The sequence below is a fragment of the Amblyraja radiata genome, chromosome 14, assembly GCF_010909765.2.
Source record: "Amblyraja radiata isolate CabotCenter1 chromosome 14, sAmbRad1.1.pri, whole genome shotgun sequence".
Classification (NCBI taxonomy): domain Eukaryota; kingdom Metazoa; phylum Chordata; class Chondrichthyes; order Rajiformes; family Rajidae; genus Amblyraja; species Amblyraja radiata.
Window position 1 is genome coordinate 32,920,538 of NC_045969.1, and position 121,896 is coordinate 33,042,433.

Sequence of the window (121,896 nt, forward strand, 5' to 3'; positions counted from 1 at the left end):
CGGCCCGAAACGTTGCCTAATCCTTCGCTCCATAGATGCTGCTGCACCCGCTGAGTTTCTCCAGCATGTTTGTGTATCTTCTTCTGCTAACTTACAAAATTCTTAAGGGGTTGGACAGGCTAGATGCAGGAAGATTGCTCCCGATGTTGGGGAAGTCCAGCACAAGGGGTCACAGCTTAAGGATAAGGGGGAAATCCTTTAAAACCGAGATGAGAGGAACTTTTTTCACACAGAGAGTGGTGAATCTCTGGAACTCTCTGCCACAGAGGGTAGTCGAGGCCAGTTCATTGGCTATATTTAAGAGGGAGTTAGATGTGGCCCTTGTGGCTAAGGGGATCAGAGGGTATGGAGAGAAGGCAGGTACAGGATACTGAGTTGGATGATCAGCCATGATCATATTGAATGGCGGTGCAGGCTCGAAGGGCCGAATGGCCTACTCCTGCACCTAATTTCTATGTTTCTATGTTTCTAAAGCTTCCCTATCCCATTACCCCAGGATGCCTCTTCACACGTTTCCAATTACCAGCAAAAAAATCTCCTTCAGTATTAAACTGGCGAACCTCCAAGGAAATCAATCAACTGTGCGATCATTGTAGTGTTGGCATTGATGGGATATTTAACTGATGATGAGGATAATATGTAGACATACAAGACACTACAAATCGTGCACAAAACACAACGTGTTGGATTAGCTCAGGGGGTCAGGCAACATCCGGAGAACATGGATAGGCGATGTTTCAGGACACTTCTTCACCTATCTGTGTTCTCCGGAGATGTTGCCTGATCAGCAGATGTTCTGGATGTCTTGATAAAAAAAGTCCTGTCCACTAAAATGTACATGGAAGACCTGGGTACGGCCAAGAATCTGATGCTGGAATTGGCATCTGATACTTGCGTGGATATACACAAATGAAGCAAAATAAAGACACTGCTGGCGTGTTTTTTTGCTCCAGATTCCAGCATCTGCAGTCTCCCTTGCCTTGCGTAAGACGACGAATACGTGTGGGGCACTGTCCATCAGTAAGGAATTTGACCCAAATCCAAGTTCGGGGACAGAAATGTCACGATGCTTCTCTAAAATCTTGGAGTATTTGCAAACAAGCTGTGCATTTTTAACACCTTTCCGACCGAGACCCGGACAGGGGTCCCACAGTTGCAAAAAAAAAAATGCATCAGAGTTTGGCGATGAAGACGACGACAGTGGTGGGTGGGGGTGGTGAGGCGGAGCTGAGGTCAGAGCGTCGGTGCCAAGGCGGAGCTGCACCAAGTGGAAGGCCGACGGTGCCGGGGCGGAGCTCCGCCGAGGGACCACAGTGCCAGGACGGAGCACTGCAGTGGGACCATTCAGTGGGCGGTAGACAACGCCGGGGCGGAGCTCTGCCGAGGGACCACTCCGTGGAAGGCGGAGCTGCAGGCTGAGGACGGCGTGACGGTGCCGGGGCGGACCTCCGCCGAGGAGCCACTCGGCTGAGTGTTGACACCGAGAGCGAAGCTCAGGCTTCGGCGGCGACAAGATGACAAGCAACAGATGTGATGTGATTGTCATCGGCGGCGGCATCTCAGGTCAGCCTTAAAGTTCAGTTGAAATGCCTTGTAAAAAGCGGCGAGGTGGAATGAGGTAACAATGTGTGGCAACGTGCGGTGTGCATGTACCACTCTCGGCAGCTGTGGTTACCCGGGTGCTGGTCACAACGAGAGGTTTAGTGGCCAGGGTGAGATTAAGGTCAGTGCTGAGTTGTTGATAGCCTTGCATTCCTCCTTGGACTGAAAAATAGTACCGTTGCTGGTATCAAAATAGCTTTACCACTTCAGCGTTTGATTTTGCCTCCCCGCAATGTTAATTAACTTAAGGCCACTTACAGAACCACAATTTAACAAAAAACTAACGGATTGCAACGTTTTGCACAAACATCCACCAACGTGCAGTCACTAATGCTCCTTGGAGTGTGATATTTTTTTAATCCACTGTTCGGAAACGTTGTTTCCTGTACATTAGCATTGTGTCTCGTTCCCACTGTTTGCGGTTTTAACTCGGCATTCTGCAATAATAACCAAAAATAAAGTAGTGCATTAATATGTTTCATTCGTACACCCTTGACATTGGCGTTCGTGATTGCCACATTCTACCAACAGGCAGGGGAGATGAAGGCGAGGTGGTTGAGGGAAGGGTGGGGAGGAGAGGGTGGGGGGTTGTGGAGTAACAGGGATCAATGCTGAGGTGCTTTATTTTAATCCAGTTATATTGCTGTTGGTTTCACCTGCAGAGTTAGAGTCAACTGCAGTGATCAACAGGTTCTGGAATACAGCCATTTAGATAATGTTAACAGCAGAACCTGTTCAATCATTAATTTAGTATTTCATATAAACAAGCAATGCAAGAACATTTTATCATCTTTGTGAGGATCTGATATAAGAATCTATATAGAATACAATAATACTTTATTAGCCAAGTATGTTTTGGATTTTTGAGGAAACTCAGTCAATGAGGTTATGTGTTAAGAACAGCAACAATTTACATTTATTTAAACATTTTTAAATGTAGTAGATTACTTCAAGGCACTTTTTGGGGGTGCGATAAAATAAAATGTGTCATGGGTCACAGGACAATTGTCCAAAAACTAGCTAATAGGTCGGTTTTGGAGAGCGTTGTAAAGGAGAAAGAAAAAAAAAATAGAGAGTCAAAGAATTTGACTACACGTATTCAAATAGCATGACTGTTTAGCAGCATGTAGACAAGGAAGAGCAGGAAGATCAACTGTTGGGCGGGTGCAGTGACAAGTTGCTGAAATCATATCAGCAATCCATCTTGAAAATGCTTTGGCCACAAGCTGAGTGGAACCAAATGAAATGCATCCAGTACAGTCCACTGGCACAGTCAACTGTTTCAAGAGTTGTCCTCAGGCCAAAAGGACAAGGAGGAGTCACATACCACCACCCTGTTCGGCATCTGTTATTTTGAGTCTTTTCAGTAATGTGGAAAAGACAAGAATCTGGTTTAGGGTTGCCTCTTGATTTGGGTAAATGATGGATGGGGGGGGGGGGGGGTGACAGGATCATGAATAATATAGTTGAGAAAACAGATGATGGATGAACAAAGAGGGAAGAGGAAAGAAGGTACAGTATCTCTCCTACATATAAATCCCACCAAGCCTCTGACTAGAGATAGATGCAGGTTCAAGATTCTGGCAATGGCTGGCCTCGAAATAAATTTGAGTTGCTTGTCATGGTGAAGGATATAAAAACATGTTGTAGAACCATTAGTCATGTGGTCTAACCCATAATGAAAGGTTGGTGAGCTTTACTTGGATATCTCTCAAGAGCCCAGTTTCAGAAACATCAGTACAACTAATGGAACCAATACATTGAGTTAATTCTACTGTTTTTTTTCTTAATTTTGATTGAAAATAGCCTCCCCCCCTCCCCCTCCCTCCCTGACCTGTATCCACACATCACTTCCAGGCTTTGTCCTGCCCCCACCTCTTGTTTGTAACTTTCTCCCCCCTACTACTTTTATTTGTTTTTAAATCTTTAAATGGTCTCGCCCCGCCTTACCTCTCTGAGCTGCTTCATCCCTACGCTCCTGCCCGGTGCCTCAGGTCAGCTGATCAGCTGCTCCTGGAGGTACTGAGGTCTAAGCGGAAGCTCAGAGGGGATAGAGCCTTCTCTGTTGCTGCTCCGACATTATGGAACACTCTGCCGTTGCACATCAGACAGGCCCCCTCACTGTCCATCTTCAAAACCAGTCTTAAAACCCTTTTCTATTCCTTGGCTTTTGACCCTGCATGAGACTTTGCTCCTGTTTTAGTGTTTTTAATGTTTTTTATTGTTTTTACTCTCTTTTTTAATGTTTTTATTGTCTTGTAATAATTTTTTGTTCATGATTAGTCATGTACAGCACTTTGTTGCAACAGTGGTTGTTTTTAAAGTGCTTTATAAATAAAGTTATTATTATTCTATTCAGTTTGAATAAGGAACCCAACCCAAAACATCACCCACCCATGTCCTCCACAGATGCTGCCCGACCCACTGGGTTATTCCAGCACTTTGTGGGTGTTTTTGTACACCGGCATGAACTAAAACTCAACATTCCCACTTATTGAGACTGTTCTTTCTCTCTAACCCTAAAGGCAGCTGATTTGGAGCCAAGAGAAATGCAAATCCATGCTACATCAGAAAATGATACCAAAATGATCTTTTGACTTTGGATGCTCTCCCAGGCTTCATTGTGAACTGACAGAATACAGGTTTCAGATCAAGCCCTTAACATTTTGAAATCCCAGATATGAGAACGTGAGTCACATTGCTGGTATATTAATCCACGTCAAATTCAGCAACCATTGCACATGCTAAATTATAGGACTGGGATTTCAAATTGAAATACAATGCACACGATTTTTGAAAATAATCTGGTGTTCAATACTTAAATAATTTTAAAGTACAACTTTCAGAATGTAGGACGATGAATAAATACACAGGTACCTGATTGGAATAAACAAGATCGTTGGCACCGTGTAGAGCTGCTGCCTCACAGCGCCAGAGACCCAGGTTTGATTCAGACATCGGGTGCTGTCCATGTGGAGTTTACACGTTCTCCCCGTGACTACGTGGGTTTGGCGAGGTGCCACTGGGTGTAAATTAAGTTCAAGTTCAAGTTCAAGTTAGTTTATTGTCATGTGTCCCTGTATAGGACAATGAAATTCTTGCTTTGCTTAAGCACACAGAAAATAGTAGGCATTTACTACAAAACAGATAAATGTGTCCATATACCATGATATAAATATATACACACATGAATAAATAAACTGATAGTGCAAATAACAGAAAGTGGTTGGTAATAATCAGAGTTTTGTCCGAGCCAGGTTTAATAGCCTGATGGCTGAGGGGAAGTAACTATTCCTGAACCTGGTTGTTGCAGTCTTCAGGCTCCTGTACCTTCTACCTGAAGGTAGCATGGAGATGAGTGTGTGGCCAGGATGGTGTGGGTCTTTGATGATACTGCCAGCCTTTTTGAGGCAGCGACTGCGATAAATCCCCTCGATGGAAGGAAGGTCAGAGCCGATGATGGACTGGGCAGTGTTTACTACTTTTTGTAGTCTTTTCCTTTCCAGGGCGCTCAAATTGCCGAACCAAGCCACGATGCAACCGGTCAGCATGCTCTCGACTGTGCACCTGTAGAAGTTAGAGAGAGTCTTCCTTGACAATCCGACTCTCCGTAATCTTCTCAGGAAGTAGAGGCGCTGATGTGCTTTTTTGATGATTGCATTAGTGTTCTCGGACCAGGAAAGATCTTCAGAGATGTGCACGCCCAGGAATTTGAAGCTCTTGACCCTTTCAACCATCGACCCGTTGATATAAATGGGGCTGTGGGTCCCCCTCCTACTCCTTCCAAAGTCCACAATCAGTTCCTTGGTTTTGCTGGTGTTGAGGGCCAGGTTCCCAATATCATAATGGAAATGAGGCGTGCCACAACAGAATTTGTATGAAACATATCGGTGCTAGAAATTAATGGAGTTGACAACTAGGCTAATTGATACTCTTGCTAATTATCATACAAAACCTCTTCATGACCATTTTTAATTTCTTTGGCAGTTTGCCCATCAAATGTTTTGAAGATGATTCGTGAATAATAAGCCTGGGCATTTGAAAACAGTGCAGCAATCTTGAAGCAGCTTAACCGAGTTGAGGGAACATTCATTATAAATACTGACAGCCAAATTTCTTGCAGCCAAGTCCTGAAAAAACACATTGAAAAATTGAAGGGCAGTGATGTAAGTAAGAATAGAATGTGCATGAAGAATGAAGAGAGTTTTCCTGAAGTGTTGTGTTTTAATTCTCTTGTGGGATATAGGGTTTCTGGAAAGGTCAGCATTCGATTCTCAAGATAACTGTCCTGGCAAATGATGAGGAAACAGCACCTTAACACATTGGGGTTAAAATGCACCACACTTACACAAGTTGGCTGTGGAGTTGCAGGAATTGTGTGCCAATGATGATGAGGTGTGTTTATACATCCATGTCAGATCAATGTATAACATGGAGGAGAATGAACTGCTGGCAGAATGTGAACACAAGCCTGTCCTCATCAACAGAGATAGATAGAATTAGATAGAATTTATTTGCCACACAACCAGGGTCGGTGGAATTTGGGTTGTCTGCAGCGGTACAATAATAAAGAACACACAACCACAATAAAAATGTAACACACCATTCACCACAGCATTCATCACTGTGGTGGAAGGCACAAAATTTGGCCAGTCCTCCTCCATTTCCCCCCCCCCCCCCCCCGTGGACAGGACCAGAGTCCAGAGTCAGTCCAGGATCGGCTCTTCCTCACTGGAGACCGCGGCTTTAAGTTGGTGTAGGCCGCAGGCCGGCGGTCGAGATTTAAAGTCTCCGCCGCAGCCAGAAGCACCGCAGACCGCAGGGCTGCTGGTTGAGAGCTTCAAGTTCCTAGTCCACATCACCAGTTCCCTTCGCACTGATGGAATGATCAAGAAAGCGCACCAGTGAATTACTTCTTTTGGTGTCTGAGAAGATTTGATATGCCCATGGAGGTTTTGTCGAACTTCTCCTGATGCACTATGGAAAGTACTCTGATGGGATACATCTCAGCCTGGTACGGCAACTGCTACGACCACCTGGTGAACATCGCAGACTTGTCACTTCCTTCCATCCAGTCCATCTTCATGTAGTGTTACAAGGGGAAGGCAGGAAGTATCATCATAAATGAATATCTCTGCTAGCTGATCCGAGCGGGTCCCGAGGAAGCAGACAGGGATGCTATCCAGAGTAGTAGTGTTTTGTTTGGTGCTATTTTAGTTTGCACAGCGATCTTTGCATAATCCTGCTGTTCTTGCACTCATTGTTGTACTTGCCGTGTAACACTGTGTGTACTGTTTACCCTATGAGCTTTATGTGAACAAGCTATTTCATTGCACCCTGGTGTATATATCAGTAAACTAATCTGAATCTGATCTTGGGCTGGCTGTAGTACTGCCATTGAAGAATGACAAGTCGAAAAGGTTAACAGAGCATGAAAACAAAGTAGTCAACCACTTGCATCTCTACAAGGCCATGAGTGTCAACTCTGACATGCAGACAGTGTTAAATGACTAATTAGAACCTCATGTTCAGTTGACCTGATATAATAAGATGTATGAAATGACTCGGTAAACACATGTTCGATTCTGACTATGGGTGATATCTGTACGGAGTTTATACGTTCTCTCCATGATCATGTGGGTTTTCTCCGGGTGCTCCGGTTTCCTCCCACGCTGCAAAGACGTACAGGTTTGTAGGTTAATTGGCTTCGGTAAAAAAATAGGAAATTGGTTCTAGTGGGAAGAATAGTGCTGGCTTGCGGAGATTGCTGGTGGGCCGAAAAGTTGAGCTGAAAAGTTCAGAGTGTTTTTGCCAGTGTTCCTGTTTTGCAACTTTGTATCGAAGTGTGTGGAAGCTGTGGGGAATGATTTTAACAGGAAAAAACATTTTAAATTCAAAGCATTTTAAAATATTTTCATTGATAAATCGAGAAATAAAGCCTGGTATTTTCAGATAACTAGATTTTGGGAAAAATCTCTACTGGAATATGTAAAAATGTTACCATTACCGCGTTGTTTTTTCATGAAGATGTGATTACACACGAACCAACAAATACACACACACACACACACACACACACGCACACACACACACACACACACACACACACACCCCCCCCACCCCAAGATCAGACTTTTAATGGGTACTAGACCAAGTGGGACCCGTTGGGTCCCGTCCGCTCAACGCGAGGGTAAGGGGCGGCCTGCGGCATCGCACACACACAATAACCAACCCCCGACATACATACACACTCTAACCAACCCCCCCCCCCCCTCCCGCCACACACAGTGCCGGATTTACGTATAAGCTAAACAAGCTATAGCTTACGGCCCCCACTTTCTAGGGGGGCCCCCCGAAAAAATTGATGGGCCTCGAGGTCTAGGGGGGCCTCCGGCCAAGGCAGAACACCTACCGTTCAACTCTGGGCTGCCCCCCTCTCTATCTCTCTCTCTCCATCTCCCCCCGCTATCCGTGTCCGGGCCGCCGGGCTCCACTCGCTCCTCATCCGCCGGCACGGCAGGCCGCCTTGCACATGCGCACAACCACAGCCAGCACATCATCGGCCGCCCTGCGCATGCGCACTGCAGCGGCAACTGGTCGGCGCTGGGCACTTTCTCCCTCGCTTTGAATTGTGGGAGATTTGGCCGCCATGGCTGTCCAGTCATTGGGGGCCTCACAAGTGGAACAGCTTAGGTCCTCTCTTCATCTAAATCCGGCACTGGCCACACACACACACACACACACACACACACACACACACACACACACACACACACACAACCCACGCTGAACGTATAAACTCTATACAGGCAGAACTTGTAGTCAGGATCAAACCTGGGTCTTTGGCACTGAGAGGTTGCAACTCTACCGCTGCGTCACTGTGCCGCACAATCTTTGGTTGAGAGCGCGGATAGGACAATTAATTCAGTGTGATGATTCTAAGCATGAGGACAGCCTAACTTTGAGACCTCTGCTGAACAGGGGGCCACGTTTAAGCTTGGATATCATCAAGTGTAACAATAATAATGCAAGGAGAAGAGCAGCATAGACTGGAATCATCATGGAGATGATAGATGATTGCAAGCTGGTAACCAAGATGTGCTTGATGCGAAAATATCCCGAGGTGACGGCTGTATCTAAGAACAATGATGCTTAAGTGTGTTGATCCTACAGTCTGGAATAACAGTTTAAAAAGAGTATTATCTACAGCCAACAAAAAACATAGCCACACATCTACATGGTACCAGTACAATGCTATATGGTACATGCTATATGTTTGAAATGGATTTTGGCAAGAAACGAGGAACTACAGCTTCTGGTTTACACAAAAGGACACAAAGTGCTGGAGTACCTCAGTGGGTCAAGCAGCATCCTTGGAGAATATGGATAGATGACGTTTTGTGTCGAGACCCCTTTTCAGACTGATTGTAGGAGGCGAGATAGGGTTGCAAAGCTACAGGGAGGAAAGTGACAGGAGGGAGGAGACGAAAAATAGGTGGGAGTCTAGGTGGAGCAGATGGGAAAGAAACAGGGGGGAAGAAAAGGGAGGGGTGTGGGAGAGAAAGGGGAGAGGGTTTTAGGGGGATTTAGTAGGAGGTTACCTAAAATGGGAGAATTGAATGTTCATCCAATGCGTTGTAACCTAGCCAAGTGGAATATGAAGTGTTGTTCCTCCAGTTTGCATGTGGCCTCACTCTGGCAATGGAGGAGGCCCAAAACACAAAGGGAATGGGAGTTAAATGGTTAGCATCCGGGGAAGTGGAAGTAGAGGAAGTGCACATGAACCCCTGTCTCACCTGGAAGGACTGCTGAGGTCCCTGGATGGAGGCAAGGGAGTAGGTGTAGTTGTCACATTTAACAAATCTTTTGGGAACTATCTCTGGATGTGAGTTCCATTTGGGGGTCGGGTCTGTGTTGGAAGTTTGATAGAAAAATACATTAATTGACGTGAGGATGATATACCATAGCACTGTAGCTACTCATGGTTCAATGTTTCACTTCAGTGAACTTGAGATAGATCTCTGGTTTCATATAAATGGTACAGTGAGAAAAGTGCTGTAGGTTTGGGTTGGAAATCCCAGTGTCTCCGGCACTGCTTGGCATCTGTGGGCTGCAGAATCAAACCAGTGAGGTTTCTTGTGGTCCACCAAGGCTCTCCTGGGGATGGGTCCGTGTCCCCGACCCAGAGTTTTGATGTTTGCTTAATGTCTCTGTATTTCATTCATGTGGGCTAGCATGGATCATCAGCTGCAAGAGGTGGGGTTTTCAGTATAAATACAAGACCCCAGTGCCCTTAATACCCCTTTGGATAATTAAGGGCAAGAAACCATAAAGCCCAGACTTCATAAAAGGATTGCCTCCAGATTCAAACTAAATGGCAGTAACTGCACATCACAAACTGTGACAGAAAGCTCTATGAAAGACATTAGATATAAGCAGCATTTGGAAAAGAAGCCATTCACAACATTGAGTTTTTATTCCATCCATAAATAGACCTTGTATAGGAAGGAACTGCAGATGCTGGTTTACACCAAAGGTAGACGCACAATGGTGGAGTAACTCTGCGGAACAGGCAGCATCTCTGGATAGAAGGAATGGGTGACGTTTCAGGTCGAGACGCGAAATGTCACCCATTCCTTCTATCCAGAGATGCTGCCTGTTCCGCTGAGTTACTCCAGCGTAAATAGACCTTGATGATTTGAATTTTATGACAGCTGAGTTCATTGTACAGTCACTGAGGGAGTAATGACCTCTGTACTTTAATGGCAATGTTAAACTTTTATTTTAAATGCAGTGAATGATTTACTAAAGTAACAGCTAGTGGAATCTTCGTAGAAGCACAGGAAAGATTTTGTAATTACACCATCATAGTTATTCTTAGCCTTTGATTAAACTATTAACATGTTAGCATAGTTAATGTTTGCTGCCTGTTGAAGATAGTGTTGATTTGATAACTAAAGCAATGCCAACAATCTCTGTAAATACACAGTTTCCTTCTCTTATTGTAATTAGTTGTTGCAAAGAAATGTATAGGTGTTTCATCCAATTTTGATGCATAATTCCTCAGTACTAAAAATTCTTTAATATATTGGTTAAATGTGGGGGAAAGATTTAATAGGAACCTGAGCGGCAACCATTTTACACAGAGGGTGGTGGGTGTGTGGAACAAGCTGCCATAGGTGGTAGGTGAGGCAGGTACTATCACAGTGTTTAAGAAACATTTAGACAGGTACATGGATAGGATAGATTTAGAGGGATAGGGGCCAGACTGGGACTAGTGTAGGTTGTTGGGCCTGCATTAAGTTGGGCCTGCACTATGACTATATATTCAGAAGCCGCCTGATCTGCTGAGTATTTACAGTATTTTCTCTCTTTCCCCCTCCCCCCACCTGGACTCGCACCCATTCCACTCCACCCTCTCCCCCCACCTGGACTCGCACCCATTCCACTCCACCCTCTCCTTCCACCTACATTCCTTCCTCTGGCTTCACAATTTGCAACTCTTCAATCTTTTTGTCTCACACTTTTTTTTCATCTCCAGCCTTTGTCCAACCATTTGCCTATCGAGAAATGTTGTCCTGCCCCTCCTCTCTTCCAGCTTTCTTCTCCCCTCCCCTCCACAATTGGTCTGAAAAAGGGTCCCAAACTGAAACATCATCAAACCATGTTTTCCAGTACGAGGTGTCTTTTTTTAGTTTATTTTATTATTGTTGGGTGTACCAAAGTACGGTGAAAAGCGTTTTAGTTGCATGCTATCTAGTCACCGAGAAGACTATATATGACTACTATCAAGCCGTCCATAATGTACATTTATAGAATAAAAGGAATAGCCTTTAGTACAGGATTACGTTACAGCAAAGTTTGATTTAAAGATAGTTTGGGGGTCTCCAATGGAATAAATGTCTCTTGGTATGTTTTTCCAGTCACTTACCTTGACAGAGGTGCGATTTTTCTCCTTGTCGCATCTCTATCCCTCCCCCCCCCCCCCCCCCCCCCGAGGCCTACAACGTGGAGTATGCGGCCTCTCATGGAGCAGCCCGGAGCATCAAGCCATGGGTGCGGAGGGAACTTACCATCGCAGAGCCTGAGATCTTTTGCCGAGGATCGCCAGTGTTGGAGCTCCAACCGCGGGGCCTGTGGACTTTAACACCGCAAAGTAGCGGTCTCCGGTAAGAAGCGGCCGACTCGGGAGCTCCATGTTCTGATCCATCCCGACACCAGAGTTTAGATCATGCCGACGCGAGGGCTTAAACAGCGGACCGTCGGCAATGGCCCCGTTCAAAGGCCCCGACCACGGGTGAACAAAGGAGGAAGATGACTGAACTTTATTGCTTTCCATCACAGTGAGGAATGTTGATTCCACTGTGGTGGATGTTTGTGTTAAAATTTATTTTATGTGGTGTGTGTAATTTTGCCTTTTTACTTTGTATGGCTGTATGGTAACTCAAATTTCACTGGACCTTAATTGGTACATGTGACAATTAAATTGAATCTTGAATCTTGGGAGGTGCGCTCGAGTATAGATGTAGAGGATGAGAAAGTGGGATAACGCAGTAGTATGAATGGGTGATCAATGGTCAGCATGGATCTGGTGGGCTGAACTTTGGGCAGTCTCTAGGGAAATCATCACACTACCCAGACGAGGGCCATGATGTCAGCGTAATGTCCATGTAAATATACAAAAAGGAAGCAGAGTGCACTTCTAGTTGTACTGTGACTGTTCAACCCCCGCTGTAGTTTGCATATAAAGGTTCAAGCTAGTAAGGGCAGAAATGGAAGCTGTAGAAGTGGAGTGATCTCGAGGAGTGTGACCAATGCGAGTAAAACCACAGACATATCAATAAGAATTGTGCAAAGAAGTTTGAGTTTCAATTTCACAATGGTCACGTCCAATTTTAGGTTTCTGCTTTTTAAACCTGTTAACTTGCACTGATTCCTACTTAATATTCCACATCATGTGAAGCGTTGGGCTGATATCCTCCACCACCCCCTTCCATCTTCATGGTTAGGTTTTCCAAACATTACTAATGCAATTCTGAGTTGTGTTCAAAGTTGGACAGCTTTACCTGGCAATGTAGACATTTACTCAGGGAATGGGGCCTTTTGGGATAAACTATGAACAGGATTTTAGCTCATTCACAAGAACTTTGAATTTTGAACTTTAGGTGTCCATCTGTCTCTGCAATATGTAATCTAATTTATGTCATTTTAGGGTATGATATAAATGTAAATTGTTATAGGGTTTAATATTTGGCAATGGCTTCCCATAGGACAATGACATTCGGCCTGCCAAACAACAACCGTGCTTTTAAAACATAAGACTGTGCCCTTTAGAATTGCTTCCTTGTTTGATTTCTTCATGCTTGCACAGCTATTTCAAGTTTATACAGTATATCAAGAAGGCATCAATAATTTACCAAACAGTTTGCAAAGAGATATGCAAGCAAAAAGTATGTAGAAAGGAACTATAGATGCTGGTATACACTGAAGGTGGACACAAAATGCTGGAGTAACTCAGCAGGTCTGGCAGCATTTCTGGAGAAAAAGAATAGGTGATGTTTTTGGTAAAGATCCTTCTTCAGACTGAGGGTCAGGGGAGAGGAAACGAGAGGTATGAAACGGTACAGAACAAATCAGAGCCGGCACTGATGGCCAAGGAGCCCACAATGGTCCACTGTTGGCTGTGGAAGAGGTGATAACGAAGGGATACGAACAGAGAAACTAACAGGAACACTAAGTTGTAAATTTCCTGATGATCAACTTAGTGTCTTCTGAAGCTTGAATGCAAAAATAGTTAAATATATACAATTAGTCACATTCAAATTGGTCATGTGAATTTCCAGTCCAGTATGACCTGTTACAGTGCACACAGAACTGTTGATGTCATGGAAGAGTAGAGCACGGGAGGAACTAATTGCACTCATCAATTCCGTGGCAATGTTTTCAGGAAGTAATGCAGGTAATCCCACTCTCTGCCTCTGTCTGCTCTGGGTGGTCATAACTAACCTGAACTTGTTGCCCGTGAACCCTCCACCTGCTCGGGTTCTCTGGAATCACATCTACAATATCAATACTCATGACTTTATGAAGCTTTATCATATTTTTTCATTAATCCATATGCAAAGAACATACCCATCTTTTCCAGTCTAACAATAAATACAGCTGGAATCATTTATTCATGAATCATTGTAAAAATATCTTCTTTGTACCTTCCCAAAGCCTTAGCTTCCTTTATGATTTATGGATCAATAAGGTAAATCCTTCTACAGCACTCCTCTGAAGCCTCAACATCCTTTATGAATAACGGATTAATAATAAGATAAATGCTCCTTCAGGGTATAAAGTAGGAAGGCATCTTGTGGAAGGAACAAGGAAGAAGGACTAAATTGCTTTTCCTTGTTTTACCTTTTATAGTCCCTTAAATAAAGCTGCAGGTTCAAATGATTAAACGTGTAAATGAAAAGAAAGCAAAGAAAGAATCACATAAACACAGAATATGACCTCAGTATGCCAAAATATTTTGCAACCAATTAAATAGTTTTGAAATGAATTTTCTGTTTCTAATGTGTCCTGATTCCTAATCCTAAAAGTAATTAAACAAAACTTTAGACAGTCCAGTCAAGAGTGTGTAATTGTCATATGTACCAACAGCAAGAATAATTACATTTTTACTTGCAGCAGCATAACAAGCTAGTAAACACAATGCACCTAGATAATATATAATAAACAAAAATTCAATAAATTAATAACCCCGATATTAGTGCAACAATGCAACCAAAGACAGTCCGTAGAAGTTGATAGTCAAGGTGAGTGTTATATGGTGTTCATAAGTCTAAAGTTGTTGCAAATTTCTTTTTTGCTTTCAGCTGACTGGTTAACAACCAACAAAAGCTTTTCACTGTACCTTGATACACATGACAACAAAACCAAACTAAACAATAATTCAATCTCAAAGTCTGTTCTGCTAAATAGTGACTATTTGTACCGTACAAGTGCCAGGCAGTGACTGAAAGAGTGTCAGGATACCCAACTAATGTGTCTGTGATCAAACGTCCTGTGGGCAGGGTGGGGGACCAGGATTGAGTGGTGATACAATTGCTGAGCTAGTTGGAGGATGTCAGAGGTGATGCCTCCTTCATTTAATACCTCAGCTACTGGTATTTCAAAGCTTCCCTGTTGATGTTTGTAGCTCTGGAATTTTACCCCCTGAAGGTAAGGTTTAGCAGTTAGATCCCTTTCAGGATAAAGCAGCCCTCTTAATTGATGCCCATCCACAATCATAAACATTGACTCTTTCCAACTCCAGACTGATGTGTTTGGTGTCAACACTGGACCATCATCATATGTTCCAAAAATAAAGAAATATGACTGAGATCATAATTTTCATGTTTAAATGGATGCAGAAAGCCATCCTGTAAAAGCCAAGTTTCTGGTTTACAAAAAAGGGTCACAAGTTGTAAGATTTTTAATGGAGGGTCTGTAGTTCAACCTGACTGAGTTTGAACAGTTATAGTCATTGGCAGTCATAGTCTTCCAGCATTCCTTTCTGTTGTGTCATCCATTTCCTGGAGACCAAGTTGTACCCTAAACACACATACTACAGTGTAACACAAGATTCAGTTCCTCAAACTATAACGTGTGGAGAGATGTTCATACATATTCTCTAATTGGAACTAAAAATATAATCCTAAATTTTCTTTAATCAGCAGATTTTTTTTTGTTTGAACTAATGCTAAAAAAGTCTGTTGCAACTATCAAACTCTGTTAATGGAACATGAGAATGGGTCAAAGATCTTGTGTATAGTCTGACTAAAGTTTAACCTTCTATATTCATGTATTATAGATTATTTTATTAGTTGCCTTCTGACAGAGGGTTAAATTCCTTTATTAGCCTTTAAGGAACTGTAAAGAGTAATTTTCTTTGTAACTCTGAACTTTGTTTACTTTGTAGCATTTTTCAATTTCTGTCAGAATAGAGCAATTCCATTCTAAGCTTTAAGTGGGGTTAAAAGTTTTTGTGCAGTTTCTGAGCTCGTGGTATAAAGCCAATAGCTAAGGAATGTCTCAGCAAAAGGAAATTCTTGAGTGGGAAGGTTAAATCGGTGTGTTATGGTCCATGTTAGAACAAATATCTTCAGGAATCAGCAGCAATATTTAGAAGTGGGATCTCAAGAATAGAAATCCCTGGATTACTGCAAGAGTACAATGTTGTTTATTCCCTTTAACCATGGCTGCAATTCAAGTTTGCTGTGAGGTTGCAATGCCTGGTAATTTTGGAAAAAATCATCAGTGCCCCTGTAACCTTATGCCCCTGTAACTGATGGTTTCAATTGCATGAGAATTTCCAGATACACATTAGATTGAAAAGGTGTGGCAGCAGTTAATATGGTGGTGTTATACTGTATGTTAACATTAGAGGAAGCAGACACCCATCAGAATAGAACGTGCACATGTGCATTAGTGATAAAAGATCAAGTGAAATAATGGATGCCTCCAGTTAGGAATTATGCAACAAAATTATCTAAAATAAAGAAATAGAGATTAACATGGGGAATTTGGACTTCCTGAAAATTGAGTAGGCCTGAAGGATGAGTAAACAAGATAATGAATGTATTGCCGACAGCGTAATCAGTCTACTTTCGCACATGGTCTGTACAAAGTCCAAGAAAGGATCCTTTGTTGGATCAGGTGATAGGAAATGTATCGGCCCAAATAAGAGAAGTAAAAGTGGTCTTTTGCAGATTGTGGTTATCAGTGTTCAATTGACACGGAAATCGGTATCAAAACATGGAGGGGACAGGGGGGACACAATTCCTTTGGCCGCCGCGCCCGCATGCGCACACTCACTCACTCACTCACACACACACACGAGGCTTCGGAGGCTTCAGCCGTGGGCTCTATGGACGGTAATTAGTGACTGGTGACGGCAGTCGTCGAAAACATTGCGCAAGGCCCACAGCCAGCACGGAGAAGCAGCGCTAAATGCAGCTCAACTGCCTGTCTGGCTGGGTTAACCTACAGCCCTGCCTGGACTGACGGGATACCAGTCGGGCTGACGAGAGTTTTTTGTTTGACCTGAGCATGCAAATCAAGTTCCGCTCTGACATTTGCCCCACGGACATCTCCCTCCTCCAGTCCCAACCCTCCTACTTCCGCCTCTGACCGACACTTGCCTCCTCCAATCATCACTCTGAATTATCATGGTCCCGCCTCCATTGCCTGCTGACCGACGTCTCTCATCCAATCGGCGCCCTCGATCAGCAGTCCCACTCCCACTGTCTCACGGAAAGCGGAGATTTCACCGGGTTTTAAAGTCCGGTTTACAAAAAATGGGGGGGGGGGGGGGGGTCGTCCCCCACCTCAGAAAACGCGGGGGGGGGGGGGGGGCGTGTCCCCCCTACTCTCAAGTAAGGGGGAACATGCCCTTGGTGTTCAAGCAACATTTATTTGCCATCCTGAACATGAACAACTGTGATCATTTTATAATAATATAGTTTGGGATCATGGAGCATAGCACAGTACAGCACAAAGGACAGATCCAATTTCGATCCCCTCTATTTTACCTAATTCCAGAGCGCATGAATTTTGTTCGCCAAATCCCACCACCGTTTCCAACCCTCCACCTCTTTCTCCCATCCCATTGCCCCTTCCATCCATATCCCTTTCCTTTGGCTACATTTCACCTTCTTTCATATATCTGACACCCTTTTGTCTCCTTTTCACTCTCAGGCTCTGTCACTATCTCCACACATCTGCCAATCACCCCCTGCTCGCCCGTGTCCATCTATCACTTGCCAGGCCTAGCCTCTCTCCAACTTCTCTTTTCCTGCTTTCTCACCCCTACTCCATGGGGTCAAGGAAAGAGCGTTCACGTCGTGGCCCTGTTTTCACCAATCTTTCCACCACCACCCACAAGAAGCGCAAGACAGACACCATTGTATGCAGATGCCGAGAAGAGTGCTCAGCTCTGGCCGAACAACTTCTAATCTTGTGTGTGGACTCGATTAGAAGAAGACCCCTACTCCATCAAACTGAACAAGGGTCTTGACCCAAAAACTTATCTGTTCATTTCCCTCCACAGATACTGCCTGGCACACTGTACATGATGTAATTGTGTTCAAAATAAGGAGAAGAAATATTAAATATTAATTGGTGTAAAAGAACAATACTGCCTCAAATTGCTTGTACCAGGACATTTTGAAAATTAAAGAAACAGACAGAAGAGACCCAATAGTTACAGGTGTTCAGTCAAAGTATTAGTACCAGTCTTTAACTTAGGAAGGATTTAGAACGCATCATTAGAACCAAAGATACTAGAGGAGCTCCTCTAGTATCTTTGATTAGAACTATGTATCAGTCAGCGATACATGTTGATATTAAAAAGAATGGCAACATATTAAAAGGTCCAAAAAAATAGAAGACTCACCAACAACTGATATTTTAATCGTTTGGTCTTTGAAGAAATGTTGACATTTGTCTATGTAATTGACAATTTTCTGCTTTAATATATAAGGCAGATAGAGATTTTAAATCCCAAAATTTGGTAGACTTTTTGCGGTTGTTTTTTGGGTGTGTTGCCGAATACACCTGTAGAAGTGCAATAGTGCATGGTAGAGAGCATAGTGACTTGTTGCATCTCGGCCTGATTTGGTAACTCGAACAACCAGGAACGAAGGAGGCTGCAGAAAGTGGTGGACATTGCCCAGTCCATCACTGTTTTTGACTTCCCCACCATCAAAGTGATCCACAGGAAGCATTACCTCAAAACGATGCACCTCACTGCAGTTCTCCTCTGAAAGAGATTCAGAGCCATCGTTTAGGCCATTTGCCAGGTTAGGGCTGCCTGAGGCATGGTTGCTCCACCTCACTGGACACAGTGGCTGTAGGATCTGGAAGTTGTGTGTGACCATGAAAACAGTGTGGAGGGTGCACCTGAGACAAGGGCTACATCAAGCACAGGGTGGCCCATCATTGTTGAGGATGTCGATGTTTCTCTTCTCCTGTAGATGCTGCTTGATGGGTCGAGTGTTTATAACATTTCCTGGTGCTGAGGTTACTTACTGTGGTTACTTACTGCATACTGCAGACTTGGCTAAAAAAAATTGTTGTCATAGTTTAGCACAATTTCTGCCATCTTAGGTTTTTGCAGCATGACATCAGGTCCTTTGGCCCAACTCGTTCATGCTGACCGAAGATATTTATTTGAACCTTTCTAATCCAAATGTTTTGTGCCTCCCACATCTTCTCTGGCAGTTCTTTCCATATGCCCACAATAGACAATAGGTGCTGGAGTAGGCCATTCGGCTCCTCGAGCCAGCACCGCCATTCAATGTGATCATGGCTGATCATCCCCAATCAGTACCCCGTTCCTGCCTTCTCCCCATATCCCCTGACTCCGCTATTTTTAAGAGCCCTATCTAGCTCTCTCTTGAAAGCATCTAGAAATCCCACCTCCACTGCCCTCTAAGGCAGAGAATTCCACAGACTCACCACTCTCTGTGGGGGAAAAAGTGTTTCCTCGTCTCCGTTCTAAATGGCTTACTCATTCTTAAACTGTGGCCCCTAGTTCTGGACTCGCCCAATATCGGGAACATGGTTCCTGCCTCATTTGTATCCAAACCCTTAACAATCTTATATGTTTCAATGAGATTCCTCTCATCCTTCTAAACTCCAGAGTGTACAAGCCCAGCTGTTCCATTCTCTCAGCATATGACAGCTCCGCCATCCCGGGAATTAACCTTGTAAACCTACGCTGCATTCCCTCAATAGCAAGAATGTCCTTCCTCAAATTAGGGGACCAAAACTGCACACAATACTCCAGGTGTGGTCTCACCAGGGCTCTGTACAACTGCAGAAGGACCTCTTTGCTCCTATATTCGATTCATCTTGTTATAAAGGCCAACATGCCATTTGCTTTCTTCACTGCCCGCTGTACCTGCATGCTTAATTTCATAGACTGATGTACAAGGACCCCCAGATCCCGTTGTCCTTCCCTTTTTCCCAACTTGACACCATTTAGATAGTAATCTGCCTTCCTGATTTTGCTACCAAAGTGGATGACCTCACATTTATCCGCATTAAACTTCATCTGCCATGCATCTGCCCACTCCCCCAACCTGTCCAAGTCACCCTGCATTCTCATAGCATCCTCCTCACAGTTCACACTGCCACCCAGCTTTGTGTCATCTGAAAATTTGCTAATGTTACTTTGAATCCCTTCATCCAAATCATTGATGCATATTGTAAATAGTTGTGGTCCCAGCACCGAGCTTGCGTTACCCCACTAGTCACTGCCTGCCATTCTGAAAGGGACCCGTTAATCCCTACTCTTTGTTCCCTGTCTGCCAACCACTTCTCTATCCATGTCAGCACTCTACCCCCAATACCATGTGCCCTAATTTTGCCCACTAATCTCCTATGTGGGACCTTATCAAATGCTTTCTGAAAGTCCAGGTACACTACATCCACGGGCTCTTGTATGTTTTAATCTTATATGTTTTAATAAGATACCCTCTCATCCTTCTAAATTCTAGAGTATACAAGCCCAGCTGCTCCATTCTATCGACATATGACAGTCCCGCCATCCCGGGAATTAACCTGGTGAACCTACGCTGCACTCCCTCAATAGCAAGAATGTCTTTCCTCAAATTTGGAGACCAAAACTGCATACAATACTCCAGGTGTGGTCTCAGTAGGGCCATGTACAACTGCGGAAGGATCTCTTTGCTCCTATACTCAACTCTTCATGTTATGAAGGCCAACATACCATTAGCTTTCTTCACTGGCTGCTGCACTTGCATGCTTACTTTCAGTGACTGATGCACAAGGACCCCCAGATCTCGTTGTACTTCCCCTTTTCCCAAATTGACACCATTCAGATAATAATCTGTCTTCCTGTTTTTGCCACCAAAGTGGATAACCTCACATTTATCCACATTAAACTGCAACTGCCATGCATCTGCCCATCCACCCAACCTGTCCAAGTCTCCCTGCATCCTCATAGCATCCTCCTCACAGTTCACACTGCCACCCAGCTTTGTGTCATCTGTAAATTTGCTAATGTTACTTTTAATCCCTTCATCTAAATCATTAATGTATATTGTAAATAGTTGCGGTCCCAGCACTCACTGCCTGCCATTCTGGAAGGGACCCGTTGATCCCTACTCGTTGTTTCCTGTCTGCCAACCAATTTTTATGTCTATGTCAGCACTATCCCCAATACCATGTGCTCTAATTTTGCACACTAATCTCCTATGTGGGACCTTATCAAATGCTTTCTGAAAATGCAGATACATTATATCCACTGGCTCTCCCTTGTCCATTTTCCTAGTTACATCCTCAACAAATTCCAGACCGCCGTCTTTGTGGGAAAAACTGTCCCTCGAATCCCTTTTTAAATCCAGCCTCACTCTTGTATCAGACTTCCCTACTCTTGGAAAAAGACTGTAACTGTCTATGCTCCTCATAATTATATAAACCTATTTAAGGTCACACTTCAATCTGCTTCACCTCAGAGAAAACTTTCCTATCCTATGAAATCTCTCATAGCTCTAGCCCTCCAGTCCAGGCGACATCCTTGTGAATCTTGTCTTGTTTAATTTTCTCCAGCTTCATCACACGCTTCTCTGTGCGCAACAATTGAGTTAAATGTTTTAGTTATTTATTGCAGAGGGTTCTGAATGCATTGTTAAGTGGCATTGAGTATATTTTGATGCTTTTATGTACTTGGGATAAGATGGTGTTGTGGTATAATCCATCTTCCGGAATAGAAAAGATAATATGGTGAACAATGCTCATAATCTTGACCTTCTAATCTCTATACTTATAAAACTCTGATCTTGGATGTGTGTGTATGTGTGTGATGTTCGTTTTAACATTTCCTCGAAAACACGATGCGCAAACGGTGAAATCTTTACATATCAGTAGGGGGCGCTGCACTGGCAGCAGCCTGTCGGCAGCGTGTCCGTCTTTTTTCAACTTTTTAATTTTTTTTTAGTATGTTTAAAAGTCTGTTTTTAATGTTTCTTTGTGTGTTAAGTGTGGGGGGTGGTGTGGGGGGGTAAGGGGGAAACCGTTTCGGCCGCCTCTTCCATGGAGAGGCGACTTTTTCAGGTCGCCTCCCCCGTGGCCTAACAGCATGGATCGGCGCCGACTTTCCCGGAGACGCGCCCGGAGCTTCAGCGGTGGGCGCAGCGTGGACTCTCGGCACGGAGCGGGTGAGACCTCGCTGGAGGGGAGCGCTCCATTACGCTGGCCCGCGGCAGCCGGCAGCCTGAAGCCGCGGTCTGCAGAACTCCAGCTGGTGCGGCGTCTACAGCCCGGGATCTCACGTTGGGGTCCCGGGTGGAAGAAGAAGCTTTCACTGCCGGCCCGCGGCCATCTTCTACCGCGGGCGCGGTATGGACTTAACATCACCCCAGGAGGGGAGCTTCGACCGCCGGCCCTGCAGACTGCGGTGCTTCCGGCTGCGGCACGGCAGGTACTTTAAAACTTTGACCGCCGGCCTGCGGCCTACACCAGCCTGAAGCCGCGGTCTCTGGTTGGGAAGAGCCGATCCTGGACTCACCTTGACTTTGACTTTGTCCCTTACCATCTGGACGCCCGCAGCAACGGCTGTGGAGGGTGGTGGTCCCGACCACGGGGGAAAATGGAGGAGGACTGGCCAAGCTCTGTTCCTTCCACCACAGTGATGAATGCTGTGGTGGATGTTTGTGTACAATTTTTATTGTGGTTGTGTTCTTTATTATTGTACCGCTGCTGGCAACCCAAATACCACCGACCTTGGTTGTGTGGCAATTAAATTATTTCTTTCTTTCTTTCTTTCATATTCTGATTGAGATTTACGCCACGGTGAAAAAATCACCGTATATGAAAATTTCATGCATTATTTCTCGAGTTATTTATGAAAATGTTCACAAATCTCAAATAACTTAGAAAATAAACGAGATTGTCTCGCTGATGACGTCACAATGGATCTGACTGCCTGCCACTGCTCGCGCTGTGAGTGACATCACCCCTGTTCTGTCTTATGTACTTCTTGGCTTCTTAACTTTTACTTTTTAAAATTCGTCACTTAGTGTTTTTAAACTGCTGCTCAGATCGTGCTGCGCGCTCCACTGGGTTCCTTAGTTTTAGAACATGGCGGCAGCGGTCGTTATCGCCACGCGGGTGAGGGTGCGGGGCAGCGAGATGGGAAGGTGGCCGTGGCGGCCATTACTCCCTCTAGGAGAGGCCGTCTATGGAGACCTGCGATTCCTCCATCGATTGCAGGGACTCGGGGAATCGTGACTCTTTTTCCTCGATGGTGATCCCGATCCCACCTGCCGATATCTGGCCTTCACGGGGAACGACCTCCTCTCTGTCTCCCCCGCCCAATTGTATGTCACGCAGTTGGGTGGGCTTCCCCTCGCGGAAGCCACGATCGGCCGGCCCTCCGCTGCTTTTGATCGTCCTCAGATCGCGCCCGCCCGCGGCCTTCCTCGAATCTGCCGCCCGCTCACCATGGGCCTCGTAGCCCGCTCGCTGTGGGCACCGCCCCCAGCTCGCTCGCAGCCCGCTCGCCCACCTGCCTGGCTCCCCCCCTGCTCTCCCCCCCCCTCCTCCTCTCCCCCCTCCTCCTCTCCCCCCTCCTCCTCTCCCCCCTCCTCCTCTCCCCCCTCCTCCTCCCCCCCCTCCTCCTCTCCCCCCCCCCCCCCTCCCCCCTCCTCCCCTCCCCCCTCCTCTCCCTCCCCCCCTCCTCTCCCCCCCCCTCCTCTCCCCCCCTGCTCCTCCTCCTCCCCCCCTCCTCCTCCTCCTCCCCCCCTCCTCCTCTTCTCCCCCCCCTCCTCCTCTTCTCCCCCCCTCCTCCTCTCCCCCCCCCCTCCTCCTCTCCCCCCCCTCCTCCTCCTTTCCCCCCCCTCCACCTGTGTGTGTGGGGGTGGTTGGTGTGTGTGATGCCGCAGGCTGCCCCCCCCCCCCCCCCACCTCCCCCACCTGCAACTGTGCGTTGAGGGGATGGGACCCAACGGGTCCTACTTGGTCTAGTTACCTTTAAAATCGGGACTAGCTCTCCCATTCACATCATGAGTTATTTCTGGTTGAGGTTTTCAGGAGATTAATTAACAAAAATTGTCCTTTCTTCCCATGAATCTTAGGTAGGAGTATTTGATAAGAGAGTTGTGACTAGCTGATTTCTCTATTGGGTGGATTTAACATCATTGACTACTCTGAAGGCCATGCAACTTCTTCACAACTTTCTTTAAAGTTGCTGTCAATTCAAGTTGTTCTTGAATCTATGGAGCACCTTTTTCTGCTGGAGACTGCTCACTGCTCCATTCCACTCTGTCATGCTTTATTTTGAGTGCACATGACAGACAGCCTCATCTCAGTATTCAGTATTTCTTTAATATTATTTTCACTGAGTACTTGCATACACAGAGGAAACGAAAAAACGTTACTCGATCAGTTTCCATTCAGTGTAGTTAATAAAAAAGGATAAATACATAGAGCTTTAAAAACAAATTAAAATTGCCATGTCTAAAAACAGAAAGTAGGCCTAAAATTTACAATAGAATAAAAACAGACATTCCGACCGACAGTGGCTTTACTTTGACAGGTGCCTAGCTGTCAAAGTATGGACGAGGTTGAATGTGTTGGTGAACGATATTTGGGTAGGGGACAAAGTCCGTTAATCAGTCTTATTGCCTGTGGGAAAAAGCTGTGGAGCATCCTGCTGGTTTTGCAGCTGATGCTCCTGTACCTCTTCCCAGATGGCAGAATGGAGAAGATGTGGTGTGATGGGTGGTAGGGGTCCTGGATGATGGAGATGGCTCTACTGATGCTCCGCTTCTTGTATATCTCCAACAGGAAAGGGAGTGGGGCACCAATGATCCTGCTGGCGGTCTTCACTATCCTGTTGAGTTGATATTGTTCGTAAGCCTTGCAGCTCCCGAACCAGGAAGTGATGCCGTAGGTCATTATACTTTCGATTGTGCCCCTGTAGAAGGTTCTTAGATGAGCAGTAGGGAGACCTGCTTTCCTTAGTCTCCGGAGAGGGTGGAGCCGTTGCTGGGCTCTTTTGACCACTGCTGTGGTGTTGGTCGTAGAGGTCAGGTCATCCGCCAGGTGGAGACCTAGGAACTTCACACTGCTGACCCTCTCCACAGCAGCTCCATCAATATACAGCGGAGTGTGATGTTGTTTTCCTGCCCTCCTGAAGTCGATCACCATCTCCTTAGTTTTTTCCACATTAAGAGTGAGGTTGTGGGATCTGCACCATCCTGTGAGCAGCTCCACCTCCATCCTGTACGCCGACTCATTATTGTCGCTGATGAGACCTACCACATCTCCATGCAGAACATCCAATGTCAGGCGATCCCAACCTGAATTTTGATAAACATGCTGGTCATCATGTTTAAATGGTAAATGAGCTTGTTTTTCGCTGTGTTGTGGAAAATAATATAGATGCTTGGTTATTTAAAGCTGGAGAGCAGTTAAGATCCGATCCAGACTGACAGCCCAGAAGAATTAATAAATAATGATGAGAGGGTCAGTCCTGTCAGGATTAATTTTTCAATTTTGAGAAGCTAATGACATTTTCTTTTACTGCAACAATAAATGCAATAACAAATCTGTTAGTGGTTAGTGATTACCAGGCTCTTAATGTAATTTGCAGTTATTGATGGTTTTGGAGAAAGATGGGAGAAAAGATAAGGCTTTGACATGCAAGGCCATGTTTTTTTAAATAAAAAAATTGCTCCTAAAATGTTGCTGCCATTATTAAAAGAATGATAAGAGTTCAGAATATTTGCCGCATCATTTTGACTGTTTTGTTGCATGATCAATGCTGTACAACACACAATACTCAGCCCTTTTAACTTGAATCTTGAAGCTAAGTATTAATTAACTAACCTATAATATTTAAAAAGATTCTGCCTGCAGTTTACATTCTCCTTGCCTTTGACTTTCAATATCATGCTTTTACTACACTTGAGCATAATCTAGGATTGCTTTAGAAACAGTGGTACATCAACTGTTTGTAAAACGAGCCTCGTCAGAGAAAAATAATTGATGAATAGAGGAAATGGCATCAGCATGTCCCAATAAAAGCTGGTAATTTCTCCAGAAAAATGCAGTGAATGAAGCATAGACATGTAGAAATGTAGTACATAACATCAATCCTAGTCATTTGTGGTAGCATGATTATTCAATATGATTGACAGTGAACTGACACATTTTGCAAAAAAACTAATTTATTGCTGCAGATTGTCTGATTATTGATTTTCTGAACTGGTACACCTCCACATGTTAAGTGGTGTGGCGATGTATTCAAAGAATCTCCCCGTTTACTTCTATCAACTCTCCTGTCACTGATTACCCTAGGAATACAATCCTAGAGCTATTCAGCATGAAAACAAGCCCTTCAGCCCAACTTGCCCATGCCGACCAAGATGTTCCATCTACATAAGACCCACCTGACAGTGTTGGGGCCCATATCCCTCAAACCTTTCCTAACCATTTTTAGTTTTTTTAAATGTTGATTTTTTTTGATGATGTTACAGTTTGTAGAAATCTTTCCACATTGGTTTTACTGCTGACTCCCTCTCTGAATTAAGGCTTCACTTCACTGCCTCCGTTGGTTCCTGATTTCACTTTATTGGTTTCCCCACATGAAGAAGTTTGGCCTAACCTGCCCATGCCAACCAACATTTCCATCTAGGCTAGTCCCATCTGTCCATGCTTGGCCCATGTCCCTCTAAACCTATTCTATCCATGTACTTGTCCAAGTGTCTTTAAAATGTTGTTATGGCAACTGCCTCAACTACCTCCTCTGGCAGCTCATTCCATATACCCACCACCAGAGAGTTGTGAATTTGTGGAATTCTCTGCCTCAGAAGGCAGTGGAGGCCGATTCACTGGATGCATTCAAAAGAGAGTTAGATAGAGCTCTTGGGGCTAGCGGAATCGAGCGATATGTTGAGAAGGCATGAACGGGGTACTGATTGTGGATGATCAGCCATGATCACATTGAATGGTGGTGCTGGCTCGAAAGGCCGAATGGCCTACCCCTGCACCTATTGTCTATGTATCTATGTTGCCATTAAACCCCCCCCACCCTCACCTTAAACCTATGTCCTCTGGTTCTTGATTTCCCCTACTCTGTGCATTCACCCTACCTATTCTCCTCATGATTTTATACACTGCTCACATATGCTCCGAGTGAATTCAGTTGGGTAAGAGAATGGGAAAGTCAATGTTATTACATGTTGCCAACCTTTTGTCATTGACCCACGAGGTGGGCTGAATTTCCTATATTCTTTCTCCCTCCTTCAATGTTAGAATTACATATGTTACTTTGGGATAGACACAGAATGCTGGAGTAACTCAGCGGGTCAGGCGGCATCTTTGGAGAAAAGGAATAGGTGACGTTTTGGGTTGAGACCCTTCTTCAGACTTTGGGATGTTACATTTACAGGGCTGCCAACTCTCACGCATTGAGCGTGAGAGTCACACATTTCACAAAATTCTCACGCTCTCACGCTGATCACAAATTTCTCACGCTCAAAAATCTGCAGGTGCTGGAAGCTCAAAATAAAGCAAAAATAGTATTAGAGGTGATTAGAAACCATGAGGGGAATATATAAGGTGAATGCATAGTCTTTTTCCCGGGATATGTGATTCAAGAACTAGAGGGCATTTGGTTTAAAGCAGGGCTGTCAAACTACCGGCCCGCGGGATGATTTGGGGGTTAAAAAAAGTAGTTTAGTTTCTCCCGTGCAGATGGTGTGATAAGTGAGACATGGCGGTGGTCCCAGCACCGACCCCCCCCCAACCACCCCGAGGCACTGCTCACACCTCCCTCCCTCACCTCAGCCGCCCTGTCTACACCCCATGGAGTTTTAACCCCGGCCCGGGGCCAGGAGCGGACCAGGTGAGTGGGGGCGTCGATGCCGCCTCCGGAGCCGCAGGGATGAATCTCGGGCTAAGGCTCCGTTCAGATGCCCGACTCCCGAGTCACTGACCCTCACCTCCCCCGGACCCCAGCTGGACAGAGCACCTGGGTCGGCCCGCCTTCCCGGGAGAGGGGGGGGGGGAGAGGGAAATGGTCCCCGGGCATCGCCAAGTCTCACTCACTCCGGATGTGTCGCAGCTTCACTTACACACACTCACATATCCACACTGGCACACACAAGGTTTAAAGGGATATGGGCCAAATGTGGATAAATGGGACTAGTTTAGAAGGGGCATCTTGATCTGCATGAACAATTTGGGATGAAGGGCCTGTTTCCATGCTGTAAGACTATGACACATTGTAGAAAGGGTGCAATTGCTCTGGGGAGGATCCAGGGGCGATTTATGAAGATGTTGGCAGGGCTGGAATTCTTTTTTCACTTTGAAGAAAGATTTGATAACTGGGATTGTATTCTCTGCAGCAACGTAGGTGAAGAGAAAAACTTAGTTGAGGTGAATAATATTATGAGAATAGGCATGTTTCGCTTAACAAAGAGTGTAGGAAGGAACTGCAGATGCTGGTTTAAACTGATGATAGACGCTAAAAACTAGAAAAACTCAGCAGGACAGGCAGCATCTCTGGAGAGAAAGAATGGGTGATGTTTCGGGTCGAGACCTTCAGACTGAAGAGGTTGAAAACCAGCCATAAAATACAATGACTGGAGATGTGTGTTATCCAACTAAGGGCAGGAATCAGAATCATGTGTTCATCTTTATTGACGTGACACCATAATAAATATATTACAGAAAAAATAATTTAATGGGGTGGCACGGTGGCGCAGCGGTAGAGTTGCTGCCTTACTACCTCATGGGTTTTCTCTGGATATTCTGGTTCCTCCCACATCCGAAAGAAGTGCAGGTTTGTAGGTTAATTGGCTTCTGTAAATTGTCCCTGGCGTGTAGGATGGAACTGGTGTATGATAGATTGCTGGTTGGTGGGGTGAAGGGCCTGTTTCCATATATATGTTTTACATATATATCTTAATTTCATTGAACCATATACGATTGGATACGTGGCATTATTTTCGCCTTGTATCTATAGTCAAAGAGTAAGGTTGATTGATTTATTTGTGCAGAACAGTGATGGAAGTCCAACTCTTGCCTTGTTTCTCTGTTTTTTTTCTCTATATATATGTATAACAGCATGAATTATAATCTGATTTCCATACATGAACATAGTCATTCATGTGCTGCACCTGTTGATCAGAACCTGGCTCTACTGTGGAATGTAATTAGGAATGTAATTTAGCAAAACCTTATTCATACCTAATCCAATTTAAAGCATAAATGTTGCATTCAAGTGTAAGTTAAAAGACTCGCTACAGTGTGCACCAGATTGCACAATTTCAAGCTGAAAATGCGAAAGCTCCCTACTGTGGGAGTGGGGGGGGGGCATCTCCCTCCCACACCCTCCCCTCTCGGTCACTACGCTCCCTCGCAATTTCTCACTCTCAATGCTCACCCAATGTTGCCAGCCATGCATTTACCCATTCTGGATAGGACTGGAGATTTTTTTTTAAATCACTAAAGGCCCTCTGCTGGTTGTGAATGCCCAAATTATGGTCTAGCCCAGTGGTTCCCAACCTTTTTTAGCTCATGGCACTCTTGTGCTCTTTAATTTTCCTGTGCCCCCCCCTCCCCGACATTATTAGCGGAAAAAAGTGGCCCCCTTCATTGAACCTGTGGCCCCCTAAATCCCCAAATGTTTCTGTGGCCCCCCCTGAGATTTGCCATGCCCCCCCCCAGGTTGGGAGTCACTGGTCTAGCCTATATTTAGGAATGTGGCTACATCTTGAACACACGATGTAGTGGATGAAGTCAAGGGATATGCTGTGGCCAGTTTTTATTCTGGTCTTGTACTTGCTTTGCCCCACCCCTACTTGGGACCAGAGCAAGAGTTACAATGTCTTGCTGTGTGAATCTTGGGCTTGTACACGTGGACTGCTTTGTATTCAGGAAAGGAAACAAGCTCTCAGTAGCTACAGAATAAAATGTAAAGATCGGCTTCACTGTTGTCTCTTGCCTTCAGGCAATTTGCCGCTGGATTATTTGAACTGCTGTTTGATCCCTGTACTTAAAACAAATTGAATAAATAATACTGCACGATCCTGGAACCTAGCAGGAGACTGCTTGGCTGGTAATTATTATTTTGAGCCTTGTTATTGTTATTTTGCAACAGAACATTAATCTAGATACTCTGAAAGTGTGTATTTTGTAGCCTCTACATATAAAGGTGAGAGCCATTTCAATTTTGCCCAACTATCTGCACGGTAATTGTAACCATAGAAACAGCCGGAGATTCCATGCTTCATTATTACATATCCAACCTGGCCTAATAACTGACATGTAATTGTCAGCATAAACACAAGCTCCTTCTTTTATTTGCTGTAGATTGTCTTGTTATTTTCATTGTTCAATCTGTAGTTATCATAATGCTCCTTGTGAAAAACCACAATAGACCAAGTACTGTAATTCCTTCATCTTTTTCAAATACCATTATATTCCTGATACAGTGCAATTAATTGCGAAGTAATCCATGATTCAGAGCTGGATTGCAAATTCTTAGCACCCTGGGCACAACACACAAGAAAATAGCACAATATAATTTGTAGGTTAATTTGGCTTCGGTAAAAATTGTAAATAAGTGAGTTCGGTATTCCGAAAAACATAAGGAATCATGGGATTTGTCAAAGGTCGTAAACTATAACGGTAAATAGATCTCAGCGCTATAGATACAGTGAGTATGGTCCATTTTTTGTCTTTTTTTAAGCCTCTATTTGTCATGGCTGATTCAAAGTACCAAGATATGAAGCTGGAAGATTTTATGCCAGGAAAGTTGATGCTTTGAAGATTATTTTAGCGGAGAGGGGGTTAAAAAAAACGGGATGAAAAGCTGAACTTGCAGCTCTTGCTGTAGCTTCAGTAGCCATGAGGAAGCCTGTGACGCCAAATGCAGGTGAAGAAAAAAAGGAGCAATTTAAATCAGTACAAATAACTCCTTAAAGTCTATTGCAAGTTATAGAAATCATACATTTACAACAGAGTAGGCCATTCGGCCCTTTGAGCCAGCACCGCCATACAATATGATCATGGCTGATCATCCCCAATCAGTACCCCGTTCCTGCCTTCTCCCCATATCCCCTGACTCCGCTATCTTTAAGAGCCCTATCTAGCTCTCTTGAAAGTATCCAGAGAACTGGCCTCCACCGCCCTCTGAGGCAGAGAATTCCAGACTCACAACTCTCTGTGTGAAAAAGTGAAAAATGTAATTTCATTCCCAATAAAAACGAGGAAAACATCGCAGCTTTGTACAAAGGCAAAATAAATGCAACTAATTCATATTTTTTAAACAGTATTGTGGCGTCAGGTGATAGTCGGACTACTCACGGTCGAACCCTCGTTAGTGGTTATGAGGGCTGTCACATGACGGCGTGGGTTAAGGGGGAGTGTCCTACGACAAAAGTAGATCTCACCTGGAGATCATCAGTCAACAGGTAGCTGCAGCAGCAGCAATGACAATATGTTAGAGGTTCCCAGTTATCAAATCTTGATAATTGAACCTAAAGCAACAGTTTATTCACCACGTAGGTGCCGCTGCAGTATTTCCTTACCTAGAATAATGAAAGATTGAAAATACGGAGGAAATAAAGCCCTGTTTACACAAATCAGCTCAGCGCCGCTCAAGAGACATGGGGGGGGGGGGAGGGGAAGACCTGGCCGGGGGTGGGGGACGACTGGACTGGCTCACATCCGCGGAACCGCGCCTCATGTGCAGCCAGGATCCGACCCGTGTTCCTGCTGTTGCATGCGTTGCCGAACCGCCACTGGACCGTTCCCGGTTCTTCCCCCCCCCACCCCCCCACTCGAGTGTCCCATCCCCGCCCAGGGGGTGGAGACGTCCAGACCGACGGGACACCAGCCCCCAGGTCCACCTTCAGCACGAACCCACAGCCAGCGCCAACTCCAGCCCAACTCCGCTCCAACTCCAGAGGAACCCGCTCCCCGATGGGCCGCTACGGCACCAAGTGCCAGTTCGCCCACGGCCTGGCTGAGCTGTGCTCTGCCCCTATGGTACCCGCTGTCACTTCATCCAGCCGGTGGCTGCCCATTTCAGCAGAATCTCGGTGACAGACTGAGAGGAGCGGCGTGGAGGTAGAGGGTTGCCGGCCAACCCGGTGGAGCAGAGCTGGAGCCAGCAGCTGCAAGTCCGGGACCACCCCGGACACCTCCGGACAGGGACTGGACACCGGGGAGGGGACGGGGATGGCCCAGCAGCAACAAGTGCACCCCGACCACGGACGAAACGCAAGCCTTTATAGCTAGTGACTTATGACCTGGGCATGCGCAGTCGGAATACCAAACTCGCTTATTGTCCCTATTGTGTAGGATAGTATTAGTGTTTGGGGATATCTGGATGGTGCGGACTCAGTGGCCTATAGGGTCTGTTTACGCGCTGTATCTCTAAACTAAACTAAAAAGGTATTAGCCACAAGGAGAGGTTGGATGAACTTGGATTATCTCTAGGATGCCAGAGGTTGAGGGGAGAACAGATAGAAGTATATATAATTGAGAGACATAAATTGTTAGATATTCAGAACCTTTTTCCCTGATGGAAACATCAAAGACAAGAGGGCATAGCTTTAAGGTGAGAGAAATTTTAAAGGAATTACGTGGGACGCAGAGAATGCTTGGTGGCTGGAACGCGCTGCCAGGGGTGGTGGTGGAGACAGATCCAATAGTGGCATTTAAGAGGCTTTTAGATAGGCACATGGATGTGAGATTGAGTGTGAATTTAATTTATTGTCACGTAACCGGGGTACAGTGAAAAGCTTTTCTTGCATGCTAACCAGTCAGCGGAAAGACAATGCAAGATTACAGTCGAGTCACCCACAGTGTACAGATGCATGATAAATGGTATAACGTGAATAACATTTAGTTCAAGATAAAGGCCGATCAAAGATAGTTGGAGGGTCTCCAATCAGGAGGATAATACCTCAGGACTTCTCTCTAGTTGTTGGTAGGATGAATCAGTTGCCTGATAACATTCTGGGAAGTGTCCCTGAATCTGGAGATGCGTGATTTCATTTGCCCGATGGGAGAGGAGAGAAGAGGGTGTGGCCTTGATTATGCTGGTGGCCTTGCCGAGGCAGCATAAGGTGTAAATGGAGGGCATGGAGGGATGTGAATCATGTGCAGGCATATCTTGGCATTGTGTTGGGCACAGTCAGTGTGAGCAGAAACACAATACAATACAATACAATACAACAATACAATTCAATTTATTGTCATTTGGACCCCTTGAGGTCCAAACGAAATGTCGTTTCTGCAGCCATACATTACAAACAAATAGACCCAAGACACAACATAATTTACATAAACATCCATCACATTGCTGTGATGGAAGGCCAAAAAAACTTATCTCTCCACTGCACTCTCCCCCCCGATGTCAGAGTCAAAGTCAAAGTCAAAGCCCCCGGCGGGCGATGGCGAATTGTCCCGCAGCCATTAAAGCCACGCCGGGTGATGCAAGGTCGCACACCGGGTTCTTGATGTTAGAGCCCCCGGCGCGCGCTCGCAGTCCCGCAGCCATTCCAAGCCGCGCGGGGCGGTGCTGTAAGGCCCCGCTCCAGGAGCTCTTCAACCCCGCAACTCGGGCGGGAGAAGTCGCCGTTGCGGGAGCCCTGAAAAGCGGTCTCCCTCCAGGGACCCGCGGGCTCCCGGTGCCGTCCGCCAAACCTGCAGTTGCAGCCACCGAATCTCCGGGGGTCGGGTCGCAGCAGCGTCCACCACAGCTCCACCCGCTCTGGACTTGGCCAGCTCCGCGACGGTGAGGTGAGTAGTCGGCACCACAGCCCCCGGTCTTCCTGTTGGAGGCCGCTCCTCGTTGCAGCCCCAACGACAACGGAGACCCGACAAAGAAAAGGTCGGGTCTCCCGTGCAGGGAGAGATTTAAAAGTTACCCCCACCCCCCCACACACATACCCCAACAAAAATAACAAAAACTACATAAAAACATAAGACATAAAATAATAAAAACGCAGACGGACTGCAGAGGCCGCTGCTGACGATAGTCGCGCCGCCCACCAAATAAAAATCTTAGTGTTAGGAGTAAAATCAAGCCCCCTTTTATTTGATGCAGTCATTGTTTACCGTGAAGGTTGGAGAGAAGCAGCAGCCAGAAGCAGCGAGAGCGAGTATTGGCTGGAAGTAGGTGAGTCAGAAGGAAAGAAGATTTAAAAAGAACGTCAAAGGCCCAGGTTCGAGTAATTTACAAATTAGCCCTATAGTTGATTAGGTAACAGATAAAGAAGTGCAGCTGTAGCGGAGCGGCCTTGGTGAGTAAAGTGTGAGTCTTGGGCTCGAGAGTCTTCGACGAGGAGGCAAGCAAGGAGGCTACACTTGATTCGAAATTTGTGATTTTTTTTTGTCCACTGAAGAAATGGCAGGGAGGTTGGTACAGAGTGTTTGCTGCAGGATGTGGGAAGTCAGGGACACCGCTGGTGCTTCTGGAAATGGCACCTGCAGAAATTGTGTCCTGGGGCAGCTCCTGAATAAACAGGAACCGGAGCAGCAATTGGATGACCTCAGGGCTATCCGGGAAAACAAGAGTTTCCTGGACAAGACCTACAGTGAGGTTATCACACCAAGGATAAAGGAAGAGTCGAGGTGGGTGATGTGAGAAAGAGGAGTAAACGTGGAATGCAGGAGACCCTAGTGGGTGTACCGACTGAAAACCGGTACACACTCTTGGGAGCGGACGACACAACAAGATTGAGTGGTAGCCAGGGCTGTGATTCCAACCATGGTGCCGAGGCTCAATGGGGAAGAGAGACGTCAGGCAGAGCCATAGTGGTGGGAGACTCCATCGTCAGAGGTGGGGACAGGAGATTCTGCGGCAGCAGATGAGACTCCAGGATGGTGTGTTATCTCTGGTGCCTGGGTCCAGGAGGTCTCGGGGCGGTTGCAAGGCATCCTCAAGAGTGAGGGGGAGCAGCCGGAGGTTGTTGTGAATGCTGGCACAAATGTTATAGATCAGAAGAGGAAGGAGCTTCTGCAACAAGAATTTACAGAATTGGGCAGAAGACTGAAAAGCAGGACCTGCAGGGTCGTGATCTCAGGATTGTTTCCAGTACCTCATGCTAGTGACGGTAAAAATAGGAAACTAATGGAAATGAATGTGTGACTGAGGGGTTGATGCAGGGGGCAGGGATTCAGATTTCTTGGATAATTGGGATCTTTTCTGGGGTAGGGGTGACCTGTATAAAAGGAACATCCTAGCGTGAAGGTTTGCTAATGCCACATGGGAGGGTTTAAATAGATTTGCAGGAGGGTGGGATCTTGTGCACAACAGAGGCACGTGTGAGGCTAGAAGTTGGTATGGAGGGTGAGGTGGGAAAGGTTAGTGGACAGAATAAGCCGGTGAAAGGAAGGTTGGTTTAAACTGAACGTATTTTAATGCAAGGGGCCTGACGGGTAATGCAGATGAGCTTAGGGCGTGGATAGGTACGAGCGACTGGGACATTGTAGCCATGACTGAAACCTGGTTAAGGGAGGTTGCAGGACTGGCAGCTCAATGTTCCCGGGGTACAGGAGCTTCAGGAGAGACAGGGGTGAGGGAAAAAGAGGAGGGGGGTTTGCTTTGTTGGCTAAGGAGGATGTCATGGCTGTGTTCAGAGGTGACATTACGGACGGTTCGTTTAGTGAGGCTATATGGGTGCAGCTGAGGAACAAGAAAGGGATGCTCACCTTGTTGGGGGTGTACTACAGACCCCCGAATAGTCAACGGGAATTAGAAGAACAAATGTGCCGAAGATTGCAGACAGCTAGATTTTAACAGTCGGGGATTTAAACTTTTGCAATATAGACTGGCAAAATCATAGCGTGAAGGGTTTAGTTGGGGTGCAATGTGTTCAGGGAAGCAACCACAAGCCTCGATGATTATACAGACACTATCATCATATGTCAGCTTTTGTGAGGACAGTTGCATTCCAACTAGGACCCGGACCTGGTTCAACAACGCCATGCCCTGGTTTACTGCAGAACATGGACAGCTCCGACAGTCATCAGGAGCGGGGATGCAGACATATATAGGCAAGCAAAGTACAAGCTGAGAAGAGGAATCGGAAGTGCCAAGGAAAGGTGGGTTGGGGGAGGGGGGGGGGGGGGCGAGCGACCTGGAGGGGGGGGTGGGGCATCCTGTAGCGGGGGATGGGGATGGCTTCAGGCGGGGCTGTCGGGGGCCAGTGGAGGGGGGTAGGAAGAGCTGTCATGTCCTACCGCTACCGTAGGCTGCCGCTGCCGCTCCCCACTGGCTTCAGGAGGGGGCCAGTGGGGAGCATCCTACAGTTGGGGCAGGGACGGCTTCAGGCGGTGGGGGGTGGGGGAGTGTCCTGTAGCTGGGGGAGAGGGACGGCTTCAGGAGGGGGCTAGTGGGGGGTGCGCCTGCAGCCGCGGGAGGGGGCTGGTTTCAGGCAGGGGTTGGTAGGGGGGGGGGGGTAGGACTTCAGGTGAGGGCCAGAGTGGGGAGCTTTCTGGAGGGCTAGTACAGGTGTTGTGGGTCATAGCGACTGGTTTCCAGTGGGCTAGTATGGCATTGTGGGCTGAATGGAGTTTTCTTGGGCTAGTCGTGCAGCTGGGGAAGGGGAGGGGGACGGCAGGAGTGTTCTGTAGCTGGGGAATGGGGATGGCTTCAGGCAGGGGCCGATGGGGGGGAGCAGGGAGAGGGACGGCCTCAGGCAGCGGCCAGTGGGGAGGGGAGCACTGCCGTGGCCTGCCACTGCCGTGACCTACCGGTGGGAGGGATGTGCGAGGGGAGGGTAATGCTGGGGTGCATGCGGGAGGGGATGTGTAGGCGGGGGTGGTGTGCCCGGCCCCGCCAGCGCCCAGCCCCCTCAATCCCCTGACACTCACTCATCATTTCCCCAGGATCACGTGGTTGCAGCAGTCGTCATCGCAGTCGGCCAAGCCCTGGGCCACTCCGCAATCAGGACTGCTCCGCGCTTCGGGGCTCCCTGACTCGGGGCGGCTTCGGGGCTCACTGACTCGGGGGCGGCTTCGGGGCTCACTGACTCGGGGGCGGCTTCGGGGCTCACTGACTCGGGGGCGGCTTCGGGATGGCTTGGGGGCACAGCGTGGCTCACGGACTCAGCCCGGCCTCCGGGGCTTTATTTTCCTCACCCGTAGCGCGATCGGGTACTGTTTTTGTGCAAATGTAAATACAACCAAACCGGAAGAGGACAAGATGAGAGTTTTAGTTAAGTACTGGACTATGTTCACATGGGAGGGCTGGTCCCCCAACGCAATATTCCACCTCCCCACCAATTCCAATATTGGTGGCCAGTGGGGGGTGGGGGGGCTTTCTGGAGCGCTAGTATTAGGTATGTTGCAAAGCCTACCTGAAGCGTCGCTGAAAATCTGTCCCAGCCCGTGTGTGCGATTTTGGCGCCGTTTAGAGGGGGGCGGGTTTAAAACGCGATTTTCCCTAGGCTGTTCAAATCGAGGATGTTCAGCCTAGTTAATTATTAACGAAAAATCGCTGGAAGATTCCGTCGCTTTAGCTATTATTACTTTTAAGGGCTTTATCTAATTGTTATAGTAGTTTAAAAATTAACCTCTAAACCCGCGACCGCTGGCAATCGGCCGGGTCTCATACAGGGGACAACAGAAGGTAGGCTGTTTATTTTTACATTAAAAAGGGCTTCTTAAGATCCCTTTATACAAAGTTTAATGTTGCGAGTAGCTATTTTGGGCCCCATTATATCCCGCAGTTTTTCTGGGGATTTGAGGGCACAAATCTACCGCAATGTGAACGTTCTAAACCAGCGTGTTCACAGGATCCCACTAGAAAGCTGATTTAAATGGACTTTAATTTACAGCAATTGAACACTAAATTCCTTCCATTTGGCCTATAAATTAATGTAAATGAGATTTAAAAATCATGTTTTATTGTGAATTATTTGTGAATATTATTTGGACACTTAGGCTATTTAAAAATGTTAATCATTTATTAAGAAATGGATAGATGTTTAGATCTAGTAATTGAAGTAACTAACTAATTATATGCGTTCATTTCAGGTCATCCAAGTAAGATTATTTTATATTTGTTTCAGAATGCTTCAATCTATGATAACTGAAAATTTCATTCAGTTCTCTTAATTTTTAAGAAAGTTATGGGCTTTTGACTGTCCACGATCACAGCTTTTTTGTTATGTCCATAGAAAATCAATAGGGAACAAGATGCTAATTTCCGAGTATGAAAATGGCCATAACTTTTTAAATACTTGAGATATGAAAGTGAATTAGGTGTCAAATTAAACTTTTTTTTATGCTTTATCTGATGGGATAAATTGCAGACTTGATTTTTAAAATCTCAAAATTTTGTAACATTGCTACTAGTATGGGTGTTGTGGGCTATGGACATTGTGGGACAAATGGATTCTTGGCCTGGCAGCTCATTCAAGCCTGGTGTGCTGGCAGCTGACTCACTCACGACTGGTGGGCTGGCTGTTGACTCACAGCTATTCCTTGAAATACCATTTCAAGCAGGGTGCAAGGCCACCAAATTCAAGTGCAGTTTCCTACCATTTCAAGCAGGGTGCAAGGCCACCAAATTCAAGTGCAGTTTCATACCATTTCAAGCAGGGTGCAAGACAAGGCCACCAAATTCAACAGCAGTTTCATACCATTTCAAGCAGGGTGCAGGTCTCCAACTTCAAATGCAGTTTCATACCATTTCAAGCAGGGTGCAAGGCCACCAAATTCAAATGCATAACACCACACAAAGCAACACAAGGCAACACAAAACAACACAAAACACAAAACAATAAAACCACATAAAAACCACCCTCACAGTTCAGTAGACATTCAGTTTTCAGTTGATTCACAGCACAGACTGAGAGCCATGACCACTCCCTCCCTCATCTTGCAGAGCTAGGTCCACACTTCTTGGTTTTATAGTCCCTCCCCCCCCCCCCCCCCCCCCCCCACCAGAAGGGACGTGGCCTCCATAGCAGTGATTGACAGGAGAGAGAATCTCAACATTTTTCAAACACTAAACTCTTTTATTTTTCATCGATGGGAAAAATCCTCTTGTCCTGCGCAGCGGAGGGGGACTCTTGAGTAAGATGGGTAAAAATCACAGCCATAAGTGGTAGCGTTTTTTCTAAAATCAATGTACAGTGCAAACAGAAAGTGATCAAGATTAGACTTTTAATTATATAGATGTATAGATAGTAGAATCTATCCTGTCTTTAACTTTATGATAAATTAAAGTTTTGAGATTTCCCTTCAATGTAACAGAATTAACTAATCATTGTCAAAACATGGCGTTAAATGTGGTATAATCCTGGTGTGCAGCATTTTTTCTTTTCCTCCCTTTTACTCAACTTTCTTTGCTCCAGTTTTTTCATTTTGGATTTCCCCTGAAGTCTCTCAAAATTTCTGACTATACCAGGTTTGAACAGAAAGAACATGGGTGCTGTTTCCAGTATTCCTGTCGTCTTCTCTCCCATCTTTTCTATCTCAGGAAGAAATGCCTCGGGATGGCTGTTGTTTTAAACAGCGTTAGAGTGCAGTAGCCACCACATAACGAGGTCCCTGCGATGTGGGAAGAGTTCATGTTGTGCTACGACCCACACAGTAAATATTTAGAGGCACAAGAGAGACTGCAGATGCTGGAACCTTAGGCAAAACATGGAGGAACTCAGTGAGTCAGGTAGCAACTGCGTGAGGAAGGGCCCTGACCCAAAACATTGCTAATTCATGTCCTCCAGAGATCCTGCCTGATCTGTTGACTTACTCCAGAACATTTGCGTTTTTTTGGAAGTCAGCATCCGCAGTTCCTTGTATTAGCATCTGGGGAGGGAAGGGACAGGCAGCATTTCGGGTCTGTGGACCCTTCTATAATGGTAGTCTTTACGACATTCTCAAAGTCCAACTTCGATAGCCATTACTCCTCGGGGATGGTTAGGAGGTATATTTTACGCATTCACGACACACGCAATATAGTAAAAACTGAACTTCCAAACGTTGTTTCTTGATTAATTGGTCTTTATTGAAGTAGTACATAGCAAAGAAATAATCCGTCATTTTCCATTCTTAATCACTGTTCCATTCATGTCATATAAATCATACGAAAGATTCTTCTTATAAAAGTATGTTGTCTCATTAACTTGTGGGTGTGTGAATGAATGGTAAAAACTGTTCTCTCACCATCCTTCCGAGACCCAACTGACTTCCTAATCTATGAGTCTGCGTTAGTCTACTCTAGAAATAGACACACTGCTTCTATGTATCAAATCCCACCTACAAAATACAGACAGATAACGACTAAAATATTAAAAATGTTAGACATGGCTATAATATACTGACAAGCTTAATGACTCCTTCACCTTTTTCAGATTGAATTTTTATGAATATTTAACACTGTGTGATGATATTTACTTGCTAAGTGCAAACTACTGGTTATCTTGAAGTTGCCATCATGCATAAAATCCAGATGTTGCTCTTTTGACAATTGATCCATGTTTGGGTGGTAGCAGCAGCAAAGGTTTCCAGCTGTCAGCTACACTTGTCTGTGGATCAGTAGTTGGCATCAATAAATTCAGTTGGAAGTGATGACTGTTGACATACCTTGTATGCTTTTATTTTAATTCACGTTTACCGCTTGTTTCTGTAGTTCAAAATCTATTAAAAAATTTTAACTCCTTAGGTCTTTCAGCAGCCAAACTGCTGACAGAATCTGGGCAGAAGGTGGTGGTATTGGAGGCGCGTGACCGAGTTGGAGGCCGGACTTTCACAACCAGAGTGAGTAGGAAAGATTGTAAAACAAGGCAGCAATCTTGTTTTAAATTGTAATGTTTATTTTCCACTATAGAAAATGTAATGGCATAATGGTGTGAGTTAAGCAATAAGGCAGAATTTATGTACACCAAGGGTGATGGTTTGTTTGCAGTGCAGAACAGTTAACCTGTATACGTGTTCAGTCTTGAAGCTATGGAATGACTACCATTGTTGTCAAGCATGCATATAGAACAAGTCTGAAGAAGGGTCCCGTCCTGAAACATCTATCCAAATGGATAGGACAGGTTTATAGGGATGTGGACCAAATGCTGGCAGGTGGGATTAGTGTAGCTGGGACATGTTGGCCGGTGTGGGCAAGTTGAGCTGAAGGGCCTGTTTCCACACTGTATCACTCTATATCTCTATGACTCTACTAGACCAAGTGAGGACCCGTTGGCCCCGGTCCCCCAAAACAATATTCCACCACTCACCCATAGCCCCCAACTGCGCAGGCACAGCTGATAGGTCCCCATTGTGACGTCAGAGATCCCCGTTGTGACGCGAGTCACGGCAACCCTCCACAACTGCGCAGGCGCGGCCGGCAAGAGGGAGCGCGACTGCGAGGTTTTTAAAATTTTAAATGGCAAAAACTTGTAAAATATAAGATCAATGTGAACGCATCTCACTCACCCTCTTCAGTCCCCTATTCCCCTCCTCCATTATCCTCCCTCTTCCCACCCTCTACCAACTCTCCTCTGCTTCCACCGATCACCCCCTCCCTCCCCTCCTCTCTCTTCCCCCTCTCCTCTTCCATTACCTCGCCATCCCTCTTCCTGTCCTTGTCCTCCTGCATTCCCCCTCGGCACACGCGCGCGCACACACACACACACACACAACACACACAACACACACAGCACACACACGCACACACATCCAAGATCAGAGTTTTATAGTTATACTAGACAAAGTGGGACCCTTTGGGTCTCGTCCCCTCAACACGCGGTTGCGGAGGGGGCGGCCTGCGGTGTCACACACACACTAACCAACCCCTCTCACACACACACACACACACACATTAACCACCCCCCACACACACAGTAACCACCCCCATTGATATTATATTAATATTATTAATTCACTCCTTTTACCCCATCCCCTGCCCTATCCACTCACATATGGCCCCTAACTCGCAGGTGCGGCTATAGAAGGAGGGGGTAGAGAGAGAGGGGTAACTGCCAGTGCAAGTGATTTTTGTCAAACTGGATTTTGTAAAGTTTAAAATGTGAATAACTTGTAAAAAAACACATCAATCTAAACGGAACTTGATACAGCACACCACAGGACAATGGTGAGTAAGGTGAGTCAAACATTGTTGCGCTATCATGTACTGTTTTTGCATAATTTCCAGACATCACAGACAGACAGACATAGAAACAGTCAAGATGAGAGTTTTAGTAATATACACTAGACCAAGTGGGACCTGTTGGGTCCCTGTCACACGAGGGCTGGTCCCCGAATGCAATATTCCACCACTCACCCATAGCCCCCAACTGCGCAGGTGCAACTGACGGGTTCCCGTTGTGAAGCCAGAGATCCCCATTGTGACGCGTCATGGCAGTCCTCCCCAAGTGTATCTTGCCATCCCTCTTCTTACGCCCATCCTCCTCCATTCTCCCTCATCTCCAACACTTCCTCCCCCCTCTTCACCCTCCCTCTTATTTTCCCTCTCCTCCTCCCCTCCCCACTCCCTCCCTCACCTTTCTCTCCCTCTCCTTTCCCATACCCACAGTCTCTCCCCTCCCTACCCCCCCTTGACGTTATTGTGAGGTGGAAGCTGCTGTGTTTTTGAAAACAGTTTTTTTTAATGTAAATGAGATCCTATTGTGGTGTGGAACACTGCTGATGGGCATTTTTTTTTAATGATTTTTTTTCTTGAAATGTAAATTTGATCCCATTATGATGTCATTGTTGGGTGGAACACTGCTGACGGGCAGTTTACGTAAATGAGATCCCATTGTGACATCATATGCTGCTAACTGCCAGTGCAGATGGAAGACATTTTTGGCAAACTGGGGTTTTGTAAAGTTTAAAATGTTAATAACTTGTAAAATATACCATAAATCTGAAAGCAACTTGATATAACACACCACAGGACAATAGTGAGTAAGGTGGTCCACAATTGTAGCACTATCGTGTACCGTTTTGGTATAATTTCAGGCAATCACAGACAGACAGACATAAAAACAAGATGAGATAGATAGATAGATAGATAGATAGATAGATAGATAGATAGATAGATAGATAGATAGATAGATAGATAGATAGATAGATAGATAGATAGATAGATAGATAGATAGATAGATAGATAGATAGATAGATAGATAGATAGATAGATAGATAGATAGATAGATAGATAGATAGATAGATAGATAGATAGATAGATAGATAGATAGATAGATGAGTTACTCCAGCACTATCCCTTTTTTTGTAAAACAGAATCTGCAGTTTCTTGTGTCTACGTTGTACTGCGTGAGTTTCCTGTCTAAGAGAATCACAATATACCCTAATGTACAGATACAAAAAATCTAATATATTTATGCAAATAGATGCACTGTACTTTCAATTAAATTAACCTATAGAGGTTCATTTTTTGAGGACAATGTTTTGCCTTTTCATGTTTTAGGGAACCTTTCATTGGGCTTGCTACTCATATTTGTACTGCCAAGCCTACTACTTTATTTACAGAAACCAGGTGTGACTTTTTTAATAGAATAGAATTGAATAAAGACAATTGTTTTGTTATGACAAAACACATGTTTTAGACCAAGTCTATTGAAAGTCTAAAAGTGCTGGACTAACTCAACGGTTCAGGCAGCATCTCAGGAAAAACTCTGCCTGACCTGCGAGTTATTCCAGCACTTTGTCTTTTTTTGCAAACCAGCATCGGCATTTCCTTGTTTCTATTGTAAATATAGTTTATAAAACTATTCTCTAAGCCTGCACTTCCTGTCTATATAACCCTCCACTTCTGATTATGCTCATTGGTACACCCCTCCTTCCTATTCCATCAAAGTAACCATAGGTTACTTTTCCTTGTTGTCTCCAGTAGGGTTCCCATTCACCAACGAGAACATGGCAGCAGTTCCCACTCACCTCAACTTTGGTGGGGAAGGAGTGGATGGTGTTTTCATTTGCATGGAAATCCCACAGTTGCTCAGAATTACCGAGGGAAATATTGGTAAATGTGCAAGGAATGCATTTGTTCCTTAAAGTCAGGGACAAATATTTGAACTGGCTGCCTGACTGGATATTTTTGGATATCATCTCATGCCTGCCAGTTTTCATTTTGAACACAGTGGCTCTCTGTGTGTTGCTAATGTTTTTTTTTTCAAACTGAAATCTAGGGTATTTTACGAAGTTAGTGTAGGAGATGTTTCAAAGATGTGCTGCTAGGTTATTTTTAGTATTTCCTATGGCACTGAGATGTTGCTGTGCAAATATTGACAATCATGGATGAATCTTAAATAAAAGCAGTAATTAAATGAATCATTTGGGTTTGTTTCTCTCAGAAGTAAGGCACAAGTATAATTTTCACCAAATTTGGTGCTGCTGTGTGTTCACTTCAGATGCATTGTAAATTGTTTCAATGTGACAGGGAATCTTCAGATAGCACTCAACTCCCTGCAATGTTAACAAATGCCGACAGTGATTTAAGACTTGCGAGCAGTGGCATGCTCATGAAAATGCTAATTGTCTCTTGAGCTGAATTCTAATTGTCTTGCTCTTAATTTTGCACAGAATAATAAAGTGAAATATGTGGACCTGGGTGGAGCATATGTGGGTCCAACTCAAAACCGAATCCTTCGTCTGTCAAAAGAAATGGGCCTGGAGACCTACAAAGTCAATGAGGTTGAGCATTTAATTTACTATGTGAAGGTAAGTGTAAAGGAGTGATTGCTGACACACTGTAACCTTTACTGGTAGTTTATTATAGCACATGGCACACACGTCCCAGCACTGACTGCACCCAGCCTTCAGGCGTACTGGGACCTAGTGGGAGGAACAAAGGGAGGATACTACAGTTATACTAATATGATGGGGCGTGTTTAGTGGTGATGAGGTAACTACATTATAGGTTGCATGCATAACCCATCTACATCCTTTCCCTTACAATTCGAACAAGTTACTACAGTAGCAGGTTTATTATACAGTACCTGCAAAGCTAAGCATATTCTCCGTAGCGAGCCGGAGGTTTTACAATCCGACCCGAGCGAGTGCGCACAGCACCTTCACCCTCCCCGCCCGAAAGAATAGGAGGAGGGACAGGAGCAGAAACAGGAGGGGGAGAGAAGATGGGTGGGGAACCCAGCTTGAAGGGGGAACGGAGAGGCACAGGAGAGCCAGGTGAGAATGAAGGGGTAGAACGAGCTGAAGTTGGAGAGAGAGAAGACCTTGCAGGGGACAACAGAGCCTGGGGAGCAAAACCGGGAGGAGCAGGGGGGGCTATCCGAGGCAAAAGGACCGACCGTGGCGTGCAGGGAGCAGATGGTACGTTAGTGGAGGAAGGCTCGACACGCGATGGAGGGGTATACGGAACCGCAGGAGGTGGTTTGGGCTCGTTAACCGCCAACAGGTGCTGGCGGCTGCGTCGGTATACAGTCCCTTCGAAATCCACGAGGTAGGACCGTGGCGCGCTGTCAAACCCGACGACGGTGGCAAGTCGGGAATAGCCGGTGGGCGTCTGCAAACGGACGACCTGTCCAGGCATCAGTGGAGAAAGAGGGCGGCAGGATTTATCATGCGATCGTCGCTGGATCTCGTGCTTCTGGGCAATACGTTTCTGGACATCAGCAGGCTGCAGGACTTTAGGCATCAGGGACTGCTGGGCAATAGGCATCGGAGGGCGGACAACTCGGGACATGAGTCGCTGGGCAGGGGATCCCATGGTACTGTCTCTGGAAATGTTGCGAAGGTTCAGGAGACCCTGATAGAAATCCCCGTTCGAGAGGCGGGTTTGTTCAAGCAGGTGCTTAGCGCTGCGGACCGCCCGTTCAGCTAGACCATTGCTCTGCGGGTACTCCGGGCTGCTAGTGAAATGATTAAAGTTCCACTTTGTGGCAAATGCTCGAAACTCGGCGCTGGTGAACTGGCGACCGTTGTCTGTCTGCAGCCGGACAGGGGAACCAAACGTGGCAAAGTGGCGGCGAAGCTTGCTGATCACCATCTCGGAGGTGATGGCAGGGAGGAGGTCCACCTCGAACCAATTCGAGTAAGAGTCTACTAGCACAAGGTATTGCCTCCCACGCCAGTCGAAGATATCGGCCGCCAGAGAAGACCAGGGCATGTCAGGGGCAGGCTGCTGCAAAAGTGGCTGTCTTTGCTGATGCGGGGCAAGCGAGTGACAGTCCGGACAGGAATCCACCCTGGCCTGGATGTATTTAGCCATGGCCGGCCAGTAGTACTGTTCCTGGGCATGTGAGATGGTGGCATCAGCCCCGGGATGACCCATGTGGGCGGCATCAAAATACAAGCCACGCAGCGATTCCGGGATGACAACTTTGTGTCCTTTGATAATAATACCGTCACGGAGGACTAACTCATCGCGGACCAAAAAATAGGGGTGGACGCTGGCAGGCAACGAATTCCGTTTGGTGGGCCACCCGCGCTTGATGACAGCAGCAAGCTGCTGCAGGTCGGGGTCGTTTGCGGTGTGTTCAACCAAGCACTGCAGCTGGTGAGAAGGGACGAAGTTGACGTTCAGTACCTGTAAGTCCGACTGCTCGAAGGGGTGCTGGTCGCAGGAGGCACGGGGGGCCCGGGACAGTGCATCAGCCACATGCATCTCGGTGCCCCTCTTATATACGATTTTAAAGTCAAAGTGCTGTAGCTGCAGCATCATCCGCTGTAGCCTGGCAGGAGTGCAGTGTATTGGTTTGTTAAGTATCGTTACCAGTGGCTGGTGATCCGTCTCAACGGTGAACCTGGTGCCAAATAAGAAGTCCTTAAACTTCGAACACGCGAAAACCACCGCCAGCAGCTCCTTCTCTATCTGGGCATAGCGCTGCTCTGTGTCCGTCATGGTCCTGGAGGCATAGGAGATGGGCAGCAGCGAGTCACCAGCGTGGGGTTGCAGGCAGGCAGCACCCAGACCAAATTCGAGAGGCATCGCAAGTGACGCAGCAGATCAAAAAACTTCAGTGTAGGTGTGCTGACCAGCCTCGTCTTTAGCAGATCAAATGCCTGCTGGTGGTGCGGAAACCATGCCCAGGCAATGTCCTTCTTTGTGAGCTGTCTCAGGGGTGCGCTCAACTCGCTGAGGTCGGGGATAAACTTCCCCAGGTAATTCACCATACCCAGGAAGCGCTGCAGACTGACAGCGTCTGTCGGGGCGGGCAGCTCAGAGATTGCGCTGGTCTTTTGCGGGTCTGGCTTCAACCCTTGGGCCGTGACAACGTGGCCGACATATGTGACCTCAGGCACCCGGAACTTGCACTTTGACCGATTGAGCTTCAAATTAATCTGCCGAGCACGGTCCAAAATCCGCCGGAGGTTGTGGTCATGTTCGGCCACATCCCTCCCATAGACCAGAATGTCATCCACAATAATCGCGCAGGGCAGACCTGCGAATAATTGTTCCATAGAACGCTGAAATACCTCGCTGGCAGAGTTGATGCCGAACGGCATCCGTAAAAACTTAAACCTGCCGAAGGGCGTGCTGAACGTGGTCAGGTCCGTGGAGCGTTTGTCCAGTGGTATCTGCCAAAACGAACTTCTTGCATCGAGGACGGAGAACACAGTAGCTTGTCCCACCTGGGCGGCAACATCTTCGACAGTCCTCATGGGGTAGTGGGGCCGTTTAATCGCCATATTTAAGTCCTTAGGGTTGATGCATACCCGTATCTCATTTTTTCCTTTCTTCAATGTGGCGACCATGATGGAGACCCATACGGTTGGATCGCTGACAGCCTCCAGCACTCCCATGTTGACCATGTCCTTCAGCATATTCTCCACCTTGCCCTTCATGGCAAAAGACACTCTGTGGGGTGGACGGATCACGGGCTCCACAGATGGGTCAGTCGCGATCTTGTACACCACCGGCAGCTTCCCCAACTTGTCGTCAAACAGGTCTGGGTACTCACATAGTGGATCCATCACAGGTTGCACCTCGTGGACCGTACGGTCAAACGACACCAGCCCAAGATCCTGGCAGGCCTGGTTGCTAAGCAACGTCACACAGTCACTGTCCAGAATGAAGAAAGACAGGTCCTGGGAAGATTTCTGCAGCACGCAGTGGAAAGTTGCCCTCCCCACAGGTGTTAGTTCCTCTCCCCCATAGGCACGCAAAACAGAGGGGTCTGCAATCAGCAGCTCATTATTCCTTATCTGGTGGAACAGCTTTGTTGACATTACGTTCACTTTCGCCCCCGTGTCAAGTTTAGCAGAGAAAGACTTATTGTTTACAGTTATGTTCACAGAAGGATCGGGGAGGCGAGATCGGCTGTGGAGGAGAGTGTAAATACTTACATCTCCCGTGGAAAAGCTGAGCTCAGAGTCGGGGGCAGCGTCAACAGAGGGCTGAGAGTCCATCTCGCTATCAACTTGCAGAAGGTTGTTTAGGAGTTGTTTGGGAGCTGAGGGCACTTTCCCACGGGATCGGCAGGCAGCTGCAAAATGGTTTCTTCTCCCGCAGAAATTGCAGGTCTTCCCAAGGGCTGGGCACTGTGATTCTGAGGAGTGCACGTAGTTGCAGTTAGGACACTTTTTAGATCTTGGGTCCCGGGGTGTACGAACGGGCCGCGGTGGAGGGCGAAAGTTGTCCTTCATCCGTCGTTGTCCAGCAACACCAGTTAAGTTTATGGCTCGGTTGTCAGACCCCCTCTGTCCATGAGGAGGGGTGACCACTTCGGCAATGCGGCACGCATGCATTGCCTGAGTCAGGGTTAGGTCAGGCCGTTGCAGCAGGTCGGCGCGCAGCTTCTGATCGATCATACCGGTAACGAGAATGTCTCTGGTAAGCTGGTCGCGCATGGTTTCGAATCGGCACCGCTGGGCAAGGTGCCGCAGGTCGGCAATGAAGCATTCAACAGGTTCATCCGGCTGTTGCTTGCGTGAGAAGAACCTGGCCCGCTCCAGTATACGGTTGGAGGGCAGGTCACATATCTCCGCGAATTTACGCAAAACACATACCGGGTCGTCGGCCGATTCAGCTGGCTCGACCGGTTGGTCGTTGTCATCCAGGACCGCTGGTTCGTAGACAAAGGCTTGAGCTCTCTTCATTGCGTCGGGACCGGCCAGGTTGAGCAGGAGTGATGCTTTGACCGCGGCTGGGTCGTTCCGGTTCGCAATATTGACGTAGTGAGTGTAGTCCATCACAAAAGTCGACCATCGTTCCGCAATGTCAGCGTCGAAGACAAGGGGAGATGGCTTTCGGCATGAGGATGCCATGTCAAGGGAAACCCAAAACTGGGCACTAACGGGGACAAAATAAATGAAAACCGGTAAACGGGAAACGCGAGTTTTAAACTTCTGACGCCATGTAAAGGAGTGATTGCTGACACACTGTAACCTTTACTGGTAGTTTATTATAGCACATGGCACACACGTCCCAGCACTGACTGCACCCAGCCTTCAGGCGTACTGGGACCTAGTGGGAGGAACAAAGGGAGGATACTACAGTTATACTAATATGATGGGGCGTGGTTAGTGGTGATGAGGTAACTACATTATAGGTTGCATGCATAACCCATCTACAGTAAGGGTTTATTACACTGAACTATCTGCACAGCATTTGATTATTGGGGAGAGAGGATGATTGAGATTTGGAGGCCACCTTTCAAGACTTTATTTTTTGAAGTCAGATCAAGTCGAGAGAGTTTTATTGTCATATACAGTATGTCCCAAAACAGAACAATGAAATTCTTACTTGAATTGCAGTAGCACTCTGCAAGCATCATAATAAATAACAAAAAAGTTCAGTATATATACAATCAATGCCCCCAAGTCTATGTTGTTTGGAACTTATTTGGAGGTTGTAGTGTTTAATAATCTGATGATTGTAGGGAAGAAACTGCACCTGAGCTGGATGTTACCATTTTCAAGCTCCTATACCTTATTTCCAATGGTATGAAAGAAACGAGAGTGTGGCCAGGGTGGTGTGTGTCTCCGACGATGATGACTGCCTTTTTGAGTCAACAACTCCTGAGCATACCTTCAATGGTGGGGAGGTCATACCTGTGTTGGAATGGGCAGTGTTCATCATGCAACCACAAACATAATCTGGAAAAGGTCTTCAAAGAACTTGACAGAACTCTAGGAAGAAAATTCACAATGAGCTGCATGGCCTTGGACCTCTGAGTCCAGCCTACACTATTCTGATAAAGCACAACACAAGTTTTAGAACCAGCACCTCGGTTTCTGTTTGGGCACACTGTGGCCCTCAGGAATCTGTACTGAATTCAAGAATTTCAGATAACCTTTTTTCCTGTTGCTGAACAAGCCAATTCTGATGTAGAGTCATCTATAGAAACTGCCTGAATCCAAACCTACTGAGCATTTCTAGCATTCCCTTTTATTTCAGATTCTCAGCAACTGCTGTGACAGTACCTCTCAGTTCCAGCATGTTTTCTCTCTACTGCTCTTATTTTCCTTCCTCTATTTGCACTGCTCGTGATGTATCAGCAGTGGCATCATAGAGTCATACAGCATGGAAATAGGCCCTTCGGCCCTACTCGTCCATGCTGATGGCGGTGCTGGCTCGAAGGGCAGAATGGCCTATTCCTGCACCTATTGTCTATTGTCTATTGACCAAGGTGCCCTTCCAACCTAGTCCATTTGCCTGCATTTGACCCGTATCTCTCTAAACCTTTCCTTTCCATATACGTCCAAATGTCTTAAATCCTCAATGTGAAAAAGCTGCCCCTCAGTTTCCTTTTAAATCTTTTTCTCTCACCGTAAGCCTACAGCCTCTAGTTCTTGATTCCTCTACCCTGAGAAAAAGACATTCATCCTATCTATTCCCCTCATGGTTTTGTGCACATCGATAAGACCAGCAAACCCACCCTCTGTTAAATTGTACCTCATTATGTGCATCATCTGGACAATCTTGACGGAAATTCACACAAATCCCCTTTTCTGCTTTTTACTCCTTCCTGTATTCAGCTTAATGCATATTTGTTTTCTCATTTTCCTAGTTGTGATGTTCATTAATCTGAAACATTAACTCAGTTTCTTTCCCCAATGAAGTGGTTGCACCTGCTAACTGTTTTCAGCGTTTTCTGTTTCTATTTCTATTCCTATGTAGTTTTCGCTTTTTGGTTACAGTTTTCAGGTTGAACTGATTGAGTCTTTGTGTCAGCATGACATACTGACCCTTTTACTTAGAGTAAATGGTGAAAATGTCAAATAACTTATTGCACGCAACAGATGAAATAGCCTCATTACAAATTTACTCCATTCAGTGCTTTTTTTGGGATTGTACGGGAATGTTAATTTATGCTTGTTAGTTATTAGTTTATTAAATTAAAAATTGATTGGAGGGGAGAAGGAAGAGGGACTGTGTTGAATACTTTTGTAACTTTGTTAGTGCCCTTTACGTGGCGACTCTATGCATACTTGTGTACTGTATAAAAAAAACAAAGAATTTCACTACACCACATACATGTGACAATAAAGTATCAATCAAATCAAACAGTAGAGGGGGATATATTAATGGAAAAAATTGTTGATAAATGGAGTCTAATTTTTAATTGATACACTACACCTTTTTATCTCCAACAAAGTACTGATTCCAGATATGCCAGAGAAGGTTTTCCAGTACAAATTGGTCAGCGGAAACCTAATTTAAATGTGTGCAAGTCTTTTGCTTTTCAGTGGCAAAAATATGCTTATTCCCGCTTATTCCAGATCCCCAGTGGTAAACATATGCCAAGTTGTGACAGGTTTTTCTCTTTTTATACCGCCCAATGCCTCTCAAAGCTTCAAAGGGAATACATTTATGAAAACTTTTTTTTTAAAAATGGAGTCCCTCTATACCTCAGGTTTGACAGCTATTTTGTTTCACACACTGCTACTATTCCCTCCATTCCTTCTTGCTTTATTTGGGTAGAACCTGCTAACTAAGTTTTCACTTGCTGGATCAAGACCTCATTCTGTGGAGGGCAGGTTTATATTTTACTAGACTAAGTGGGACCCGTTGGGTCCCAGTCTCACGGGAGGCCTGGTCACCCAACGCTCTCCGCCGCCGGGCTGGGCTGGGTCTCCCACGCTGGGCTGGGCAGGGTCTCCAACGCTAGGCTGGGTCGGGTCTCTGACGCGGGGCTGCTTGGGGCAGGACTGCTTGGGGCGGGCCTTCTTTGGGTCCCTCCGAAATTTCGGTTGGAAACCTCCGCCGGCCATCCTCAGCTCCAGTAAAGACACGATGGCGCAGGAAGGGGTGGACCGTCCCAGGGAGTGACAGGGGAAGAGACTAATCCACATGGCACTGACTGGCAGGAGAAGAGATCGATCTACGCACGTGCGGTTTTTAAGATTTTTAAACCTCGCTAACTCTTACGACATTCAACCGATTGGAATTAAACTTATTTCAATCGCAGCACATGAGAACGGGGAGGGAACTGCAGTTTTTTGAGTTTTAAACCACCTCCTTCACCAGGATCCTACCCACCAATGACATCATCCCATCACCACTCCTTTCCTGAGAAACCACTCTATCCATAACTCCTTGGTTTGCTTTCACATCCCCATCTAATGTTCCCCCCTCTCCCTGCCCCATGCCTTCCCAGGCACTTTCTCATGCATCTGCAGGAGATTTGACACATGTCCCTACATCTCTTCTTTGACTTCCATTCAGAGACCCCAACAGCCTTTATGGTTTAGACAGAGGTCATTGTGCCCCTCTTCCAACCTTGCCTACCTCATTAGGTGCTCCCAAAGTGGCCTCCTCTACATCGTCGAGACCAAGTGTAATCTAGGCAACTGTTTTGCCGATTACCTGTGCTCGATCCGCCAAGGCTTGCTGGATCTCCCAGTTGCTAACCGTTTTAACTCTCCCTCTCATTCCAATACTGATGTTTATGTCATGAGACTCCACCATTGCCAGAGTGAGGCCACACACAAACTTGACAAAAGCACCTCGAGTTCTGCTTGGGTAGCTTACAACCCAACGGCATAAATATTGAATTCTCCAATTTCCAGGAACTCCCTGAACCCCCCCCTTCTCAATTCCCCCCCTCCGGTAGGCACATCTTTCTTCTACCATTCCTGTCACTCTGTTCCTTTCCTCTTCCATCCGTTCATCTCCTGCCCTTCCCTACTTTGTCCCGTTTCCCCTTTATCTCCCTATTATCCCCTTTTCACTCCTCCTCCTCTTTCCTTATCCTTCTCACTTCTAGCTTTGTCACTTTCTCCATCCATCAACTAGTCACCCATCCCTCACCTGCATCCACTTATCACTTGTCAGACTTGTTCCACCCCCCCCCCCCCCCCCCCCCCCCCCCCCCCACCCCCCCCCCGTGATGAAATGTATAACAAATGACTTGTTCATTTAGTTTCTGGGCGGGACACTTGTTGGCCTCCTACTTTACAATTCTAATCTATCCCTTTTATTATAAATTAAAAAACGACTATGAGAAAAAGAGTAATTTTCAGATGTTGAAAATTCAGATGTTGAAAATTTGACGAACATTAGACTCTGAACAGTTCTAACAATCGGACACTCTGTGTCTCTCTTTTACATCTCAGAGTTGCCTCTTGGTACTCTGAGTGCTTGCATTTTCACTTTCCAGTATCTACAGAATTATATTTTCAATCAAGGGTCTTATTTAGAATGTGAAAAGTTTACTATTTAGATTTGCAGTGTTCGCTAATATCCTAGAAATCACGATCAAAACAGCCTTCAAGGATGCTGATGTTAATTATATCTTGCTGGCCATTCTGTACCTAATAACGTGCACTGGTCTGCCAGTGATTGAATCTATATTGGATTTGCCTTGAGGCGGTTGTACATTTCATGACACTGAAATCCCGCCTCTGCCTCCGTCTACTGTTAGCAGTAATTTATAAAAGATGTATTTCTGAATTGTGCTGCTCTTCCGCCTGTAGGTATTTTAGTTTTGAGCTACATTTAGGTGAAGAGATCTGTGCTGGATGAGATGTAGCAGGATGATAACCTTGGATACTGCAGTTCTCACTGAATTCTGCACACGGCTGTAGTGCCTTCAGCTGATCCTGCCATGTAAGGCATGTTGAGCTGAATTAAATCAATATTTAGCAACTAGTACCTAACATAGCGGGAGCACCATCACAGTGCCACCAGCTTTCTAATTTCCTCTGCTATCCAGGAGGAGATGTGGCCTCAGTTATATCAGGAAGAAAGAACTGCCATGGATCTGAAACTCATCCTGGTCACGTGCAAAAATGTAATATCGGAACAGCAGGGGTAAAACTGACAGAAAGGACGAGTACCGTTACACTGAGAAGCTGAGGAAGAATTCTAATAATCTGAAAGTTATCAACAAAAGTGCAGCAATATATGGATGAATTTATAATTCTTACCATATGCTTGACTACAGAAGATGCATCATTACAGAGTAGTGTTTTGCTGGGACTTTGTTGTTTGATTAATGTAGCAATGTTACAAAATTTTGAGATTTTAAAAATCAAGTCTGTAATTTATCCCATCAGATAAAGCATAAAAATAAGTTTAATTTGACACCTAATTCACTTTCATATCTCAAGTATTTAAAAAGTTATGGCCATTTTCATACTGGGAAATGAGCATCTTGTTCCCTATTGATTTTCTATGGACATAACAAAAAAGCTGTGATCGTGAACAGTCAAAAGCCCATAACTTTCTTAAAAATTAAGAGAACTGAATGAAATTTTCAGTTATCATAGATTGAAGCATTCTGAAACAAATATAAAATAATCTTACTTGGATGACCTGAAATTAAAGCATATAATTAGTTAGTTACCTAATTGTAGCTAATTTCAGACTTCAATTACTAGATCTAAACATCTATCCATTTCTTAATAAATGATTAACATTTTTAAATAGCCTAAATGTCCAAATAATATTCACAAATAATTCACAATAAAACATGATTTTTAAATCTCATTTACATTAATTTATAGACCAAATGGAAGGAATTTAGTGTTCAATTGCTGTAAATAAATGCCCATTTAAATCAGCTTTCCAGTGGGTTCCTGTGAACGCGCTGGTTTAGAACGTTCACATTGCGGTAGATTTGTGCCCCCAAATGCCGAGAAAAATACTGCGGGATATAATGGGCCCAAAATGAGCTACTCGCAATATTAAACTTTGTATAAAGGGATCTTTAGAAGCCCTTTTTAATGTAAAAATATACAGCATACCTTCAAATATTTGCTTTATGAGACCCTGCGGTTGCTGGCGGTCGCGGGTTTAGAGATTGATTTTTAAACTACTATAACTATTATATGAGGCCTTTAAAACTAATAATAGCTTTTGCGACGGGGTCTTTCAGCGATTTTTCGTTAATAATTAACTAGGCTGAACATCTTCGTTTTGAACAGCCTAGAGAAAATCGCGTTTTAAACCCGCCCCCCTCTAAACGGCGCCAAAATCGCGCACACCCGCAGCGACAGATTTTCAGCGACGCTTCAGGTAGGCTTTGCAACATACCTAATTAATGCATACGTTGATTCTCTGACATACCACTGCAGGATTACAAGCCCCATCTCCAGGCAATACTGTGATTCAACATTTTGCACCGTGGATTCATTCAGTTGCTCATTTGTAATCTATAACATGCAAAGTAGCTGCTTGGCTGGACTGCAAAAAAGTTGCAACTACTTATCAAGGTGGTTCATTGTATTTTTATGCATAAATAAAGGAAACATCCCATCCTCGGACAGTTTGGCCAATACAAGGTTGACTTTTAACATCCTTCTGAATGATTTGCAATCCACCTAGCCAGAAATAGAAAGATTAAAATCTGGTGTACCTCTCTAATCTGAATATCATAAACATGCTAGTCAGCTGTCCTGTAAAATCCTACTTGTTAATCCTCAGAAAATGATCCCAATATTGGGAGGCTTATCCTGCAGACTGGAGGATTATAATGTCCCTGTCCCACTTAAGAAACCTGAAAGGAAACCTCTGGAGACTTTGTGCCCCACCCAATGTTTCTGTGCGGTTCCCGGAGGTTTTTGTCAGTCTCCCTACCTGCTTCCACTACCTGCAACCTCCGGGAACCGCACGGAAACCTTGGGTGGGGCACAAAGTCTCCAGAGGTTTCCATTCAGGTTTCCTAAGTGGGACAGGGGCATAAAACTGGAGGTGAGCTTAAGGTGTCAGGGGAGAGATTTAAGAGAGGCCTTGGGGCAATTATTTTACCGAGTGGGTAGGTAGTTCATAAGATGGAATGAACTGCCAGAGGAAGTTTTGGAGAGCTAGTGGACAAATGTAACTAGCCCAAAATGTCTACATGGCCAAGGTGGGCTAAAGGGCCTGTTTTCATGCTGCACAGCTCTCTGACGTTGACTCTATGACTAGTCAAATAACAACTTGACTAATAATGATTCTGAGACCATGTATGACCTTCTGTAGACTAGACCGCTTCATCACCAAGCCTGGCTGCCTTGAGCAACTGGCCGAAGAGATGCACCAGGGGTGAAACACAGTGGTATACCAGAATCTCCCTGATTGGCTTGAGTCTTTGAACAGCTGCAGGCTAGGAAGCTTCACACGGTTTACCCCCTACTCTCCCTCCCTCAGCACTGAGGGCAGGAACAGCACCACTTATTCCTTTCACCACGAGTGACCTGATAATACCGCATGTAGTTGAGTTGATTGGATCATCCCACTTGTTTGTGACAGATGGCAGCTGGTAGAAGGAGCCAATGCATGCACTCCTTGCCTTGACGCCTTCCTCCTTCACATTTCATGGCACTACCAAATTGAAAAGTGGGCATCTGTGAGGTGATGTGACTCATGGACAAGTGCTGAGTAATTTAGCACCACCTTCTGTAACATGCAGATGTCACACAGTCTTGCTTAGAAAAGCAAAATAATTTGCAAGCTGACACTCTGAAATAAAATAAGAAAAGTTTGGTAGTTCAGGAAGCAACTATGAAAAGAGAAATAGTTAATGATTAAGTAAGCTAACCCTGAATCAGAATACTGTACCTCCAAGTCAGGAAACTCACCCAAGGGCAGAGAAGAAAATAAAGGGTCATGCCAGGTTGCAAAACCAGAAAAAACGGTCTTCTTCTGGGGAAAGTTACGTGGCTACAGAACCACAGAAGCATCAGGTAATAGATAGAACCCACAAGTCCTGCAACTAGCAGATGAGGCTAAAACGCTGCAATCTTGCCGCAACCACCTGATGGAGAAGATGGTGGATATGAAGGAGCAGGTTCTACAAGCACCAGCATCCTCAGTGGTGGAGCGGAACATGCGAGTACAGTAGGTTGATGGATGCCAGGAGTGTGGTGGGATGAGTTGTGTGGATCATGCTGCTCCAGCTCCACAGAACTTGAATTTCAATAAAACACAAATATAGCTTTTTTTTAAAGCAGCCGGCAGTGTTTCCTTCAAATATCACTCATTGACTTTTCAGCACCTATTATCAATGATTGAAATATGCTTCAGTTATTCCGGAGAAACTAGCATCCTTAAGATGCTTTCTCGTTTCTGCCTCCTTCAGTTAAGCACTATCCTTGGACATCCGGAGGCTTCTGCCATGAAGCTTGACATCAGTTGGCTGTACGCTGCCCACTCTTTGATTTTTTATTTATTGCCTAAAGACAATATAATACAGATCAGAAACTCAGCATTCTGTTCCGCATTACTGCTTATAACCAGCTCCACAAGATTCGCGCAGCATGGATTCCAATAAAAAATACAACAGGTCATTTTCTTGAAATGCACAAAAGCTGTTCTTTGTCAGTCACTGACCATTTGATTAAAAAAATTACTTCTGCTTAATTTGCAGTTAGAAAAACAAGTGAAGCTACCTCCAACACACTAAGCTAAAGCAATCGCTGACAATAGGCAAATGGCAAACAGATAACATAATCCCTCTTTCTCCTATCCATGAGAAATCAAACATTCTGCTATCAGAGACGCCTCCAGATTGTCGCGAAACCATGACATTACACTCGGTGATCCATTCAGAAACAACTGCACACACAAAATAATAGCACAGGATTAATTATTTCAGAAATGATTTTGTGAAAAATAATGTTTACTTTTTAATAATTAAGAGTGGACAAAAACAGCAAATGCTTGAAAAGCTTGAACCGATCAAATAATCCGCACTAGAAACATAAAACTGTCATACTTGGGAACGTTAAATGTTATATAAATAGTGAAGCTGAAAGAAAGGTAAATAATAATTTTGAATACTGTATGGAATGCAAACAGATTTCATTTTCCAAATAATAATTACTGAACTAGAAAGGTAATCTCTAATGGTGGGAAAGGTTCTGATGCTGGTTTTATTTCTGAAGCTACCAAATGCAATCCCCAGCCACTAGAAAAGGGAGCTGTTTGGTAAAGGATTGGCCAGCTAACCCACACAGACAGCTCAATTGTTAATTATTTTATTTTGATAATGATCAGATTAGATTTAATTTATTGGCTGCAGACTGTGTTTCCCAGGGTTCGGGAGTCATGGAGATTAGAGTGAGTTGGATGGTGTCAGATTCAATGGTAAATGATTTTCAATTCATTCAAATCCTTTGTTTGTTCAATGGTTTCAAGAATTTACTGTTTCTGTCCACTCCTTTCAATAAAAAAAGATCTGAAAATGCTATTTACAAAATCGGGAGGGGCAAATGTGGTTTTTCACCTTAGCAGTCTCCCCCCAATTCTGTACATCACAACTCACAAGCTTTCCATCAAACTCTGAGCCCAATGTGACTACTTTCTTCCACCATATCCTCTCCCAGTGTCGACTCTCACATCATCATTGCACCCCACCAAGCTCTACTTTCCCCGTTGTACTTTATTTCTCAACGTTTTCTTGCAAAAATATCTCTGCCCTCTCCCCATCTCCGCACTAATGATAGAGCCATGTTTTTCACATCAGAAATTATAAATTTAAACAAGTTTCAACATGCCACTTCACATGCAAAGATATTTACCTTGTAAAATCATGAAGGACTAAATGGCTGAGACAGTCTCGGTGGAGGGAATGGGCAGGCAACGTTTTGGTTTGGGGCCCTTTTGTGTACTCTGTTCATCAGTTCTATTCAAAGTGGGTAACCTGCTGCTTGCGTTCAACCCTATCAATCTGAATGAACGCTGGGCATGAGCGGCATGGAAGTACTTGGAAATGATTCCGTCATTCGTGTGGAAGGACAGGAATCCTGTTGGGCTTTCACCCCATGAAACGATCTGGATCAAAAACAAGATTTTCTTCTCTTTCCAAGCCAAGCCAATATAAGTTACCAAATAAAGACTCCAAGTGCTGGAGTAACTCAGCGAGTCAGGCAGCTTCGCTGGAGAACATGGATAGATGATGTTTTGTGTCAGGACCCTTCTTCAGACTGATTGTTGGGGGGAATAAAGCAGGAATAGAGGAAGAACAGGACAGTGTGGCAGATTATAGATGAGCATAGGCGAGGGGGATTGATAGGCAGATGGTTGGGAGAGGCCAGAAATGAAAAGACAGAAGATGTGAGACAAAATGATTGGAGTTTCAAATTGTGAGAGGAGGGAATATGGCTGGAGGTGAGAAATAGGGGCTAGTCCAGCTAGAGGGAGTGGGCAGTGGGGGTGGGTGGGGGAGGGGAGGGATGGGGGAGGGGTGTGATGGAGAAAGGGGTAAGGGGGTTGTTATTAGAGATTACCTAAAACAGCATCTGCAGTTCCATGTTTCTACATGGAACTGCAATATAGATAGATACCTTTTGGGATCATGCTGGAGGAATGATGAGATGTTAAAGTGGATAAAGGGGAAATCTTTTAGGACTGAGATGAGAAAAACATTTTTTACACAGAGAGTGGTGAATCTCTGGAATTCTCTGCCACAGAATGTAGTTGAGGCCAGTTCATTGGCTATATTTAAGAGGGAGTTAGATGTGGGGGTCGGGTACTTTTCGGCGCCACTATTTCGGCGCCTCCGTTTTGGAGGGTTAGGGGGTTGGGTCGGGTACTTTTCGGCGCTGCAAAGGAAACGATCTGCTTTAAGTTTTCTACTTATTTCCTTCCCTATGGCACATTAGCACAGTCTTATGTCAATGCTAATGCTACATATATATGACAAAATAAATTCAAGAGCATGTGTGAATAGAAAACATATTAAGTGAAATGCAGGTCAGTAAATTTTGATGAACTTTCTAAAACGTTAAAAACCTCCATCGGCCATCCCTCACGAAAAGCAGTCCTGAATGCTAACCCTAACCCCAACCCCAACCCTAACCCTAACCCTCCAAAATGAAAGCGCCGAAACAGCGGTGCCGAAATGGCGGCATCGAAACAGCGGCGCCGAATGATACTATTCCAAGATGTGGTCCTTGTGACTAAAGGGATCAGTGGGTATGGAGAGAAGGCAGGTACAGGATACTGAGTTGGATGATCAGCCATGATCATATTGAATGGCGGTGCAGGCTCGAAGGGCCGAATGGCCTACTCCTGCACCTATTTTCTATGTTTCTATGTATGTTGGGTTTTCACTGGCCAATTTGGGAAGTTTATGATATTCACACTGAAATGTTGGGTTTCTTTCTATAGGGGAGCACTATTTCTCATTGGAAGGATGTACATTTTAAAACTAATCCCCAAATGGTTGTGAATAATCGCACATTGACGTTTCAAGAATGGGGAAGTAGATTGTTAATGGCCAAGATTATTGAGGGAAATGGAGTAAATGTGAACAAATGGAGTTGAGATGTAGATTAAGCACAATCTGATCAGATGACATGTTTGCCTTTTTCAATTTCTGTTTCCTTTAAAACAACCGATGAATTGTTCTTGAGGCTACTCTGAGTTTGGAAGCAAATGTCTTAAAATAGCATGCACAAATGCAAAGAGGATTACATATAAATTAGGGGATTCGTAGCTCTATACTTGTTACAGATTATAAATAAGCATGATAGATATAGCTAAATAAAGATCAAGAACACTGGCCAGGAGAGGATTTTCTTTTTTTATGTAAAAGATATCATAGTTGAACTTGAATTTAGTATCGTACAGGGTAGGTGGATCTATTATTGATTTCGGACAAAGATTAATAATGGAAGAAGCAAGTTGTTGGCATCTGTTCCAGGACATCCAACAAGAGGGTAGGGGAGTCCTGAATGTGAATATAACTGACCTGGGAAATTCTAATTATTTTAATAATAATTACATTTTAATGAAATTAATCAAAAATATTTGACCAATAATTTTCATATTCTTTAGAATTATTTTGAATATGAAAATCGCTTTGCATCTCGCTGCACCTTGACTGTTGTCTAACCTAGATGGATAAGAACCAAGAAGAGGGGGCAGCCTGGGAGCTCCTGGAAACAGTATCGCTGTGAGCAGTTTTGGAACTCCTCAGAAACATTAATCATCAGATGTGCAGAACTGGTGTCAGAGAAATACAAAGAGAATTTGGGAGTAAAGTAATTAATAAAGAATTTCATTCTGGAAAAACAAGGGAAAAGATGAAAGGACTAGTGTGCTATCTTTGTGTGTACAATCCAATAGTTGCAATGTGAGCTGGGCAATGGGATGGTGCCAGGTGGCACAATGGAGGAAAGGACCAGCGCAGATTATATGGGCTGAATGGCCTTACTCCATACAATAATCAATCCTTTATTCTGCAGCAATTTCCCAATCGGTGAAAGGTGTTTGAATTTGGTCTTTTGACTCATGATGACTATTTGGAGGGCCAGAGGCAAGGCCCACTATGGCAGGAGTTTCCATTCCTCGGGACATTGTATATCTGGGAAAAGGAGCCAGTTATGTTTCTATGTATGTTGGGTTTTCACTGGCCAATATTTTACAGAGAGTGGTAAATCTCTGGAATTCTCTGCCACAGAATGTAGTTGAGGCCAGTTCATTGGCTATATTTAAGAGGGAGTTAGATGTGGGGGTCGGGTACTTTTCGGCGCCACTATTTCGGCGCCTCCGTTTTGGAGGGTTAGGGTTGGGTCGGGTACTTTTCGGCGCTGCAAAGGAAACGATCTGCTTTAAGTTTTCTACTTATTTCCTTCCCTATGGCACATTAGCACAGTCTTATGTCAATGCTAATGCTACATATATATGACAAAATAAATTCAAGAGCATGCTGTAGTGTGAATAGAAAACATATTAAGTGAAATGCAGGTCAGTAAATTTTGATGAACTTTCTAAAACGTTAAAAACCTCCATCGGCCATCCCTCACGAAAAGCAGTCCTGAATGCTAACCCTAACCCTAACCCCAACCCTAACCCTAACCCTCCAAAATGAAAGCGCCGAAACAGCGGTGCCGAAATGGCGGCATCGAAACAGCGGCGCCGAATGATACTATTCCAAGATGTGGTCCTTGTGACTAAAGGGATCAGTGGGTATGGAGAGAAGGCAGGTACAGGATACTGAGTTGGATGATCAGCCATGATCATATTGAATGGCGGTGCAGGATCGAAGGGCCGAATGGCCTACTCCTGCACCTATTTTCTATGTTTCTATGTATGTTGGGTTTTCACTGGCCAATTTGGGAAGTTTATGATATTCACACTGAAATGTTGGGTTTCTTTCTATAGGGGAGCACTATTTCTTATTGGAAGGATGTACATTTTAAAACTATTCCCCAAATGGTTGTGAATAATCGCACATTGACGTTTCAAGAATGGGGAAGTAGATTGTTAATGGCCAAGATTATTGAGGGAAATGGAGTAAATGTGAACAAATGGAGTTGAGATGTAGATTAAGCACAATCTGATCAGATGACATGTTTGCCTTTTTCAATTTCTGTTTCCTTTAAAACAACCGATGAATTGTTCTTGAGGCTACTCTGAGTTTGGAAGCAAATGTCTTAAAATAGCATGCACAAATGCAAAGAGGATTACATATAAATTAGGGGATTCGTAGCTCTATACTTGTTACAGATTATAAATAAGCATGATAGATATAGCTAAATAAAGATCAAGAACACTGGCCAGGAGAGGATTTTTTTTTTAATGTAAAAGATATCATAGTTGAACTTGAATTTAGTATCGTACAGGGTAGGTGGATCTATTATTGATTTCGGACAAAGATTAATAATGGAAGAAGCAAGTTGTTGGCATCTGTTCCAGGACATCCAACAAGAGGGTAGGGGAGTCCTGAATGTGAATATAACTGACCTGGGAAATTCTAATTATTTTAATAATAATTACATTTGAATGAAATTAATCAAAAATATTTGACCAATAATTTTCATATTCTTTAGAATTATTTTGAATATGAAAATCGCTTTGCATCTCGCTGCACCTTGACTGTTGTCTAACCTAGATGGATAAGAACCAAGAAGAGGGGGCAGCCTGGGAGCTCCTGGAAACAGTATAGCTGTGAGCAGTTTTGGAACTCCTCAGAAACATTAATCATCAGATGTGCAGAACTGGTGTCAGAGAAATACAAAGAGAATTTGGGAGTAAAGTAATTAATAAAGAATTTCATTCTGGAAAAACAAGGGAAAAGATGAAAGGACTAGTGTGCTATCTTTGTGTGTACAATCCAATAGTTGCAATGTGAGCGGGGCAATGGGATGGTGCCAGGTGGCACAATGGAGGAAAGCACCAGCGCAGATTATATGGGCTGAATGGCCTTACTCCATACAATAATCAATCCTTTATTCTGCAGCAATTTCCCTATCGGTGAAAGGTGTTTGAATTTGGTCTTTTGACTCATGATGACTATTTGGAGGGCCAGAGGCAAGGCCCACTATGGCAGGAGTTTCCATTCCTCGGGACATTGTATATCTGGGAAAAGGAGCCAGTTCCGGTCATCAAATAGGAAAAGCAAGATTCCTCTGCAGAGGGAAGCACCCTGGATTCTGAAAAGATACCAGGTGTTAAGAAAGCAGATCATCTCATTATCACACAGCTCCTTTAAACTTTCCCCTCTCTGAGTTTAAAGCTATGCCCTCTAGTCTTTGACATTTCTTCCCCTGGAAAAGGGTTCTGATTGTCAACTCTATGTCTCTCATAACTTTACATATTTCTATTTGGTCTCTTCTCAGCCTCTGATGCTCGAGAGAAAACAATACAAATTTGTCCAACTTCTCCTTATCGTTAATACACCCTAATCCAGGCATCCTTCTGGCAAACCTTTTCTGCACCCTTTACAGAGCCCCTTGGAATGTCTTGGCATTAACTGTGTCCTTTCCCCTTACATTCCAACTCCCAATAATGCAACACCTCATATTTGCTCAGATTAAAGCCCTTCTCTCTGCTTAAATCTAGAACTGATCTAAATCCTGCTACCATTTAATCATACTGTTGTTTAATATCTAATCTAATTCATGCCTCCTTTTTCCTTTTCACGTCTATTTTTTATGATCCCAGTTGCCAGTACCTCCTCCTTCAGATCAAAGCCTCAACATCTAGGGTTCACTACTTCTGCCAGCCTTGCCCTTCACTCTAATAGGGACATGCAGATCTTCAACTCTTGCTCTATCCCCTTTAAAAACTTCACTTAGAAACATAGAAACATAGAAAATAGGTGCAGGAGTAGGCCATTCGGCCCTTCAAGCCTGCACCGCCATTCAATATGATCATGGCTGATCATCCAACTCCGTATCCTGTCCATACCCCCTGATCCCTTTAGCCACAAGGGCCACATCTAACTCCCTCTTAAATATAGCCAATGAACTGGCCTGAACTACCTTCTGTGGCAGAGAGTTCCAGAGACTCACCACTCTCTGTGTGAAAAATGTTTTTCTCATCTCGGTCCTAAAAGATTTCCCCTTTATCCTTAAACTGTGACCCCCTTGTCCTGGACTTCCCCAACATCGGGAACAATCTTCCTGCTTCTAGCCTGTCCAACCCCCTAAGAATTTTGCAAGTTTCTATAAGATCCCCCCTCAATCTTCTAAATTCTAGCGAGTACAAGCCGAGTCTATCCAGTCTTTCTTCATATGAAAGTCCTGACATCCCAGGAATCAGTCTGGTAAACCTTCTCTGTACTCCCTCTAAGGCAAGAATGTCTTTCCTCAGACTTGGAGACCAAAACTGTACGCAATACTCCAGTTGTGTTCTCACCAAGACCTTGTACAACTGCAGTAGAACCTCCCTGCTCCTTGTCCTTTGTCCCTTTGCCCACAAGCAACCTACTCCAATCAACCTTTGCAAACTTACATTGAAAACAGTCAAAATTCACCATGTCTAAAATAGAATTTTAACTTGTGGAACAGTTCTGTCCTTTTCCATACCTATTTTAAAACTAATAGAATGATGGTCACTGGTCCCAATGTTCTGCAGGGGTGCAGGAACAGAGACTGGGGTTGTGCATGCTTAAGTCTATGGTGGCAGCACATATTAAGAAGAATAAGAAATACATAGCTTTTTGGATTATTGTTTTCTTGAATATTTTAGATATAAAAATGGTCTAAATTTAATCAATTGTTGACTTTGAATTTACCAAGTACACTGTTATGAGCAGTGATCTTGGTAAAATAAATATTGTAATTTGGCCACATCACATGGTAAGCAATTATCATCATATAATTTGTGTATCAGAGATTTCACTGAGTTGACGGTAAGGATCCCATCTCTGTTTAGCATAAATACGCTATATCCTTCAACTGCTTTTCTGAGTGCAATTGACTGAATTTTTTTCATATTAAAATTGTTTGGTTTCAATATAACATAGACAATTTGACAACAATGTTGTCATGTTGTCTTAATACAACAATGGGTTACATTTCCTGCAAAATATGTCGCATTTTGTTGCCAAACAAGAGCCTTCCAACACATCTGTCTGTGTTCCAGGTTTGCAACACTGGCTGGAATTCTCCTTAAAATGCCTGTAGCTTCAAAAACAGGATTCTTCAAATATTGATAGACTACTCCCCCTTTCTTCACAAAGATTCATTAAACCTTTACAGCATCTCCAACTGAATTTCATGTATTTCAGATTATGAGCAAATCTCTGCTTTTACATACTTGGCATCTCAGTATTAATGTTCTTCTGAGCCCTGTAGCCTGTATTGCAGAGACATTGAATGCATTGACTGTGTTCTTTAAAAAGTCCCTTGGATTCTAATAAGGTCCCAGCAGATTTGAAAGCTGTAATTATAATGCCTCTATTCAAGAGAGCAGGGAGACATAATGGAACAAAATTACAAGCCAGTTAGCCTGAAATCATTCTTTGGGGGAAAAGAAAAACTAGAATCTATTTGCAAGTAAATAGCAGCGAGACATGGAGCACATCATAATATAATCTAGCAGAGGCCTTGTGTCTTTATGAAAGGAAAATCGTGTTTGACATATTTAGTAGAATTCTTTGAGAATTTAGTGATCAGATTAAATAATAGGGAGTCAGAAGGCATAAAAATTTGGACCTGGAAAGCATTTGATATGATGGCATAAGGTAAGGAAGGATTCAAGCTGTGAGGGTAATATACTTAGCGTGGATAGAGGAATTGGCAAACAAACAGGGAATGGGGATTAAGCTGAAACAATGGAGCCACACAGATCAGTTCCTTGGCTCCTGCTCATTACAGTGTATGTTAATGACTAACTAGAAAGGACCAAATACATTTTGGCCAATTTTACTAATAATATAAAGATGAGTAGGAAAGCAAGTTGTAAAGGGGACATAAAAGGACTGAAGTAGGTGAAAAATTTGAGAGATGAAACATAATATGGAGAAATTTGAGGTAATTAGAATAGGAAAGCAGAATGTTGCCAAAATGGAGCAGCAAGCTACTATGCAAAGATGATTGAATGCCCATGTACTGAAATTTAAAAAAAAGATTAGCTTGCAGGATACAGCAGGTAATTAGAAGTCAAATTGACTGTGAGCCTTTAGGCAAAAAGAATAAAGTGTAAAACTGGAGGAACCTTGCTACATCTGAGAGTCCCAGACTTGAAATGTCTGTTTCTCTTTCCACTGCTGCTGTCTGAACTGCTTTATTTTCTGATATTATTTCAATTTTCCAGCATTTCTTTTTTTGTTGTTTGATTTTCATTGATGAGACCAAACCTGGAGTATTGCATACAATTTTAGTTTTCTTATTTAAGGATAGACTTGCCATGATTCCTGGAAATAAATGTGTGATGCTGAGTGGGTTTGACAAGAACATTGAGGAGAGAGTGTTTCGCTACATCAGGGACTTTAGAATTAGGGGGGGAAAGGTTGAGATTGTGGGGTTGCCATTTAAAATTGAAATGAGCAACATCTTCTCTGATGGTAGCTAATTGTGGACAGCAGTGGAGGTCATAGAGCCATCCATGCTGGAAACAGGCCCTTCGGCCCAACTTGTCCATGCCAATCGAGATGCCCATCTTCCCTTGCCCCACCTGTCTGCGTTTGGGCTTCGACCCGCTAAACCTTTCCTATCCATGTACCTGTCGAGATGTCTTTTAAATGGAGGTTATACATGTTTAAAGCCAGGTTAGACTTTTGGGCCAAGGGGGAGTTACGGGCTATGGGGAACAGGTCAGATCTGCCATATTATTGAAAGATGAAGCAGGTGTGAGAAGCTACGTGTCCTCCACCTACTGCTGCTTCTTATGTTCACGAGAACTATGTCAGGCCATTGTTTGTACAGTAATACTTTGCTGAGTGCTTCAAAGTTGCGGTGATGTCCTATTGGCATTATAGGACATTGATTTTTGTGCAGTGATGCTGCTACCTATTTTCAGCAGGGTGCTTGTTCCCTGCCTTTAAAGCTTCAATCAGTAGAGTGTTGGGTTACAATAGGTGCTGAGACAAAATGGTAAAAAAATCTGTGCTGTGATATTGAACGTACTGTGACCCTAATTAAAAATGAGATTGGAAATTTTGTCAAATGTGTCCAGAATGATTTCACTTGTGTATACTCCTGCTGGTCACAGAGAGATACAACACAGCAACAGGTCCTTTAACATGGCAAATCTGCGCCGACCATCAAGCAGCGATATTTATACTAACCCAACCCGACACCTTTTTTTCTTCCCACATTCACATTAACAGCCCTCGCATTCTATTGCTCACCTGAACATTATAAGCAATTTGCAATGTCCAGATAACCTACTGGGGAGGATGGGAAACCAGAGCACCCTGATAAAACCCACGTGGTCTCAGAGAACATACAAACTCCACGCACAGCACCTGAGGTGGGGATTGAACCCAGGTCACTGGAGTTGTGATGTAGCAGCTATGATGGCTGTGCACTGTGTGTCACTTATGTTTTTCTTTAGTCATTTGTCTTCTTCATTTTATATGCCAGGTTAACATGGAAACCTGTTGTTTATAATAAAAGATTGGCTGAAAAATAGTATGTGGCAATTGACAGGGTTCCACACTACATCTCAAGTAACTTCGTGTCAATAAGGCTGGTGATTACATCTTGATTAGTGTGCTAAGAGAGTAGAGTCTGAAAAACATGTCAAAGTGGGATTTGAATAGTGATTTTGGTTTGATTCCGTGCTGGATTTTTCCAATCAAAAACAGGAGTCAAGAGTGTTTTATCATCATATATCCCAAGAGAACAATGAAACTCTTTCTTGCAGCAGCACAGTTTTGTAAACACGATACTCAATAGATAATATAATAAACAAAGAAAAAAATCCATAAATAAAAAGCTCAAGATAGTGCAAAAATAAACCAAAGCTCAAAGTCCCCAGTGCAATCCAGGCAGTTTGGAGTTTGTAATATTCAATAGCCTGAGGATCATTTGATGTCAGCCTTGATGACTGAGCTGGCAACACCAATGGGTCTATGGGGGCCTGGGAAGGTTCTCCATGTTGAAGTGTGCGTAGAACTCCAAGCAATCCCGAGTCGTTCCTCTACCTCCCTGACCAACTCTATGCAGTCCTCACCACTGGAGCTGTGCTCCTCTGCCGCTGGCTATATGCAGGAAGGAGCACAGACGGGGTCAGATTTCCCAATGGGCGAGAGAGATAGGCATCTCTGATGGTGGAACAGCAGTGGTCGAGGATATTTGAGCCTCTGCTGCTGCAGACAACATGTTGGTTGTAGTTTGGGAGTGAATTGTTCAAGATGGCCTTGTTGAAGTCCCTAGCTATGGTAGGAAAGGCTTTGGGTTACGCCGACTGGTGTTTGTTGACCACGGGTTTGAAGTTCCTACAGTGCTCGGTAGGTGTCTGCCTGAGATGGGACGTTTTACTGCAGTCATGATGATGGAAGTGAGTTCCCTCTGGAGGTAGAAGGAAAGGCACTTCACCTCTAGGTGTTCAAGGTGTGGCGAACAGGAATTGGACAGGAACACCACATCTGACCATCAGGTGTCACCAACAATGGCTGTCTCGCCAACAGTCTGTCTGTCCTTTTCTTCTTTGTTGTTTTTTAGTATGTATTAAATATGTTTTTTGTTCTTTATGTGGGAGTGGGGGAGGGGGTTGGGGGAAACTTTTTCTAATCTCTTACCTCGACGGAGATGCGATTTCTTTCCGTATCATGTTGTCATCCGCACTGCGGCCTAACATCGAGGAGTTGAAAGCCTTTGCTGGAGGCCGACTTCGAGAGCTCCACCGCGGGTGCCTGCGGGACTTACCATCATGGAGCTCGCGACCCCTTTGCCAGGGATCAACCTCTGAGCTCTAGTGTGGCTGCCTGCACACTTTAACATCGCGAAGCTCGCGGTCTCTGGTTAGAGGCCGACATCGGGAACTCCAAGTCGCAGGAGCTTCGACCGCCCCAACGTGGGAGCTTCGATCGCCGGCTGTGGGTGGTTCGACTGCTCCAACTGTGGGAGAAAAATGAGGGAAGAAGATTAGACTTCATAGCCTTCCATCACAAAGAGGAATGTGGGGAATCTGTTGTTGTGGATGTTTATATTAACTTTATGTAGTTGCTTTTTTTTGGTATTGCTGTATGGTAATTCCCATATCACTGTACCTTAATTGGCACACGTGACAATAAAAGACCTTTGAAACCTTTGAAACAAAGAGTTTACCATGAGGCAGACCCACCCCTTCTCCCTTTCCCCAAGGACTCCATCCCATAGGACTGCCCATAACCTCACATTTCCTGGTAGTCGAAAACATACAATTTCCCCCAAAGTCGTAATGTGAAATCTTTAGCCTGAACGCCTGATTGGCAGCTTGTAGGCTGATGAATATAAGCATGGATATTGGGTATTGTTACCAGCAAGCCAACTGGAACAGATGTTTGTCTGAATGCAGCCAAAGTGAAGTGACGGAGGGAGGAAGAGAGTTAATCTGCCAATCAGCAAGAAAATTATTGGCAGTTTATTAACAAAAAATGTGTGTGCTAACAATGTGGAAGTTAATAAAGATTTAAAGATACAAAATGGATTCCGCTGAAACTAAGACAGGCTTTCGCCGTCTTCTATTAAATTGCAAAGCCAGCAATAAAGCACTAACCTTTGCTTCCAGTACATTAACAAAGCTAGCAGACTGTGCCCCTTTCCAATAACATAAGTGAGATAACAAGCACCATGTAAACATTGAGAGAGAATTCAGACTATAAGATTATAATGTGCATCATAAGAGAAAAAAACAAAATGCTTGTTCTGCAGAAATATAACCTCATATAACCATATATGGCTAACCCTTCCTCTGTCAGAAGAACCTGTCAATCTTCTGATGCTGTCAATCTTAAGTATCTGTCAGTCTTAAGAAGCAAGAGGCTGTACTAAACTTTATAGATAACAAATAGCTGAATCGTCGAAAAGTGGGGTATATATACATGTACTGAAATCACCGTCCCTTTGTGTGGGACGTCTCTGTATAGTCTGTTATCAGCATACTGTAAAGAGTTTTTACCACACACGCCTGGCGTAATAATGATTGTACTGCTCGATCACTGATTTTATTTGCGTTTTTGTCTGTTTAAGAATAATTGAACCACAACAACGAGAGATGACCCGGGGTTCATAACCTTTGATATCACTTGAAGGACAGTTGGAAAATACACTGGCTTTTTCTATGGCTGATTTCTGCGTTGTTTCCGAATAATGAGATTAATGTAGTGTAGTTGAGAGCACAGTTTGGGGGAATTTGAGTAAAGTAGGAGTTTCGTAAGCCAAGTCTTCCAAAACGTGGGGACCCACAATGTTTTATTCAAGAGTAAGAACATTGGCAAAGTGAAATGATGTTCAGAACCCGTAGTGAAACGTCACCCTCACTCACTCCCCACACCCCCACACCCCCCCCACCCCCCCCACCCCCAAATCCCGAACCATGTAATCTAACAGGAGGTAAGAAAAACAGTGCCAAAAACAAATTTATCTCCTCAACTGCTCCCTGCGCAATACCCCCTTCCCAATTTCTCTACCCACCCCAGTGAGGCCAACTACTCCAGAGAATCAAACCAGTCCAGGAGGAAACCTTGATGCTGACTAACATTACTGTAGGGCACATCTCCTTTGAGGTGTTCCCCATCTAAAGTCACTTGCTGTTTAGCTCTTGGTTGGATGATTTCAGCAAATCAACATAAAGGCACCTTGATGAGATATTGGGTGTCGCTGTTTCTTTGGTTATGCACTCTTACTTGTTACACGCATCATAGATGATGCAATTGATTGTGATCCTGAAATCTGACAAAAATGAAATTTAACTTGTGTGCAATCATGTCTGCAATTTATTTTCCATTGTTGATGGATTCAAAAAAGTGTATCAGTACATTTTGTGTGGCACGGCTCCTGGTGTGAAGGCTTCCTTGAAAAGAATATTGATTGGGAACCAGGGAGCAAGCTTCAGTGCATTTATTTCTGAAAGCATTTGACTTAAACCATGACTTATTGTCGTTTTTGGAAACTGGGGAGTTGCACAAGTTGGAGAGACATGTCGTTCTCATTCTCATAAATGGAATAAAGTGCTACTTTTAGAGAATCTTTTGTTCTGCATTCAGAGTATCATTCAGAGACCTTTCACATTGATTTATTGTAATGCTTAATCTGAATTCCACCTGGATACCAGTTGTTTGATATTTATGCGTATAACAAAATGAATTCTCCTAAGAATCTTGGTATTGATACTTTAAAAATAATTTGTATATTCTATTTTGTTTGCAGCTCCATAAGCAATTTTAAAGGATTATCATTGTTTTTTATTTTAGGGAAAATCTTATCCTTTCAAGGGCCCATTTCCACCCATGTGGAATCCATTTGCCTACATGGATTACAACAATCTTTGGAGAACCCTGGATGATATGGGAAAAGAGGTAAAGAGTAATCTTTAGGATTTTTAAATAATGCATTTCATAGATATTATAGATTTGTTCTGAGAATTATTTCTATGATGAAACCTTTCAAATATAATAAGTAGTGGTTGTGGGTTGAGCAGGTATGGTTGGAATTCTACTTTTGAATCCAAAGTTTGGTGTAATTATTTTGAAGAGAAGTGATGTGTATCTCCATCACATCAGCTGCCTGACAGCTCTATTTCAAATCAGATATTTATTGTCATATGCGCAGGTATGTTGAGTTATGTAAAATGAAAAATCTTGCTTGAAGCAGCATTGCAGCCACAGTGACTCAGACAACGCAGAAGAATATAAATTACACATAAATAAGCGAGTTCAGTATTCCGACTGTGCATGCCCAGGTCATAGGTCACTCGCCATAAACATTGTTGGTGGCTGAGCAGCTGAACCTTCGTTTCATCTGTATTTTCCAGCTTTGATTCTTCTAGGTAAGAAAATACTGCTTTCAAACTATGAATTAGATGTATTTATTGTTCCTTTGTTAAAAGCCAAGATTATTTTGTTGTTTTTATTGCTTTAGATCTGTGAAGTGGCGGCGCCTACTGGCAGCAGCTCGACTGCAGTCCGTCTGACTTTTTAAAATTTTTGTCCCGTTAGATGTATGTTTTTAGCTCTAATTTTAATTATTTTTTCGCTGTGTATATGTGGGGGGGGGGGGGGGGACGGTGCAGTCCAGTGGTCGGGTCCCCGTACAGGGAAGAGATTAAACGTTTAATCTCTTCCCTGTTCGGGGACCCGACTTTTTCCCTGTCGGGTCTCCGGTGTCGTTGTGCCTAACATCGTGGAGCCGGCAGCAGCCTCCAACCGGAACCAACTCGAGGGCTCCGGTCGCGGAGCCTGCGGACTCGCCATTGCGGAGCTGGACGACTTCCTTGCGTTTTTCGGAATACCGAACTCGCTTATTATCCAAGACAGCGAAAATAAGACTATGCAAAAAAGAAGACATGCGTGTAAAACCAATTTAGAAAACAAGTCCATGGTAGTGCAAGAGGTGATCCGTAGTATTCCGTTACTGAGGTGAGATTAGGGATGTGAATGTCTGTTCAAGAATGTGATAGTTATAGGAAAGTAGCTATTTCTAATTCTGATTATGTAGGACATAAAAAGAGGAGCTTTGGTCATTAATGAATTTGGGGACTTCTCCAGGTAGACCAACAATTAATGTCCCTGATTAATTGCCTTGAGAAGGTGAAATGTAGCCACATTCTTGAACCACTATTGTCTTTCTAGGTGATGTTAAGTAGGATGTTGTTAAGTAGGGAGTTTGATTTTGATGATGAAGGAAGATGAAGAAACTGTTACGTTTCCAGATCAGGGTGTTTTGAGGTTTTTATACTTTCATGACTTTAGAGAGGTATGGAATGTGAAGACAGAAAATAATACAGGTGTAAGGAGGGTATGTGGGGGGAGGGGGTGGTGGAGAAATGGGTGAGCACACAGGTGGAGCCCAGGAAAGAGAGGGGGAAATAAGGGGGGGGGGTTGATTTAGGAGAGACAGGAAGAGATTCATGAGTGAATAAATCAGCCAAGAATTGGGGAAAGATTAGGAGCTGATTATATTTTAATGGATAAGTTTCTTTTTCTGAAGTGTCATTTGTCACATGATGTGAGGTCAAGAAGCAAATCATGTTAGTCATTTAAGATAAAAACAATTCTAATTGCAAAGAATTTAATTACAATGAAAGCATGCAGTATGTGAACATCAGCTACTTTAGGCTGAAGTGTTATGTTTGAAGCAGATGGATACATGAGGCCAGAACAAATCCATTACATCTACAAAGGGCGGCACGGTGGCGCAGCGGTAGAATTGCTGCCTTACAGTGCTTGTCAACACCAGAGATTCTGGTTCGTTCCTGACTACGGGTGCTGTCTGTAGGAGTTTGTACGTTCTCCCTGTGACCGCATGGGTTTTCTCCGAGATCTTGGGTTTCCTCCCACACTCCAAAGTTGTACAGGTTTGCAGGTTAATTGGCTTGGTATAAGTGTAAATTGGCCCTCGTGCATGTAGGATAGTGTTAATGTGCGGGATCGCTGATCGGTGCGGACTGTAAGGCCCGTTTCCACACTGTATCTCTAAACTAAACTAAAAGAGGGTTCCAACAAGTATAGTACTTGAAACAAGTCGACTTGGGGGCAGAGAGAATTGGGAGGGGTGGGGGTGAGGGTGAGAAACATCCAAAACGTGGTTTCACTGAAGCAAAAGAAGCTTGTAACAGAATGCCAGACGATTAGTGTGAGTCATGGTGTGGTCAATCTATCAGAGAGCAAGCCAAGCTGATAATTAATAACATAGACTGAAAAAGAAAAAACAGGACTAATAATAAAAATAAAAATATTAAAGTGACATGGGTAAGATAACTCAGGAAGTTCTCCAATTCTGTTTAAAATCAAAGAGAAAATGTGTATAATGGTCTGGAGTGAAAAAGTAATCACAGACAGAAGGAAGAGAACTTGCGGTCAACAGGACACAATAGGGAAGAGACCATTCCAAAGTCGCTCTGAGGGCTAGCCCCGGCGTTATGAAGGAACAGACAGTAAATGTCATGTTGAAGCATTTTCCTGTTGTACTGGATGTAGATTTTTTAATACATCTGTTGCAATTAAATTAGGAACATACAATTGGTAAACTGACAGAAATTACAGGAGTGCACATGAAAGGAAAGACCAGAGTTTTGGATGTACAGTAGATCCAAGGCTGGTAAGAGCTGAATTTATATGGTTAAACAAGTTTGAAGAGGTAAGAATAAAGACTGGACAATTCAGAAAGTGAATGGTGTAGATGAGAATGAAGTTGGCACATGGTTTAAAGGTTGGCGGGGCACAAAGAGTGAGGAGATGGAGGGAAATTGATCTTTATATATGAAAGTATGGGAAGGGAACAGGAGCATTTCTAAGAAATAGATGAAAAAGTACAGAAGAAAATGCCATCTGGACGGTGCACGCAGACAAGTGAAGAAAGACAGCATAACTGTTTATTTGAAACCAGAATCCATGCTTTAGTTTTAGTCGAGAAGGATTTCAATTCAGTCCCCATATTATCAAAATGATAAATGTATTATGAAATATTAGTACTTTTCCAATCACCTTGTGTCAAGGTGCAAGTGCAAGTTTGGTGCAAGTTAGATTGTAATTAGAGAGTAATAATGTTGGAGTAAAGTGCAATACATCTTGTCTTCCAGATACCTGTTGAAGCGCCATGGAAAGCACCCCATGCTGAAGAATGGGACAAAATAACAATGCAACAGTTGATTGATAAGCTTTGCTGGACCAAGTTTGTCACTTTTAAATTACCCTCTGCTTGAAACAAGTTAGATTGACCAATTAGTGCCAAAGAGAACTACAGTGTCCCACTCTGCTCGACAATACCACAGGGCCCAATCCCATCATCGTGCTAAACCAGCTCACACTGTATCTTTGCTTCTCACAGAGCCCTAGCTCTCCTTAAGGCTTCTAATGCGTAGACTTTGTGTTTAATTGGCTGATCATGACCAAATCAGTTTAAAAAATGGCTGAAAACTCTTCCTTTTAAAAGATCCAATTTAAAAAAAAAATACTGATTCCTGACAGTATTGTCCCCACAATTGGTCTTGTTTAAAAAAACAAAACATGTGTTCTGCAGTGATGGGAACATAGGGAGTGTGCACATTTATTGAAGTGCCATCCTTGTCATTGTTGTAGCAAGGCAGGGTGGTGGCAGAAAGGTTCAAGTCAAAGAAGTTTCCTATTCAGGAGGATACATTGAGATGGAGGATATCCTAGGGGGGGGTGGATTAAGCTAGGAGAAATTCAGCAAACATTTACCATCTTGCTCCCTGGGATAGGGGTCCATCATACGAAGAGAGATTGAGTAAGCAATACAAAATAATTAACAAACAACTCAACAGAGGAGTTATGAGGAAGATGTCCAAATGACATTAACATGAAGTAACATGTAAAATTCATCTGCAGTGAGATTTTCTTCCTCCTAGTGGTCTGGAATACTCAAAGAATGATAAGATTTTGCCAAACATATTTTGCTTGAAACCAAGCAATTCATACCTTTAGCAATGTTTATCTTTATTATGATTCATGATCTGTAACTTCAAACACAACCTTGCATGTGCAGGCCCGTACAAAGCTTTCCAAAAAGGGGGGTGGCATGACAGGATTACAAAAAATGTAATTTAGAATAGTGTGCGCGCTGCGCACATCATTAGCGCGAAGCGTGAAGTCCCTCGATGCCAGGGTCCAGGGCCCAATTAAGGGCCCTGGAAGCTCTAGGGTTTTAGATGCTCTCTGATGCATTCTGAGCCTTATTTTGGAGCATTTTTGCACCAAATTTATGACTAATATTTCAGAAATGAACAGGAATCTGAGAGGTAGCTTTTTCACACAAAGGGTGCTGGGTGTATGGAACGAGATGCCAGAGGAGGTAGTTAAGGCTGGGACTATCCTAATGATTAAGAGACATTTGGACACGTACATGGATAGGACAGATTTAGATGGATATATGGGCCAAACGCGTGTGAGTGGGACTAGTTTAGATGGGACATGTTGGTCGGTGTGGGCAAGTTGGGCTGAAGGGCCTGTTTCCACACTGTATCATTCTATGACTAAAAAGTTAAGAAGAAAAATGAATGTAGATAAGTAGAGCAGATTTGAAAGAGTAGTGAAATGTAAAGGCAGAGAGAGGTTTATGGGTGGGAAGGAACATAGGAAAGGAGGGGGGAGAGTGGGCTTGGGCAGATGGGTGAAAGGAAAATAGACACAAAGTGCTGAAGTAACTCAGTGGGTCAGGCAGTATCTGCGGAGAATATGAATAGGCGATGTTTCACAGAGTGCTGGAGTAACTCAGCGGGTCAGGCAGCATCTCTGGAGAACATGGATAGATGACATGTCACAGAGTGCAGGAGTAACTCAGTGAGTCAGGCAGCATCTCTGGAGATTATATTTCGGGTCAAGACCCGTTCTTCAGTAATATTCATGATGTGGCATGCATAGGCATTCCTGAATGTTACCCAAACCATCGTGAGCTACTTTGTTACGGTGCTTGCCCTCTCCTATTATGTCTCTGCTGCCTTGGGTGATGCAGGACAGGACACGAGTTTTGAGACATGGTGTGAAGCTGTTGCAGTCTGTCCCAGCCTGGTAAAAACCTGGATGGAGTGGGTGTGGAGAGGATGTTTCCACTAGTGGGAGAGTCTAGGACCAGTGGGGGTCAGCGGGGGTGGTGTGTGCCCAGTGGGGGTGACTTGGGCCCAGTGGGGGTGCCTTGGGCCCAGCGGGGGTGGCGTGGGCCCAGCGGGGGTGGCGTGAGCCCAACAGGGGTGGCATGGGCCCAGCGGGGGTGGCTTGGTCCCAGCGGTGGTGGCGTGGGCCCAGCGGGGGTGGCGTGGGCCCAGCGGGGGTGGCGTGGGCCCAGCGGGGGTGGCGTGGGCCCAGCGGGGGTGGCGTGGGCCCAGCGGGGGTGGCGTGGGCCCAGCGGGGGTGGCGTGGGCCCAGCGGGGGTGGCGTGGGCCCAGCGGGGGTGGCGTGGGCCCAGCGGGGGTGGCGTGGGTCCAGCGGGGGTGGCGTGGGCCCAGCGTGGGTGGCTTTGGCCCAGTGGGGGTGGCGTGGGTTGGCGTGGGCCCAGCGGGGGTGGTGTGGGCCCAGCGGGGGTGGCTTGGGCCCAGCGGGGTGGCGTGGGCCCAGCGGGGGTGGCTTGGGCCCAGCGGGGGTGGCTTGGGCCCAGCGGGGGTGGCGTGGGCCCAGCGGGGGTGGCGTGGGCCCAGCGGAGGTGGCGGCCCAGCGGGGGTGGCGTGGGCCCAGCTGGGGGTGGCTTGGGCCCAGCGGGGGTGGCGTGGGCCCAGCGGGGGTGGCTTGGGGGGAAGATGGCTTGGGCAGACACCGCACCCCCCCCCCCCCCCCCCCCCACCGGCTCGGAAAAATGGGCACTCCCTTATCCCGCGGGCCAGATTTTTTTTCCGTTTTTTTTTCCCTCGGGATTTTTTCTTACTCTGGGGGGGGGAAAGGGGGGTAGCACCCAACGCACCCCCCCTTCGGACGGCCATGCATGTGTGCTTTGACTGTTGGGGATCAAGATCTGTCGCTTACAACTTTCTAGCCTCAGTCTCACTCTTGTTGCTGCCGGTGATATCTGTAACAGTTTGCTGTTCTCTGGTGTATCAGGAAAGTCATATTAAAGGAGAGAAGACTTTTGTCTACTTGAGTAGGTATTTTTCGCCAGATTAGTCGCATTCAAAGACAGCGCCATGTCTTCACAGAGAGCTCTCTGCTAACTTCATGTTCATGCAGGTGTGTCTCGCTGTAACCGAGGAGTGTCACAATGGCCTTGTGCACAAAGACCATGCCTCTTCAATCAATCAATCAACCTTTATTGTCATCTTGCAAGCAACAGTTGTACAGTGCAAAATGAAAAGACGTTTCCCAGGGAATAGCGGAGCATCGCACATGAAATTTAAAACATTTCACACATAATAACACTAAAAACAATCCAGTCCCTGATGGAACAGTATAAATAGTTAAAAGCAGGTAAAACACAATGTTAAAATACAATAAACCAATCATAAAAATGTCCGGGGCAGCTGATTTGAGTGGCCAGTGCCAGTTATTAAAGTGGCCAGTGCCAGTTATTAAAGTGTCCGTGCCAGCCGCAGAATCAAGTGACTGTGAGTACAGAGTGACTGTTTAGCAGCCTCACAGCCTGTGGTAGGAAGCTGTTTAGCAGTCTTGTAGTCCGGGCTTTGATGCTTCGATATCTCTTGCCTGATGGCAGGAGATCCAGGTGTATGTGGAGGGGGTGCAGTTTGTCCTTAGCAATTCTCTTGGAGCCACTGGTTCTCTAGTTTCCTCTGGTAATCACCTCTTTTTACCCCGCCCCTTCCTTTGTTTTCTTCAGCATCCATTCATTTCATAGCAATGCACCAAGGTGCTGGCCAAGATTTAACCTGCAGGGCTAAATCTTGATAGTGGAGAGAACTTGCAACAGATCAATAGAGGATATAAACAGTATTCGTTTCAGCAGTGAGTTTACACAGGCAAACTCAACATCACTGTTAAGTGAACCTTAGAATTGAATTTCCTGATCTTTCACGAGCAGCTTCATGATGACCAGAATAGTATAATGGCATTAATAAGCAGTTTTGCAATTTCTATCCTATAATCCAAACAAATTAGGAGTTACTAAGCAAACTTTGTCAATCAGAATCTCAATTCTGTGGATTATGCCCTTCTACACCAATTTGAATATTTTGTGGTGTGACCTTTGAACATTGATCTGTTTCTTTTCATAGAGTCACACAGCACAGAAACAGGCCCTTCAGTCCAACTCGTCCATGCCAACAAGATGCCCCATCTAAGCTAGTCCCATTTGCCTGCATTTGGACCATATCCCTCTAAACCTTTCCTATCCATATACCTGTCCAAGTGTCTTTTAAATGTTATTGTACATGCCTTCGGCAACTTGAAGGCCCAGGAACGAAGACGATTACAAAAAGTGGTGGACACTGCCCAGTTTATAATGGATGTTGACCTCCCCACCATCGAAGGGAATAGGATGGGCTGCCTCAAATAGGCAGCCAGCATCATTAAGGATCCGCACCACTCTAGCCATGCTCTCATTTTGCTCTTGCCATCGCGGAAGAAGGTTTCAAGGTTTCAATGGTCTTTTATTGTCACATGTACCAATTAAGGTACAGTGATAGTCAAATTACCATACAGCCAAACTAAACAAAAAAGCAACAAGTCACACAACTACATAACAGTTAACATAAACATCCACCACAGCAGATTCCCCACATTCCTCACTGTGATGGAAGGCAAAAAAGTCCAAGCTTCTTCCTCTTTATTCTCCCGCAGTCGGGGCAGTCGAACCATCCGTCAGGGCGGTCGAAGCTCTCGCAGCCGGCGGTCGAAGCTCCCGCTTCGGGACGATCGAAGCTCCCTTGTTGGGGCGGTCGAAGCTCCTATGGCTTGGAGTTCCCGAAGTCGGTCTCTGTGATGTTAAAGTCCGCAAGCACCTACGGTCGATCCCTGGCAAAGGGATTGTGGGCTCCATGATGTTAAGCAGATGACCGCAGTGGTCTCCAGCAAAGGCCGGCTACTCCTCGATGTTAGGCCGCAGTGCGGACGGAGATACAATACGGAAAAAAATCGCATCTCCGTTGAGGTAAGAGATTAGAAAAAGTTTCCCCAACCCCCCTCCCCACCCCCCACATAAAACAAGCTGAAGAACACTAAAAACATACATTTAAAACATACTATTAAAACACAAAGAAGGAAGGGACAGACAGACTGTTGGCGAGGCAGCCATTGCTGGGACCTCCCAGTGGATATAAGAAGCTATAGGGAGTCTGAAAACCGTGAACTCCAGGCTCAGGAACAGCTTCTTGCCAACAACCATCAGTTAAAGAATTGAGGAACTGTACTTGAAGAAAGCTAACAATGTTTTTGTTTGGAGTTTCTGATTAATTTTCTTCACATTTCCCTTTAATTTTAATATTCAGGGTTGCCAAGCTTTTTGCTACACTCTTTGTGAATGTAAATGTCACCTCTGAACCACATGAAGTCTCAGCTCTTTGGTTCCTGTGGTATATCAAACAGTGTGGTGGGACAACGCGCATATTTTCAACTACTAATGGAGGGCAGGTGAGCAAACATTTTAAATGCTGCGATCTCTATTTGGTATGTTTAGTGAAACTTTCTGAATAAAAATTGGTACTTGCTTTGTATGCATTTGGCTGTGTAGTTACAAAAAGGTGGTTGATTAGTGACTTCATTCTGTTAACTGGAGCATTATTTGAGGATTGCATCAACATTTTTGCCAGATGCTCCTATTGTTGTTGGAATAAATGATTCCAGAGAGAATAGCAGGTAGAATGTCTTCCCAATAAACCTTAAAAATACTCTCTTAAATGTAGGTACATGCTGTTAACAGACCAGCAACCATTTTCAAAAGTGACTTCTTTCAGTGTTCAAAAAGTAATTGCTGTTCAACATTTTTTTTTATTTAGAAGGTTGTTATTTTCAATTGACTCTATTTAATGTTTCTATATCTGAGTATCCCGTTTTCCAGGATTAGAATTCTTGTGGCTGTGCCATCTCATTTTCCCATTGTTCCAAATGAAATCATCCATTGTCCTAATATCATTGCCTTAAGTTCCCTATTTTTGTACAAGACATGTCTCTCAGAAATTGACAACTATAACTCCATGACTGAGACTAATAACGCTAGATTTTGGGCTTCAGGATACATCACCTGAGGCTTCTTTGCTGCTCATGCACTGCTCCACTGTGTGGAATGACCGGAGTAGTGAGGCTTCCAGCTCAATTGGATCCTCAGGGCCATGCAAGTTTGGTGCAGCCAAGGTGATGTGTATAAAACACAATCCAGCCCATTATCTCTTAACATCGGCCTCTAATATGGACAACTTGGCTATTACAGGATTTTGTTTAATGACCATGCTTTGCATGTTTAATGACAACTATGTGCGGAACAGTGGTGTAGCGATATAGTTGCAGTCTTACAGCGCCAGAGACCCGGGTTCAATCTTGACTACGGGTGCTGTCTGTTCTTTCAGTGTTTGCACATAGTTGCAGTCTTACAGCGCCAGAGACCCGGGTTCAATCCTGACTACGGGTGCTGTCTGTCTGTTCAGTGTTTGCACATTCTTCCTGTGACTGGGTGGGTTTTCACCGGGTGCGTCTGTTTCCTCTCACATTCTGAAGACGCATGGGTTTATAGGTTAATTTGCTTCTGTAAATTGTCCCTAGAGTATAGAATAAGTGTACAGAGTGATTGTTGTACGGACTTGGTGGGCCGAAGGGCCTGTTCCCACGCTGTATCTCTAAACTAAACTAAACAATATGTTTCCGATGTAATAATTATATTCATACCGGAGAGTGCTTATCTTGCTGTAAAATATTTAAGGTTGCCTGGAGTTTATAAAATATCAATGCAAGACTTGTTTTTCTTTTACAGGTAGTTCCTTTTGCCTTAGAAGTCTTCACCAATATAAGGGAGCTATTGTAACAAACTGTTTTATAGTTCACAATAATCCATTGGTGCATATTTTGCATTTTTAGGAGAGAAAGTTTCTTGGTGGATCTGGCCAGATCTGTGAACAATTAATGAGCCGCCTTGGAGACTGTGTGAAGCTGCAAAAGCCTGTGATGCGGATTGATCAAACACAAGATCCAGTGGTTGTGGAGACTCTTGATCATGAACTGTTTGAGGTAAGGAAAATGATTCTGTCAATTGATGTTATCCTGAGGAGGACTTTGCAGTCAAGTATAAGGAATCATGAAAAGGGGCCCAGATATTACTGGGACATTATCTGTCAGCATAAATACAGTGGAGCCATACATGCTTTTGCCCGGGACTGAGATACTGCCCAAATCTTGCATTGGTGTTTGCAGGAATACATTATTTGCATGTTCATGTTGTTTCTAGGAGTACTTTTCTAACTTACTTTTGCAAATTTGATGTGTGAAATAGACAATATGACGCTTGCAGCAGTCTCCATCTTACCAACCACGGTGTGGAAACAATCCTTGAGTAACTTAAAAATATGATGGGCAGATCAATAACTACTGCACTGTGCCTGAATTGCAGTGTCCCATTGCAGTTTACGCAATTTCTATTTGGGTTTATTCTTTACAGGAGTGATAATTATGGCAGTTATCAAAAATACTTTCATTGACATGCTTTTCTTCCTATATTCATGGACTGCTAATTTGCAAAGGATGGGATATTCTTGGATGTTTTCCAGCATAATTTGTACATTATTGAATTGAAGCTAATTCTTTGGTACAATCTGAGGTGGATAAATGCAGGCAGCATGGTTGATATATGTTACCACATGATGAAACCCTGTAAAACCCATTCTACTTTTGTCTTCCTGTGATTTCAAAATCAATAAACTGCTTGGTTATACCAAAGCATACATCATCCATGTAATTAGTACATACAGTGGCTTACAAAAGTTTTCATACCCCTTGAACTTTTCCACATTTTGTCACGTGACAACCACAAACGTAAATGTATTTTATTGGGATTTTATGTGATAGACCAACACAAAGTGGTGCATAATTGTGGAAGGAAAATTTTTTTACAAATAAAAAACTGAAAAGTGTGGCGTGCAAAAGTATTCAGCCCCCCTGACTTTGTAGAACCACCTTTCGCTGCAATTACAGCTGCAAGTCTTTTAGGGGTATGTCTCTACCAGCTTTGCACATCTAGAGACTGAAATTTTTGCCCATTGTTCCTTGCAAAATAGCTCAAGCTCAGTCAGATTGGATGGAGAGCGTCTGTGAACAGCAATTTTCAAGTCTTGCCAGAGATTCTCAATTGGATTTAGGTCTGGACTTTGACTGGGCCATTCTAACACATGAATATGCTTTGATCTAAACCATTCCATTGTAGCTCTGGCTGTATGTTTAGGGCCGTTGTCCTGCTGGAAGGTGAACCTCAGCCCCAGTCTCAAGTCTTTTGCAGACTCTAACAGGTTTTCTTCCAAGATTGCCCTGTATTTGGCTCCATCCATCTTCCCATCAACTCTGACCAGCTTCCCTGTCCCTGCTGAAGAAAAGCACCCATGTTTCACAGTGGGGATGGTGTGTTCAGGGTGATGTGCAGTGTTAGTTTTCCGCCACACATAGCGTTTTGCATTTAGGCCAAAAACTTCAATTTTGGTCTCATCTGACCAGAGCACCTTCCTCCACATGTTTGCTGTGTCCCCCACATGGCTTGTGGCAAACTGCAAACGGGACTTCTTATGGCTTTTTTTCAACAATGGCTTTCTTCTTGCCACTCTTCCATAAAGGCCCGATTTGTGGAGTGCACGACTAATAGTTGTCCTGTGGACAGATTCTCCCACCTGAGCTGTGGATCTCTGCAGCTCCTCCAGAGTTACCATGGGCCTCTTGGCTGCTTCTCTGATCAATGCTCTCCTTGCCCGGCCTGTCAGTTTAGGTGGACGGTCATGTCTTGGTAGGTTTGCAGTTGTGCCATACTCTTTCCATTTTCGGATGATGGATTGAACAGTGCTCCGTGAGATGTTCAAAGCTTGGGATATTTTTTTATAACCTAACCCTGCTTTAAACTTTTCCACAACTTTATCCCTGACCTGTCTGGTGTGTTCCTTGGGCTTCATGATGCTGTTTGTTCACTAATGTTCTCTAACAAACCTCTGAGGCCTTCACAGTACAGCTGTATTTATACTGAGATTAGATTATACACAAGTGGACTCTATTTACTAATTAGGTGACTTCTGAAGGCAATTGGTTGCACTGGATTTTATTTAGGGGTATCAGAGTAAAGGGGGCTGAATACTTTTGCACGCCACACTTTTCAGTTTTTTATTTGTAAAACAATTTGAAAACCATGTATCATTTTCCTTCCACTTCACAATTATGCGCCACTTTGTGTTGGTCTATCACATAAAATCCCAATAAAATACATTTACGTTTGTGGTTGTAACGTGACAAAATGTGGAAAAGTTCAAGGGGTATGAATACTTTTGCAAGCCACTGTATATTCCTTATATCCTGTACTTCAATGGATATTTATTGTCACATATGCAATTATGTAATGAAATTCATTATGCATATAATGTCAGTGCCGCATTATAGTGAATTATTATAGAGAATCTTTTTGAGATGGCCACTTAAAAAATGAAAGAAGTGTTTGCTGCCACGGACTGGTTAGTTGGTGGCTCGGGTTGTGGGCAATAAGGGTTCAGTTTACAGAGCCTCTTTCTGCCTTTTTGGGTGATGTGCACTTACACCAGGAGGTGAGACGATCACCACATTATACCTACACTTTGACTTCCTTTCGTAACCACAGTACTCATGTAACTAGTTCAGCTAAACCTTGCCAATGGTGATTTTACTTCCCCGGAATATTGATGGTGGGGAACTTGACGATAGCAAAGCTGTCAAATTTTAAGAAGTGGTTAGATTTATCTTTGGAATAGATAATTGCCTAGCGGTAACAATCGGTGCCATTTATTGAACCAGTTTAGGTCTTGCAAAATGCAAACGGGAAAAAATGTTTTGTAATTTGAAAAATTGCGAATGAAAATGAAGATTGGACATTGCTGATCTTCCTCTTTTCTGTTGTTATGATGGAGACAAAGCATTGAGGAAGCAGAAGATGATTGGGCCAAAGGTGATGGTTTGAAGCGTGATGGAGCAATGTTTTGGAGCTGGAAGTACTGGTCATTAATGTGCTCAGATATTCTCCTTTATGACTCCGGTCTTTTGTGATTTGGATTGAATTCATTTTTACTATGACTTCTTGATACCAACTTCATCATTGGATACCTTGACATCGACAGCAGTTAATGTCATCTCGCCTCTGGCAAGCAGCGCTTTTCCCATTATTGGGCCACGTTTGTGATGAGCTCCGAAGCCAGTACTCCTGGTGGAACGTAAACTAAGGATTTATAAGCACGTTTTGTTAAATGTCACTTGATGATACTGTTGATGATGCAATGTTTGGGTGTTGGGTTGCAGGATAGTAATGATGGAAATGGATTTGACCTGCTTTTGCAGATACAATGTGAATATGTCATTTTGCTTATTGCTAGAAAGATATCAATAGTACTGAAAGAGCACATCTGAAAGTATAGCTTAGCCTGGTGTGTTTTGTCAGCATCATGATACTGTCATGTATATAGCACGTTGTTCTATACTCATTGAACCAGAGTTAATTCTCTAACTTGTTTATGATTTGTAAGAGAGAGAGAGATGTGTGGAGACTGATTGTGCTGGAATTCAATGTTGCTGCTATGTATGGTTCACAGCCTCTCGTGGGTTCTCCGTGTTTATCTGCTGGATATGTTCCGAGTCAGGTCCATTTAGCATAATACTATTATCAGAAAATACAATGGAGGATGCACTCACCATAAAGATATGAGTTCACCATCCCAAGCACTGCATGAAGAACAGATGATGAGGTCATTTCGCAGTGGAGTAGAAAATATGTTTAAGAGAGAACTGCAGTTGCTGGAAAAATCGAAGGTGGACAAAAATGCTGGAGAAACTCAGCGGGTGACGCAGCATCTATGGAGAGAAGGAATAGGCGACGTTTCGGGTCGAGACCATTCTTCGGACTGCTATTTCAAGTCAAGTCAAGTTTATTTGTCACATCCACATACAAGATGTGCAGTGAAATGAAAGTAGCAATGTCTGTGGATTGTGCAAACAACTACAGAACAGAATAGAACAGAATCAGTATTTACATTATTAGAAAAAAACCCCATCAATTTTAAAAAGACACAACACAACAGTAAATTGACTGTTATGAGGAGGCCTTGAAGAACCAATTGGGGTGGAAGATTGCAACCTTCACGTGGTCCGCCCTGTTTCGACGAAAGCAATCAACCCGGCGTGCGCAATCAAATAAGATCATATAGAACAAGTTGTCCTACAACTTTAGTGCTGTGCACGCCATACGCAAGAAGAAGAAGAAGAATCAATTGAGCTGATAATGTATTTGTTGTATCGAGACCCTGCAATAATGCTGGATGGCACTTGGTTATCTTGCACAGAATCTTTCTGGTAAAGGAGCTGCTCTACCAAACTCCAAAGCAATTAGTATTTGGCAGCCTATTGCTTCAGTCTTGTGATCCTTCCTTGGATACAGGATACAGAAATATAGGTGGGTGTCAAAATCTTCTTGTAGTTTCTACTGGAGGGAAACTCGAGGCAAAGTAGACAAATAATGATTACAATATTGTTTATCAAGTTTTCAGCTATCTTTAGACAGATGCTGCCTACCGTTGTGTGTTGCATTTCTCGCTGCAACCTATGTCTCGTGCAATGTGAACAGTAAAGCTAAATACATAAGGCCATTGATACCAATTTTAAGCTATGTTAATTATGTAATTGGATTCATGGTGGGTTAATGTGAAAAGTGAGGAGAAGCATCTAGTGTTTGGGTGGATTGAGGTGGTAGAAAATTGAAGGAAATATTTTCTGGCCCATAGAAATCTTCAATCTCCAATGTTCTTGCCCCGATTTTGTACTAAAATTCTTTGCAATGCGGCACAAATTTACAGCACTTGTTTTCTTGGAGAAAGGAAATGTACTTTTTGGGGACTAAATATATGCCTTTAGAGGAGATTATTGTGCTGATTCAGTATGTCATTAATTTTTGCCCTGAAGAAATTTTAAATCCAGTAACAATGAAGCTGCAGAACTTTGTATTCTGGGATGAACATGAGTCTTGGTGGGTTACCTATCACTGCTCCATGCTAAAGTGGGCTCTGAGGCTTGCATCTGATGTGATTATTGTTAATGTTCTTACGGAATACTCCTAGACTGAAATCAATTGTTGGTGAGGAATATATAGAAGAACCATCACTTGCTTCAAGATTTGAGATCTCTTTGTGAGGAAGGTGTGAATTTGGATTTCACCCTGATCTTCAGTTCTGTTCTCAAGCCAAAATTTTGCCCTGGACTAGTTTCCATAGAGCTGTTTGTAGCAGAGAAATTAGTTTTCCATCTGCAAAAGATCTATTTGGGAAAATGAGGCTGCTGGGAGGAAATAGAGGAATGATGGAAAGCAAACAATCCTTTTTTTTTTGTTATTTAGGCAAAATATATTGTCAGTGCCATTCCACCAACCCTCAGTCTAAAGATTCATTACGAACCACCCCTTCCATCTCTGCGAAACCAGCTTATCCAACGTGTTCCCATGGGATGTGTAATCAAATGCATGGTATACTACAAAGAAAACTTCTGGAGGAAGAAAGGTATGTGTCTTTCCAAAAGACTAATTGATGCTAATAATTATTTTGTACCCAAGTTATGAACTTTTAACAACATTTTGGTTCAGTACTTTTATAGTTAAGCACAATTGATGTCAAAGCCATTTGAAATTTAAAGGGAGTTGAACAAGCTCCCATTAAGCATTCCATGAGCTGCACTGAAATAATTTATATCCGCAAGTACAGAAATTGGTCGATGAGAAACAATTAACAAGCATCCAAAATCTGCAGCCTCCAGTTGCTAATAGGCAGCATTCACTTAGACTTCTAGGTGCACTGGAAGACCATTGAGTTTTGGGTAGACCAAAGTGCATCTTTCACTGAGTTAATTAAGTTATATTCAGCAGCACCTAACGTTTGCTTTGCTATGAGTCCCTGCCATGGAACAGCCAATAGGTTAGAGGATCCTTTGTTAGGCAGTTTGCATGACAGATCTCCAGAAGGACCCTTGCAATCTTGTTCAAATCTTCTTGGCAAATGCAGTGTTCAGAAAGAGGTGGATGATTGTCTTGTTCTTTATCACAGCTGTTTGAGGTCAGGATTCATTGGGAGAGAGACTCTGACTGTGCTGGATCTCGCAGGGAGAGTCGCATCTCATTACTCACCAAGCAAGGTCAAATGGTTTTGACAGTCTTGACCAAAGATCTTATAGCGGAGATCTTTGGTCTTGACAAATGGTTTTGACAGTCTTGACAAATGGTTTTGACAGTCTCTGCTTGGAGAACCATTCCTGTGGATGCACTATGTCTTTCTCCTATAGAGCCTGCAGGAAGTTCCATGCTCACCACTGATACACTTGTGGTCAAAGAGATTTTCTGCAGGCTGCAGAAAGACACAAGGACAGGTAGTGCGGCAAAGTCCAATTGAATGGAACGTTGAGGTGCATAGTTGATGTCTCTCCATTGCTGGTTTTGATTTGCAATAGAATCTTGGATGCTTTCCATCCTGCAGTGGATCAGTTGTGACGGGATTACAAAAATGCAATCAGGGTAGTGGGTAATGGCTTCCCTTCTAATGTCTGGGGAGCAAGATTTTCCCCTGACTTCCATCATCGGTCAAGGCATGCAAGCTCATAATTAGCAGCACTTCCATGGTTATGTCGTGGCGACAGCTCATTACTAGTTAATGCACTCCTCATGGAACAATTCTGCTGCCGTTACTGGCCACAGCACTGCGAGGATGCTGAATTTTGAGCTGCCAGTTTAGTGCTGAGCCTATCCCTTTAATCCTGACAGTAATGCAACACAACACAATGAAGAATATCTTTGGTGTGAAATGTGCACTGTGCTCTTTCAATGTGGAAGAATACTGAATCATTCACTGCAGGAGCATGATAGATGATTGTAAGAGCCACTCCTTCCTTACTCTGTAATTCTCGGGTTGTCCTAAAGTATTGAGGACTTAGACATTGATTGCTAAAGAGCCTGGTACATTTGCCCTAATATCTAATTCTATGAATATAACTATACCAGGCTTTCACCTGATGAGATGGTGCGACAGCTGTCTTTATTTAAGCTTCAGTTCCCAAAGGTTTTTGAGTATTTTATGCCTTTGTCCAGATTGCCCTTGTTGGGGGTGTACTACAGACCCCCGAATAGTCAATCTGTGTAGAGCCACAGGAGATGGGCAAGGTCCTAAATTAGTATTTCTCCTCTGTATTTACCGAGGAGAAAGACAGTAGGATGGAGGAAATTGGATCAGTCACTGGAAGTGTCGTGAGAGCAGCCAAGCTTACCGTCGAAGAAGTACTGAAGGTAGACAAATCTCCAGGGCCTGATCAGATATATCCAAGGACATTGAGGGAAACTAGAATGGAAATTGCGGGAGCCCTGTTTGAAATTTACGAGTCGTTCTTAAATACAGGAGAGGTGCCAGAAGATTGGAGGGTGGCAAATGTTGTGCCTCTTTTCAAGAAGGGCTGCAGGGAAAATGCTGGGAACTATATGCCGGTGAGCTTAACATCTGTAGTTGGTATGTTACTGGAGAGTATTCTGAGGGATAGGTTATACAGGTATTTGGATGGGTAAGGGCTGATTAGGGACAGTCAGCATGGTTTTGGACGTGTCAAGAAGGTTGATGAGGGCAGAGCTGTAAATGTTGTGTACATGGACTTCAGTAAAGCATTCAACAAGATTCAGCATGGTAGGCTGCTCTGGAAGGTTAGATCGCATGGGATCCAAGGAGAGATAGTTGAATGGTTCCATGGAAGAAGTTGAAATTGGTTCCATGGAAGAAAGCACATTAGGCAGGAAATGGAGTTGCGTAAACTGATGGGACTGAAGGCTTATGAATCCCCAGGGCCTTATGGTCTGCATCCTAGGGTACTTAAGGAAGTAGCTCTACAAATCATGGATGCATTGGTGATCATTTCCCAATGTTCTATAGATTCAGGATCAGTTCCTGTGGATTGGAGGGTTACTAATATTATCCCACTTTTTAAGAAAGGCGGGAGAAACAGGGAATTAGCCTGATATCAGTGGTGGGGGAAGATGCTGGCGTCAATTATAAAAGATGAAATAGCGGCACATTTGGAAAGGATAACAGGATCGGTCCGAGTCAGCATGGATTTATAAAGGGGAAATCATGCTTGACTGATCTTCTGGAATTTTTTGAAGATGTAACTAGGAAAATGGACAAGGGAGAGCCAGTGGATGTAGTGTACCTGGACTTTCAGAAAGCATTTGATAAGGTTCCACATAGGAGATTAGTGGGCAACATTAGAGCACATGGTATTAGGGGTAGGGTATTGACATGGATAGAAAACTGGTTGGCAGACAGGAACCAAAGAGTAGGGATTAACGGGTCCCTTTCAGAATGGCAGGCAGTGACTAGTGGGGTACCGCAAGGCTCAGTGCTGGGACTGCAACTATTTACAATATACATCAATGATTTAGATTAAGGGATTCAAAGATAGAGCTCTTAAAGATAGCGGAGTCAGGGGATATGGGGAGAAGGCAGGAACGGAGTACTGAATGTGGATGATCAGCCATGATCACAGTGAAATGCGGTGCTGGCTCGAAGGGCCAAATGGCCTACTCCTGCACCTATTGTCTATTGAAGCAGAGGGTGATGGTGGAAGATTGCTTCGCGGACTGGAGGCCTGTGACTAGTGGTGTGCCTCAGGATTCCGTGTTGGGCCCGCTACTGTTTATCATCTACATCAATGATTTTGATGAGAACATACAGTGCAAGATTAGCAAGTTTGCTGATGATACAAACGTTAGTGGTTTTGCAGATAGTGAAGATGGTTGTGAAAAATTGCACCAGGATCTGGATCGATTAGCCAGGTGGGCCGAGGAATGGTTGATGGAAATTAATACAAAGAAGTGTGAGGTGTTGCATTTTGGGACGTCGAACACGGGCAGGACCTAAACAGTAAATGGTAGGCCTCTGGGTAGTGTTGTAGATCAGAGGGATCTGGGAGTACAGGTGCATGGTTACTTGAAGGTCTAGTCGCAGGTAGATAAGGTGGTCAAAAAGGCTTTTGGCACTTTGGCCTTCATCAGTCAGAGTATTGAGTATAGAAGTTGGGAGGTCATGTTGCAGTTGTATAAGACATTTGTGAGGCCGCATTTAGAATATTGTGTTCAGTTCTGGGCATCATGTTATAGGAAAGATATTGTCAAGCTTGAAAGGGTTCAGAAAATATTTACAATGATGTTGCCAGGACTAGACGGTGTGAGGAGCTATCGAGAGAGGTTGAGTAGGCTGGGTCTCTATTCTATGGAGCGCAGGAAGATGAGGGGAGATCTAATAGAGGTGTACAAAATCATGAGAGGAATAGATCGGGTAGATGCACAGAGTCTTTTTCCCAGAGTAGGTGAATCGAGGACCAGAGGACATAGGTTCAAGGTGAAGGGGAAAAGATTTATTAGGAATCCGAGGGGTAACATTTTTGCACTATTGGTAGTGGATGTATGGAACAAGCTGCCAGAGGAGGCAGTTGAGGCTGGGACTATCCCATTGTTTCAGAAACAGTTAGAGAGGTACATGGATAGGACAGGTTTGGAGGATATGGACCAAGCGCAGGCAAGTGGGACTAGTGTAGCTGGGACATTGTTGGCGGTGTGGGCGAGTTGGGCCGAAGGGCCTGTTTCCACATTGTATCACTCTATGACTCTATGAGAGTGACATCAGCATGACTGAATCTGATATTAGGTTGATGCCAGATGAACTGTTTGGTTGAAGATGGATGCAAAGTGCTGGAGTAACTCAGTGAGCCAGGCAGCATCTCTGGAGAAAAGGATGGGAGATGTTTATGCTGGAACTTTCTTCAGACTGAAAGTGGTGGGGTGGGGGGGGGGGGGGGGGTGAAGAGTTCGAGGCAAGAAAAGACCAGGATCAATCACAGCTGATACTTGGTTATTGGCTTTCCAAGTAGCTGGGCTGCTCATGAGGGCAGTTCCGGGGTAACCACACTGCTGGAGTCATGTATAGGCCAGGTTTGGAACGGTAGATATCCTTACCCGAGGGAAGACATTAGAGAACCAGATGGGTTTTTATGACATTCCAGTAATTTCATGACCGCTATTATCAAGACTAATTGTCTTTCACGGTAGATAATTAATTAATTGAATTTAAATTACCCAGATGCTGTGGCAGTGTTTAAACTCTGGATTGTTAGTCTAGGTTTCTGGATTACTGACCAGCAATTTAACAGCTCCACCACTGTTCCTTGTGAGTGATGAGACACAACAATGCTGTAGTTATGAATCAATCATTTTAATTAATTTCTGTCAAGTGTTAAACCAATGGATAAGGAATTCTTAATGATAGCTTCAAGAACCACTAATCCAGATTTGTCACTAGAAGCAACTATAATTAATTTATGACATATCTCAAATTTAGTTCAGTTTAGATCCAAGAGTTTAGTTTAGTTTAGCTTAGTGGTACAGCGCGGAAACAGGCCTTTCAGCTCACTGAGTCCACACCGACCAGCGCTCTGTGCACATTAGCACTGTCCTACACACACCAGGGATAATTTACATTTATACCAAGCCAATTGACCTATAAACCTGTACATCTTTGGAGTGTGGGAGGAAACCGGTCGGAGGAAACCCATGGGGAGAACGTACAAACTCTGTACAGGCAGCACCCGTAGTCGGGATTGAACCTGGGTGTCTGGCGCTGCAAGTGCTGTATGCAGCAACTTTACCGCTGCGCCATGGCAATGCCCTATAAAAATGACTCGTATTTTATGCCAGAATATTATTTTCTGAACAATTATCTAATTTTGGCTAACTTTAAGTTAATCAAAGTTGCTGCCCCCTCTCCTCTCAATAAGGAGGCTGCTTCATTGTATTACCAGTCACTCAAAGGTTGTTTCACAAATAAGTTTTACATTTACCCACAAAATCAGCCTGTTCCATTGGGTTTTATTTTGATTAAGTTGAATCTGCTTGCCTCTGTTATCTTGTCTTGTTTTTCCTTTATTTGAATCCCTTTTTGTTTCTTTTCATGAAACTTCATCTGCCTCCTGCTGTCCCAATTACCAAGAACACACATTTATTTCTATGGAATGTCATATTTACTTTACACAAATAATTGTTCATCTTTGCACTGCCATCCTTGTCCTCGTTTAGTTTAGTTTATAAATACAGCTTGGAAACAGGCCGTCTGGCCCACCGAGTCTGCACCGACCAGCGATCCCTGCACATTAACTATCCTACACACAATAGGGATAATCTTTACACATATATCAAGCCAATTAACCTACAAACCCATACGTCTTTGGAGTGTGGGAGGAAACCAAAGATCTCGGAGAAAACCCACGCGGTCATGGGGAATACGTGCAAACTCCGATTAGACAGCACCCGTAGTCTGGATCGGACCCTGGTCTCTGGCACTGCAAGCGCTGTAAGGCAGCAATTCTACCGCTGCGCCACCGTGCCGTATTTGTACTATTAAAGATTTCTTCTAAATCATATATGAAGATACTATGTAATAAGTTGTAAATATATTATTAGTTAGTTGAAAATCTCTATCAGAATTAGATGTGTCATTTCTTTTTTTAATCAGACTATTGTGGAAGCATGATCATTCAAGATGAGGAATCTCCTATTGGCCTTACTCTGGATGACAGCAAACCAGATGGGTCGTTTCCTGCTATCATTGGGTAAGTTTATAATGGCATAGACACTGACAGCAGACTCTTCAAGGGATACAGTCATCAGAATTGCAATGGTGATTTAAGATTGGTTCCAATGAGGCATTTAACAAGGTCTCTCATGGTAAACTAATTCAGAAGATTAAGATGCATTGGATCCATGTGATTTGATAGTTTGGATTCAGAGCTATCTTACTCAAGGAAGACCAGGACTAGGAGGGAAGGATGTTATTCTTGCTAGAGGGCCTTGACCAGTGGTGTTCCACACAGATCAGAAACATAAAAACATAGAAACATAGAAATTAGGTGCAGGAGTAGGCCATTCGGCCCTTGGAGCCTGCACCGCCATTCAATATGATCATGGCTGATCAGTGTTGGGACTTCTATTTTTGTGATAATATATAAATGATTTGGCTGAAAATATAGATGGGTTGGTTAGTAAGTTAAAACATACACAACCTCCCCCTCCCACCCCCAACCCCACTCCCCCAAACTCATAGTACATTGATGATTGCATATGTGCTGTTTCCAGCACAAGCAATTTCATCACCTGGACTAGTCATTTGCAATTTCATCTCCTGTACCTCTTCCAATTGTTGCATTCAGCTTTTACATTAATAGTGTAATTCTACATCCATTTGTTATGAATTTAGGTTTGTTATAGTTATCGTCTTAAATTCAGTGGTGTCACTTAATATCGTAGGCAGTAAGAGTGATTTACTCTTATGGAATAAAGTCTTGCTTCTCTTTCTCAGTTCATGATAATTCTTCAGTGGATGTAATCCTCTCATTGTTCAAATGGATAGCCGTGTTTTTAACACATGTTCAATCAATTTGAAGATTGAATTAGCATCATGTGCTGCAAGATTTGGATTAAATCATAATGCAACTTACTTCCAGGATATGATGAATGTGAAGATTAGTAGTTATGAGCAGAAACACTTTGTTATCCCCAGGTAGTAATGTGAACATATTGTTGCTGTACATCATTATGCATCTTGCTTCATTTAACAAAGAAACAAAGCCCTCTGCATCCTACCTTATGAGGTTGTTCTTTTTCGGCTCCTTCTGCTTTGGTTGCAGACATTGTTTTTTAGTTGACTGATATTCTTCTTTATTCATGACCCTAATAACTGAGGCATGTGCCCTAGTATTTGTGTTCAGCTGCTTCTTCAGCTCAGTGAAGTCATCAGTCAAAACTAGAGAGGATTATTCTTGCCTGTCAGCAACCATTTATTCAGTCTATTTAAGCCTTCATATAATGGGGGCACAGATGACTGCTGCATTTTGGTGACATTGTGGGATAATGAGCATTTAATTGTAATACGTCGGTGGATGTCACAGGAAAATTAATTGCACATAGACACACAGATGCGGAATTCCAGAGATGAAGTGGGAGACATTACCCTTAACATCAGGGTAGGTGTGCACCCACATTGTGGGATGGGGTGGAGAGGTTGCAAGTAAGACTGAAAGCATTGGTGAGCACGTGTTAACTCTCTGGTGCAGCCCAGCCCATTTTCAGAACAAGGTGCTAAATTGGAATCTAAGCAACCTAAAAATATGTCATGTCTATTCAGGACAATTGAGACATAGCTCTTTGAGCACAACTGTGTGTCACATTGGATGGTTGCTACACCTTTATAACAAGTGCAGCTAGGACAAAACATAAAGTGCTGGAGGAACTTAGTGGGTCAAGCAGCTTCAGTGAAGGGAATCGACAGGCAACATTTTGGTTCAGGACCCTTCTTCAGTAGAATTAGGGAGGAGAATGGTGGAGAAATGAGGTGGGGGTGGGGCAAAGCCTGGCAAGAGATAAACGGATACAGGCGAGAGATGTTTGTTGGCAGATGGGTGGAGTAAGTGACAAAGACCAGAGGGGAACAGAATGTAAAGCCAGACAGTGGGATATAGATGGAAGGGGATGGGAGAGGGGACAGAGTGGGGATGGTAGGGAAATAGACCCCTTTGGCATGGGAGATAAGCGTCAGGAGGAGGGGAAAGGAGCGATGTGACTGGGGGGTGGTGGGAAATGGTGGGAGAGATGTGTGTCTACTGGAGTGGGGGAGCGAGATACAGGAAAGAGAGGGGGAATAGACGTATTATTTAAAATTGGAAAATTCGATATTTATACCATTGGGGGTTGTAAGCTACCCAAGTGCAGCTTGTTGATTTTTCTATTAATCTTTCAGTACATCAATTGAATTAATGCTTTCTAAATGAATATGCTGTGTGAAAAATTGCATTGGAAGTATACTTGCATTTTTTTTTTGAGGGAGTATATAGCAGCATAGGGCGGTTTGGATGCAAAAATATCTCCAATTCTTCTCTTTCAGGTTTATCCTTGCTCGAAAAGCACGGCGTCTGGTAAATCTCACAAAGGAAGAGAGGTAAGTGGATATTTTGGAATCTTTGGAATTCTCTGCCACAAAAGTTCCATGGGACTCTATGCCAGGTATATTTAAAAAAAATAGCAGGATATGGGTTAGTGCAGGAAAAAAGCAGAGGTAAAAGAATCAGCCATGATCATTTGAAATTACAAAGTGGGTACAACCAGCTGAAAGGCCATTTACCCATTTCTATTTTGTGAAAACTTAAATGTTAATACTATGCTTAATAATGAACAACCTTGAAGGGTCTCAACCCGAAACATCACCTATTCCTTTTCTCCGGAGATGCTCCCTGACCCACTGAGTTACTCCAGCTTTTTATGTCTATCTTCAGTTTAAATCAGCATCTGTCGTCCCTTCCTACACAATGCAAAATGTCTGATCTTTGACCTCTAAAGTTTCTTCCCAAAGTCTTTCCATATTTTCTTTATGATGGTACTTAAAACCTGCATGCCTAAAGTCACCTGAAGTTTTCATCTGATTCATTTCTTGTGAAGCATACTGGGTACTCTTCCTAAATGCACAATATATGTGCCAGCAATCATAATCAGCTAACTATTTTGTAAAAGACAAACAGCTGGAGGAACTCAGCAGATCAGGCAGCATCTGTGGACTGCAGATACCTCCTGGCCTGCTGAGTTCCTCCAGCACTTTTTGTTTTGCTCAAGATTCCAGCATCTGCAGTCTTTTGGGTCTCTATTTTTGTAAAATGTATTTCTGAAGTTGTTTAAATTTGCCACTGAATATGTCACTTAAATTTGGTACATCAATATGTGAGGTGTGCAACTCATAAAAATGATATAGACTAAAAATGCTGGAGTAACTCAGCGGGACAGGGAGTATCTCTGGAGAGAAGGAATGGGTGACATTTCGGGTCGAGACCTATCTGAAGAAGAGTCTCGACCCAAAATCAGATTTAATTGATTGTATATAGTGGAAAGAGACCGTTTGCTTTTTCGCGCCATGTCTTTTGATTGTCTATTCCTTTTCTCCAGAGATGCTGCCTGTCCCGCTGAGTTACTCCAGCATTTTGTGTCTATCTTCGATTTAAACCAGCATATGCAACTCTTTCCTACTCATAAAAATTGATTTCCAGCTTTGTTGGTCCATTGGTATTTAGATATATTGGTGTTTTATTCTTCATTAACAATATATTAAATCCTGCTTTTTTTAATCATTAGGGTTTTTTTGGTCATTACGGTTTTACTCTACCATGCAATATGTAAGCACTGTTTATAAATTGGCATGTTTATTTGATTTAATATGATTTAAGGACATTACTTACAAATTTGTGAAGAAGTAATGGCTGAAACTCAAATGTACAGCTTGTTGTGCCCAGAAAGCTACATTCCACCCAGGCATGTATTTTCATTTTCATGACTTATTTGTGATATGGATAATTTTTATGTCGTGCAGGATGCAGAAGATCTGTGAGATTTATGCCAAGGTTCTTGAAACTGATGAGGCATTACATGTAAGCTGTTTCTTCTTGCATTCCTGTTGGTTTTATTTGATATTCAGATTTAACACCTTGCAAAGATGCACCTCACCTTAGAGTAAGATCTTCAACCCCTTATGTTCTTATACTTTTGATCAAGAGACATAAATATACGAGATCTATTTTACTACTATTCTGATCAATACCCTGGTCTCAATGGCAATTTCAAATATAAGCAGGTTTTGGAAACAGGATTTTACCTGCTAAGGTCATGTTAAAAGCCAGTTCTGAAAAAAAGCTTGCAGAACTGGGATAAATACAGAGGGTCTTGAATCACAGAATGGACCAATATAGTTATCCCTCTACATTCCAGGGTAAACTGGCAATAATAGAAAACTTGTAACTTGAGAAAATGTTTCTTATTTTTTTGTTCAATGTTAAAACTCTAGTTTAAACCTTGATTGTAATCACATTTCCACTGACTGGATAACTCACAGATTTCACTGTATCTGTACATGTGACGATAAACTAAACTAAAATCAAGTGGATGTCGATCTTTGTCGACACAGCTGAACAGTTGTTTTAACAAGGATCACTCTTCACTAGACAATGATTTCAATTGTTGTTGCTAACAGTAAGCATCTGTGATACAACGGTAAAAAGAAAAGCACCCAAATGGGTCAGTTATGTTGTAGTGAAAATTCACATATGGAACATTAGTTATTGAAGGGAAAGCTGCACTGGATGTGCAACTTATCATAATTATCAATTTGTTAGTGTCCTCTGATGAAGAACTCTATCTACATCTAGGCCAGTGGATTATTCATTATTTGAACTAAACTCCAGGAGATTTTAAGGCTATCACTGCCTTTACATTTATGACAAAGGTACCGCCTGATATCCAGAGACAGAGTTATGGCAGCAGTGATTTAACTATTCATTTATCAAAATCAAATTCAGCGAAATCTTCCCCCCCCCCCCCCCCTTGTGTAGCTGATATATTTTCAGAGTCACACTTGGCAGTGTGTCTTTTCAGCTGCCAGTGGATTTAATCAATTGCCCTCCCCGTGACACTGGACAATCTGTATGCATGCCACATAATGTCAAGGGCAGCACTTCAAAATATTATTTTCGGTTCAAATCCAGCTGGAGCTCAGGCACTGATCAGATACTCAGGCTCTTCACTTCTTCAGCTCTTTCCAATAGCAGCTGTGCATTATCATTTTTCATAGTCCGATTACTTTGAGAGTGAAAAAACAGGAAACCATTGCACTGGCCAATGTCAGTTTCTATTCTAATTTATTCTAATTAACTTGTTCTTCACTGTGCAGATAGGAAGGTGACTGGAGGTTGAGCCAAAGCTCAATCACCCAAGATTACCAGACTTGGATTTGGAGGTTGGCAGCCCGCCATTGGACAATGAAACAAATAAATTGTATTTTTCCTTGTACGCACTACTGAACAGATCCTGGGTTTAGACAGAGTAAACTACCAGCTTTGGAGTTTAAACCTCAAGCCACACCCATCACATATGAAACAGCAATTAATGGGGGGGAAATCAGACAAATAAGAGCTTTTCATCGTGGTCACAAGCCAAGACCAGCGAGAACGAGCCAAACCTGTCTTGGACCAATCTGAATCTTGGGTGCATAACAATCTCATTAATAAAAACAGAAATTGCTGTCAACATTTAGCAGTTAGCTTTAAATTGTTTACAGAGCTAAGGCAAGTAAAGGAGAAGAAAATAACTAAGAAGCCATTTAAATGCAAGTTGTAGCAAGTATTATAATACGTTCAGTTCAGTTTTATTTGTCATATGTAGCCTAACAGTTCAGACAGTGTCTATGGTGGGGGTGGGAGGTGTTGTGGAGAACCGAGTTACTGTTATAGAAGTAGAACCGTACAACAGAAAGGGCTATTTCTCATAGAAAGAGAGAGAGGTTCATTTGAAATTGTTGAATTTGATATTGAGTCTGGTTGAAAATGAGGTGCTACTCCTCAAGCACGATTACAAGGCATCATTGGAACAAAGGCAAACCGAGGCACGGTCAGAATTGGAGTGGGGTGGAAAATTAAAATGGGAGTGGATTAAAAACAGAAGATTTGCAGAGCAGTTACCCAAATTGCATTTGTACACATTGTGTCTTTGCATTTTGCACAGCCTGTCCATTATGAAGAAAAGAACTGGTGTGAAGAGCAGTATTCAGGTGGATGTTACACTGCATACTATCCTCCAGGAATTATGACTCAGTATGGCAAGTAAGTGCAATAATGTTATTACTTTTGTCAGCTGTTGAAAACTTGCTTGCAACTAAATGAATTCAGAATAGGGTTCATTAATGTGGAGGGCTGCGGTCAATCAGATATTAAATATTTTCAGACATGGGTTCGATGCATTTTTGGACTTCGAGGAAATCGAGGGCAATGGTCAAATCCCGATCTCAATGATAGATGAAGCAGATGCAAGGGTCCTCTTGGTACATTGCTGCTTCTATTTTTTATGTGGTTTTAAAAGAGATTTCTAATATAATCGTGCTTCGGCATTTTCTAGTGAAATCAAACTTCTTTATAATGGTCAGTGGGGTCTAAACCTGCTTCTGTAGATCAGGTTAACAATCTGTACAGGCACTCCCTGATTTAAAGATGAACTGATTTATGAAACGTTTGCACAAATTCTCCAATACATTTTAAAAACATTTTTCTGGATAGTGGTAACAATAATGTTTCATGGTATTCATTAATAACTAGATACAGTATAAATTCCATTAATTTAATTATGGGTGACAATTCAATGAAGTTAAATAATTACAGCAACTGTATATAGTCTATACTATTTGAGTAGCTATAGAAAACGCACATCTCAGACTTATGGACAATTTTTGAGAATGAAACCCTTACATAACCTGAGGACTATCTGTATATACTCCCAAGTATGCTGTTCCTCAGTCATGATGTGCTCATGAATTCTTAAACATAGTTATACCATCTTAATATGTGGCAGTAAATATCTCTTAGGCACTGTTATAATCATTTGTATATCTTCATTGTATGCCAAGAAAAACAATGGAATAATTTTACTTTGCGTGCTATCTAAATTTGAGAAAAATCTTCCATACATGATTTCAAGATAATACATGTGCTCAACAGTTAGTGCAAAGAGAATGAACAGAGTATAGTGTTACGTATTCAGAGAAGGTGCAGATTTAAAAAAATGTGCAAAGTGCACAACAAGGTAAATTGAGCGGATGAGAACACATTCCTTTGCTTGAGAGAGGATTGTTCAAGAGTCTGGAATCAGCAGTGAAGAACCTGTGCTTGGATTTGGTGGGACGTGCTTTCAAGCTTTTGTACCTTCTGCCCGACAGAAGGAATGACCAGGGTTCCCTGATTATGTTAGCTTTCTTGAAGTCTTGGGCAAAACAGTTGCAAATTAAGCTGTGATGCATCTGCTAGAATTATTTCTATGGTGCATCAGTAGAAAATGGTAAAGGTAATTTAAGACATGTCAAATTTCTTTTGTGTGGAAGCAGAAGTGTTGATGTGCTTTATGCCATGGCATTAATGTGATTGGATCGGCACAAATTGTTGGACAAATGCCTAGGAACTTGAGACTGGTGACCGTCTCCATTTCAGTAGCATTGATCAGACTGGGACTTGTACACCATTCAGTTTCCTGAAGTCAAGACTTAGCTCGTTCATTTTGATGACAGAGAGGGAGATCAGTGTCCCCATGTTAAAGAGCTTTCTATTTCCTTCCTGTACTCTGTCTCTTCATAGTTTGAGATGCAGCCTACTGTGGTGGTGTCATCTACGAACTTGTAAATGGAATCGGAGCAAAGTTTGGCTGCACAATCATGATATAGGGAGTGGTAGTGTAAGGAAATTAAGACATGGTCTTGCGGGGCACCTGTGTTGAGAATTATTGTGGAGGACGTACTGTCTGCTATCCTCATTCATTGTGGTCTATGGGTGAGAAAAGCAAGGATATAGTTACAGTGGGGGCGGGGTGGGATTTCTGAGTTTTAGGCCCAGGATTTGGGTGGCATTATGGGAATGAACGTGCAGCTGCAGTCAATGAATGGGACACAGGTGTCGTTGATATGCAGATGATCCAGAGATGAGCGTAGGGCCAGGGTGATGCCGCCGCTTGTGGAGTTGTTGTGTCTGTAGGCAAATTGCAGTGGGTCAAGGTTGTTTGGAGTTAATGGGCACCATGACCAGCTTCTCAAAATACATCATGATAAAATGTCAGAACCTCCTGGACAGTATCATTAAGGAACGTTATCTTGCTTTTCTTTGATAGCGATGATTGGGTTATTTTGAAGCAGACGAGAACTTCAGAATGGAGTAGGGAGAAGATAAAGAGGCTCACTAATATTCCTGCCAGCTAGTCGACAGTTTCTGAAGAGGCTCCATCCACGGCAATAGCTTTCCACAGGTTTACTCATGGGAAGGGCCGATCGGTGACTATGGGACCAGGTGACATTATTACATTGCCCTGCTTTTAAAAATGCATAGAATGCATTGAGCTCAGAAGTGAAGCATAGGAATGGGAAAGGAATTCCAGAAATCAGTAAATATGCACCATCTGTTATACATGCTTGTTTGTGCGCATGTACATTTTGATCGATTAACTGCAATTGTGGTTCAGTATTCTAAACCATCGTGATGTTGAATAATTTTATTTTTGAAGAACCCTGAGACAGCCATTTCAGAAGATCTACTTTGCTGGAACTGAGACAGCCACTGAGTGGAGTGGATACATGGAAGGTGCCGTGCAGGCTGGAGAGAGAGCAGCCAGAGAGGTAGGGCACAGCAAACACTAAACTGTAATAAAATAGCATTTTTATATTATATTGCAATTATTTGAAAGCAGTTTAACAGTGCTGAGGTGTTACAGGATTTCCTGACAAGTTTAAAATGGAAATAGCTTTTTTAATGAGTAAGAACATTCCTGGAATCTCAAATATGAAATACTCTATGTATGTTGCATATAGCTTAAAACAATGTTTACCACTGGAGTCGACACACAGATTAATTAATTCTTTTATTTTGGAAGATGTCATGTGAAGTGAAAATTTTGTTCGTACACAGAGCTTTGCACATAAATGATAGTGTTAATGGTGGCACTCCCTGCAAGTCAGAAGGATGCAGATTTAAGGTAAATTGCAGAGATGACCACATCATCTAGCCTGACAGTCAGAGCAGTACTGAGGGAGTGATGAACTGAAATGCCAAACTAAATTAAACTGAGTCATGGTCTGTCCTTTCAGAAATTTAAAAAAAAATCCTCGGATGTTATCTGAAGAAATCATGTTATCTGGACAGCATCCATCCTTCAACTAACATAAAAATAATGGTTTTCTGGCATTTTATCTGATTGTTGTTTTATGGGGCTTGCTGTGCCCAACCTTGCAGTCACAGTTATTGTAAGAGGAAACCTTTCAGGGGTGCTTCAATGACCTAATGATTTGAAAATGGAAATGGAAACAAGTACAAGAACTTTTTACTGCCTTTATTACATTATGTTCATCCTAACTACCTTGATTTTCTTTTGTTAATTCCTTTAACAACCTTTGTTAAACTCATTAAATTGTGATATTTACTTGCATCTTACTTTAACTAGAATGCTCTTCTATTCAAGATTACGGTGCCCTTCATAATGTTTGGGACAAAGACCCATAATTTATTTATTTGCCTCTGTACTCCACAACATGCTGTTCAATTCCATTATCAATTCCTCAATAGAATAGCAACCGATGCCTCCATGCAGGAAATCTAGACAATATTTAGGCATGGGCGTGTTAAAGGCAAGTGAAATCCATACCTCAAAACTGCCTGGCTCCAAAATGAAAAAGTCTACCAAACTAAAGATAGGCACAAAAAGCTGGAGTAACTCAGCAGGCCAGGCAACATCTCTGGAGAGAAGGAATGGGTGATGTTTCAGGTCGAGACCCTTTTTCAGACCAAACTACTCTTGATTATCAACACCAACACCAGCAAGTCTCCCACTGTCAATTTCCTGGGAATCACCATTTGACCAGTGCATCTGCAGATTTTGATGGAGGCCGTTACTCTATCATACTTGGGAAGAAATATTATTTTTGTTAGTTTGTAACTTTGCTTCACCTGGTTAAGTCTATTGTAATCTTTACATTATATCAGTAGAGCGAAAGGCATGGGTGCCGACTTGAGGCGACTAAATAGGATTTGAAATGGGCAGCTGGAGCAGTGGGGTGAGCAAAGCACTTAAATTATTCATAAAGACAATTATGATATTGATCAGTTGGCCTAGTTGGAACAGGGTGATCATGACTTCTGGGCAACAATATGGAAATATGGAACCTGTTCTATGAGGTGAATGGGTAAAATTGGTTAGTAGCTGGGGCTCCAACTTAGCAACAAACCATCCCAAGCTGCGCAGAATATATGTGCTTCGGTTTGCTGCAATTTCCCTCTCCAACTTTATGCATGTATGTACCTGTTCTGAGAAAATAATATGGTGAATACCTGTGAAGAAGAAGAATAAAGGATAAACAATTATTTCCAGTAGGAATTGAAAGGCCCAAATAATTTAATTAACTATTGCTTGTATTTGAAAAGTAGCAACATTTATAGAAAATAGACAATAGGTGCAGGAGTAGGCCATTCTGCCCTTCGAGCCAGCACGGCCATTTAATGTGATCATGGCTGATCATCCCCAATCAGTACCCCGTTCCTGCCTTTTCCCCATATCCCCTGACTCCGCTATCTTCAAGAGCCCTATCCAGCTCTCTTTTGAAAGCATCCAGAGAACCTGCCTCCACCGCCCTCTGAGGCAGAGAATTCCACACACTCACAACTCTCTGTGAGAAAAAGTGTTTCCTCGTCTCCATTCTAAATGGCTTACCCCTTATTTTTAAACTGTGGCCCCTGATTCTGGACTCCCCCAACATCGGGAAATTGTTTCCTGCCTCCAGCGTGTCCAAACCCTTAACAATCTTATATGTTTCAATAAGATCCCCTCTCATCATTCTAAACTCCAGAGTGTACAAGCCCAGCTGCTTCATTCTCTCAGCATATGACAGTTCCGCCATCCCGGGAATTAACCATGTAAACCTACGCAACATTCCCTCAATAGCAAGAATGTCCTTCCTCAAATTAGGGAACCAAAACTGCACACAATACTCCAGGTGTGGTTTCACTAGGGCTCTGTACAACTGCAGAAGGACATATTTGCTCCTATACTCGACTCCTCTTGTTATAAAGGCCAACATGCCATTTGCTTTCTTCACTGCCTATAGTACCTGCATGCTTACTTTCATAGACTGATGAACAAGGACCCCCAGATCCCGCTGTACTTCCCCTTTTCCCAACTTATTGCCATTTAGATAGTAATCTGCCTTCCTGTTTTTGCTATCAAAGTGGATAACCTCACATTTCTCCACATTAAACGTCATCTGCCGTGCATCCGCCCACTCCCCCAACCTGTCCAAGTCGCCCTGCATTCTCATTCAGATTCAGATTCAGATTCAACTTTAATTGTCATTGTCCATGTACAGTACAGAGACAACGAAATGCATTTATCATCTCCCTGGAAGAGCGACATAGCAATTGATTTGAATAAATATTTACATTAGCATATATACAGACATAGTGTTTTTCCTGTGGGAGGAGTGTCCGGGGGGGGGGGGGTGATTGGCAGTCACCGAGGTATGTTGTTGAGTAGAGTGACAGCCGCCGGGAAGAAGCTGTTCCTGGACCTGCTGGTCCGGCAACGGAGAGACCTGTAGCGCCTCCCGGATGGCAGGAGGGTAAACAGTCCATGGTTGGGGTGAGAGCAGTCCTTGGCGAAGCTGAGCGCCCTCCGCAGACAACGCTTGCTTTGGACAGACTCAATGGAGGGGAGCGAGGAACCGGTGATGCGTTGGGCAATTTTCACCACCCTCTGCAATGCCTTCCGGTCGGAGACAGAGCAGTTGCTATACCATACTGTGATACAGTTGGTAAGGATGCTCTCAATGGTGCAGCGGTAGAAGTTCACCAGGATCTGAGGAGACAGATGGACCTTCTTCAGTCTCCTCAGGAAGAAGAGACGCTGGTGAGCCTTCTTGATCAGAGTTGAGGTATTGTGGGTCCAAGAGAGGTCATCGGAGATGTTAACACCCAGGAACCTCATAGCATCCTCCTCACAGTTCACATTGCCACCCAGCTTTGTGTCATCTGCAAATTTGCTAATGTTACTTTGAATCCTTTCATCCAAATCATTGATGTATATTGTAAATAGCTGCGGTCCCAGCACCGAGCCTTGCGGTACCCCACTAGTCACTGCCTGCCATTCTGAAAGGGACCCGTTAATCACCATTCTCTGTTTCCTGTCGGCCAACCAATTTTCTATCCATGTCAGCACTCTACCCCCAATGCCATGTGTCGTAATTTTGCCCACTAATCTCCTATGTGGGACCTTATCAAATGATTTCTGAAAGTCCAGGTACACTGCATCCACTGGCTCTCCCTTGTCCATTTTACTAGTTACATCTTCAAAAAATTCCAGAAGATTAGTCAAGCATGATTTCCGTTTCGTAAATCCACGCTGACTCGGACCGATCCTGTTACTGCTATCCAAATGTGTGGCTATTTCATCTTTTATAATTGACTCCAGCATCTTCCCCACCACCGATGTCAGGTTAACAAGTCTATAATTCCCTGTTTTCTCTCTCCTGCCTTTCTTAAAAAGTGGGATAACATTAGGAACCCTCCAATCCACAGGAACTGATCCTGAGTCTATAGAACATTGGAAAATTTTCACCAATGCATCCTCGATTTCTAAAGCCACTTCCTTACGTACCCTGGGATGCAGACCGTCAGGCCCTGGGGATTTATCAGCCTTCAGTCTACCCAACACCATTTCCTGCCTAATGTGGATTTCCTTCAGTTCCTCTGTCCCCCCAGATCTTCTTGCCACTACTATATCAGGAAGATTGTTTGTGTCCTCCTTTGTGAAGACGGATCCAAAGTACCTGTTCAACTGATCTGCCATTTCCTTGTTCCCCATAATAAATTCACCTTTTTCGGTCTTCAAGGGTACAAATTTGGATTTAACTAATTTTTTTCTCTTCACATACCTGAAGAAGCTTTTACTATCCTGCTTTATATTTTTGGCTAGCTTACCTTCGTGCCTCATCTTTTCTCCCCGTATTGTCTTTTTAGTTATTTTCTGTTGCTCTTGAAACATTACCCAATCCACTTGCTTCCCACTCATCTTTGCTACATTGTACTTCTCTTTTATTTTTATACTGTCCCTGACGTCCCTTGTCAGCCATGGTTGCCACTTACTCCCCTTGGAATCTTTCTTCCTCCTAGGAATGAACTGATCCTGCACCTTCTGTATTATTCCTAGAAATACCTGTCATTTTTGTTCCACTGTCATCCCTGCTAGTGTATCTTTCCAGTCAACTTTGGCCAGCTCTTCCCTCATGGCCACATGGTCCCCTTTATTCAACTGTAACACTGACACATCCGATCTACCCTTCTCCCTCTCCAATTGTAGATTAAACCTGACCATGTTATGGTCACTACTTCCTAATGGTTCATGAACCTCTAAGTTCCTTTATCAAATCCGGTTCATTACATAACACTAAATCCAGATTTGCCTTCTCCCTGGTAGGCTCCAATACAAGCTGCTCTAAGAATCCATCACAAAGGCTACAAACTCCCTTTCTTGGGGTCCAGTACCAACCTGATTTTCCCAGTCTACCTGCATGTTCAAATCTCCCATAACAAACGTAGCATTACCTTTACTACATGCCAATTTTAACTCCTGATTCAACTTGCACCCTATATCCAGGCTACTGTTTGGGGGCCTGTAGATAAGTCCCATTACGGTCGTTTTACCCTTACAATTCCTTAGTTCTATCCGTACTGACTCCACATCTCCTGTTACAATGTCACCCCTTGCAAGGGACTGAATTTCATTCCTCACCAACAGAGCTACCCCACCCCCTCTGCCCACCTGTCTGTCTTTTCGATAGGAAGTGTACCCTTGAATATTCAGTTCCCAGCCCTGGCCCTCTTGCAGCCATGTCTCAGTAATTCCCACAACATCATACTTGCCAATTTCTAACTGAGCCTCAAGCTTGTCCACTTTATTCATTATACTTCACGCATTCATATACAACACTTTGACCTCCGTATTCAAGTCCCCCCTCGCATCGCTCGCAATTGGCACTGACCTTACTCCTTTATCCCTTATAGAACTTTCCTTCTCATTAATTCGAGAATCTTTTGTAATGTTTCCTGTACTCACTTCCCCTTCAACTCCATCTTTATACTCCCAATTTGTCAATCCCTCCCCCCCCCCACTATTTAGTTTAAACCCACACATGTAGCCCTAGCAAACCTGCCTTCCAGAATGTCATCCCCCTCCAGTTAAGGTGTAACCCGTCCCTTTTGTACAGGTCACCCCTACACCAGAAGATATCCCAGTGGTCTTGAAATCTAAATCCTTGCTCCCTGCTCCAGCCTCTCAGCCACACATTCAGATCCTCTATCTCCCTGTTCCTGTCTTCACTAGCATGAGGTACTGGAAGCAATCCAGAGATAACTACCCTAGAAGTCCTGCCTTTCAGTCTTATTCCCAACTCTCTAAACTCATGTTGGAGAACCTCCTTCCTCTTCTTCCCGATGTCGTTTGTGCCTACATGCACAACTACTGCCGGCTGTTCACCTTCTCTCTCGACGATGTTCTGAATTCAGCTTGTGACATCCTGAACCCTGGCACCAGGGAGGCATAGCAAGCACAAAGCACAATCTTAAACGTTTAAAATGCCTCTGATAATACTCTGCACCTTCAATTATGCAGTGATAAATATAATTATTTTATATTGAGGCATAATGCATGTCAGAGTTAATTTGCTATTTTACATTAATTTGAAAATGCATTATATGCCAAAATTAATTATTTATGTGAAAGTAATCTCACAATACAATTTTCAATAACCTTAAACTAATTAGAAAATGTAATTTAGATTAGAATTGATGCCATTCATGTATTTTCTTTTACCATGTTTGCATCGTTCTGAGATGTCCGGTATTCTGCATAAACTAGGGCAGAGAAGAACTCACCAATGGAGTGCAATCATTTGCCTTCCTATTTCTGAATTTTCTATAATTCTGCATTGGCATAGAAACATAGAAATTAGGTGCAGGAGTAGGCCATTCGGCCCTTCGAGCCTGCACCGCCATTCAATATGATCATGGCTGATCATCCAACTCAGTATCCCGTACCTGCCTTCTCTCCATACCCTCTGATCCCCTTAGCCACAAGGGCCACATCTAACTCCCTCTTAAATATAGCCAATGAACTGGCCTCGACTACCCTCTGTGGCAGGGAGTTCCAGAGATTCACCACTCTCTGTGTGAAAAAAGTTCTTCTCATCTCGGTTTTAAAGGATTTCCCCCTTATCCTTAAGCTGTGACCCCTTGTCCTGGACTTCCCCAACATCGGGAGCAATCTTCCTGCATCTAGCCTGTCCAACCCCTTAAGAATTTTGTAAGTTTCTATAAGATCCCCTCTCAATCTCCTAAATTCTAGAGAGTATAAACCAAGTCTATCCAGTCTTTCTTCATAAGACAGTCCTGACATCCCAGGAATCAGTCTGGTGAACCTTCTCTGCACTCCCTCTATGGCAATAATGTCCTTCCTCAGATTTGGAGACCAAAACTGTACGCAATACTCCAGGTGTGGTCTCACCAAGACCCTGTACAACTGCAGTAGAACCTCCCTGCTCCTATACTCAAATCCTTTTGCTATGAAAGCTAACATACCATTCGCTTTCTTCACTGCCTGCTGCACCTGCATGCCCACTTTCAATGACTGGTGTACCATGACACCCAGGTCTCGCTGCATCTCCCCTTTTCCTAGTCGGCCACCATTTAGATAATAGTCTGCTTTCCTGTTTTTGCCACCAAAATGGATAACCTCACATTTATCCACATTATACTGCATCTGCCAAACATTTGCCCACTCACCCAGCCTATCCAAGTCACCTTGCAGTCTCCTAGCATCCTCCTCACAGCTAACACTGCCCCCCAGCTTCGTGTCATCCGCAAACTTGGAGATATTGCCTTCAATTCTCTCATCCAGATCATTAATATATATTGTAAATAGCTGGGGTCCCAGCACTGAGCCTTGCGGTACCCCACTAGTCACTGCCTGCCATTGTGAAAAGGACTCGTTTAGTCCTACTCTTTGCTTCCTGTTTGCCAGCCAGTTCTCTATCCACATCAATACTGAACCCCCAATGCCGTGTGCTTTAAGTTTGCATACTAATCTCTTATGTGGGACCTTGTCGAAAGCCTTCTGGAAGTCCAGATACACCACATCCACTGGTTCTCCCCTATCCACGCTACTAGTTACATCCTCGAAAAATTCTATAAGATTCGTCAGACATGACTTACCTTTTGTAAATCCATGCTGACTTTGTCCAATGATTTCACCACTTTCCAAATGTGCTGCTATCCCATCTTTAATAACTGCCTCTAGCATGAACCCCTCGCGCCCCTCCTCCCCACATGTATGCATGTAAACAATCATGGCACAATCTTTTGCTCTGCTGTGACAGCAAGTTAAAATAATAGGGAACCTAGACAACAAATTCCATGTAGTTGTCAATAGGAAATGCATTATTAACACTGAAACATTATTTACCTTCATCCAATTTGCCTAACAGTCTATGACTACTTTGCTTTAATTCCTGATTGCTGGTCACATGGGAAACAAACATATTTCAAGAATATGTATTGTATTCATTGTGTTCCCATGTGCACATCATATTCATCACATTTTGTAAATCCCCAACATTTTTCTTGTTTGACGGATTAAATTTCTATTGCAATGTAAGATAATTTATTCCATAGAACTATAATGGTAATGCACACAGAAAGGGTATCTGTTCTAATATTGCCTGTGGTTTCCTCATCTTCAGCATGTTCTTCCTGAAAGCTTTTTTGGTGCTCAAAAGGTACAGTGCCCTCCATAATGTTTGGAATAAAGACACATCATTTATTTATTTGCCTCTGTACTCCACAATTTGAGATTTGTAATAGAAAAAAAAAATCACGTGGTTAAAGTGCACATTGTCAGGCTTTAATAAAGGCCATTTTTATACATTTTGGTTTCACCATGTAGAAATTACAGTTGTATTTATACATAGTCCCCCCATTTCAGGGCATCATAATGTTTGGGACACAGTAATGTCACATAAATGAAAGTAGTCATGTTTAGTATTTTGTTACATATCCTTTGCATGCAATGACTGCTTGAAGTCTGCGATTCATGGACATCACTAGTTGCTGGGTGTCTTCTCTGGTGATGCTTTGCCAGGCCTGTATTGCAGCCATCTTTAGCTTATGCTTGTTTTGGGGCCTAGTCCCCTTCAACTTTCTCTTCAGCATATAGAAGGCATGCTCAATTGGGTTCAAATCGGGTGATTGACTTGGCCACTAAAGAATTGACCATTTTTTAGCTTTGAAAAACTCCTTTGTTGCCTTTATTAAAATCTGACTATGTGCACTTTAACCATGTGTGATTTTTTTTCTATTACAAATCTCAAATTGTGGAGTGCAGAGGCAAATAAATAAATTATGGGTCTTTGTCCCAAACATTATGGAGGGCACTGTATGTCTCCCTAATTGATTTAGATTATGGTCTCCCTTGATCTTCTGTTTGTTCTGAGTAGAAATAATCCACATCTCTAATACTGTTGTCAAATCAGGAATAATCCTCAATGCCAATCTGCAAGGCCTTTGAAAGTGCTAACATAACCGTGGCAATACAACATGTCCAGTTATACCAATTACACAATCTTAATAGATTTTTCTAACAGTATAATGAAATAGAGGTGGCACCAGGAGAATTGGCAAATCAATCAATCAATCAAAGGCTTTATTGTCATTCAAAAATACACCACCAAATGCAAGTCTGAACGAAATGTTGTTGCATCTGACTCACAAAGATAAAAAGATAAAATAGATAATAGTGGTGGCACATTATATGGAATTCAAGTCTGAAGGTTCGGGGGAAGAAGCTGTTGCAAAACCTGGCCGTTCTGCTCCTTATACTGCGATACCTTTTGCCCGAGGGCAGCAGAGTGAAGTCCATGATGGAGATGTGTGGAGTCTTTTATAACGCTGTTGGCTTTGGACAACTTAGTGCTACTGGCCAACTCCACATCCATGTCATTAATGTGTAGTGGTGTGTGACTGTGCCGGTTTCTCCTGAAGTCAACGGTGACCTCCTTTGTTTTGTCAACATTCAGGATCAAATTGTTCGTGTTGCACCAGTCCCCACCGGTTGTTTCACCTCCTCCCTGTTAGCCAGTTCATTGTCGTCGCGAATAAGGTCCACCACTGTTGTGTCATCTGCGTACTTCATGATGTGGTTGTACTAAACCTGGCACAACAGTCGTGGGTGATCAGGGTAAACAGCAGTGGACTCAGGACGCAGCCCTGAGGAGAACCGGTGCTCAGAGAGTTGATGTTGGAGGTGTTGTTTCCAACCCGCACTGACTGGGGTCTCACAGTGAGGAAGTCCAGTAGCCAGGTACACAAGGGGGTGCTGAGACCCAATGAACCCAATTTGCTTACCAAGTGCTGAGGGATGATTGTATTGAATGCTGAACTAAAGTCCACGAACAACATTCGCACATGTGTGTTCTTCTCCTCTAGATGTGCCAGGCTCAGATCAGAAAACTACTACTCAATGTTCTGATGTATGCATATATGATGCATGGCTGAGAGCTATTGCAATGATCAATATATGTTAATACAATTAATGCTTTGCTTTTATTCATAGCTATCCATTATCATCTTTGTGGTATATTGGGAAGATTGTTTAACTGCTTGTTTATTTCCCTCATTTTACCTTATTTGAGGTTATGTGCAACTCGTCCTACGCAGTCGGAATGGCATGGATTGGGGAGATCCCTAAACATTTTGGCTCCTGATTGTCTGTTTTTTGTCAGAAAAGCATAGATAATCATTTTAACAATTACTGCAATTAAGTGGTTGAGATGGTACTGGCCTAGTAAAATCAGGAACCCCATGAACTGTTGCCAATCCGTTTATATTACTATAATCTTGAATGGCATTTTAACTTGGAGCTGTGTCGGGAAGAAGCGGTGTCATTATGACCAGGCAACGGCAAATCTGCAACTGGCAGCAAATACACAACGTCACTGGAACAAAAAAATATATACATTCTCTTCAGCACTGCCTACTTCAACCTTCATAACACTATTGATTTTGCCCTTCTCTCAGACCACTAGCTGCAGAGAGCTTTCTTCATCCTTTTCTGGATTCAACTCTGCCAGTACTCTCCTGGTTAACCTCCCAACTTCCACCCTCGGAAAATAAAAGTTAAAAGTGCGGGATATATTCAAGAGGGCAGGCAACATCCTTGGGGGAGAAACTGAGTTCATGTTTAGCGGATGACTTATTCTCAGAACCCTGCTGATAGGTTATGAGCTTGAAGCATTAACTTTGTTTCTCTTTCCATTACATGCTGCCTGAGTATTTCATTCTGATTTGATTTCAATTCTCACGAAGCCAATGTTTTGTTCCACAAAACTTGAGCTCATCTGGACTTTGCTGTCTATGTTCGAATCTGCACAAAGTCCCATTCATGCTTCACCAGTTTTCCTAAATTGCACTGACTCTTCATTAACACACTCATTCAAATATTTAAACCCTTATAAGGCCTCACCTCTATCCTCTGACTTCCAGCACACTATGCTCGAATTCTGGACTTTTGTGCATCTAACAAAGATTTATTTACTTTTTATTTTTACCATATGAAAATTGTGTCCCGATTTAAACACTTTTGCCAACCAATTTCTAACACCTCGGTCAGGAAGCCTGGGAATGGGAGGAAGCACTAAATGAAGTATGCCTAAATCTTTGGTTTCTAATTTAATGAATGACTAGGATACAATAGCTTGATGCTAAGTAGTCAGATTTGCCTACGATAGCAAAAGTGGAGTGTCAAAATAGCCAGGATTGCAGATGAAAATAAGAATAATTGCAATGAACTGCATGCAGACTGTCAACATTGTCTTGGTGGATATTTTACACTGATGATATATATCACTGTGTAGAGAGTGCACCATCAAAACAACTTGCCCTTTGTGACTTTAGCAGAGCAAAATATAAACATGTTAATATCTCTTGACAACCAACCCCCTCACAACAACACAAAAAAGTAGGAGCAGAGATAGGCAATCAAGCCATTCAAGCCTGTCCTGCCATTCAGTACAATCCTGGCTGATCTACCACAGGCCACAATTATTCCTTTGTGCTAGATCCCCATAGCCTTCAATCCCTTGATCTTTTAAAAATATATTCACCTACACTTTAACTACTTCTATTGAACTGGCCTCCAAAATGCCCTAGAACAGAGTATTCCACAGATTCACTATCCTCTGCAATAAGAAATGTATTTGTACCTTGGATTTAGATCATCCTGTCCAAATGTCTTACAAAAATGTTGTAATTATACTTCCTCTAGCAGTTTGTTGCATATATCCACATTGTTTTATGTTGTTATGTGAAAAACCTGCTCCTTAGGTCCCATTTAAATCTTTCCATTCCCACCCTAAACCTGTGCCATCTAATTTTAGATACTTCTACCCTAGGACCATTCACTTGAATGTATGAACCTCCGTATGGTGAACCCCTCAGCCTCCTCTGCTCCAAAGAACATCTTCCCATCCTAACCTCATAACTCAAGCTCACCAGTCCAGAGCATCCCAGTTCATCATTTTTGCAGTGTCTATAGCTTAACCACGTCATTCCTATAGTATGGTGGCCAGAACTAAACATAATACTCCACAAGTGCAAGCCCACCAAAGTCGTGTACAGCTGTAATGTGACCTGTCTACCTGTGTCGCCACTTTCAGGAACCTCTGTACTTGTAACCCTCGGTCTCACTGTTCTCCAACATTTCCCAATGTTTTATAGAATACTGCTGCTCTTCCAGGAATAGTACCAAGAGCTCTTTAAATATACAGTATCTGTATAGCGAAGCAAGATTGAACATCTCATTTAAAGCAACACACTTCAGTTTTGCACTGAAGTACCAATATAACCCAAACCCTGTGAGATTTTATTTATCATCTCTTATCAGAGAGAGGTAAATGCCACCACTGCACTAAACTGGGAGGGTTTGATTGGAATATTTTCCAGGCTGCAGCCAAAACATATTACTATCGGAAAACTATTTACTTCAGATTATACAACCTTAGAGTTTGCAGTTGTTACCCATTAATAACATTGTTTACTGGTGACATATATTGGAGTAATCCACTATGTACCCGGTCTCACAAAAGTATTATCCAAATGTTGAAATGTCACTTTAAGCATATAAATATGGGGACAAGGCAGGTGTGTTGATCCAAACTAATATCAGTGTCCATTTTAGTATCATTTGATACTAACTGTTTGACAAAGGGCTAGGTAAGTGGAGGGGGGGGGGTGAATTATAAAAGCTTACATTTTTAAAATATGTTTTTCAGATTTTGTATGAGATGGGGAAAATTTCAGAAAGTGAGATTTGGCAGTCTGAGCCTGCTTCCATGGTAAGTTCTTGAATATCTTGTGATGTCTCTTTTTCATGACCTTATGGGGTACATCTTGCCTGGAGTTAACATGACATTTTATCCACTCATTTCATTAACTGGGGCCTTGAGCTACTTTTAAATAAACTATTTGGTGCATTGACATAAATAATCCAGTTATTTTTACCATATACATATGCTTGTCTTCTCATTAAGTTTTAAATTATTTGAACACTTGTGTGAATCCCATGCAGAAGGATCACAATTATTTTTAAATTGAAACACTTGTCTGTTTTCCTCTGTTAATTTTTAGAATGTTATTAACCACATTCAATCAGTAAAAACTCTTGTGCATTAGAACATGATTTTCATCTGTATAACTTAATTAAAAGTAAGATTTATGTTTGCGAGTAGTTTTCTTCTACTGTATCTCTGTTGATAATTGAATACGCCTTTGGATTTGGTTAATTGTGTTTCTGAGGTTTTATTTTGTTGGGCTCAGGAGTTCTGAATCAAATCTCTGATCCAAAAGATCTGTCCCCTATTAACAGGAACAAGGCTGCTTTGGCTTGGGGCATCTCTTTCATTACTGACAGAATCTCAGAAGTATTACAGTACAGAAGGAGATTTTGCTAGCTTTATACAGAGCAATCCAGCAAATCTCACATCCCCGACCTTTCCCAACAGCCCTATCTATTTCCCTTAACCTGTTAATTTGCCTTCTGAATAATACGATTGCTTCCACTCACAGCACCCCAATCCACCACTCCCAGCAGTTCATTCCAGAATCTAACCACATGTTGAGGAAGACATTTTTTTCTTCATATTCTTCATAGGTCTTTATTCTCTGGAGCGCAGAAGGTTAAGGGGGGACTTGATAGAGGTCTTTAAAATGATGAGAGGGATAGACAGAGTTGATGTGATCAAGCTTTTCCCTTTGAGAATAGGGAAGATTCAAACAAGAGGACATGACTTCAGAATTAAGGGACAGAAGTTTAGGGGTAACATGATGGGGAACTTCTTTACTCAGAGAGTGGTAGCGGTGTGGAATGAGCTTCCAGTGGAAGTGGTGGCGGCAGGTTTGTTGGTATCATTTAAGAATAAATTGGATAGGCATATGGATGAGAAGGGAATGGAGGGTTATGGTATGAGTGCAGGCAGGTGGGACTAAGGGAAAAAAATTGTTCGGCGCGGACGTGTAGGGCCGAGATGGCTTGTTTCCGTGCTGTAATTGTTATATGGTTATATGGTTATATTGATTTTTCTTGTTATGCCTTCATTTCATGACTTTTTCTACCAGAGCCTTGTATATCACATTATTCTCATCAACCATGTCCGTCACCTCATTCTGATTAAGCATGATTTGCCTTTAACAAATCTGAGCGGACTTTCCCTAATTACTGCAGTTTTGTCCAAGTTAATCTAGTTCTATAGTCTATTATTGTCATCAAACTTGCCTCACTACTGGAATGAAACTGACTGGCCTGGAGCTACAGGCTCTATTCTTCCACCAGTTTTTGAACAAGGATGTAAGATTTGCAGTGTTTCAGTCCTTGGGATCCACCCCAATACCGACAAATAGCTGGATGATTATGGTCCAGGTCCAGCAGATTCCCCATTTACTTTCATCTGCAACATAAGATGCATCCCATCTGGATTCATTGCCTTGTCCACTTTAAATATTCAGCCTTTCTAGTACTTCTAAAACATTGCAACTGATTGTATGTCAAAACATGTAAAAATAAAAAATCTACCGATTTCAACGACATTGACATGTCGCTAGTTAAGATGGTCATTGAGGGGATCGCCAAACCTTTAACATTCATCTGTAATTTATCCTTCCAAACCGGTACTTTCCCAATTCAAATGAAAATAGCAAAAATAATACCAATATACAAAACTGGGAACAAGCATCATTTTACAAACTATAGACCTGTTTCCTTACTCCCACAATTTTCCAAAATATTAGAAAAAATGTTTAATAATAGATTAGACAAATTTGTAGAAAAGAATAAATTAATCACAGAAAGTCAATATGGATTCAGAACAAATAGATCAACATCACTTGCAATACTAGAATTAATTGAAGACATCACAAACGCCATTGATAAGAAATTATATGCAGCTGGGATATTTATTGACATAAAAAAAGCATTTGATACAATTAATCATGATATTTTATTAAAAAAATTGGAGAGGTATGGAATTAGAGGAATAGTACTGGACTGGATTAAAAGCTACTTAAGTAACAGGCAACAGTTTGTAAATCTGGGTAGTCATAATTCTACATGCTTGGACATTGTGTGTGGTGTACCACAGGGGTCAGTGCTGGGCCCAAAATTATTTATCATGTACATAAATTATATTTGTAATGTGTCCAATGTCTTGAGGCTGGTTTTGTTTGCAGATGATACAAATATTTTTTGTTCTGGGGAAAATTTAAAACAGCTATTGGATAAAATAATAAAAGAAATGGGTAAATTGAAAATATGGTTTGATAGGAATAAAATTTCATTAAATCTGAGTAAAACTAAAATAATGTTATTTGGTAATTGTAGAATAAATACACTAGTAAGTATAAAGATAAATGGGGTGGAAGTTGAAAGAGTGCATGAAAATAAATTTCTTGGGGTTATAATTGACGATAAAATAAGCTGGAAATCACATATTAAACATGTAAAATTAAAATTGTCAAAAAGTATCTCTGTATTATACAAAGCCAAGCAAGCTCTGGATTACAAATCACTCCGTATTCTTTATTGTTCATTGATTTTACCCTACTTAAATTATTGTGCAGAAGTCTGGGGTAATAACTATAAAAATTCGATACACTCATTAACCATGATGCAAAAAAGAGCAATTCGTATTATCCATAATGCTAAGTATCTGGGTCATACGAATCCATTATTTTTAGAGTCAAAATTATTAAAATTAGAAGATTTGGTTACATTCAAAACAGCTCAGATAATGTTTAGGGCCAAAAATAAAAATTTACCTGGAAACATTCAAAAATTATTTAACGAGCGTGTGCGGGGTTACAATTTAAGAGGAATATTTAACTTTAAGAAACAAAAAGTCCGTACGACTAGAAAAACCTTTTGTATTTCGGTTTGCGGAGTAGGAGTGTGGAATAAATTGAACGGGGAATTGAAGCAATGCACAAACATGAATCATTTTAAAATGATATATAAAAAAATAATTCTCAAGGGGTACAGGGATGGAGGGGATGGTTGACAAGTGGGGGTTAGTGTTTATCTATTGCTTTACTATTGTTTACTTATGTTTGGGTACTTCAGCTATGTACATAATAGTTGTATGTATATATATGTCTGTAGGTATTATGGGAAATTGCCTAGGGTAGTATTATTATTAGTAATGAATTGATTTTTAAATATGGTAGAAGTGTTGGGGAAAAGGGGTGAGATTTAATAAGTTATTCTTCTTCTCACTCCTTTTCGAGCTTGTACAGACACAGAGTTGGACATTGGAACTTTGATTTTGTTCTTCTCATTGCTTTGTAAATATTGATTGTAATGTCCAATTGTTTGATAATGTCGATTTTGTTAATATTAATGTCGTTAATGTCTTTACTTGTTCGGAATAAATAAATAAATAAATAAATAAATAAATTAGTGCATAGGTTTCTCAATTTTCTCTCTTTCCCTCTCCCCCATCATCCCGCTTCCCCCATTCTGTCAGCCAGTGTCGGACTCTGTTCCTGTCTTTCCCTCACGTGGCCTGCTCCATTTACAGTTTGCTGCTTTAATGACCAACTCCAATGATTTCAGCTTTCAATCTTGAAGTTTCATTCTGATTCTCACTTTGTTCCCTTGTACGTTTGAGACTTTTGTAGATTGTAGGTATTGAACATTTTTTCACTGAATGCAAATCTGAATATTTCTTTCAGGATGTTCCTGCATTCCCAATCAAGACAACTTTCTGGGAGAGAAACCTGCCTTCGGTTCCAGGAGTCATCAAGCTTTTTGGATGGTCAGCGTTCCTCACTTCTGCAGCTGCTGCAGGGTTCATTGTGTATAAAAAGGGACTCCTGAAAAATAATTAAGTTGGAGAACGTTTGACGGTGGACCTTACTGCACACTTACTGTCAACATCACGTCAGTTGTGATAATCGTCTAAAAAAATTCCTGCTTACCTAATACAATGATTGAGTTTCCCATAAGGAAATCTGTAGATTAAAATATCATCATGAATCCTCATTGAACTTTACTAAAATTTTACATTAACCCATTGGGAGATAATAAGGATCGTGAACAATATTGACAATATTACTGATTTTGCATGTATGTTTATGTTTTGATATGACTTGATTTCACCTGATTTTATGCACTACATAACCATATTTTAGATTTTAGAATTTGTCTTTACCTTTTCTGGACATAAATTCCTAGATTATTTTCCTAGTTAATGTGCTCGTTGTTTCAATTGAAACATTTTGCCTATAATTTTGTTTACAGTAACTGAGTCTTATCAGAGAAGCTGTTGTATAATACATAGAATTAAGTGATATTAAAACACCAACAATTCTTATTATTATCCAGCTATTTTAGACAGCAATGCCTTTTAAAATTTCTAACATATATTTAATACCTCTGAGGTGTATATAAACACTCTAGTTATATAAACTTCTAGTTAAAAGAAATTGAGGGAGACATTATAGTGGGTGGTATTGTGCACATGAATTGTGTTCTTCCGCCGCGAGGAATTCGCTTCTTTACAGTATCTGTGAAAAGCTGATCAATTTGGTCAACAGATTTTAGGCAGCTCAACCATCATTTGTTTTCGCAGTTTCTTGAGGTATTGCATGAAAACCTTTTTTTTTTTCTTAATGGCATAGATTTTCCATTTATATTGATTAAAATAACATATAATGGTCATTTAAAAACCAGAAATCGATGCTGCAGACTCACTTTATACTCCACAACCAATTGTGGTACTTAGCTCCAGGTATCTCTAATCAAACTATTTTGTTAAAATTGTTTTGGAAATAGACAAGTGCTGATGTCACTGTACTTTTCAAACTTGAAAGACTGAAAGGAAATGTCAAAAGATTTAATTTTAACATAGAAACATAGAAAATAGGTGCAGGAGGGGGCCATTCGGCCCTTCGAGCCAGCACCGCCATTCATTGTGATCATGGCTGACCAACATGTTGGTTTGTGTTTCTGAATGAAAACATCCTTGCACTTCCAGATATAGGCATTTTTCAATATTTTCATCCACATTTGGATTTTCTTATATTCATGAAAATAAAGCTGAGGCTAATTATAGCAACATAAATTTATTTAAATTCTGAATAAATTATATATTTATATATCTGACACTAAATGCAAAACCTTTTCCCTTCTGATTATTATACGTTGAGCAAAGATTTTATTTTGCCAATTAATTAATTCATTATATTAATCATTTGAAATTGTATGATTTAGCAAACTGAGATAAAATAAGAAATTATGTTAAAATTCAGGATCTAGATTGATAACATTATATCAGCAGAAGCAGGTAATTTCCAAGAAGTTGCATGACAAACAAATGTATGTGATAATGAATCCCAAATATTATGAGTACATGTTGAACATCAATGTGAGTTCAGTGTAATTGTGCTACAGCAGATATGAAAATACAGTGATGGATGGTGCAATTTGCGTATCAGTGTCTGTGGCAAAAATCTATATATTGGAACATTCTACAGTGATGCTGATATTGTCTTTTTTTAAAAGACTGAGTTTAGTCTTTGTGCCTTATTCCAATGTGGTGTTTTCATTTTCTCAAGTGCCTATGTGGCTGTCTTCAGTGTGCACATTTTCAGGCTGTAAGATTTGAAAATTTTATAATGTTTCTTGTAACTTTGTATTTCTGTACTGGTACACAGACAACGTAAATTTGGTATAATCTGTAATGCGCTGATAGATACAAAGGTCAGTGTTTTGTTTGAATCATGCCCATTACTCATTAATATCTTTATTGCTAAATGGAGCTAATGATAGTTTAATTCCATAGAAGATTATTAATCAATAATGTAAGGTCTAGGTGGGTCACATCTTATTGCTCTGTAGAATATTAAGAGAAAATGCAAGGAACTTAATAACGCACGCTAGCAGATTTTGCAATACATTTTCCGTACATTTAATAAATAAAAATCAAACATTTGCTCAATCATGTGAGATCGAGTGTTATAAATCAATCTTGTGCTTATAAGAATTGAAATGAATACTGTTGGTTACTGATCTGGTAATAAAACTGACGTGAACATTTTGTTGGATTAAAGTTTTAATTTAAGATTAACTTTGGAGTTTTCAGTACTTCCTCAATGGGCTGAGTGATAAGACAATTTAATTCAGTGGAAATAAATACCAGGAGGAGTGCAATTTTCCATCCCTTCTGATATTAATTTCCACTGAATTTAATTACCCATTATACACTGTTGCACAAGGTCAAGGTCTATCCCATGTAGAGTATTGATTCAACTTTGATCATTCATAAATAGAGGACTTATCTGTGTTTTGTTTTTAAGCAAATAAATTGGACTTCACCAGAATATCATTCAAAATTTACACCACGGCTATCTATTTGCTTTCACCATGGCTAAAATTTATCAATGGAAATGGAATGCACAAATTCTGTTTAAAATACATATTACTGACTTGTTAGAGGTCTTAAAACGCATTAAGGTACATAAATCCCTGTGAGTTGATCTAGTGTATCCTAAAACATTGTGAAAAGTCAGATAAGAAGGTGCGGGACCACTGGCAGAGTTACTTGTATCACCAAAAGGCACCAATGAGGTGCCAGGGACTTGAGGTGGCTAATGAGGTGCCTCTGTTTAAGAAATGTTACAAGGTAAAGGCTGACAACTGCAAACTGCTGAGCCTTACGTCAGTAGTGGGTAAGAATTAGAATAG

General features: G+C 43.1%; 1 protein-coding gene across 1 annotated transcript; it reads left to right on the plus strand.

The window, feature by feature from the left end:
• The first annotated feature begins 1,322 nt into the window (after window positions 1–1,322).
• Window positions 1,323–121,256, plus strand: LOC116980644 (amine oxidase [flavin-containing] B-like). The gene is made up of 15 exons (XM_033033058.1): window positions 1,323–1,563; window positions 40,301–40,395; window positions 44,170–44,307; window positions 71,553–71,657; window positions 74,879–74,970; window positions 80,183–80,324; window positions 81,762–81,911; window positions 87,277–87,436; window positions 93,470–93,566; window positions 95,894–95,947; window positions 97,364–97,421; window positions 99,547–99,644; window positions 102,079–102,190; window positions 114,935–114,997; window positions 118,884–121,256. The coding sequence occupies exons 1-15, from the start codon at window positions 1,515–1,517 to the stop codon at window positions 119,037–119,039; spliced, it is 1,569 nt and encodes a 522-aa protein (XP_032888949.1). The 5' UTR covers window positions 1,323–1,514; the 3' UTR covers window positions 119,040–121,256.
• Window positions 121,257–121,896: the final 640 nt, after the last annotated feature.

What these genes read in the sequence shown, in the direction of transcription:
- LOC116980644 (XM_033033058.1), top strand. Translation starts at nt 1,515, where the DNA reads ATGACAAGCAACAGATGTGATGTGATTGTCATCGGCGGCGGCATCTCA. An exon ending in GAGAGAGAGCAGCCAGAGAG is followed by an intron (nt 102,191 to 114,934) that starts GTAGGGCACAGC and finishes TATGTTTTTCAG; the next exon opens with ATTTTGTATGAGATGGGGAA. An exon ending in AGTCTGAGCCTGCTTCCATG is followed by an intron (nt 114,998 to 118,883) that starts GTAAGTTCTTGA and finishes TATTTCTTTCAG; the next exon opens with GATGTTCCTGCATTCCCAAT.